This window comes from Dipodomys spectabilis, unplaced genomic scaffold, assembly GCF_019054845.1.
Source record: "Dipodomys spectabilis isolate Male_0828 unplaced genomic scaffold, ASM1905484v1 ptg000600l, whole genome shotgun sequence".
Taxonomy (NCBI): Eukaryota; Metazoa; Chordata; class Mammalia; order Rodentia; family Heteromyidae; genus Dipodomys; species Dipodomys spectabilis.
Window position 1 is genome coordinate 257,615 of NW_024871277.1, and position 144,179 is coordinate 401,793.

Consider the following 144,179-nt stretch of genomic DNA (forward strand, 5'->3'; position numbering starts at 1 on the left):
ATGAATGAGTCCCATCTGTTTCGGGCACCAGCCAGCTCAGTGTGCATCTCATGAGCATCTATTGTGCAATTGTAAAGATGTGCAGTTTGGGCCAGATGCCAGTGACTCACACCTGTAATCCTAGCTAATCAGGAGACTGAGAATCTGAGGATCACAGTTCAAAGCCAGCCTGAGTAGGAAAACCCCAGAAGACTCCCACCTCCAATTAACCACCAAAAAGCCAGAAGTGGAGGTGTGACCCAAGTGGTAGAGTGCTAGCTTCGAGAGGAAAAAGCTCAGGAACAGTGTCAGGCTGGCACAATAAACAGCTTTCATCTAATGGGGTAGGGGGGAGTGAAGAAGGAGAAGCCACGGGAGACACGCAGAAGTGACACCTTGGCTGGGGCTAACTCCAAGTCCCCACGCAAAGACGATAAAGGCATGGTACTAGGCCTATGTCCTTGGCCTGTGGCACAAGCTGTGGCAGACGCCAGAGCCACACACCAGATCCCCATCACCCCACCACACCACACCTAGAAAACCCTGTCGAGAGTTCCCCTCTCCCCACCTCCCCTTCATCACAGTCACCACAGCCATCATCAGGGCCACAGGGCAACACCAGCAGCACCCCTGTGCCCCCTACTCGCAGGCTCTCCTCCACCGCAGACCCGGGCCCCCAGAACAAGCCTCTGTCCCCATAGCGTGGTGATGTTCCAAGGCTAGGGTGCTCAAACCCAGAGACACCTGCCAGCCTCAGGAACTGCGTGTGACTCCCCGTTCCTTCCTCAAAGGTAGGAAGGAACCAAACTTCGTGTGGACACATTGGGCTTCACTCTGGGCATTCCGTTCCGCTTCTACCTGCTCACAACCAGTGCCACAGCTCAGCCCGGGCTGTGGTGTTATTCAACAAGAGAAGCGAGTTTCCCCAGGAAGGAGTGCCACACCCATCTTTGCCCTTCCTGAGGCAGCAAGGCCACCAGCACCTGGCTGGCCCCGCCCATGCCTCAGAGGCCTCAGCCAGGGTTCCTTGGAACAAACCAGAGGCTCTTGCTGCTGCTCTGCTTAATCCTTTCAATGGCTTCCCATTGCCTCTAGCGCAAAACCTCTAAAATGTCTGATGAGGCTATAATCATGTATATCAATTGTGTCTCCCCCCCACACACACACCCCACAAGGTCTGTGAGCATCAAGCTGTGCCTGCAGTGTGGATGGGGCTATCAGGAGATAGTTCAGCCCTTAGGGGATGGAGCTTAGTAAAAGAAAGCAGTCAGCAGGGCCTGCCCTAGAGGGGGGCTTGGGACCCCTTCCTTCCTCTTCTCTAGTTCCTGGCCCTAATCCAGCCTGACTAGTGTTCATGAAGGCATTAATAGAGAAACTCCTTAGGCACAAGAACACAGCTCGGTCACAAGACTGTGTTCTGCAAGCCAAGGACAGAACCCAGCACACAGCGTTGGCCTATGGTCCTCAGAGGAAATGGCATTTTGATTTTGGACTTCTAGACTCCAGAAGGAGAAAACTTGCTCTTATTTAAATCCCCCAGCCTCTGGTATAACCAAAGACCACCAACTCAAAATGGAAAGACAAAGACTTGATGAAATTCAAGATGGCAACTGCAGCGAAATCAACTCCCAAGGAAGGGCCACTCTAAGCACCTGTGCTATGCTGCAGCCCACTCAGATGCCCCTGAGGCCGCGTCCTGGGAATACACAGGAGTGGGAATCTCCATACACCTTGGGCTTCATCTGCAGAAAAGTGAGGCTGAGATGTGAGAATAGTTCAGAACCAGCCCAGGCACACAAATCTATGACTCTTCTCTCCAGTAAGTCAGCAAAAGCCCAGAACTGGAGACATGGCTCAAGTAGTAGAAAGTGAGCCATGAATGCAAAAGCCAAGCAATCTAGAAAAGCCCTGAGTTCAAGCTCCCTACACACACACACACACACACACACACACACACAGAATGGTGTGACTCAAGAATGCCGGGATGGAAGGTCTTCCAACACTGACAATCCAGTGTAGAGTTGTAACAAGAGCTTTACTTGATTGCTTGTGTATGATCTGATTCCTTTACATAGGAACTGCACCGGCTCAATTCAGCACTAAGGACAGCTCCCGCACACCCTGGGCTCCAAATGATGGAGTCTTTATTCACTAGTTTCAGATAAGAGACTCCGATATGTTTACTGATTGAGAACAAGGATCCAAAAGAAGAAAAATATTTGAAGGTAGGGTTGAGAGGGAAAATAACTGATGAAATAACATACTAGAGAAAATAGTAAGAAAATAAAGCAAGAGAATGCTAAAAGCAGAGGGGGAACCCTGAATGGCATTTGGGGAAAAATGCATTTATTTATCCTTCACCCATTCAATGGTGAGATTCTTGTTTAGTCTGGAGTCCTTGTGGAATATATTATATATATATATATATATATACATATATATATATATATATGAAAACATATGAAGCCTTCTGTTCCATTTGTTTCATGAAAAATATATATGCACACACAAAAATGAACTAGGAGAAATGAACTAGGAAAAATGAACTAGGAGAAAGCCAGAGGCACTGCTGCAATTGGAGAGAGTCAAGGAAAGGACTGAGACAGTATGTGGACATGGGCTCGGGCCTGGCAAGCTGGCCATTCACAGGGTCTGAAAAGCAGAGGCACAGGGTCAGCTCGAGGCGTAGCGTGGCATTTGCTTTCCAGTTGATGAGAACTTACAGCAGCAGGACTGTGTGGAAGCAGAAAACAGACCTGCTCTAGCCCAGGACAAGCCTGCTCATTCCCAACATGTCTGAGCCAGAAAAGCTGGCTCATGTCAGGGCCACCCAAAGAAAACAACCAGGAAGAAAAATGACCCTAGCTTCCATTTTTAACTACATAATATGACAGGGTACCTATCTAACTTGACTGTTTTCTCTAGAGGATAGAATAATCTACCACCTATCCAAATGAAAGGCAGGCACACACACACACACACACCAAATGTCACTCAAGGGAGGAGACCCCTCCCACCAAGGCCACAATGTTCTCCTTCAGCTCTTGGATTTTTAGAGGAGACATGGGTCAAAGCTCATGCTGGATCCCCTTAGGCATGAGCTGCACAGGCTGCAGCCAGCCAGGCACAGGACATGAATCTCTCTCTACTCATTTTATTCTTAGGTAATTTGAAGGCTATCCCTTACTGTATTTTTTCCTCTTTCTTAGGACACCGGTTTAAATTAAATTTCACTTGCTTGTTTTGGTTTTGCACCATTGCTTTCTTGCGAATTAGTGCAATTGTTCCTGACTAGATTCACAGCTCTTTCACTTGCAAGTTCCTAGGTCAGACAGGCATGTCTCTCAGTGGGCTCCTCCTATTCCCCACCCCATTGCTTCTCCTCCAGTGCTTGTCGGAGACATCGACTTGCAAGACCCCATCTGAGTTCCCGTAGGCCGTGAGGGTGTATGCTGGCATGCATTCCTGGGAGGGGGGGGAGATGATGCCCCTTCCTCCATGCAAGATAAAAGGCAAAGGTCCTGCGCCCAGTGCCAGACTCAAGTGGGTTTTCAGGAAATGCCATTCATGCTCCTCCTAGTTAATTATGTAGAACTATGCCTCGAGATTCCTTTTGTATTTTTTTTGGGGGGGGGCCTGGTCGTGAGGCCCGAACTCTGGCCTGAGCGCTGTCCCTCAGCTCTTCAGCTCAAGGCTAGTGCTCCACCACTTGAGCCACAGTGCCACTTCCGGCTTTTTTCTTTTTGCTTATGTGGTGCTGGGGAATCGAACCCAGGGCCTCAGGCATGCAAGGCAAGCACTCTACCACTGAGCCACCTTCCCAGCCCTCCTTTTGTATTTTTTAATGGAGCCTCACCTGCACCTTGCTTCCTCTTTTATTACAAGTCTTTCCCATCATCTTGAATAAGTCCCCATCACCCATTCAAGGTTGCTAACCATCCACATTCCCCAAGAAGGTCAACTTTCTGTCCCGTGATTGCCTCATGCCTGTCCTGTGATTTACCTTCTATGCCCCTATGCCCTATATAAGTATGTGATGTTTTAATAAACTTTGTCTATACCCGCATGGTATGGTCCCTTTCTGCCTACCAGACACCGAGCTCCCGGGTCTCGCTGTGTGAACAGCAACAGGGCTCAGGTGTTCACTCACACCTTCTGGTCCTCTTGTTCACCCAATAGAACAGTGCAGACATCCACTCACAAGGATGGCACCAGGCAGGTGAAACACCTACTGAGCTTCCCACGTGCTTCAGTTCCTGCTTGGTGATCAGTTGAACGGATGGCATCAGACCACTTACCAATGTCAACCCAAATGCACTTCACCCACAGAGGGACAGACAGACAGACAGACAGACCTACATACAGAGAGACAGACAGACAGAGACTAGAGCCTCATGGAGTCACAAAGCCCTGTCTTTGACACACACACACACACACACACACACACACACACACACACACATCTTTCTTTCTCTCAAGATTGCACTGGTGTCCTTTTGGCATGAATTTCTGTGTATTTTTCCATGTTTCAGTTTATCAGCTGTGGCCTCCTCTCTGGCTGCAAATGGATAAGGGAGTCTGGCCTCTTGTTATTCTTCAAATTATATCCCAGCCATGATAAGGCATGTTAGTATTATTCTAAAATGGAAAAAGATGTTCAGGCCAGCTGCCATTGCTGCTCGCAGCTATGTGGGTGCTGTATCACACATACTTGTTCTGCACACGGCCCTGTCTGCCCCCACCCCAGCTGCGCAGCCACGAGGCCTGGCTTCTCTACCAAGCTCCACTGTCCAGTGGCAGCTGCCTTTCCCTCCTGGTCCAGCCAAGTATCTGACATCATGAGCACATGCTGCTCTAGAGGAAATCCCCAAAATGTCTCCCACCCACTGCTCATGGAGACACTAAGATGGTCTGAAGGCCTCTGAGCCCATGTCCTTCCAGAACATTCTACACCCTCTTGTTAGCCCTCATTCCTGGTCACCATTCAGCAGCAGGTAGGAAAGCCCTCAAGGCCTTGCCTGTCAGAGCTGGCCTGACCTCTCAGCCACAGTCCTGCCCTCTGGTCACCTCCTTGGGCCTGCCTTGATTGGTCAAATTAACACACACACACACACACACACACACACACACACACTTGAATCCATTGATTGCCCTTTTAATTGGGCATAGAAGCCAGTAATATTCAGAGCTCTTCCTCTAGGCCAAGCCAAGTGCTATGCAAATGAATGTTATACAAATTGATGCTATGCAAATAACTGCTATGCAAATGACTGCTATGCAAACAAAACAGCTGAGGGTCACCATTCCTGTCCTGTTCTTGCAGAACCATAATTCCCCAGGGAGGGACAGCAGGCCTAGTGCTGACAGAACGCTCCCACTCCTGTCCCACCTCAAGTTACCCCTGAACATTGTATTGTGGTCTCCAACATAATGCACGCCTCTATTCTGTAGAAACGCAACGTGAAGGAGATGGCTAGTGACGCAGTGGTCAGCTTGTATGTCTGAATGTCTGCACATATAATCTCAGAAAGAAATATTGTAACAAAGTAGTAAAAAAAAAACTATTTTATTGCTTTATTTTACTCTGAGGGACTGGTATTAAGGCTTGAACTCAAGCTAGCACTGTACCATTTGAGCCATAGCTTCACTCCTGGCTCTTTCAGTGAGTACTTAGAGATACGAGTCTCACAGACTTTCCTGCCTTGGCTGGCTTTGAACCGTGATCCTCAGATCTCAGCCTCCTGAGTAGCAAGCAGCATCCAGCTAGCTTTTAATTAGATGTCAACACTTTATTGAAAACTAAAGGGAAGACAAGGAAGTCACATGTTCTTTGGATATCATAAAATCACCAGTGAGAGATAGCATTTTGTTTTTACTTTTAGCAGCTAAGCTGTTTACATAGTACCTACACAGTACTTGCATAGAACCTATACATTAGAATACTGAGTTTAAATAATTACACTGCACCATAGGCATTTTTGTTTTATTATACAAGCTCAGTATTTTAGCTGTCTTTGTTCTTTTGAGATAGGATGTCACTGTGTAGCCTATGTTTTCCTTAAGCTTGAGATCATCCTGCCTCAGCCTCCTGAGTGCTGGGATGACAGACTATACACCACCACAGTGGACAAGCAGTAGTACTTCGTTGAGCATTTCATTCAATAGCTTATTATTGGTAGGTACTCTGGGAGACTCTGGGCTCTTTTCTACTGTATGTATTGCTACAACGATACTTATCTTTTTCGTACACAGTGGCAGCTATTACAAAACACAAAAAGCATGTATGTTCTCTATATCTCAATGCTAACTGTGTCTTTGCAGGCATTTCCAATGTCTACCAGTAGATGAGGCCATGAGTGTGTGTCTTTATTAGCCAGGAGCTGCTATGACTGACAATAGACATATACAATAAAGGAGTTTTTGCTTCAAATCATGCATTTCTGCTTATCTTATTGAGAAGAAACATAGTCTGTGTTTCAAGTTTTTGAGCAAGAAATAGTAGACTTCATCTAGACATGAGACATCTGATGGCGGGGAGGGGAGACGGCCCGAGCTGCTCTATGGCCTCAGGGGCAGGTGAAAGGCAGTTCTGCCAGGTGGCACAGAACATGCTGCCCAGGGCTATCATCTGAGCAGGACAGACAAGCACAAGGCAGATCCAGAGCATTCAGGTGACTGCAAGGATGGCTATTAGACTTTAAGACCCCTTGCTACTTGCCAAGGCCAGTGACTCAAGCCTTTGGAAGGCAGAAATGGGAGGATTGTGGCTCAAGGGCAGTAAGAGCTACAAGAAATCTTTTGAGACTCCATCTCAACCAATGATGAGCTGGTGGCATCTGTCTGTTGCCCCGGCTGGGGGAGGCACAGTGGCTGGGCATGGTGACTTGAGCCTGGCATCCCTAGCAGCACAAGTAAAAAGATCCAAGCCCACAGGGGCCTGGAGATAAAGACCTTTTGAGACCTTGCCTCAAGAATTAGCCAAAACAAAAGGGGGCTGGAGGCATGGCACAAGAAATAGAGTGCCTGCCTGGCAAGCCAGAGACCCTGAGTATAATCCCGAGTACCACCAATAAGCAAAGAACAACTCCCTCAGAAGGACTGGGTTTGGTGGCACATGCTTGTAATGTCAGCCATTCAAAGGCCAGGGATCAAGAGGACCCCACAGTTTGAGGCCAGCCAAGGCAAATGTTAGTGAGACGTCATCTTAATGAATAGCTGACCATAGTGGTTTCAAATGTGTAATCTCAGCTACACAGGGGACCACAGGTCAGAGGATCGTGATTCAAGGCTGGTCCTTGGCAAAAATGAGAGTCTAAAAAAATAAGCAAAGCCAAAAGGGCTGGAGGCCTGGCTCAAGTAGTAGAATACCTGTCTAGCAAGTGAGACCCTGGGTTCAAACCCAAAAGATATTGAAAAAAATAGAACACTCCTCCCCCAAGATTATGAGATGCAGTGACTCACTTGGGAGGCTATACAAAACAAAAATGAGTGTCTTTCTTTTGGAAAATAGGAATCAATTAACATAATTTTGAATAATTTAAAGTGAAAAGGCAAGTTCTTTCTTCATGGCGAGCATTCACTCAGTAAATAGGTGCCTTGCACTGATCACAGCGCAGGCTTCTGTTTGATGACAGGGACGGAGGAAGGAGCAAAGCAGACAAAACCCCTGCCTTTGTGGCACTGACAAGCACCTAACATGTTTTCCCAAATGTTTCACAGGTGTCTTCTCATTGGCCCCCACGATGCTTGCTGGAAGGAAGCCCCGCAGCTCTTATCCCTACTAAGGATGGGGATGCTGAGGTTTAGAGAGGCTCAGTGATTGGCCCAGGAGATGGAGAGAGAGAAGAGGCCCCGCCCTGCTCCCTCTGCCCTCACGCCTCAGGCCCGCCCTGCTGCCTGGCCTGCAGCCCTGTGCGCCTGCGCGGCTGTTCCAGAGGCGTAGAGCAGGCAACCCGCTCTGGCTCCACTAAGTTTGACACGTTTTTTGGGTGCTGATATTGGGGCTTGAACCCAGGGCCTCTCAGTGGTCATTAAAAAAATCGCCAAGAGTATTCCTTCCTTCCTTCCTTTCACCCTCCCTCCTCCCTTCCTCTCCTCCCTACCTCCCTTTCTCCCTCCCTACTTCCTCCCTCCCTCCCTCATTTCTCCCTCCCTACTTCCTTCCTTCTTCCATTCCTCTCTTCCATCCTCCCTCCCTCCTTCCTCCTTTCTTTCCTCCCTTTCTTCCTCCCTCTCTCCTTCCTTCCTCCCTTCCTCCCTTCCTCCTGCCCACCTTTCTCCCTCCCTCCTTCCTTCCTCCCTCCCTTCTTCCCTCCTTCCTCCCTCCCCCCTCCTTCCTTCCTCTTTTCCTCCCTCCATTCTTTCTCTCTTCCTCACTCCTTCCTCCCTTCCTCCCTCCCTCCTTTCCTCCTTTCTCCCTCCCTCCTTCCTCCCTTCCTCCATTCCCCCCTTCCTTCCTCCCTCCCTCTTTCCTCCTCTTTCCTCCCTTCCTCCCTTCTTCCTTCTTCCCTTTCTCTCTCCCTCCTTCTTTCCTTCCTTCCTTCCTCCCTCCTTCCTTCCTCCCTTCCTCCCCCTTCCCTCCCTCCCTTCTTCCCTTTCCTAACCTTCTTCCATGGGCCAAGCCCACAACCAACAGAAAGCGTTTTAGGAAGCATCTTCTAATGCTTGACCATAAACAAACATGGGACTCGATGTAACAGACAGGACCTGGAAATACTGAAGCGAAGATCAATCCAGAATATCTCACTCAAGCAGATGAGAAGCCAGTAACTCCTGAGACATTCATGGAACACCTGTGTAGGACATCCTGCCGTGGACATCCTGCAGGACATCGTGCCTTCTTAACCGCTCTGAACCCAAGCCCAGCCAGGCTCCGGTGCTGAAGCAGGGTTGGAGGAACACGCAGTGCCTGCTGACAGCACTCACGGGCTTTGGAGGAAGCTCCCCAGCCCACACCAATGACAAACACCATTACAAGTTAGCTAGCATCACCGTTATACTCCCAGCTTGGCTTTGTCAGGGGCTGAGGCCCCGGATGTGGCAGCCATGTCCACAGGAACCCCACGCCCAGCTGGCTTCTCATGGCCAGCATTTGCCGTGCTCATGACTGTGAACACAAGGCAATTGATCTCCAATTTCCCAGCTTACCTCTGCTGGTTCAGTGTCATTCACAGTCCAGAAGCAAGCCATGGAGGGAAACCTTCATCCTAATGGATACACAAGGGCCTTAATTCACAGTGTGGAAGAAATACACAGAAGTAGGGGAAAGATATTCAATTGGTGCTTCTTCTCCAGCCTCTGTGTTTACACAGAATCAGGGTTTGGTAAGGAAACACCTGAAGCTATGTAACTGGTTCCATAGCCTTGGATAGGGGGTGGGATTTGTAAGACTACGTGCATTATGTAGAACCCCCAGTTGAAGTAAAACAGCCCAGGATCACCCATGGCTCCCATCCCTTTCCCCTCCAGCTGTGGCCCTGGCACACATCTGCATCTATGGCCTCATGTTTTACTAACCTGAGTGGTTCTAAGCAGCCCGTGCTTTCCCCGTGGAGCTCCATAAAATATCTTTAGAACTGAGTGCCATGCCCCTAGAACAAAAATCCACCATTTTGATGCTGTGATTCAAAGCCACAAAGATGTACCAGTGAAGAGATGCCCAGGGTGTGGTCTGTGGCCAGCAGAGGAAGATCTTTTCATAGCAGTCATAAAGACTTGAATAAAGCTTTGCTGGTGAAATTTCTGGTTCCTGTAGTGACCTCACTTGTCCAAGGCCACACAGCTTACAGTGCCATCCAATATCAACTATTTCTATGTAATTAGGTGGTCGTTTTGTTCAATCTGATTAGCAGTAAGCGAGCCTAAATGCTGGGAAAGTTCTCAGACCACTGTCTCATTTCCTGTCCTCCAGTAAAACGAGTTCCCAAATCTGTGACTCTGTGGAAGAATAAAGGAAAATAGAAAATGACCAAGGAGGTTTTAGTCTTATCTTTCATTCTTTTCTAGGTCAGAGTCTAAGAATTTTAATACATAAATCACAATAAACTGAAGGAAATTCTGCCTCAGGTTCTAAATGATTAAAAACCAATCTTATGTTTTGTTTCTGAAAAGAACATGATTATAATGTCTTATGTGTATTGTGTTCTTCCCTTTCTAAGGCCAAGAGTGGAAGAAATAAAAAATTGGGTAAGAAATTTCAGGACAAAATTGAAAAATAAGAACCAATTAGGTACAGATGGATATCTGTGAGGTGAGAGAGGAGACTCCTAGTCTAAGACTAGCTCAACAAAAATAAAAAGACCCACCAGAAAAATAAGTAAAGCACAAAGGGCTGGAGTGGCACAAGTCGTGGAGTGTTAGCCTAGCAAGTGAATTCCTTTGGCACTAAGCTCCCAGGAACCCTCTGCTAAAGTTGTTAAAAACAAACCAACAAAACTAATCTGAAACTGAGTTACACAATGACTTGGATTTTACACAGTGCCTTTTCTTATGAGCTCTTGCATTGTGCGTGTGGAGGATGGGGGATCTGTTAATAACAAGAAGGCAAATTTTACAAGGGAGTTATAAGCCTCTTTTGCTGGCAAAAGCCAGAGTTACCATGTAAAGCCACCTACCTATTAACTTTTTCTACCTACCTGCCAATTCATCTTATTTTTATGCATTTTGAAGTAATTTAGGTATCAGTATATTTCCCCTTAAAGAGGTCAGTATGCATATATTGTTATAGCTACTACAGTTTTATTTTATTGTGTTTATTATGTTTAAGTAATTGTATAAAGGAGTTTCCATTGAATAAAGCATCTGATGAATACTATGCATCCTGATCAATGTCAGCCCTTCACATATTCTCCCCCTTCCCTCTTTAACCCACCCCTTCCCTCACTCTTAATTTGTAGGATATACATTGGATTCGTGTCTGCATTTTCACCTCTTCTTCTCTTCATTCCCCTTGACCACACACTACTGTGGCCCCCTCCCCTCCTTGGTCATGTAAGTTTAATGTCAAGGCTTCCCCAATAAAATCCCATAAAGAATGATCTTACATTTTGTTCATACTTGTCAAACACTGTCCTTTCCTTAAAAAGAGAGTACTCTTGCCTCAAATAATTTCATGAGTGATTTGCATTGCAGGCACTACCTGAATAATTTAGTCCTGTTCTGCCAGGGGAAAAAAAAAAGTGTAATTAAAATGTGGAATGTGAATGATTGGATGGAAAAGTAACCAGTAACTTAACTACTTGCCTTTCCATCACTGTGACAAAATACCTGACACGATCAACTTGAATAAGGAAAGGCTTATTTTAGTTCATGGCTTCAGAGGTTTCAGTCCAGACTCGCAACGACTCTGGGCCCCTGGTGAGACAGAGCATTATGGCAGCCAGGGCATGTGGCAGAAGCTGCTCACCTCATGGCAGGCAGGAAGCAGCGAGAGGGAGGAAGAGACCAGAGATCTTCACAGGCATCGGAAGGTCTTCACAGGCCCCGCTCTCTGCAGATAGGCCCCTCTGAACTTTCCACCTCCTCCTCAAATAGCACCACCGCCTGGGGCTAAGCGCTTAGCACATGACCCCATGGGGTCACATCACAGCACTGTTGGGGGGTAAGTGGAGGGTAGGTGGGCGGGCTTTTGTCTACCAAGGAATGTGGGGATATTTATAACACCAAGAGCAGCTGAAAAAAAATATCTGTGTCCGTCCCATCAGGTACCAAATGATTTTACAAGCCTTGGTATGTCTGGAGGGCACAGGGGCTACCCACCTCTGCCAGGAAATCCCTAAAATAGGAGTAGATGGAACCAGAGAGAACAAAGTAACAGACAGACATGAAGCCTGGGCTTCTGGGAACCTGCAGAGCATTAGAGAGATAGATCTAGAAATAGATACAAGGTGAAATTGGAGGGAACAAAAGTAAACTGAAATAGACATAGTAGGGTAGTGAGTGAAAGAGAAATGTATTTCCTTCAAAGGCTGACCGCAATTAGAAAGAAAACACAAAGCACCCAGCATGTAGTCAGAATTACCAACAAAGGAAAGAAAAGGACTTACTACAGCCTCCAGCAAACAAGAACTGTAAATGGTATACTGGGAAATATAAAAGAGATTTAATAGTCATGGATTGAAATAGGGAAATGGAAAAAGAATACAACAATTTATACTATTCCTCAGGGAAAGATATCACTTAAGACTATAAAGTGAAGTGACAAAGCAGAAGGTATAAATTACAAAAGGAAAAATATTTTTAAAAATATTTTATATGTTTTTATTGTAAAAATGCTGTACTGTTACATGAGCAAGGTAGTACATTTCCTATCGAGCATTATTACCTCCTCTGTTTTTCCCCTACTACCTCTCCAACTCCTCCCTTCCCTCCCCCAAGTTGTAAAGTTCATTTAAAAATATTTTTTAAAAAACTGTTGAGTAAAACTGGGAGCTGTGAGAATTAAGGGAAACATGTAGAAATATCTTCGTCCATGGTAGGGAAAATAGATATCTCTAAAACAAAGTACTAAGGGTATTATGTAGCTATAATTACAGAGATAACCACAAAATGCTGTCTCCTAAACATCAGATGACTCTTCTACAATGTAAAACACAAAAGCACATTACTATGTGAAATAGTTTTAAAACTATAGAAACAGCAAATATAAATAGTATGATGAAATTAAGCCTTTAGGTGGCTGGCAAATGAACAAGACCAATCACCCTGTGACATGTATTTTTAAAAGAATTGCAAACTAGATAAAAAGGAGAATACAACTCCAAGCTAAAAGGCCAAAATAAGAACAATTTGGGATGATTAAAAAGAAGAGTGGTTTGTAGTATACGAGGTAAATACAAACTAAAGGCTACAAGAATCCTGGCTGCGATCTCAGAATAGATGGAGAACCATCAAAAGAACATTAAATGAGACCATGAAGGGTACTTTCTAATTCTGAAACTCAATCGCTATATAGTAGTTACAAATACGTATTTAAGCCCAAATATCAGAGTTTAGAAAGTGCAAGAACAGAGAGGGCAACAAAACTCATGTTTCTAGAAAGAGAACTTTCTTCTTCATCCTTTAATCCATGAAATATCAACTGGCAAAAAAAATAAGCAATGATATAGGAGAAGACATAAGCAACAAATAATAATAATAATTATTATTATTAATATAATAAGAGATGCAATGACAGATACTCCACATCCAGAAAGGAGAGAGCACATTTTTCTATCTTTTAGTTGTACAAAGAAGCTGCCACTTGACAAAGCAGCTTATGAATATATGCATCTTGATCAACGTCACCCCTTTGAAGAATACATTTTTAAGCCTCTATGGGCTATCTCCCCCAAAGTGACTGTAAAAAGCCACAAAGGCAATCCCAGTAAATTCCTTGGTATTAGTTTTGCCAGCCAAGAAGACGATAGCTGTCCCTCACTGTGGAAAGCATCTGAGCTAAACAACTTAAAAGGAGGAAAGGTTTATTCTGGCTCACGGTTTCAGTCTATGGTCCATCGGCCAGGTTGCCCTTGGGCCTGCACAGCATGTCTGGTAGGGTTCGTGGTGGAGAGGCCTCCTCACCTCAGAGAAGCCAGGAAGCAAATCAAGAGACAAGAAAGGACTGGGGTGGGTATAGAGTCTCACAAACTTACTTCTCTGCCTGAGCTGGCCTTGAACCATGATCCTCTGAGTCTCCGCCCTTTAAGGCACTGGGATTACAGGTGTGGACCAAGGGTCCTTGGTTAGACCAAAAATTTGTTCTTTGACTTTTTTGTTTGTTTTGCCAATCCTGGAGCTTGAGGGCCTGAGCACCACCCCTGAGCCTCTTTTTGCTCAAAGCTAGTGCTCTATCATTTGAGCTACAGCACCATTTTCAGCTTTTTCTGTTTCTGTAGTATTAAGGAATAGAACCAGGGCTTCACACCTGCTAGGCAAGCACTCTACCACTAAGCCACATTCCCAGCCCTTTTTTAATTAATTAATTTATTTTTTTGTCGGTCATGGGCCTGGGCGCTGTCCCTCAGCTCTTTAGCTCAAGGTGAGCGCTCTACCACTTAAGCCACAGTGCCACTTCTGGCTTTCTAGTGGTTTATTGGAAATAAGAGTCTCACAGACTTTCTTGCCTGGGCTGGCTTTGAACCATGATCCTCAGATCTCAGCCTCCTAAGTAGCTAGGATTACAGCTGTGAGACACCGGCACCTGACATTTTTGATTTTTTAAAAAATGTTTTTAAATTTTAAAGTCCTAAATGAATCATTACTCTCTTCCTCAAAGATAAAATAGTAGTTCTTTTAGGTTAATCTAAGGAGTCTTTGGTTTTTCTTGACTGGCATGTACATCAGACCAAATGGTGACTTTTCCAGAGGCAAATTCAGCCACAACATGAATAGTGACTGCTATAATTTAGATCTTGTATGTCCACCTCCCTCCAAAAAACAGAAAACATGTACTGAAAGATTTGTCCCCAGTCCCTAGCACAAGGGTAGAGAACCCATTTTCTGCATATTTGTAACATCTTATCCGGGCCATACAAAACTGTCAGCACGACAGGCTGCAAGCAGCTAACAAGAAACACATGTGTCTGTGCTGTCATATTCCAGATTCTATGAGCCTTCCGTAGGCCAGGGACTACTTGCCAGCACCACTGAGTGGCAAGGGAATTCTTAGGACATTGGGTCTGATGGAAGTGGGGGGGGGGGTGATCTTTAAAGGGATAGTGATGCCCCAAGCCCTCCTCTCCCTCTTTTCTTGGCTCTCTAGATGCAGTAATGTGAACGTCTCCATCTGCTACAAGTTCTCACCATGATGCATTGCCTCGCCTTGGGTCCACAGCCAACAGATAAACGTGGGCTGAGACTTCTGAAGCCATTCTCAAACCAGCCTTTCCTCTCCATACATCGTTACAATCAGATACTTTGTCACAGAGTCAGAATAACTAACAAAAGTCTATAGCATTCTATTCATTGTGGCCAAAGTCTTTACAGTGTCTCAACGAATTAATAGATGTTGATGGCAGGAATGACAGGCCTTCCTAGATTTAGGAGAAAGTTTAAAAGGCCCAGCTAAGACATTTACAAGCTGGTTCTGTGTGCAGTGTTGATTTCTCTAGTGGGTTGGGGCTGGAAATGCACGAGACCACAGGCTCCCCTCCTTTCCAGCTTCTTCACACGAATATGTCACCTGTCATGATTCATTTAATGAACAAAGACTATTTTTCAAAGTGAGACATTCCAGTGGGAATGGCAGAAGGAGAAAGTAAATCATCATTTCAATGCTATTCATAGATGACAGATACCCCTGGTAAAGGTAAGAGGTAATCTTGCACTAGAAGAGGGGAAAAATATCAGAATCAGAGAGGCACAGCCTTGTTGTCCCTCTTTAGCCTGTGGCACAGAACGATGTGTCCAGCTCTTGTTCCTGCAGGAATCCGGGGAGATGCTTTACCTCCAAAGCCAAGAGAACCTGTGTTTCCAATCCACACGCATAGGAAGGCATGACCCTAGTAAGGTTTGTTTGCAAGCACCGGGAAAGCCGCCAGCATCTGGAGCACAATGCCCACTCACTGTCTCTACAGAGAGGTTTGGAAAATGGATGTGAGGAGCCCTGGGCAGCAGAGTCTGCCCCACACCTCACCATTCTAGGAATGGAGCTGTGGGGAGGAAGGGCTGGGGGAGGGAGAGGTGGCTCACCATGGCAACAGTGAGAGGAGGGAGGGTGAGTGTCCCAGGGGGGAGGGTGAAGGACCCCTGAGCCCTGGCACATGAACCAGCTTCCTCCCCACCAAGTCTCCGACAAAGCCCATGTCTCCATGCCTGAGAAAGAGGAAGACACTGGTCATCACGCTCAGCACCCATCTCATTCCACAGCTGGAGTGTGTTTGATTTGATTAAAACCCCAAAGGAGACTAGACAAAGCTCACTCTCAGTAGAGCCAACAGGAAAGACTAACAACCCCAGCCACCACAGGCCACACACTCTGCAGGACTTCCCTCCAGTAAGGGAATCGAGGTTGGGAAGTTCCTTGGAGTCCGTCCTGATCAGACTCCTTAGAAATGCTTGCAGTAGAGTTGCATCTGCTGCACTGTTACAATGGCAACAGGAGCAGCTTCACCCACAGAGCTGTCAGTGTTTCCCTTGGAAATCACCAGAGTCCCCAGTGGGCTGTCTCTGGAGTAACTGCCCGCCCCCCTCGCCTCTCACAAGCCTAGCTGATGAAACCGGTTGCCATGGAAACAGAGACACCAGTAGCAAGTGGCAGGAAATCAGTCCCCAGCACGGTATTTTCTCCTTCCGAAAAGTAATGCCACACTCCATCAGGCAAAGTAACAGACAAGTAGCTGCTCATGGACACCCCAGAATTCACAGACACTGAACCCACTAAGCCATCTCACCAGACCTCCCTGGCCTCTGATCTCTACCAAACAGAATTCCTTGATTCATCCTGTCCATTCTCTTCGAACTGATGTGATAACGATACAGCCCTTTTCCAGTTCTTCACAAAATGCTCACAGACTGCCAAGAGCCAGGTCAGCCAAAACAACCCTACCAACCCAGCTCAGCTTGTTCACACTCAAAGTGTACTTACAGACAATTCCAGCCGGGTCCATTGGTAAAGCTGACCACAATACCTTCCCCTCCACGAACTCTCCAGCCCACGATGTTCACTGCATTTCATGGGGAGCCGTGTTCCTGAACTGACACGCATGTTCATAACTTTGGACTTCTCCATCCACTCTGCTCTCTGAGATGATGTTTGAATGAACACAGAGGTAGCCAAGAGCTGGTGGTTCATATTGTAATCCTAGCCACCAGAGGACCAGAGGATTGTAGTTCAAAGACAGTCCAGGTGGAAAGCTCAAGAGCCTCTATTTCCAAAATAACCAGCAAAAAGAAAAAGAAAAAAAAAAGCCAGGCTGGACATGCGGCTCAAGCATAGAAAGCCAGCTGAGCAAGCATGAGGCATCAGGTTTTCGCAGTTTTTTGTTATGTTTGGTTTGGTTTGGTCAGTCCTGGGGCTTGAACTCTGGGCCTAGGTGCTGTCCCTCAGCTCTTCAGCTCAATGATAGTGCTCTACCACTTGAGCCACAGCACCACTTCCAGTTTTTTGGTGGATCATTGGAGATAATAGTCTCATAGACTTTCCTGCCCGGGCTGGCTTTGAACCTTGATCCTCAGATCTCAGCTTCCTGAGTAGCTAGTATTACAGGCATGAGCCACTGGCGCTTGGCAAGGCATCAGTTTTTTGATACTGGCAAAAAAATAAAAAGTATGAAAGCCCCTTTTAATTGTGCAGCATCATGTTTTCATTTCTGTAAAATGGGGATGTTAAACAGTACTCCTTTCATAGTGCTGCTGTGCCGATTACATAAAACATACGTGAAGTTCATGCTTGTGGCCAAGCACTCTGTAATCTTACTGTTCTTGGCTTTTAGCTTTTCCTAACTGACAGGCCTCTGAAGAGCTAGGCCTGCTTTGCAAATCCTGATGCAAGGTCAGTGCTAGATTGGCATTCTTTCAGTTTTGTCTGTCTGTCCCTGCCCTTCTTGACAGTGGGTACAGGAAATGATGGAAAGGATCAGTTTGCAATCTGCTGTCTACGCCAGAGCAGCAGGTGAGCGATGCAAGCAGAAGATGAAGATCTCAGATGGCATCACTGAGACACCCAGGAACATGCTCAAGGCTAGTGCTCCACCCCTTTGAGCCATAGCGCCACTTCTGGTTTTCTGAGGGTTAATTGGAGATAAAGAGTCTCATGGGCTTTCCTGCCCAGGCTGGCTTCAAACCACAGTCCTGAGAGCTCAGCCTCCTGAGTATCTAGGATTACAGGTGTAGCCACTGGCCCCCGGCACTTCCAGCTTTTTGATGTTTAATTTGAGGTAGGAGTTTGTTCCAATTGTCTGCTTGGGCTGGCTTTGGACGACGATCCTCAGATCTCAGCCTCCTGAGTAGCTGGGATTACAGGGGTGAGCCACCAGCCCCAGCAGCTCTTACCTTTGTTCATGCATGCTTTCAATTTTCTTCACACCAGAAATGCCCCAGTGCTCAGCGAGTCAGGCAAATACACTCTTTCCCTATGGACACAAAACCACACCAAGCAACCAGAGCTTACAAAGGTATTATCTGCCATACATCAAACGCATACTCCACTGGTTACTTCTAACCACATGACAAAGAACCTCACAAAGAAGTGACCAATTTCAGTCCAGCCACTGGCATCCAATGCCACAGAGTGATTCCCTCTAATTCATCTCCTCCATCAATTCCTAGCAGAAGCAGAGCCACAGACTTCCCTCTGGGCTACTCCTGGGGTAGGACAGTGGGCAAGGTTGCCCAAGGGACAGGCTGGGAGCCCTTTCTCCCAGAGTCTTGGGCCAGAGTGGGAGGGTGCTTTGTTTAAAATGCAATTTCTCGTATTCCATGACCTAATCAGAACCTCTGGAGTACAGATAGATGCCAAGTGTGCATTTGAACAAGACGATACTTGTGTGTTCTCAAATTTGAGGCCTAGGTATATAGGGAGTTCTGGAGTTTTCCCAGTGCCCTAGACCCTTAGGCTCTTGTTGAACAGACTCCATCCCCTACCCCAGAGACACAGGCTCAGTATGGCTGAGGCAGGCCCCGGAATCTGTATGTTTAATAAACACTCCAGGTGATTATTGTATCAGAGCATGTTGTGGGGTGGGGGGAGCAGGGGAAGCAATGATAGATGACTGAATAAAACAACCAGCTCCATTCTATTAAAAGCCCACACTGTGCTGAGCTCCCACACTAACGCTGGCTGTGCAGGTGTTTTCCTCTATCAGCCCCCCAGGAAGAGAGATACAACCAGTTTCTGAAATCCAGTGCCTAGTCACTGGAACCATCCGCTGGCAAATACAGCCATTCTAGGCTCTGGTTGCTAACCACCGATTTTTAAATGCTTTTCAAGTTAATAGCATTCTCTTACCAGTCAAAAAGAAGGTGAATAACATATATGGGACTTATTAATCTTTTCTTTTTTTGCCAATCCTGGGGCTTGAACTCAGGGCCTGAGCGCTGTCCCTGAGCTTCTCTTGCTTAAGGCTAGCATTCTACCACTGGAGCCACAGCATCACTTCTGGCTTTTTCTGTTTGTGGTACTGAGGAATCAAACCCAGGCCTCCAGGTGTTTTGCAAGAGGATTTTTCCTTCACTGAAACTCTGTGGCCGAACATTATCCTCATGAGCACCTTAGAGAAAATTAAATTCACCTACACACCAGGTACGGTCATTTCACATGAAATAGAAAGGTTTGCAACTAATCCAATTAGAAGCCATTTGAAGCTTTCACCACTGAGACTACCTCAAACTCGTAATAATTACCCGAGCCTCTTGAACAGCTTGTAGCCAAAGATTAGGGTTCTCTGCAGAAGACAAGCTTCGTCAGCGGTCCTAAGAGACTGTACACCGGAGAGAAGAGTCACTGACACCTTTAAAGTGACTTGTACTCACCACACAGGCTTTGTAACCTAATCCAGAATGATCTATTCCTGCCACAAGCTTATTTTTCCTGCTTTCCTAGGTGAGAATTGCTATTCTTTGAGAATGCTCTTTGCAACCTTCTTCCTATATCTCTAGGGGGATGGATGCTTCTGGAACAGCTGGGATGGGCATGCAGCTTTTGGTTTGACTTGGCCAGAGGCAGACATTTTCTTTTTCTGGGTAGGTGGTCTATCTCATGGTGCAGCCAAAGCCACCTGTGGCCAGCCAAGGATTGGGTCAGGAGAGCTGTTCCCAGGCAGGCATGCCCGGGAGATAGGGGTATCTGAGACCTCACCATGGGTCCAACAGGGCTCTGAGGGTGAAGCCAGGCTGTGGTGTCTTCAGTGGGCATGTGTGCAGACATCACTGAGCATGTGCTCAGCACATCATTCTACTCACTTCCCAAAGACTCACTGTTAGAATTCCCATAATGACTCTCAGGATCCCACCAAACAGTGGAGGAAATGAAGGTACTAACAGATTGAAAGCCTGTCCAAAGTTGCATGCACAGCTAAGAGGTGCAGAGGCTGGGCAAGAAGCTGAGTTCACTCCCTTCTTCCCTGTCCTGGGCTCTCTCCAAGGAAATCCACATCAAACAAAGGAGGCCAGGAGTCAGGGTGAATGGGGTGGGAACAGGAGCTGAGCAGACCAGGCTGAGGGCAAGGATGGGAGCCTGGCTCACATCTATAACCCTAGACACTCTGGAGGCGGAGGATCTGAGGATCTGGGTTCAAAGCCAGCCCAGGTAGCATGTCCATGAGATTCTTATCTCCAAATTACCACCAAAAAGTCAGAAGTGGAGCTGTGGCTCAAATGGTAGAGTCCTAGCCTTAAGTGAAAAAGCTCAGTGATAGCACCCAGATCCTGAGTTCAAGCTCCAGGGCCAGAAAGGAAGAAAGAAAAGAGAAAGGATAAAACAGAAGGGAGGGAAGGAAGGAGAGAGGAAGGGAGGGAGGGAGGGAGGGAGGGAGGAAGGAAAGAAGGAAGGAAGGAAGGAAGGCAGGCAGGCAGGCAGGCAGCAGGCAGGCAGGAAGCAAGGAAGCAAGGAAGGAAGGGAGCAAGGAAGGAAGGAAAAAGAAAAAGAAATAAAACTTAGAACATTTGTCAACTGATTAAATATAAATCCATTTCATGTTCAAAACCACATTATTAAAAATTGTTTTCTTAGCCGGGCGCTGGTGGCTCACGCCTGTAATCCTAGCTACTCAGGAGGCTGAGATCTGAGGATCGCGGTTCAAAGCCAGCCCAGGCAGGAAAGACTGTGAGACTCCTATCTCCAATAAACCACTAGAAAACTGGAAGTGGCGCTGTAGCTCAAGTGGTAGAGCGCTTGCCTTGAGCTGAAGAGATGAGGGACAGCACCCAGGCCTAGAGTTCAAGCCCGATGACCGACAAAAAAAAAAAAATTGTTTTCTTTTTTTTTTAATTTAATTTTATTTTATTTGAGAACATACTGTACAGAGGGGTTACAATTACATGGGCAGGAAAATGCATACATTTCTTACCAAGCATTGCAGCCTCCTCCTTTGTTTACCCTTCACCTCCCTTCCCAGCCTCCCCCCTCCCCCCCACCCCATCCTCCCCCCCACACACAGACATTGTAAAGCTCGTTTTTGACATGACATTTTGTACTTCTCATTGTTGCAACAGGTCCACCTGAATTCTTAAACGACTTGTTTGTCCCCATCTCCTCCACAAGTTATACTGACATCAAATATAGTGAAAGCGGGGGTTATACTGTGGGGGGGGGGGGGGACATAGAAAGCAACAAAGAAATAATCTTATAAATGCATTAGAAACACATGCATGAAAGAAAAAAAACATTAAAATACATGTTTAAGGGTTCGTTTTCCTAACATCACATTATCTGATCTTTTCCGCTTGACTCATACACATACTAGATATTGCATATAAGGGAAACCATGGGATCTATGTTTCTTTGGGCCTGGCTTACTTCACTTAATATAATTTTTTCCAAGCCTTTCCATTTCCTAACAAATGGGGAAATGTTATTCTTTCTGATGGAGGCATAGAATTCCATTGTGTATATATACCACATTTTCTTGATCCATTCATCTACTGAGGGGTATCTGGGTTGGTTCCATATCTTAGCTATGGTAAATAATGCTGCAATAAACATAGTTGTGCTGGTAGCTTTAGTGTGGTCTTGTTTGTAAACATTTGGGTAAATGCCCAAAAGTGGGATTGCTGGGTCATAGGGGAGTTCTATGTGAAGTCTTTTGAGGAACCTCCATACTGCTTTCCAAAGTGGTTGAACCAGTTTACATTCCCATCAACAATGAAGTAAGGTTCCTTTCTGTCCACATCCCCTCCAGCATCTGTTGTTGTTAGAGTTCTTGATTTTTGCCGTTCTAACTGGAGTGAGGTGAAATCTCAATGTTGTTTTGATTTGCATTTCTTTTATGGCTAGGGATGTTGAAGAATTCTTCACGTGTCTATTGGCCATCCTTCTTTCTTCTTCAGAAAAGTTTCTCTTTAAGTCTTTCGCCCACTTATTTATTGGGCAGTTGTTTCATTGGGGATTTGTTGTTGGGGGGTTTAACTTTTTGAGTTCCAAGTATATTTTATTTTATTTTATTTTTTATTGTAAAGCTACTATACAGAGGGTTACAGTTACATGAGTGAGGTAATGAGTACACTTCCTCTTGAACATTGTTACCCCCTCCATTGTTTTCCCCCTACCATCCCCTCCCTCCCTCCCTTCCCCGAGGTTCTTTTTTTTTTTTTTTTGATTGTGATTAACTGATTACATAATTTCAAAGTCACAAGTTCATTCTAACTTTCCTGGAGCAAATTGTCTATCACAGTCTGTAATATATAACAGTGTTCACATGTTATATACCATATTTGTGATCAGCAGCATGGGGATATTTAGTAGTGGTTCAACCAGATGAGCGGGAGTTCTTTGTTTCTTAAGTCCTGTTAGTTTTGTCGTATCACCTAACATTTTGGATTTAGCATCCACTTATCAGGGAGACCATGTACCGTTTGTCTCTTCGTTCTTGGCTTACCTCGCTCAACATGATTCCTTCTAGCTCCATCCATTTCCCTGCAAATGCCATTATTTTGTCATTTCTAATGGCTGCATAATATTCCATTGTGTATAGATACCACAATTTTTGGATCCATTCATCTGTGGTGGGGCATTTAGGTTGTTTCCATATCCTAGCTATTGTGAACAGTGCTGCAATAAACATGGAGGTGCACGTGTCCTTGTATATTGGTTCCTGTTGTTCAGGGTAGATGCCTAGAAGTGGTATGATTGGGTCATAAGGGAGGTCAATCTTTAGCTTTCTAAGGACCCTCCAGACTGCTTTCCAAAGTGGTTGTATAAGTGTACATTCCCATCAGCAGTGTAATAGGGTTCCTCTTTCTCCACATCCCCTCCAGCATTTGTCGTTGGCTGATTTGTGGATGTGGGACATTCTGACTGGGGTAAGGTGGTATCTCAGGGTTGTCTTTATTTGCATTTCCTTCACCACCAGGGATGATGAACATTTCCTCATGTGTTTCTTTGCCATTTTTATTTCTTCATTTGAGAAGTCCCTCTTTAGTTCCCTTGCCCATTTAGTAATTGGTTTGTTAGGTTTGGGAGGGATTAGTTTCTTGAGTTCCCTGTATATACAGGATGTTAACCCCTTGTCTGATATATTGCTGGTAAATATTTTTTCCCAATTCGTTGGTTGTCTTTCTAGCTTAGTTGCGATAGATTTAGCTGTGCAGAAGCTTTTTATTTTAAGGTAGTCCCATTTGTCGAGTCTCTCTCCAACTTGTTGTGACCCTGGGACTCTGTTCAGGAAGTTCCTTCCTGTGCCTATTAGTTCAAGTGTCTCTCCTACTCTGTCCTGTAGTAGTTTCAGAGATTCAGGTTTAATGTTAAGGTCTTTAATCCATTTTGAGTTGATGTTGGTGCATGGTGATAGGCTGGGGTCCACTTTTAGTTTTCTGCTTGTGGCTGCCCAGTTTTCCCAGCACCAGCAGTTGAAGAGGCTGTGTTTCTTCCATTGTATGTCTTTGGCTCCTTTGTTGAATATCAGCTGGCTGTAGGCCTGTGGATTTATATCTGGATCTTCTATTCTGTTCCATTGGTCTTCGGGTCTGTTTTTGTGCCAGTACCATGCTGTCTTTGTTATTATAGCTCTGTAGTAGAGTTTGAAGTTCGGCATGGATAGCCCTCCCATATTGTCTTTATCCCCTAGAATTGTTTTGGCTATTCTAGGTCTTTTGTTGTTCCATATAAATTTTTGGACTGTTTTCTGTATTTCAGTGATGTACGTCATTGGGATTTTAATAGGAATTGCATTGAATTTGTATATTAGTTTTGGAAGTATCACCATCTTTACTATATTAAGTTGGCCTATCCAGGAGCATGGGAGGTCTTTCCATTTCCTAGTGTCTTCTGCAATTTCTTTCTTTAACTTTTTATAGTTCTCATTAAATAGTTCTTTTACATCTTTGGTTAGGTTAATTCCTAAATATTTTATTTTTTGGGAGGTTATTGTGAATGGGGTTGCTCCCTTTATTTCCCTCTCTTCCTGTGCGTTATCAGTGTATAGGAAGGCAACTGATTTTTGTGGGTTTATTTTGTATCCTGCTATTTTGCCGAAGTGACTTATGATTTCTAAAAGTTTGGGGATGGAGTTTTTGGGATCGTGGAGGTATAGTATCATGTCGTCTGCAAAAAGGGATAGTTTAACTTCTTCTTTCCCTATGCGGATCCCTTTAATGTCTTTTTCTTGCCTTATTGCCCTGGCTAAGGGTTCTAGGACTATGTTGAAGAGGAGTGGAAACAGTGGGCATCCTTGCCTTGTTCCTGTTTTTAGGAGGATTGGTTGTAGCTTTTCCCCACTAAGTATAATATTGGCTATTGGTCTGTCATAAATGGCTTTTATTGTTTTTAGAAATGTTCCTTCTATTCCTATTTTCTCCAGAGCTTTTAGCATGAATGAATGTTGAATTTTATCAAAGGCCTTTTCTGCATCCGTGGCGATAATCATGTGATTCTTGACCTTGGCTCTGTTGATATGCTGGATTACATTTATTGACTTACGTATGTTAAACCATCCCTGTGTCTCTGGGATGAAGCCTACCTGATCATAGTGTATTATTTTTTTTATGTGTTTCTGGATTCTGTTAGCTAGAATCTTGTTAAGGATCTTTGCATCTGTGTTCATCAAGGAGATTGGCCTGTAATTCTCCTTTTTGGTTGGGTCTTTGCCTGGTTTGGGGATGAGTGTGATATTGGCTTCGTAGAATGAGTTTGGGATAGCTCCCTCCTTCTCTGTTTCTCTGAAGAGCTTGAGGAGTGTGGGTATTAGTTCTTCTTTAAAGGTCTTATAGAATTCTGCTGTGAATCCATCTGGTCCTGGGCTTTTTTTTTTGTTGGAAGACTTTTGATAGCTTCCTGTATCTCATTATAGGATATTGGCTTATTTAATTGGTTAACTTCTTCTTTGCTCAGTTTGGGTAACTTGTATTTCTCTAAAAATGCATCCATTTCCGCCAGATTTTCTTCCTTTAGAGAGTATAGCTTTTGAAAGTAATCTGTTAGAATTGTTTGGATATCTTGGGTACGTGTTGTGATGTTTCCCGTGGCATCCCTAATCCTATTAATATGGGTTTCCTCTCTTCTTTTTTTAATTAATCTTGCCAACGGGCCATCAATTTTGTTTATTTTTTCAAAGAACCAGCTTTTTGGTTGGTTTATTTTGGTTATGGTTTTCTGATTTTCTAATTGGTTAATCTCTGCTCTCAATTTGGTTCTCTGGCTTCGTCTAGTAGCTTTAGGTCCCATTTTTTCTTGTTTTTCTAGCTGTTTTAGTTGCAACATGAGATTATTTACTTGGTCTGTCTCCATTCTCTTGATGTGGGCACTGAGGGCAATAAATTTGCCCCTCAGGACTGCTTTTGCTGTGTCCCACAAGTTTCTTTGTGAGGTGTTTTCATTTTCATTGAGTTGTAGGAAATGCTTTATTTCTTCTCTGATCTCTTCTGTTACCCAGGCCTTGTTAAGGAGTGTGCTGCTCAATTTCCATGTTTTAGAGAAATTTCTGCGGTATGCTTTGTTATTGAGAGCTAGCTTGATTCCACTGTGGTCAGATAGGATACAGGGGATTATGTCGATCCCTTTGTATTTGCTTAAGTTCCTTGCATGAACTATGATATGGTCTATTTTGGAGAAAGTTCCATGAGCTGCTGAGAAGAATGTGTACTGTGTTGTTTTAGGGTGAAATACTCGGTAGATGTCAGTTAATTCCGCTTGAAGTATGGCCTCACTTAATTCGGTAGCTTCTTTGCCAATCCTCTGGTTGGTAGACCTGTCTTTTGGTGAGAGTGGCGTGTTAAAGTCTCCTAGTATTATCGTATTGGGATCTATTTTATTCTGTAAGTTTGAGAGCATTTGTTTAACATATCTGGGTGCACCGATATTTGGGGCATATAAGTTGATGATGGTTATATCCTCCTCTTGGATTGTTCCCTTTATTAATATGTAGTGTCCGTCCTTGTCTTTCTGTACTGATTTTAATGAAAAGTTTATTTTGTCAGATATCAGGATAGCTACACCTGCTTTCTTATTGGGGGAATTTGATTGGTAGATCCTTTTCCACCCCTTCACTCTGAGTTTGTTTGTATGTTTGGCTGAGAGGTGGGTCTCCTGAAGGCAACAGATGGATGGGTCTTGTTTTCTGATCCAGTCCTCAGTTCGTTTTCTTTTAATTGGCGAATTCAGCCCATTTATATTAAGAGAAAGTATAGAGAGATGCATTGTTGTCCCTGCCATTCCGTTTTCCTAAGTTTTTCTTCTTTCCTTTCCTCCTGTGCTTGCTCAGTTAGACTTTGAGTAATGCCTGTTTGGGGCAGGTCCCAGTTCCTGGTTGCTTTCTTCAGGTTGTGTCCCCCCTCTTAGAATTCTTTGTAATGCTGGCTTAATGTTTATGTATTCATTTAGTTTTTCTTTGCTATTAAAAGTTTTCAGTTCTCCATCGAATGTGATTGCTAGCTTTGCCGGGTATATCAGTCTGGGTTGGCAGTTAATGGCTCTCAGGGCTCGTATGGTGCTTTTCTTGCATTCATTGTTTGTGTGGAGAGATCTGCAGTGATTCTAATTTTTTTCCCGTTGTAGTATAGCTCCTTCTTCATTTTTGCTGCATGCAGGATTGTTTCCTTATTATTCAGATCCATCATTTTTACTATAATGTGTCTAGAAGTGTTTCTCCTGGGATCTTGCTTGTTGGGTGTTTGATAAGCTTTTGTGATGTAGTTAAGATGGTCGTTTTTGAGGTGGGGAAAATTTTCATTGACTATCTTGTTAAATAGGTGTTGCATTCCCTTGCTCTGGAATTCCTCACCTTCGTCCACTCCGATTATGCGAAGGTTAAATTTTTTAGCATTATCTGCTTGCTCTTGAATTTCCCTTTGGTTTAATTTGAGTGATTTTTCCATATCTGTCACTTTTTGGTCCAGTTGGTGTATTCTGTCTTCTGTATCTGACACTCTACCTTCCATTTCATTCACTCTGTTGACCGTGGCTTCCATTGTGGTTTGCATGGTGGAAATGGATCCCTTTATGGATTCAATGTTGGTTCTCAGAGTACTGATCTCACCTCATTGAGAGGTGAGATCAGTATGCATTACCTCTAATTTGGCGTTTATCTCACTTCTTACTGAGGTTTGTGCAGCTTCTATTTTTGCATCCAACTTTTGTTTGATGTCCTGTATATCTTTTTATAGCTCATCCTTGTGCTCTTTCAATTTCTGATCCATTTCTCGCTTTATTTCTTGAGTCATTGCCTCCAGCAACCCTTGGATGTAGCTTTTGTCTTCCATTCCTGCTTTGCTCCCACTGGGGCTCTCCCCTGCGTGGCTGCTGGCTTTTGAGGTGAGCTTGCTGTCCTGGGTAGTGGTAAACCTTGTGATTTTTCTCTGTGATTTTCGCATGGGGGTTCAGGAGACTGCTCTTCAATCTTGTTTTGGTGTGTTTGTCTTTGCTTGGTTGCTGATTCTGTATTGGTAGAGAGAGTCTGTGCCTGATCTGGATTCTGTTGGGAGCCTATTTCCAGCTGCTATTCTGACTTACTTAGGATTCTCAGCTCTCTGCTGTAGATTGCTGGCAATTCCCGCCTTTGGAAGGGTTGAGCAGCCTAGACTGCTTGTGTTTGCTCCTGCAGGTGCTCTTGGGAAGATCAGATGCTCTGGATGCACTCTCCCAAATACTCGAGTCTGCTATGGGCTCCTGATGTGTTTTTGTTTGTTTGTTTTGGGCTGGTTGTGGGCTTGAACTCTAGGTTTGGGTGCTGTCCCTCAGCTCTTCAGCTCAAGGCTGGCACCCTACCATTTGAGCCACAGCCCCACTTCTGACCCTTTTTGCTTTGTTCAGGCGCCGGTCCCCGGGCCTGGTTCCGGCCCCAGCCGGGAGCGCACTCGTTAGGCCTGTGCTAATGTGTATACCACCTAGGTTATGCAGCCTGGAGGACACAGTTCAAATTTCTTCTACTGTTGGTAGTCTTGACCCAGGGGCGCTGTTCCTGGCTTGGGCATTTAAGCTTCCTTCCAGGGGCGCTCTTGCTCTGGCCTGGCCAGCAGAGTGTGCTCCACCGGCTGGTGGAGCTCTCGAACAGTTCCCAGTTTTAGTGGGTCCTGTGGTCCCGGTGTTGGGGTAGAGAGTCTAGGTCAGGGTCTGGGGATTCCCTCCAGCTCTGGTCTCCCTTGATGGATTCACTGTCCCCTGTGGGGTACTCACACTGTAGGTCGTCAGTTGTTGTTGCAATCCGAGTTCAGTTGGGGTGGTTGCAGGCTGGGTTGGGTGGCCCCCCGCCGGGTAGTTGCGATCGCGATTGGGCGGATGGTCTGCCGACAGGTCCCTTTGTCGCGCTGCTGGTGCCAGGCGGCTTTGGCGGGATGGAGCCTCTCCGCTCCGGTGGAGAGTGAGGGGTGGGGGTGGGATCCTCGTGGAGACTCCTGGCTGGTAGGTTTCTCTGTTCCTGGCGATCCGCTGTTCTGCAATCCGGTACCTTGTGATCTGCAAGCAGCCCCCTGTGTCTCTGTGGCTCCGGCAGCCCCCGCCGGGCCGGCTGGCCGGCGGCTTGGCGCACTGCCGCGCGGCCAGTAAAGGTTGGGGGAGGGGTCTTCGCTCTTCTCTGTTCTGAATTTCTTCTTTTCCTCTCTTTCTTTTTTTGTTATTTTCCACCTCTGGTTTTTCTCTGAGTGTTCGTCTTTTTGCTGTTGTCGGTCTCTTGGGGAGATTAAACGTTGGAACTCGAACTCCCTTTTTGGTTGGAGAGAGCTGTTTCCTACTGCCCCGTCGCCATCTTCCCAAGTATATTTTAGATATGAGACCCTTGTCTGTTGTATGGCTAGTAAAGATCTTCTCCCAATCCGTGGGCTTTCTATTGATCTTGCTAGCTATGTCATTTGCCCTGCAGAAGCTCTGCAACTTTATGCAATCCCATTTGTCCAACCTTTCTTTGATTTGTTGTGTTTCCGGGTCTCTATTCAGAAAATTTCGGCCTGAGCCAAGGAGACCTAGGGTTTCTCCTATTCCATCCTGTAGTGTTTTCAGAGTGTCTGCTTTGACTTCAAGGTCTTTGATCCATTTGGAGTTGATTCTGGTGCAGGGTGATATATAAGGATCTAGCTTTAGTTTTCTACATGTAGTTAACCAATTTTGCCAGCACCATTTACTGAAGAGGCTGTCTTTCTTCCATTGTATTGTTTTAGCTCCCTTATCGAAGATTAGATGGCTATAGGTCTGTAGGTTCATTTCTGGGTTTTCAATTCTATTCCATTGGTCCTGAGGTCTGTTCTTATGCCAATACCAAGCTGTTTTGATTACTATGGCTTTATAGTAGAGTTTGAAATTTGGTATTGATATTCCTCCAGCAGTGTTCTTTCCGTTGAGGAGCGATTTTGCTATTCGGGGTCTTTTATTGTTCCATATGAATTTTTGGATTGCCTCTTCTATTTACTTGAAGAATGAGGGTGGAATTTTGATAGGTATTGCGTTGAATATGTAGATAGCCTTGGGAAGTATTGCCATTTTCACAAGGTTAATCTTTCCAATCCAGGAGCATAGGAGGTTTTGCCATTTTTTAAGTTCTGTGTTGATTTCCTTTTTCAAGATTTTAAAGTTTTCATCATAGAGGTCCTTCACTTCTTCAGTTAAGTTAATTCCTAGGTATTTTATTTTTTGTGGGGCTATTACAAATGGAGTTGCTTTCCTAATTTCAGCCACACTTTTCTCATTGTTGGCATACAGAAAAGCCATTGATTTTTGGGGGTTAATTTTATAACCTGTTACTTTGCCAAAGTTTTGAATCAGATTGAGTAATTTGGGAGTAGAGTCTATGGGATTCTTTAAATATAAGATCATGTCATCTGCAAAGAGGGAGAGTTTTATTTCTTCTTTCCCTATTTGGATCCCCTTTATGTCTGCATCTTGTCTTATGGCTGTAGCTAGGCATTCTAATACTAGATTGAAGAGAAGTGGAGAGAGTGGGCATCCTTGTCTTGTTCCTGAGTTAAGAGGAAATGGCTTTAGTTTTTCACCATTGAGTATAATGCTGGCTGTAGGTTTGTCATATACAGCCTTTATTGTATTGAGGAATGTTCCATGGATTCCTAATTTTTCCAAAACCTTCATCATAAAGGGGTGTTGGATCTTGTCAAATGCTTTTTCTGCGTCTATTGAGATAACCATGTGGTTCTTATTCTTGCTCCTGTTGATGTGATGAATAACATTAATTGATTTGCGTATATTGAACCAGCTTTGCATCCCTGAAATGAATCCTGTTTGATCGTGGTGTATGATTTTTTGGATGAATTGTTGAAGTCGATTGTTGAGAAGTTTTGCATCAATGTTCATCAAAGAAATGGGTCTTTAGTTCTCTTTCTTTGATGAGTCCCTGCCTGATTTTGGGATGAGGGTTATGATGGCTTCATAGAATGTGTTCGGTAGTGAGCTTTCTGTTTCAATTTCCTTGAAGAGTTGGAGGAGAATTGGTGTGAGCTCTGCTTTGAAGGCCTTGTAAAATTTCGTTGTAAAACCATCTGGTCCTGGACTTTTCTTAGCTGGGAGGTCTCTTATTGCTGTTTCTATTTCAATGCTTGATATGGGCCTGTTAAGATAGTTTAACTCATCTTGGTTTAGTTTTGGCATGTCAATATTTGCTAGGAAGAGGTCCATTTCTGTCAAGTTCTCAAACTTATTAGCATAAAGTTTTGAGAAGTATTCCCTTATGATGTTCTGAATCTTGGTTGTTTCCGTGGTGATGTTTCCATTCTCATCTCTGAGTTTATTAATTTGGGTGTGTTCTCTTCTTTTTCTGATAAGATTTGCTAAGGGTCTGTCAATTTTGTTAAGTTTTTCGAAGAACCAACTCTTTGTTTTGTTGATTCTTTCTATAGTTTTTTTGGATTCTAATTCATTTAATTCTGATTTAATTTTGATTATTTCTTTCCGTCTACTGGATTGGGGTTCATCTTGCTGCTCTTTTTCAAGGAGGTTTAGATGTGTCATTAAATTGTTAGTTTCAGATCTCTCCAATTTGTTGAGTAGGAGCTCAGAGCTATAAACTTGCCTCTGAGTACTGCCTTTGCTGTGTCCCAGAGGAGCTGGTATTTTGTGTGTTCATTTTTGTTGAATAGGATGAACATTTGCATTTCCTTTCTAATCTCTTCCATGACCCACTCATGATTCAGCAGTGTGTTGTTCAGCCTCCATGTGATACCGGACTTTCTTTGGTGGCTTTTGGTGTTGAGTTCTAATTTTATTCCCTTGTGGTCAGAGAGAATGCAAGGTATAATTCAATGTTTCTGAATTTAGACAAATTTGCTTTGTGGCCTAAAATGTGGTCTATTTTAGAAAACGTTCCATGTGCTGCTGAGAAAAACGTGTATTCTGATGCTGCTGGGTGAAATGTTCGGTAGATGTCTGTTAAGTCTAGTTGATCTATGCAGCTGTTTAGATCTGCGGTTTCTCTGTTGAGTTTTTGCCGAGTTGATCTATCTAGTGGGGAGAGTGGTGTGTTAAAATCCCCAACAATTAATGTCTTTGGATCTATATGGGATTTGAGGGAAAGTAGTGTTTCTTTGATAAATTTGGGTGCTCCATTGTTTGGCGAATAGATATTTAGAATTGTAATATCCTCCTGAAGGAGAGATCCTTTAATTAGTATGTAGCGACCTTCTTTATCTCTTCTCACAAATTTTAATTTGAAGTCTATTTTATCTGATATTAGGATTGCAACTCCCGCCTGTTTATGGGGGCCGTTTGCTTGGTAGATTTTGTTCCAGCCTTTAACATTGAAAATGTGTTTGTTTTTATGGGCAAGATGTGACTCCTGCAGGCAGCAGATAGAAGGGTCTTGTTTTTTAATCCAACAAGACAGTCTATGTCGCTTAATTGGAGAGTTCAGTCTGTTAACGTTAAGAGATAGGACTGAGAGGTATTTGGGAGTTCCTGCCATGTTATCCACCTTCTTGGGGGCTGCAAAAACTGGGTTCTGAGAGTTCCGGGAAGATGGCGGAGGAGAAGCTGGAATCTGAACAAGCTCTTGCATAGAAAACAGTTTCAGAGTTCCAGTGAACAGTCCCAAGCCAGAGAATCACACCAAGTGTGCCATCACAGGACAGAGAGTTAGTCAAGAGAGGGGAAGCCAAGCAGACACATCTGAGCAGCTGCCGCTGCGGCGGCAGGGTCGCAGCGGCGACCACCGCCGCGGAGGCATACCTGAGACGCAGTCCGGGATGAAGGAGCCAGACGCAGCGGACGAGCGGATTCTACTCAACACCAGCAAGAACCGACAAGGAGCGGACAACTTCATCCTGCACTTTGCAGACCAGAGACGACCCGAGATCCAAGACTCCGCGTGAGTAGAAGCCCCGCTTCCTCACTCCTCTGGGAGCAGAGGAGGGAAGGCCACCCCTCCCCCCCCAGCACCGGTGATCTCCATCTTGGATACCGACAAAGCTCGGAGGAGCGGCTAGCTCCAGCTCAGGCCTTGGAATAGAGCTAGTCATTTGGCAGGTCACAGGAACTTGGCGGCGAGGTGACCTCACAGACTCAGTTCCATCCAGGGAGGGGTCGCCCAGCTCAGGCACCAGCCACTGGAGTGGCTCTCCTCGCTGGGTGGCCAGAGCCAGAGGCTGCCCCTCCCTCTAGCAGCCACCACAATCAATTGAAAAACAGAAACCCTGAGAATGGCTCCAGGCTGGGTGCTGTGAGTTTTTTTTCACAAAATAGCCCCAGGGAAAAGCTACTGTTCATTGAAAGGCCTCAACTCTACCCAGAACCTAGCCTCATCACTGCATCCCCCTCTTTTGTGATTCTCAAAGCAGATCACCCTCCCAGTAAACTAACCTGGGAGGGGGATCTCAAAATCTTGGGTAAAGCAGAGCATTTTCCTGCCTGTTCCAACAAACTGACTTAAGAAACCAATCAAGCCACAGGACCTCAAGCTGACCAGAGACTCCAACCACACTCTGGTTACAGACAAAAGGGAGATACAGGACTCTTCCCACCCCTCCCCCCCAAAAAAAAAAAAATCAAAGACCTTTTTTTTTTCTTCTTCTTCTTTTCTTTTTTTCTTTTTCTTGTTTTGTTTTTTTTCGTTTTTTGTTACCTTATATATATATAAAAATTTTTTTTTGCTTTTCTAAAACTTTTATTAATCTTTAATTTTTGCCTCTTCTGAAAAAATAATTGTTTTCCATTAACTTTTTTTTTTTCTCCTCTAATAATTTTTATTTTAGGAATACGTGAATGCGTGTTTTCTTTTCTTTTCTTGTCTTCTTTCTCTTTTTCTTTCATTCTTAATTATCTTTTTGTTTTTTTTTCTAGCTCTACTGAACTTCTGATCTTTTCTTCTCACTTTCCTATCCTTTCCATCTTTTCCTCTTTGTTCATCTTTATGTGACTTAACTCTTGTCCTGCACATCCTCAGATAAACCCGTAGTTAACCAGTAGACCCTATCCCCCATTGTGTACACACTTAATCCACAAACTTATTACTCAATTCAAAACCTCTGAGACTTAAATTCACTAATAGCAGTACTTTATACCTATACAATATTTTAAGCATTTTTTTAAAGTTTTTCTCATCTCCTCTATGTCCCTCCCTTTCTCTCAACATATTCATATTCCTATATAAATAGATGGTCTTTTAATCTCTAAAATAACATTAATTTTTACGTTTCTATTTTTTTTTTCTGGTCTCTTTTCATTCCCCTTTCCCTTTCTTCTTTTTCTCTCTCTCTCTACTTACATCCTACCCAACCTATTTCCTGCATTGTGATTAGGACATAGTTAACTCTCCCTGTGCCTCCCCACACCAATCTATTCCTATTTTTTACCCACATCTCTTCCTAACCCTAATAATTTCTGGCTTTCCAAATTCTTCTCTGCAGTTCGAAGTTCTTTAACATATAGTTGTTTGATGTCGAATAGATGTATCTGTTGAACTAGATTGTATCTGTAGACTATTGACTGTACAAATGCAAACTTTGGTTGATGGTTGCCTTAAGATAGTGTTCTAGCACAAAACTGGTGCTATCTTCATCTCAAATGGGCAGAGTAAGCCGGAAAAACACAAGAAAAATGGCAAATTCGGGTATCTCAATTCCCAATCCTGATAATCAGGGGTTAGAACAGATAATGAATAATCCAGAGGAGAGTTCCCAAACAGCTCTACAAACACTGGTGGCAAACATGATAAATGAAAAGTTTGACAATGTACAAAGGACTCTGTATGAGCGTGATAGGGAGAGAGAGGAGGCATCCCAGAAGTTTATACAGGAATATCATAAGCGTGAGGAAGCTACTCAAAAACTGATACAGGATTTGCGTGAACAACTTGAGAATACTCAAAGAGAAAGGGAGGAATGGCGTGAGCAGGCTGAGAACACTCAAAGAGATCTGCAGGAATCCCACGAACGGGAGGAAGCTAATCAAAGAGTAATACAGGAATTGAGAGACCAGGTAGAGAACACACAAAGATCACTAAAGGCATTCATGGAATCCATTAACAAAGAGCTGAAGGAAGTCAGGGAGACCACAAAGGGAATGCTGAATGGAACCCAACAGAAGGAATGGGAGCCCAAAGAAACCATAACCAATCAACTAAGTGATTTGAGGACAAACACTGAACACCAAATTAAGGAAGTAAAGAAATTCATACAAGACCTAAAACAGAGCTTCAACAAAGAACTTGAAGCCATCAAAGCTGACCAACTAGAAGGAAAAGAGATAAAAAACAAAGTAGAGAGTCTTGACAGCAGGTTAGACCATGCAGAAGATCGAATCTCAGGGATTGAAGACAGCCTAGATATTATAGAGAAAGAACATACAACCATCCAAGACAAGTCCAAGAAATATGATAGATCTATCCAACACCTGGAAGACACCATCAGAAGGCCTAATCTAAGGATAATGGGTGTAGAGGAACACCTAGAAACAGAAGTTAATGGTCTAGGAAATCTGTTTAACAGGATCCTAGCAGAGAACTTCCCAAACATGCAAAAAGATAGGCCTGTCCAGATACAAGAAGCCTTTAGAACCCCAAATAGACCAGACCAGAATAGGACATCCCACCGTCACATTATAATCCACACAGGATCAACTCAGAACAAGGAAAAGATCCTTAAAGCTGTCAGGGAGAAAAGGGTAATCACTTATAAAGGGAAACCAATTAGAATCACCTCAGATTTCTCAGCAGAGACAATCAAAGCAAGAAGAGCCTGGAATGATGTATGCCATGCCCTAAAAACAAACAACTATCAACCAAGAATACTGTACCCAGCTAAACTCTCCTTCATAACTGAAGGCCAAATAAAAACCTTCCATAGCAAAGAAAAATTGAAACAATACATCTCCACCAAACCAGCCCTACAAAAGATTCTTAAAGATGTCCTACACATAGAAAACCAACAAGACCGCAATAAAGGCCAAGAAACTGCACCCAAACTGAGAATCCAAGAACCATAGGAAGAACCCAGTTTTCACAGCCCCCAAGAAGGTAGATAACATGGCAGGAACTCCCAAATACCTCTCAGTCCTATCTCTTAATGTTAACGGACTGAACTCTCCAATTAAGCGACATAGACTGTCTAGTTGGATTAAAAAACAAGACCCTTCTATCTGCTGCCTGCAGGAGTCACATCTTGCCCATAAAAACAAACACATTTTCAATGTTAAAGGCTGGAACAAAATCTACCAAGCAAACGGACCGCATAAACAGGCGGGAGTTGCAATCCTAATATCAGATAAAATAGACTTCAAATTAAAATTCATGAAAAGAGATAAAGAAGGTCGCTACATACTAATTAAAGGATCTCTCCTTCAGGAGGATATTACAATTCTAAATATCTATTCGCCAAACAATGGAGCACCCAAATTTATCAAAGAAACACTACTTTCCCTCAAATCCCATATAGATCCAAAGACATTAATCGTTGGGGATTTTAACACACCACTCTCCCCACTAGATAGATCAACTCGGCAAAAACTCAACAGAGAAACCGCAGATCTAAACAGCTGCATAGATCAACTAGACTTAACAGACATTTATGGAACATTTCACCCAGCAGCATCAGAATACACGTTTTTCTCAGCAGCACATGGAACGTTTTCTAAAATAGACCACATTTTAGGCCACAAAGCAAACTTGTCTAAATTCAGAAACATTGAAGTTATACCTTGCATTCTCTCTGACCACAAGGCAATAAAGTTAGAACTCAACACCAAAAGCCACCAAAGAAAGTCCGGTAACACATGGAGGCTGAACAACACACTGCTGAATCATGAGTGGGTCATGGAAGAGATTAGAAAGGAAATTCAAATGTTCATGCTATTCAACAAAAATGAACACACAAAATACCAGCTCCTCTGGGACACAGCAAAGGCAGTACTCAGAGGCAAGTTTATAGCTCTGAGCTCCTACAGCAACAAATTGGAGAGATCTGAAACTAACAATTTAATGACACATCTAAACCTTCTTGAAAAAGAGCAGCAAGATAAACCCCAATCCAGTAGACAGAAAGAAATAATCAAAATTAAATCAGAATTAAATGAATTAGAATCCAAAAAAACTATAGAAAGAATCAACAAAACAAAGAGTTGGTTCTTCGAAAAACTTAACAAAATTGACAGACCCTTAGCAAATCTTATGAGAAAAAGAAGAGAACACACCCAAATTAATAAACTCAGAGATGAGAATGGAAACATCACCACGGAAACAACCAAGATTCAGAACATTATAAGGGAATACTTCTCAAAACTTTATGCTAATAAGTTTGAGAACTTCACAGAAATGGACCTCTTCCTAGCAAATATTGACATGCCAAAACTAAACCAAGATGAGGTAAACTATCTTAACAGGCCCATATCAAGCATTGAAATAGAAACAGCAATAAGAGACCTCCCAGCTAAGAAAAGTCCAGGACCAGATGGTTTTACAGCGGAATTTTACAAGGCCTTCAAAGCAGAGCTCACACCAATTCTCCTCCAACTCTTCAATGAAATTGAAAGAGAAAGCTCACTACCGAACACATTCTATGAAGCCATCATAACCCTCATCCCAAAACCAGGTAGGGACTCATCAAAGAAAGAGAACTATAGACCCATTTCTTTGATGAACATTGATGCGAAACTTCTCAACAAAATTTTGGCCAATCGACTTCAACAATTCATCCAAAAAATCATACGCCACGATCAAACAGGATTCATTTCAGGGATGCAAAGCTGGTTCAATATACGCAAATCAATTAATATTATTCATCACATCAACAGGAGCAAGAATAAGAACCACATGGTTATCTCAATAGACGCAGAAAAAGCATTTGACAAGATCCAACACCCCTTTATGATGAAGGTTTTGGAAAAATTAGGAATCCATGGAACATTCCTCAATACAATAAAGGCTGTATATGACAAACCTACAGCCAGCATTATACTCAATGGTGAAAAACTAAAGCCATTTCCTCTTAACTCAGGAACAAGACAAGGATGCCCACTCTCTCCACTTCTCTTCAATCTAGTATTAGAATGCCTAGCTACAGCAATAAGACAAGATGCAGACATAAAGGGGATCCAAATAGGGAAAGAAGAAATAAAACTCTCCCTCTTTTTAGATGACATGATCTTGTATTTAAAGAATCCCATAGACTCCACACCCAAATTACTCAAGCTGATTCAAAACTTTGGCAAAGTAGCAGGTTATAAAATTAACCCCCAAAAATCAATGGCTTTTCTGTATGCCAACAATGAGAAAAGTGTGGCTGAAATTAGGAAAGCAACTCCATTTGTAATAGCCTCACAAAAAATAAAATACCTAGGAATTAACTTAACTAAAGAAGTGAAGGACCTCTATGATGAAAACTTTAAAATCTTGAAAAAGGAAATCAACACAGAACTTAAAAAATGGCAAAACCTCCCATGCTCCTGGATTGGAAAGATTAACATCGTGAAAATGGCAATACTGCCCAAGGCTATCTACAAATTCAACGCAATACCTATCAAAATTCCACCCTCATTCTTCAAGGAAATAGAAGAGGCAATCCAAAAATTCATATGGAACAATAAAAGACCCCGAATAGCAAAAACGCTCCTCAACGGAAAGAATACTGCTGGAGGAATATCAATACCAAATTTCAAACTCTACTATAAAGCCATAGTAATCAAAACAGCTTGGTATTGGCATAAGAACAGACCTCAGGACCAATGGAATAGAATTGAAAACCCAGAAATGAACCTACAGACCTATAGCCATCTAATCTTCGATAAAGGAGCTAAAACAATAGAATGGAAGACAGACAGCCTGTTCAGTAAATGGTGCTGGCAAAACTGGTTAACTACATGTAGAAAACTAAAGCTAGATCCTTATATATCACCCTGCACCAGAATCAACTCCAAATGCATCAAAGACCTTGAACTCAAAGCAGACACTCTGAAAACATTACAGGATGGAATAGGAGAAACCCTAGGTCTCCTTGGCTCAGGCCGAAATTTTCTGAATAGAGACCTGGAAACACAACAAATCAAAGAAAGGCTGGACAAATGGGATTGTATAAGGTTGCAGAGCTTCTGCAGGGCAAATGACATAGCTAGCAAGATCAATAGAAAGCCCACGGACTGGGAGAAGATCTTTACTAGCCATACAACGGACAAGGGTCTCATATCTAAAATATACTTGGAACTCAAAAAATTAAACCACCCAACAACAAATCCTCAAAGAAACAACTGCCCAATAAGTAAGTGGGCGAAAGACTTAAAGAGAAGCTTCTCTGAAGAAGAAAGAAGGATGGCCAATAGACACATGAAGAAATGTTCAACATCCCTAGCCATAAAAGAAATGCAAATCAAAACAACATTGAGATATCACCTCACTCCAGTTAGAACAGCAAAAATCAAGAACTCTAACAACAACAGATGCTGGAGGGGATGTGGACAGAAAGGAACCTTACTTCATTGTTGGTGGGAATGTAAACTTGTTCAACCACTTTGGAAAGCAGTATGGAGGTTCCTCAAAAGACTCCACATAGAGCTCCCCAACGACCCAGCAATCCCACTTTTGGGCATTTACCCAAATGATCACAAACAAGGCCACACTAAAGCTACCAGCACAACTATGTTTATTGCAGCATTATTTACCATAGCTAAGACATGGAACCAACCCAGATGCCCCTCAGTAGATGAATGGATCAAGAAGATGTGGTATATATACACAATGGAATTCTATGCCTCCATCAGAAAGAATGACATTTCCCCATTTGTTAGGAAATGGAAAAACTTGGAAAAAATTATATTAAGTGAAGTAAGCCAGGCCCAAAGAAACATAGGTCCCATGGTTTCCCTTATTTGCAATATCTAGTATAGGTATGAGTCAAGCGGAAAAAGTCAGATAATGTGATGTTAGGAAAACAAAACCTCAAATATGTATTTTAATGTTTTTGTTTCTTTCATGCATGTGTTTCTAATACATTTATAAGATTATTTCTTTGTTGCTTTGTATGTCCCTCCCCCACAGTGTAACCCCTGCTTTCACTATATTTGATGTCAGTATAACATGTGGAGGAGACGGGGACAAACAAGTCGTTTAAGGATTCAGGAGGACCTGTTGCAACAATGAGAAGTACAAAATGTCATGTCAAAACCAGCTTTACAATGTCGGTGGGGGGGGGAGGAGGGGGGGTATGATTGGGTGGGAGGGAGGGGGGAGGCTGGGAAGGGAGGTGAAGGGTAAACAAAGGAGGAGGATGCAATGCTCGGTAAGAAATGTATGCATTATCCTGCCCATGTAATTGTAACCCCTCTGTACAGTATGTTCTCAAATAAAATAAAATAAAATTTAAAAAAAAAAAAAAAAAAAAAAAAGAAAATAAAGTAAAAAAAAAAAAAAAAAAAAAAAAAAAACTGGGTTCTTCCTATGGTTCTTGGATTCTCAGTTTGGGTGCAGTTTCTAGGCCTTTATTGCAGTCTTGTTGGTTTTCTATGTGTAGGACATCTTAAAGAATCTTTTGTAGGGCTGGTTTGGTGGAGATGTATTGTTTCAATTTTTCTTTGCTATGGAAGGTTTTTATTTGGCCTTCAGTTATGAAGGAGAGTTTAGCTGGGTACAGTATTCTTGGTTGATAGTTGTTTGTTTTTAGGGCATGGCATACATCATTCCAGGCTCTTCTTGCTTTGATTGTCTCTGCTGAGAAATCTGAGGTGATTCTAATTGGTTTTCTTTTATAGGTGATTAACCTTTTCTCCTTGACAGCTTTAAGGATCTTTTCCTTGGTCTTAGTTGACCCTGTGTGGATTATAATGTGACAGTGGGATGTCCTATTCTGGTCTGGTCTATTTGGGGTTCTAAAGGCTTCTTGTATCTGAATAGGCCTATCTTTTTGCATGTTTGGGAAGTTCTCTGCTAGGATCCTGTTAAACAAATTTCCTAGACCATTAACTTCTGTTTCTAGGTGCTCCTCTACACCCATTATCCTTAGATTAGGCCTTCTGATGGTGTCTTCCAGGTGTTGGATAGATCTATCATATTTCTTGGACTTGTCTTGGATGGTGGTATGTTCTTTCTCTATAATGTCTAGGCTGTCTTCAATCCCTGAGATTCGATCTTCTGCATGGTCTAACCTGCTGTCAAGACTCTCTACTTTGTTTTTTATCTCTTTTCCTTCTAATTGGTCAGCTTTGATGGCTTCAAGTTCTTGTTGAAGCTCTGTTTTAGGTCTTGTATGAATTTCTTTACTTCCTTAATTTGGTGTTCAGTGTGTTCTCAAATCACTTAGTTGATTGGTTATGGTTTCTTTGGACTCCCATTCCTTCTGTTGGGTTCCATTCAGCATTCCCTTTGTTGTCTCCCTGACTTCCTTCAGCTCTTTGTTAATGGATTCCATGAATGCCTTTAGTGATCTTTGTGTATTCTCTACCTGGTCTCTCAATTCCTGTATTACTCTTTGATTAGCTACCTCCTGTTCATGGGATTCCTGCAGTTCTCTTTCCTCCCGTTCGTGAGATTCCTGCAGTTCTCTTTGAGTGTTCTCAGCCTGCTCATGCCATTCCTCCCTTTCTCTTTGAGTATTCTCAAGTTGTTCAAGCAAATCCTGTATCAGTTTTTGAGTAGCTTCCTCACGCTTATGATATTCCTGTATAAACTTCTGGGATGCCTCCTCTCTCTCCCTATCATGCTCATACAGAGTCCTTTGTAAGTTGTCAAACTTCTCATTTATCATGTTTGCCAGCACTGTTTGTAGAGCTATTTGGGAACTCTCCTCTGGATTATTCATTATCTGTTCTGACCCCTGATTATCAAGATTGGGAATTGAGATACCCGGATTTGCCATTTTTCTTGTGTTTTTCCAGCTTACTCTGCCCATTTGAGATGAAAATAGTACCAGTTTTGTGCTAGAACACTATCTTAAGGCAACCATCAACCAAAGTTTGCATTTGTACAGTCAATAGTCTACAGATACAATCTAGTTCAACAGATACATCTATTCAACATCAAACAACTATATGTTAATGGGCTTCGAACCACAGAGAAGAATTTGGAAAACCAGAAATTATTAAGTTTAGGGAGAGATGTGGGTAAAAAATAGGAATAGATTGGTGTGGGGAGAGTTAACTATGTCCTAATCACAATGCAGGGAATAGATTGGGTAGGATGCAAGTAGAGAGAGAGAAAAAGAAGAAAGGGAAAGGGAAATGAAAAGAGACCAGAAAAAAGATAGAAACGTAAAAATTATTAGGAGATTAAAAGACCATCTATTTAGAGAGAAATGTGAGTATATTGAGAGAAGGGGAGGGACATAGAGGAGATGTGAAAAACTTTAAAAAATGCTTAAAATATTATATAGGTATAAAGAGGTAGTACTGCTATTAAGGAATTTAAGTCTCAGAGGTTTTGAATTGAGTAATAAATTTGTGGATTAAGTGTGTACACAATGGGGGATAGGGTCTACTACTTAACTGCGGGTTTATCTGAGGATGTGCAGGACAAGTGTTGAGTCACATAAAGAAGAACAAAAGAGAGAAAAAGGTGAAAAGGATAAGAAAGGGAGAAAAAAAAGATCAGAAGTTCAGTAGAGCTAGACAAAAAACAAAAAGATAATTAAGACAGAAAGAAAAAGAGAAAGAAGACAAGAAAAGAAAGGAAAACGCACATTCACGTATTCCTAAAATAAAAATTATAAGAGGGAAAAAAAAGTTACTGGAAAACAATTATTTTTTCAAAAAAGGCAAAAATTAAAGATTAATAAAAGTTTTAGAAAAGGAAAAAAAATTTTTATATATATAAGGTACCAAAAAATAAATAAAAAGTTCTTTGATTTTTTTTTTTTAAATTTTTTTGGGAGGGGTGGGAAGAATCCTGTATCTCCCTTTTGTCTGTAACCAGCCTCTTGTTGGAGTCTCTGGTCAGCTTGAGGTCCTGTGGCTTGATTGGTTTCTTAAGTCAGTTTGTTCGAACAGGCAGAAAAATGCTCTGCTTTACCCAAGATTTTGAGATCCCCCTACTAGGTTAGTTTAATGGGAGGGTGATCTGCTTTGAGAATCACAAAAAAGGGGGATGCAGTGATGAGGCTAGGTTCTGGGTAGAGTTGAGGCCTTTCAACAATCAGTAGCTTTACCCTGGGGCTATTTTGTGAAAAACTCTCAGAGCCCAGCCTGGAGCCATTCTCAGGGTTTCTGTTTTTCAATTGATTGTGGAGGCTGCTAGAGGGAGGGGCAGCCTCTGGCTCTGGTTACCCAGTGAGGAAAGCCACTCCAATGGCTGGCGCCTGAGCTGGGTGACTTTTCCCTGGATGGAGCTGAGTCTGGCAGGTCACTTTGCCGTTAAGTTCTTGTGACCTGCTAAATGACTTGTTTTATTCCAAGGCCTGAGTTGGAGCTGGCAGCTCCTCCGAGCTTTGTCGGTATCCAAGGTGGAGATCACCAGTGCTGGGGGGGAGGGGTGGCCTTCCCTCCTCTGCTCCCTGAGAAGGAATGAGGACGTCGGGCTTCTACTCATGCAGAGTCTGGGATCCTGGGTCGTCTCTGGTCTGCAAACTGCAGGATGAAGATGTCTGCTCCTTGTCGGTTCTTGCTGGTGTTGAGTAGAATCCGCTCGTCCACTGTGTCTGGCTCGCCCGCTGCGTCTGGCTCCTTCATCCTGGACTCTCTATGGCTCAGGTTTGGCCGCGGCTGTGGTCGTCGCCGCAATCCTGCCGCTGTTGCCGCGGCGCTCTGGCAAGCGCTCAGATGTGTCTCCTTGCCTTGGCTTCCCCTTTCTTGACTAACTCTCTGTCCTGTGATGGCACACCTGGTGTGATTCTCTAGCTTAGGACTGTTCACTGGAACTCTAAAACTGCTTTCTATGCGAGAGCTTGTTCAGATTCCAGCTTCTCCTCCGCCATCTTCCCGGAACCCCTCTGATGATCTATTCTTAAAATAACAAAGAGGAGCCACGCTCATGACTTCTTCTGAAGGCTGAGATCTGAGGAACATGGTTGAAAGCTAGCTCAGTTATGAAAGTTCCCTGAGATATCTATTTTCAGTTAACCAGCAAAGAGCTGGTGGCTCAAATGGTAGAACATATGCTTGAGCCACTGAGACTTAATTCAAGCCAGCATGTACACTAGTGCACTTATCAAATAAGAGGAAGAATGGAGATGGAAAATCATAATGAAGGGTTTTGTTGCTTTGTTCAAATATAATGGAAACTTTAAAGGTGGTGTGTGTGTGTGTGTGTGTGTGTGTGAGTGTGTGTGTGTGTGTGTGTCTGTATTCTGAACCTGGGGCTTGAACTCAGGGCCTGGATGCTGTCTATGAGCTCTTCAGCTCAAGGCTAGCACTCTACCACTTGAGCCACAGCACCACTTTGTGGTTTTCTGGTGGTTAATTGGAGATAAGAGTCTCATGGACTTTCCTGCCCAGGCTGGCTTGGAACCATGATCCTTAGATCTCAGCCTCCTGAGTAGCTAAGATTGCAGGCATGAGCCACCAGCACCATCTTTTAAAAATGTTTTATTGAGGAAGAGTTTGCAGACAATACAATGCATGTTAAAAATCTGTTTAACAAGTGTGTTTCCATGAGTTTGACAAAGGTATGTACTCCACCATAATAAAGATGTCAAGCCTTTCCACCAGGCAAGAGTTCACTGTGCTCTCAGACAATCCATCCAGGCTCTTCTCTGGCCCCAGACAGCTGCGGATCTGCTTTGAGTCAGTGCAGATGAGCTATTTCCTAACTGTCGTTCGATAGAAATGGCATCATCTAATATGTTCACATTTGCCTCTGGCTGGCTTGCGTCCTCTCTGGTTGTGTTCGCAGGTATTTTTGTCAGTGATCACTGAGCGGCACTGGCTCATTTCTGAAGATGACCGACTCAGCACTGCAGTGAGCTCTGACCTCTGCTGTCCCCACTCAGGCAGGGACACAGACGAACCACCAGTCTATATACTTGTCAGCCCAATCTTTGCCTCCTCAATGTGTCCACCTGACACCGGACAGATAGGCTGTTATCCTCACAGTTCCCATGAGATGGGCTTCCAGGAAAGGGTCTCGATGCTGGAAAGCTACTTGTCTGCCTCTGTTTCCCCATTCCCTCCTTCACACATGTAAGCTTCAGGCCAGCAGGGACTTCGCCATTTGTTGAGCCAATTGGACGGGGGAGGGATGATGAAGGTGGTGTAGAAACCATCCCTCTTGTGCTTCAGATTCGATGTTCATTCAATTCTGTGGACCCTGTGAGGATCTCACAATTGTTTCTGTGTGTTCAAGCTTTCAAAAAGATTTCTATTGGCTGGGTGTAGATGGCTCATGCCTGTAATCCTAGCTACTCAGGAGGCTGAGATCTGAGGATTGTGGTTCAAAGTCAGCCCAGGCAGGAATGTCTATGAGACTCTTATCTCCTATCAACCACCAGAAAACCAGAAATAGTGCTGTGGCTCAAGTGGTAGAGCATTAGCCTTGAGCTGAAGAGCACAGGGACAGCGCCCAGGCCCAGAGTTCAAGACCCACTACTGACCAAAAAAAAAAGAATTCACCTCTGTGGCTAGTTGCTATGGGGCGAGAACCTGAGACTTCTGACTACAACCTTAGGACTGGCTTCCGCTTCCATGCTCACATCATTCATGATTAAACGGGCTAAAGTAACATTTCAGTTGACAGAATTCTCTCTCTTAGCAAAGAAGCTACAAGATAGTAAGAAAAAGAAGTAAGAGCAATGTTTCCCCTACTTCTTGTGTGTGTGTGTGTGTGTGTGTGTGTGTGTGTGTGTGTGTATGCATGGCACCACACGCGCAAGCGCGTGCTGCTACTGGACTTGAACTTGGCCTCTTACTTTTGCTCAGCTTTTTTTTTTTTTTGGTCCGGTCGTGGGGCCTGAACTCTGGGCCTGGGCCCTGTCCCTCAGCTCTTCAGCTCAAGACTAGTGCTCTACCACTTGAGCCACAGCACCACTTCCGGCTTTTTTCTTTTTTGCTTATGTGGTGCTGAGGAATCGAACCCAGGGCCTCAGGAATGCAAGGCAAGCGCTCTACCACTGAGCCACGTTCCCAGTCCCGACTTTTGCTCAGCTTTTTTACCTCACCACTGGTGCCACTCTACCACTTGAGTTACACCTCCACCTCCCTGTAACTTTCTGCTAGTTAGTTAACTGGAAATAAGAGCCTCTCAGAATTGTCTGCCTGTGCTGTCTTGGAACCTTGATCCTCAGATCTCAGCCTCCTGAGTAGCTAGTATTACAGGTGTGATCACCAGGGTTCATCCAGCTCCTGTTACTTTTTGCAAATCCAGTCTCCAGCAATGGAACATTTCTAGATAACCTGAGGTGTCAGTTAAATCAGGTTTAATTTTTGAAAGCAGCAAGTCAGTGCTTTTCATAGGGACTCAATTAGCTCTTTAAATGCCAACTAATAGTTCGGTCTAACTTTTTGAAGCATTACTGGTAACTGCCTGGAGCATCTTCTAAGAATTCTCCCCTCCCTGAAAGGACAGAGACAGTAAGAACCGTTTTGCAGTTTTGCAGCCAGCTGCATGCTGCATGCCTGCTGAATGGAAAGCAAGGGCCCAGCCCAGCACCTCTTTCCAATGTTACAGCAACTTGTGGATGGCCATTCTGCTCTGGAAGGCAAGAGGTGTCCCAAGGAAAAGCACTGAGGTGCAGGCCGAGCTAGCTGCTATGCACTGCAGAGAAAATGAAGGATATGTGAATTGAGATTACTCAGGGATCTTCTAAAAGATCAACGCAGTAACTGTCACTGTTGAAAATGACATTTTTTCCTAGTTTGGCTGATACTTTTTTTCTTTTGCTATTCCCTTTCTTCTTTTTCTCTCTCTCTATACTTGCATCCTACCCAACCTATTTCCTGCATTGTGATTAGGACATAGTTAACTCTCCCTGTGCCTCCCCACATCAATCTATTCCTATTTTTTACCCACATCTCTCCCTAACCCTAATAATTTCTGGTTTTCCACATTCTTCTCTGCGGTTCGAAGCCCATTAACATATAGTTGTTTGATGTTGAATAGATGTATCTGTTGAACTAGATTGTATCTGTAGACTATTGACTGTACAAATGCAAACTTTGGTTGATGGTTGCCTTAAGATAGTGTTCTAGCACAAAACTGGTGCTATTTTCATCTCAAATGGGCAGAGTAAGCCGGAAAAACACAAGAAAAATGGCAAATCCGGGTATCTCAATTCCCAATCTTGATAATCAGGGGTCAGAACAGATAATGAATAATCCAGAGGAGAGTTCCCAAATAGCTCTACAAACAGTGCTGGCAAACATGATAAATGAGAAGTTTGACAACTTACAAAGGACTCTGTATGAGCATGATAGGGAGAGAGAGGAGGCATCCCAGAAGTTTATACAGGAATATCATAAGCGTGAGGAAGCTACTCAAAAACTGATACAGGATTTGCTTGAACAACTTGAGAATACTCAAAGAGAAAGGGAGGAATGGCATGAGCAGGCTGAGAACACTCAAAGAGAACTGCAGGAATCTCACGAACGGGAGGAAAGAGAACTGCAGGAATCCCATGAACAGGAGGTAGCTAATCAAAGAGTAATACAGGAATTGAGAGACCAGGTAGAGAATACACAAAGATCACTAAAGGCATTCATGGAATCCATTAACAAAGAGCTGAAGGAAGTCAGGGAGACCACAAAGGGAATGCTGAATGGAACCCAACAGAAGGAATGGGAGTCCAAAGAAACCATAACCAATCAACTAAGTGATTTGAGAACACACTGAACACCAAATTAAGGAAGTAAAGAAATTCATACAAGACCTAAAACAGAGCTTCAACAAGAACTTGAAGCCATCAAAGCTGACCAATTAGAAGGAAAAGAGATAAAAAACAAAGTAGAGAGTCTTGACAGCAGGTTAGACCATGCAGAAGATCGAATCTCAGGGATTGAAGACAGCCTAGACATTATAGAGAAAGAACATACCACCATCCAAGACAAGTCCAAGAAATATGATAGATCTATCCAACACCTGGAAGACACCATCAGAAGGCCTAATCTAAGGATAATGGGTGTAGAGGAGCACCTAGAAACAGAAGTTAATGGTCTAGGAAATTTGTTTAACAGGATCCTAGCAGAGAACTTCCCAAACATGCAAAAAGATAGGCCTATTCAGATACAAGAAGCCTTTAGAACCCCAAATAGACCAGACCAGAATAGGACATCCCACTGTCACATTATAATCCACACAGGGTCAACTAAGACCAAGGAAAAGATCCTTAAAGCTGTCAAGGAGAAAAGGTTAATCACCTATAAAAGAAAACCAATTAGAATCACCTCAGATTCCTCAGCAGAGACAATCAAAGCAAGAAGAGCCTGGAATGATGTATGCCATGCCCTAAAAACAAACAACTATCAACCAAGAATACTGTACCCAGCTAAACTCTCCTTCATAACTGAAGGCCAAATAAAAACCTTCCATAGCAAAGAAAAATTGAAACAATACATCTCCACCAAACCAGCCCTACAAAAGATTCTTTAAGATGTCCTACACATAGAAAACCAACAAGACCGCAATAAAGGCCTAGAAACTGCACCCAAACTGAGAATCCAAGAACCATAGGAAGAACCCAGTTTTTGCAGCCCCCAAGAAGGTGGATAACATGGCAGGAACTCCCAAATACCTCTCAGTCCTATCTCTTAACGTTAACAGACTGAACTCTCCAATTAAGCGACATAGACTGTCTTGTTGGATTAAAAAACAAGACCCTTCTATCTGCTGCCTGCAGGAGTCACATCTTGCCCATAAAAACAAACACATTTTCAATGTTAAAGGCTGGAACAAAATCTACCAAGCAAACGGCCCCCATAAACAGGCGGGAGTTGCAATCCTAATATCAGATAAAATAGACTTCAAATTAAAATTTGTGAGAAGAGATAAAGAAGGTCGCTACATACTAATTAAAGGATCTCTCCTTCAGGAGGATATTACAATTCTAAATATCTATTCGCCAAACAATGGAGCACCCAAATTTATCAAAGAAACACTACTTTCCCTCAAATCCCATATAGATCCAAAGACATTAATTGTTGGGGATTTTAACACACCACTCTCCCCACTAGATAGATCAACTCGGCAAAAACTCAACAGAGAAACCGCAGATCTAAACAGCTGCATAGATCAACTAGACTTAACAGACATCTACCGAACATTTCACCCAGCAGCATCAGAATACACGTTTTTCTCAGCAGCACATGGAACGTTTTCTAAAATAGACCACATTTTAGGCCACAAAGCAAATTTGTCTAAATTCAGAAACATTGAATTATACCTTGCATTCTCTCTGACCACAAGGGAATAAAATTAGAACTCAACACCAAAAGCCACCAAAGAAAGTCCGGTAACACATGGAGGCTGAACAACACACTGCTGAATCATGAGTGGGTCATGGAAGAGATTAGAAAGGAAATGCAAATGTTCATCCTATTCAACAAAAATGAACACACAAATTACCAGCTCCTCTGGGACACAGCAAAGGCAGTACTCAGAGGCAAGTTTATAGCTCTGAGCTCCTACTCAACAAATTGGAGAGATCTGAAACTAACAATTTAATGACACATCTAAACCTCCTTGAAAAAGAGCAGCAAGATGAACCCCAATCCAGTAGACGGAAAGAAATAATCAAAATTAAATCAGAATTAAATGAATTAGAATCCAAAAAAACTATAGAAAGAATCAACAAAACAAAGAGTTGGTTCTTCGAAAAACTTAACAAAATTGACAGACCCTTAGCAAATCTTATCAGAAAAAGAAGAGAACACACCCAAATTAATAAACTCAGAGATGAGAATGGAAACATCACCACGGAAACAACCAAGATTCAGAACATCATAAGGGAATACTTCTCAAAACTTTATGCTAATAAGTTTGAGAACTTGACAGAAATGGACCTCTTCCTAGCAAATATTGACATGCCAAAACTAAACCAAGATGAGTTAAACTATCTTAACAGGCCCATATCAAGCATTGAAATAGAAACAGCAATAAGAGACCTCCCAGCTAAGAAAAGTCCAGGACCAGATGGTTTTACAACGAAATATTTACAAGGCCTTCAAAGCAGAGCTCACACCAATTCTCCTCCAACTCTTCAAGGAAATTGAAACAGAAAGCTCACTACCGAACACATTCTATGAAGCCATCATAACCCTCATCCCAAAACCAGGCAGGGACATATCAAAGAAAGAGAACTATAGACCCATTTCTTTGATGAACATTGATGCAAAACTTCTCAACAATCGACTTCAACAATTCATCCAAAAAATTATTCACCACGATCAAACAGGATTCATTTCAGGGATGCAAAGCTGGTTCAATATACGCAAATCAATTAATGTTATTCATCACATCAACAGGAGCAAGAATAAGAACCACATGGTTATCTCAATAGACGCAGAAAAAGCATTTGACAAGATCCAACACCCCTTTATGATGAAGGTTTTGGAAAAATTAGGAATCCATGGAACATTCCTCAATACAATAAAGGCTGTATATGACAAACCTACAGCCAGCATTATACTCAATGGTGAAAAACTAAAGCCATTTCCTCTTAACTCAGGAACAAGACAAGGATGCCCACTCTCTCCACTTCTCTTCAATCTAGTATTAGAATGCCTAGCTACAGCCATAAGACAAGATGCAGACATAAAGGGGATCCAAATAGGGAAAGAAGAAATAAAACTCTCCCTCTTTGCAGATGACATGATCTTATATTTAAAGAATCCCATAGACTCTACTCCCAAATTACTCAATCTGATTCAAAACTTTGGCAAAGTAGCAGGTTATAAAATTAACCCCCAAAAATCAATGGCTTTTCTGTATGCCAACAATGAGAAAAGTGTGGCTGAAATTAGGAAAGCAACTCCATTTGTAATAGCCCCACAAAAAATAAAATACCTAGGAATTAACTATAGAAGTGAAGGACCTCTATGATGAAAACTTTAAAATCTTGAAAAAGGAAATCAACACAGAACTTAAAAAATGGCAAAACCCCCCATGCTCCTGGATTGGAAAGATTAACCTTGTGAAAATGGCAATACTTCCCAAGGCTATCTACAAATTCAACGCAATACCTATCAAAATTCCAACCTCATTCTTCAAGAAAATAAAAGAGGCAATCCAAAAATTCATATGGAACAATAAAAGACCCCGAATAGCAAAAACACTCCTCAACGGAAAGAACACTGCTGGAGGAATATCAATACCAAATTTCAAACTCTACTATAAAGCCATAGTAATCAAAACAGCTTGGTATTGGCATAAGAACAGACCTCAGGACCAATGGAATAGAATTGAAAACCCAGAAATGAACCTACAGACCTATAGCCATCTAATCTTCGATAAGGGAGCTAAAACAATACAATGGAAGAAAGACAGCCTCTTCAGTAAATGGTGCTGGCAAAATTGGTTAACTACATGTAGAAAACTAAAGCTAGATCCTTATATATCACCCTGCACCAGAATCAACTCCAAATGGATCAAAGACCTTCAAGTCAAAGCAGACACTCTGAAAACATTACAGGATGGAATAGGAGAAACCCTAGGTCTCCTTGGCTCTGGCTGAAATTTTCTGAATAGAGACCCGGAAACACAACAAATCAAAGAAAGGTTGGACAAATGAGATTGCATAAAGCTGCAGAGCTTCTGCAGGGCAAATGATATAGCTAGCAAGATCAATAGAAAGCCCACGGATTGGGAGAAGATCTTTACTAGCCATACAACGGACAAGGGTCTCATATCTAAAATATACTTGGAACTAAAAAAATTAAGCCCCCCAACAACAAATCCTCAAAGAAACAACTGCCCAATAAAAAAGTGGGCGAAAGACTTAAAAGAGAAACTTCTCTGAAGAAGAAAGAAGGATGGCCAATAGACACATGAAAAAATGTTCAACATCCCTAGCCATAAAAGAAATGCAAATCAAAACAACATTGAAATATCACCTCACTCCAGTTAGAATGGCAAAAATCAAGAACTCTAACAACAACAGATGCTGGAGGGGATGTGGACAGAAAGGAACCTTACTTCATTGTTGGTGGGAATGTAAACTTGTTCAACCACTTTGGAAAGCAGTATGGAGGTTCCTCAAAAGACTTCACTTAGAACTCCCCTATGACCCAGCAATCCCACTTTTGGGCATTTACCCAAATGTTTACAAACAAGACCACACTAAAGCTACCAGCTTTAATATCTTTATTGCAGCATTATTTACCATAGCTAAGATATGGAACCAACCCAGATGCCCCTCAGTAGATGAATGGATCAAGAAAATGTGGTATATATACACAATGGAATTCTATGCCTCCATCAGAAAGAATGACATTGCCCCATTTGTTAGGAAATGGAAAGGCTTGGAAAAAATTATATTAAGTGAAGTAAGCCAGGCCCAAAGAAACATAGGTCCCATGGTTTCCCTTATTTGCAATATCTAGTATATGTTTGAGTCAAGCGGAAAAGGTCAGGTAATGTGATGTCAGGAAAATGAACCCTTAGTTATGTATTTTAATGTTTTTTTTCTTTCATGCATGTGTTTCTAACGCATTTATAAGATTATCTCTTTGTTGCTTTGTATGTCCCTCCCCCACAGTATAACCCCTGCTTTCTCTGTATTTGATGTCAGTATAACTTGTGGAGGAGATGGGGAAAAACCAGTTGTTTAAGGATACAGGTGGACCTGTTGCAACAATGAGAAATACAAGTTGTCATGTCCAAAACGAGCTTTACAATGTCGGGGGGGGGGGGGGGGGGAGGGGGAGGAAGGAGAAGGATTGGGACTGGGGGGGGAGGGGGGAGGCTGGGAAGGGATGTGAAGGGTAAACAAAGGAGGAGGCTGCAATGCTTGGTAAGAAATGTACGCATTATCCTGCCCATGTAATTGTAACCCCTCTGTACAGTATGTTCACAAATAAAATAAAATTAAATTTAAAAAAAAAAGAATAGATCATCGACTTCTCTTAGAGAATTTTTTAATTTTATAGGAAAAAATGGATAACCCTATCAAATGTATCTTTGTACTGTTTTGTTTTCTGGGAGATTTTTCTTATCTCCCCTCTTTTCCTTCCCCAGCCTTAAGAATTTCCCATTTACTTTCATACTCTTCTTTCCTCCTCCCCAAACTTCCATTCAAGAGCTGCATTAGGGAGATAACTTCTTTCACATAACCTTATCATCAGCAGTTCCATTATTGGTCTCCAAATGACTTAATTTCATTCTTCCCTTTTTTTGTCAGTCATGGGGCTTGAACTCTGGGCCTGGGCACTGCCCCTCAGCTCTTCAGCTCAAGGCTAGTGCTCTACCCACTTTGAGCCACAGTGCCACTTCTGGTTTTCTGAGTGGTTTTTTTGTTGGAGGTTAAGATTCTCATGGACTTTTCTGCCTGGGCTGGCTTTGAACCGTGATCCTCAGATCTTAGCCTCCTGAGTAGCTAGGATTATAGGCATGAGCTACCGATGCCCAGCTTCATTCTTCCTTTTGACTAATACTGTTGTGTACACACATACACACACACACACACACAGATATTTTTTTTTTTTGGCCGTGGGGCTTGAACTGTGGCAAGAGCTCAGGGATAGCACCTACCACTTGAGCCACAGCGCCACTTTCATCTTTTCCTGCTTATGTGGTGTTGAGGAATCGAACCCAAGGCCTCATGCATGCAAGGCAAGCACTCTACCACTGAGCCACCTTCCCATCCCCCTATTGTATATATCTTTTATCTGTTCATTCATTGATGAGCAGTTATATTGATTTCATAGCTTGGCTATAGTTTTTAAAAATGACATGATAAATGTGTTTCTATAGACAGCTGATGTTGATTCTTCAGGGTATATATTCTTGAGGAGTGACTAGTGACTAGCCTAAATTCACTATCCATAGTGACTAGCCTAAATTTACAATCCCACCAACATCATACAAGGGTTCCCTTTCTCCAACATTTGTTTTTTGTTTTCTTGAGAGCCACACTATTTGGGGCAAGATGGACTCTGATGAGTTGATCTGGCTTTCTCTGATAGCTGAAGATGCTGAATGTTTCCTCATGTGTCTTTGCCATTGTGCTGCTTTTTGATGGTGTCTGTCCAATTCATCTGCCCCTTTATTGATGGGCTATTTATTCCTTTTGAGTTTGTTTTATTATGACCTGGATATTAATCCCTTGTCAGATAGATAGCTGGTCTCTTATTCTAGTAATTGTTGTCTTTGTCCTGTAATTTTTTTTGGGGGGGAGGGGGGAATGTTGTGGGGCTTGAACTCTGGGCCTGGGCACTGTCCCTGAGCTCTTCATCGTAAGCAAGCACTCTACCACTTGAGCCACAGCACCACTTCTGGTTTTCTGGTGGTTCATTGGATATAAGAGTCTCACAGACTTTCCTGCCTGGGCTGGCTTTGAACCACAGTCCTCGGATCTCAGCTTCCTGAGTAGCTAGGATTATAGGTGCGAGCCACCGGCACCAGTGCTGTATTCTTAATTCATTGCAACCCCAGTCAGTCCTTCCCAACCTAACACCCCCCCCCCCCCCCCCGGCCCATATCACCTGAGTTACTGGGAAACCTGCTCAGGAAGTTACCACCTATGCCTGTGACTTGAGGTGTTCCCCAAGATGTCTCAAAGTTCCAGATCTAACATTAACATCTTGCATTCGCTTCAAGTTGCTGGTGCACACAGAATGCTGGGGCAGGTTTAGTTGGGATGAAAAGGAGTCTGAGTAGAGAGAGGAAAATGATCCGTTCTTGAAGGGGCCCCTCCTGCTTAGTGTCTGTGAGTCCCCATTGGCTTACGCAGAGCCCACCTCCTCCACACTCAGTGGCCCTGACTGAAAAGCCCACAGCAAGGATGCTGCACACCCTGGTGGGAAGGACTGCATTCCGCTGTTGTAGCACCCAAGAAAGTGAGCAGCCGCACGCCTACTAGGAGGCCGCCCTGCCCACCTGCCGGCCACAAAGGCAGTGGGAAAATAGCCATCAAGGGTGAGATGTGCTCCTTTCCCAGCGGGTTTAGATTTGTTCAAAAAGAGAATTAAAACAACGCACTCCATGATGATAATTTTAGGCCATGAACTGGATGCTAGAAATGTGAAAATGCACTTTGTTCTGATGCTGTTGGCTTTGGCTAAGAAAGCAAACAGCTGTCAGGGATCTCATGTTTTCCAGCATGCCAGGCCCAACATGGCGTGTGTGGGGGATGTCTCCAACACGCTGTATTGCCGCCTCTCAATTCCATTTAAGACATTGGTCCAGTGTGTTGTATTCCACCACATTTCTACAAACAAGAATTTAAAAGTACTGAAGTATAATTTTATTCAACTCTGCATCAATGCCATACATACAAAAAATTGTTTGGGTCACTTAATAAATTACCATATTTCACATTTTAATATTAACAACAAAGACATAAATGATCGATTCCTGAGTAAAATAGAACGTATTGCTAATAATACATTACAATAGCATAGAAACATAATCAAAGTGACCATTGGCAAGTGATGTAGTAGAACAGTGATACAATCTGAATATAAGGAAATCTGTAACCCATAACAAAGAATCTTGCATGTCATTGTTGTCATGATTGGCTGTCCAGGTTAAATATCAGTAGTAAAAAAAAACCAAGAAGTTACCTGTACTGAGGGAACATTGGATTTCATTTAAGAAATGGAAGCCTGGACTCTAGTTAACCTTTAGGACATACAAAAATGTCCACTTAAAAAAATGCCAGTCCATCACAGATGAAAATAACCTGGTTGAATAGAAGACAATGGAAGGTCTTCATCATGCCGTAAAACTATGGATCTCATCTGTGGAGAAGTTAAGATTGTACAGCAACCTGAAAAACAAGTGCGGAGTGCAAGGGATATTAAAAGATGAAGAAATAAGAACAAAATTTATCTCTGCACCACAGTTCATTTTCATTTTCCACTTAATTAGGCAATCTTTTAAATGTAATTTTTACTTTTAAAAAAATGACAATAATTCTTAAATACTATCAAATGCCTAGTCAGTGTTCAAATTTTCCTTTGTTCATAAATGTCATGACTTTTTAAGTTGTTTGAGTCAATTTACTCATTGCAATATACTCACTAAAGTCAGCTAATAAATCTTTTAGGTATATTTTGATCTGTAAGATCTTTCTCTCCTTCCTTCATCCCTCCATCCCCAACCACGTCTTACAAAATATTTGTTGCAAAAAATCAAATTTATTTGTTGACCCCACCACAGCCCTTACTTTGCAGTATCTCTGTCACGTTTCTTGGTAACACGTTCCCGTGTTCCCTCATTTCCCACATTTAATACCTGTATCTGGAGCCTCATGAAGGCTAAATTCTGTCTGGTAAAGCCAGTTCACAATGGCACATAATACACAGTTGCCTCTCTTACTACATTCTAGCAAACACTGATGACATTCTACTTTTTTCCCTAATATTCAAATCCTTTTTTTGTTCATTAGATTTTTGCTTGTTATGTAGTTATCCAGAAGTCTGGCTCATAAAGAAAAGGCAGAACAGGTGCTTGATTTCTGTTTCTCTTTATTCACCAGTTTTCAAAATAACGAATTGATTCTAGCAGTCTACCTTCATTCTTCCTTCCTAAACAGGTATAACAGACACAGCTGCTGAAATGCAGTTCACTTTGGAGAACAGTATAGGTGGAGAGAACCTCACAGAAATGGCTCTGTTTAAAATGCTGCTGAAAACAAGCAGCTTTTATTTTGCTTTTACTAAGTCACATGCTGCTGCCATATGAAGCATTTCACATGCAGGGAAATGTTGTTTATCTGGTTCCACTTCCTGGGTAGTGAGTGATTTTAAGTGGGGAGGCGGGCACTGAACCCCCAGCTGGCAGCTTCCTGGGCTCACATCCCACCGGAGTTCTGGTACTGCAGGCAAGGCTCTTATTCTCTGGGCCCCGCCTACCTTCCAGCTGACTCTCCCAGGTGAGGGCCTTCACTCTAGCCTAGCCAGTCTATCTTCTGATTCCCTCTATGCTTGATTAATGTGTCTGCCCCCTCCATCTCCTCCGGCTGTGCATTTCAGTCACCATTCGAAGCACGGGTCTTTTCTCACCATGCAGCTCCCACCCCTCATCACACAACCATTTTACCCTTAGTAATTATAAACTGTTTTCTCTTTATTAAACAAGGGGAGTGGGGCTTCTGCGTCTTCTGCTGTTGTTTGTCCACACAAAATGACAAATATGGACAGTGTGAGGTGACAATGCAGTGACCCCCTGTCCTCGGCTCACCTGGGGGGGGGGGGCAGGAGGATTGGTCTTCGGGTCACTTGGGGGAGGAGGAGGGGACTGGTCCTCAGCTCACCTGGGGGGAGGGGGGACCAGTCCTGGGCAGGCACACAAGTCCTTCCTATAAAGTAATGGCACGTTTGCATCCTACGCAATTCTCTCATATACTTTATTCTCTACATTGTTTATACTACACATACACTCTCTACCCTGTACCTACATGAAGATTAAAACTGTTCTTGTTTCTCTACACTGTAACAGACTGCGCAAGTATAAGAACCCGAGGAAGACCTTCACTCTCGCCCCGGCCGGCACTCACCCAGTTCCAAGCTCCATAAATGGCACCGGTCCACAAATGCACAGGAGGACTTTGGAGTTTTCTAGACTTCTTTTCAAAAATTCAGAGAGAAGAGCTGGTGAAATGTGTCCCCGTTTGCCATTCCATTCCAAAGCAGGTGCTGAGAGAACAAATTCAACATCAAATCTAGGGAAAAGAACCAGTTTTTAAAACTCTATTATTTTAAACACATTTTTAGCACATTTCAAATTCAAGAAGACACTCCCTGAGAGGCCAGTGTAATATATGACCCTGACCAGAGACCTGAATAGGTGAGAAGAAAAGCTGTAGCAAAAAAACATACAGGCACATGATATTTGCTAAGAAATTTGGCCTTTTTATTTAACTCAAGATAGATCTCAGCATGATCCACACTGTATTAATTACATGCTGGTATAAATCACAGCAAAGAGCCATTTCACAGGTTCAGTGGCATGTGAATTTCAATCTCTGGTTCACACCTCTCTCAAATTGGTTATAAGGTCTGGAAGCCATCATTTTAGTTTATACAAGGCAATTCACTGTCACTAATTTATTTACATATGTAAATGTGACTTCATTTACATGTGAGTAGGTGGACTTTTCTAGGAAGGTTTTATAACCTTTCATCAGATTTTCAAAGGGACCCCCAAAGTAGTTACAGAGCCACTGTTCTAAGAAATTTTCAATTACACATAGACAGTTGGATAAAACACAGAAAGAAAAATGCCTTGGTTAAGTAAAAAAAAAAAAATAGATATGGTCTCTTATACCTCTATTTGCAATGAACATTTCACTGGAATAAAACTGTTAAAATATGAAAATCAATACTGAGTACCTATAAACTGCAATAAGTATCATTCATAAGTTTTTCACTTTTGTATGTTTTTCTTTGGGGAAAAAAGATGGTTAGTGGCATATTTTCTACAGGCATGTACATATATGAGGAGAAACCATTGAGATCTTTACATAAACAGCTTAAATTGCTCTTGCATTTTGTATCTATTCACATAATGGTCCCTTGGCTAGAATTTTAGCTACTTTGAGGAAAAAGCAAATAGGCGGCAGAGACACAATTTAAGGATACTGAAAGGGGCTCATATCCTGTTTATCCCCTTCACAGAAAGAGGAAATTGCTACAGTGAAGCAGGACTGATCCCAAGTTGAGGGCAGGAATGAATGAAGGGGTCATCAGAATGCATGAAGGGTTTCTCATTGTCGAGTGCGGGACACAGGTGCCCATGGGCTCCTCCCTCTCCGATGGTAAAAAGGAGTAGCTCTAGGTGGCTGTAAACATGAGAGGGAATGAGAGGAGCCATTCCAAAACTCCTGTAGTCACAACAACTGGGATCCTTGAAAAGTTTACCTGAACCTAAACCCAAGTAACTCACAAGACACAAAGCAACGGGGACAAAACAGAAGGAGAAGAAGAAAAAGAGAAAATGCATGTGTTTCTGGTGAATGCTTTTGTGGTCTAAAATGTTAATGGAAGGAAATAATTCTTGTTAAGAAACATTTTTGATGAAAATGTATTGTACTAATAAACTGAGATGTTGACTGGAAATCCCACGATTTAAAGATAAGGAAAATTATTTTAGAATGACAGTGAGGAGATGAAAAAGCTTGAAATACATATAGATTCCTTCTGAAGCATATGCAGAGCCTGTATATCCAACACTTTGTTTCTTCCTCCTCCCCCTTCCTCTTTGCCATACGGCCCTCACTCCCCAGCTCTGGCATTCTTCCTGCCACATCCATATCAGGCCCCGAGAGCCCTTGTGGAAACACTTCTCTAACCTAACTCCCATCTGTGCCACACACTACTATTAGCTCTCCTAAAAACCTAGCTCCAATCTTGTGAATTCTTTTGCTTAAAAAGCAGTGACTCTTTACTGCCACAGATGGGCATCTCAGAGTACTTAGGGCCTCTATTTTCCTGTTGTTTTTTTCTTTTTCTTGGCTGAAGACAAACTCTAGGAGGAAAATGAGACTCTGCTTTGTCACTAAAACACTTCAACACTCTGGCCCTCATGTCTTTATTCATATAATCCCAACTACTCAAGTCTTTCCTCATGGCAGATACATAAAAATATAAATTAAAAACCTTATAGACAAATGATACGGCTCAGAAATTATCCTCATTGTCATAGTGTCCCTACAAAAGTAGTTCTGGAAAAACTGAGACCACCCAGAGCAGGTGTGCATGTTTAAGGCTGGGCTACCTGGGCCACTAAACACTGCTCATGGGTGAGAAAGTAAGATCTGCTGTAGATTTACAATTAGCTAGAACTACCGTAGACATGTGCCTACTGTTTTCTCTCATTTTTTCTTAAGAAACACAACTGCTTATGATTTTGATAGACTTGGAAAAACTTGAATCCAAACTGCAGGAGCTGACAATCAAGAGTAATCTCCTGCTTGGGTAACATTTGAGGAAGCTAACTTCTGTTCACATTTTATATTTAATAAGGCGAAAACTAGAATGAAAGGAAAACAATCCCAAATGTGACTCTGTTGCAGTAGCAGTAGGAGACAATGAAGAGACCCGTGACCTGGACAGCCAGTGGCCAGCAGAGCATCTTAGGGTGGATATTCACACACCTCATAAATAAACGAGCCGCTGCTATATACACACGCTAATTCTGATCTTGGTGTCTACACAAGGCAGATTCCTGTACTCAATGATGTAGAAATTCATGTGTGTTTTATAGACAGAAAGAAATTGGCCCCTTCAAATCAAGTAACTTGCCCAAGGCCAAAGATGAACAAGTTTCCTTCTATTTTAAAATGTTATCACAAAGATTTTCATTTGTTAATGAAATTATCCAGGTAAATGCTGTGGACAGGAACAGCATACTTGGTGAAAATGAAGATATTAAGGCCAGTGCTAGCTGCAGTACCTCCATCCAGTCCTTCCAGCTTCTATGAAGGACCGAGTAAAAGGAGAAGAACTGATTCTAGACAGTGTTTCCATTTTTCGAATTGAAAATTCAGAGAATTAAAAAATATCTACAACCTAGAAACACATTTTGCCATCAAGAACTTTATTACTAAAACAAGTGATATAGGGGTCAAGATGTAGAAAAAGGTGATTTAATAGATCTTTTAAAATGTATAGCTTTAAGCTGGGCACTGATGGCTCACACCTGTAATCCTAGCTACTCAGGAGGCTGAGATCTGAGGTTCATGGTTCAAAGCCAGTCCAGGCAGAAAGTCCCTGAGACTCTTATCTCCAATAAACCACCAGAAAAACAGAAGTGGTGCTGTCACTCAAGCAATAGAGCACTCACCTTGAGCTGAAGAGCGCAAGGACACTGCCCAAGCCCAGAGTTCAAGCCCCATGACCAACCAAAAAACAAACAAAAGTTGTATAGGATTAAATGCTAACAGATAGGAATACTTCAAAGTGCTTTATATCTGGACTTCTACTTTCCTTTAATGTACAGCACAGATAACTGTGTTTAGCTTCTCCTATTTCTCCTAACTCTGTATGAAGTCTCAGGCTACAGTAGAACTTCCCATTGCTCTTCTGACGTCATCTGCACAGCATGTGGCCTGCGCTGAGCACACTCAAGGCCATGAACCTGAGGACCCCAGACCAGGCAATGCTGGAAGCTGTACACTTGAGTGCCTCAAGCAAGGAAAGCAGCAGCAGTTGGGGAGGGGAGGGAGAGAGCCCTCATGAGCATGTGAGTGCAGGAGAGCGAGAGTAACTAGAGAGGGCACAGGAAAGGGAGGGGAAGGAGGCCAGCAGGGAATACCCACCCTCCCTTAGCAAGCCACATGGGATCACTCACTCGGTGAGTGTGGTGAGAGCCAGGCATCTGAACATGGACAAAGGGGCCTTCCCTCAGCCTCCATCTGCAGCCTGTGCAGGACAACCAACCAAATTTCCTACAGCACTCAATGAACCGTGCTGAGTCTTTTTTCAATGAAATCAGTTCTCACATTGCTACCCTTCTAGCTCTAAGTGTAACTTGACCAGAATTGTATTTTTCTTTTTAATTTAAATTTTATTGTAAAGGTGATGTACAGTGATGTACATAAGTCAGGTAATGAGTACATTTCTTTTTGAACAGTGTTACTCCTTCCCTCATTTTCTCCCACTTTTTCCCCTCCCAACCTGCCTCTGCCCCAAGTTGTAGAGCTCATTTCCAACACAGTGAATTGCTCCACTGTTCCTATGATTCCCCTTCCCCTCCCCAAGTCAGATAAACATATATAAGACAAAGAGTACAGAAATTTAAAAAGTGACAAAGGGAATAAACCAAAGGGGGAAAAAGAAAGAATCAAACAGTACAACAATAAACCTCCTTGTTTCCATTTCCTGGAGTTCATTTGATAAGCAGCATTCTATATGGACATATGCACACAGCTATTGAGCTTTGGTCTCACTGTGCAAATGTTTAGAGTGCTGTTTAATTACTCATGTTCAAATGTAACATAGCACTTCCCTATGACCCAGTAATCCCACTCCTGGCCATCTACTCAAATGACCACAAACCAGCCAGCACTAAAGCCATCAGGACAACCATGTTCACTGCAGTATTATTTACCATAGCCAAGATATGGAATCAACCCAGATGCCCCTCAGTGGATGAATGGATCAAGAAAATGTGGTATACACACACAATGGAATTCTATGCCTCCATCAGAAAGAATGATGTTGCCTCATTTGTAAGGAAATGAAAGACTTGGAAAAATTATATTACGCAAAGAAGTAAGCCCAAAGTAAGCCAGACCCAAAGAAACATAGGCTGCACGGTTTCCTTTATTATTTGTAATAACTAGAATGTGCCTATAAACCTACAAATTAATCCAATGGATAGTGAAAGACAAATAATTACACTAGAATTGTTTTCTATTGACTGTACCAGCATTTCTGAGGGAGGCACCCAGGATACTTGAGCTAGGGCTGTGAGTATTAACACAAACAAAACAAGCCACTGGGGAAAGCCACAGTGGATATCAACTCTAAGAAATCCTGTACCTTGTCTCTGCTCACCCACCCTCATCACATTCTTTACCTGAACCCCATCATATAAGAAAATGTGGGATTATAAAACTGACTACCCACTGGAATATTTTCAATGAACCTCAACTCAGTATAATGTACATTTAAATGATATATTACATAGATTTTACAAACAGCATTTTAAGGGGTTGAGGGTGATATTAACAGTATTTATGTTTAGAAAATTATGTTAGTTTACTTTTTTCTTTGAAGAGGCAGCTTCCTGATCAATTCAAAGCTTCAACCAAAGGAGTTAAGGCTTGTACTTACTATGTAGATAATGAATATATAAATTTAGAGTTAATACCAATGTAATACCTTTCATTGTCAAATGCCAATTTTTCCAATTGTCTTCTCCAAATTATATCATCCTCTGTTTTATTGAAGAACATCAACTTTATCTTCCTTTAAAGAAAAAGAAACTTCATTAAACATAACTAATTATATTTAAAATATGCACAAGTGGAGATACTAAAGTGAATTAAGGTGAATACTTTTTTAATACAATATAGATAACCAAAATTATAAAAAAAAAAAACTGAAAAAAGATAAAGAAGCAAGTTAATAACTAACTAGGACTCAAGAAGGCAGAGTAAGAAATGATAAATGAGGGAATGACAATACTCTTATTATGGCCAGCAAATGATCAATTTAGAATACCTTAAGTTAATAAAACAGTCTCACAAGCAACAGTAATTAGAGATAAAATTACATACCTGAGACTGGGTACATTAGTCAAAGCATAATTCAGAATTTTAACCATTGGTGTGAAGCCTGTTCCGGCTGCCAATAAAAAGAGATCTTCTAATTCCTGGAGTTTGGATATTTTAAAACTGCCCTCAGGACTGCTTACAGAAACAAAATCTCCTAAACAATGAAATATAAGCTAAATCAGAAAAACAAAGCAAAACAAAAAACCAGAAGGGAAACTGAGAAGGCTAAAAGCAGCTGGAGTTAAGGTAACACCATGGCTATTTAAGCTGCAGACACACAGGCAGTCTTTAAGGTGTATCAGGAGTACGAGAGTAATCTAGGCCTCTCAGTATGTGTGGATTAAGTCATTATAATAATAAGATTTTACTACATTGTTTCCCACAATTCTCTTCTCCAACAAGCTGAAGCCAAAACTTTACACATCATTACAAAGTGTTAATCCACAAATGCTCAGTATAGGACTGACTACCAAAGTATATTATAGGCACCTCAAAGGTAGATTCATGTAGATCTGTGTCACATGGTACAATACACAGAAGAAAAACTTGGTCATCTACTGATAGGATTGGTAGGGAGAAATGTTTTCAAAAACTTTGTGTTAGTACGTGCTACTTTTTGAATGAAGCTTTTTATAAAGACCTGATTAAAACAAAGAAAGCGATGCTGAGTTTCATTCCTAGGAAAACAAGGCAGACTGAGAAAGCAGTGAGTTATGTTTGGAGAATGCTGTCTCCCAGTCCAGAAGGTACTCAGTGAGGAATTGGGGCAGGGGGCGGGGAGGGGCAGAAGTAAGAAAACTACAGCCAAGGTACATTTAAAACTTGCCAGTGCAACTTTAAAAACAAGAACTAAAGCTGTGCATCTTATTTCTAAATAACTTCAAATTCTCTAGTTTATTTTCAAATGCATTCAGTTTTTTCCTTTTTCACTGCTAGGTAGTAAGAAATTTGTAGCAATTGATAAATTAAGAATTCAAAGTAACAGAAACATCACAGCTTGAAAGAGACCAGAATACCAGAATGTTTGTAGAAAACAGCAGATGATATGTAATAAAAACTCCACAGCACCAGGTGCCAGTGGCTCACGTTTGTAATCCTAGCTATTGAGGAGGCTGAGACCTAAGGATCGTGGTTCAAAGCCAGCCCAGATAGGAACATCTGTGAGGCTCTTTCTCCAATTAACCACTAGAAAACCAGAAGTGACACTGTGGCTCAAGCAATAGCCTTGAGCTAAAAAGCTCAGGGACAGCACCCATGCCCAGAGTTCAAGACCCATGACTGACAAAAACAAAAAAACAAAAACAAAAACATTCCACAGCATGAACTTCCTCTCTTTCCCTCTCCCTCTCCCTCTGTACATATATTTCTCTATCCATCCTATTAACAGGATCTCCCCATGTTGGGCCTCCAACCTGATCTTCCTGCCTCAGTCTCCCAAATTCTGGGATTAAATGTGTATGCCCTCACTCCCAGCTTAGCTTGGAACCCCTATCCCTAACCCAGCCCCAAGCTGCTTAGAGCCAGGCAGGATAACCAAATGCTAACCAGCTTCACAAGACATTAAAGTACACATGTCAAAATGGCAGCTGAGCAACAGTTGACATCTACTATCTGGAGTTAACTTCCTCAAAGCAATGTTTTTTTTACGTGTAGAGTTCAGTGATGCATCCCAGTGTACCGCTAATGATACCTTAGCAAGAGGACATGTTTTCCATTGGGTAAAAAAACAGTGAAAGAGACACAGGGAGAAATAGGAGAAGGGACATTTTCTAAAAGCCTACTAGGTGCTGCCTGCCATGCTGGAAGCTGGAAATGAATGTAAGTATGCCTTACACTCCGGTATTATAAGTAAGAAATGTACGTTCATTCAGTGGGGCTCCAACTTGATCTTCCTTCTTCAGCCTCCCCAGTTCCACGATTAAATGTGTGTGCCAATAGGCTTTCAGAAAAGAGTCAATGAGACTCTTATCTTGAATGAACCACCAGAAAACTAGAAGTGGTGCTGAGACTCGAAGTTGTGGAGTGCTAGCCTGGAGCAAAAGAGCTCAGGAACAGTGCCCAGGTCCTGAGTTCAAGCCCATGACTGAAAGGGAAAAAAAATGATATTTAGTTTGTATATTTACAAAAGGGCATTTGACAGGAGAAGGGTGGATAGATGCTGAGTGAGAGACCTCATGTGCCTACCAATGTGGACAGCAACTCTATAGAACTTCAAATAACACAAATGTTTCTCAACAGCAAGAGATGAGCTGGAGAGATCATGTAAGTCTTTGCAGCCTCAAAGAAACTGAATCACTACCAGCAATGGGGACCCTTGACAGACGTCAAAGCTCCAGGGCCATAGGATTAAATCTGTTCTCCAGGCAGATAAAGAAAAAGAACTGGAAAATGCATATAAACAGAGAGATACTAGTTAGAGACAATAGGAGAGATCAGCAAGAGATTAAGACAGAAATGATCGATGCCAGCTTTTAGAGGGTGGCAAAGGAGTAGAAAGGAAATAAGGAAAACTCCTTGGGAAGCAGATTCAATGGAACTTGGTAGAACGATCTAAGAACAACATGTGCAGGTTTTCAAACGAAGTAAGACAGTATGCTGTAAACAGCACAGATGGGGAAGACAGGGAAGACCACGTGGGCTATAGAGGAGCTGAGTTAAGATTTAACAGACGCCACCACAGAGACAACTAGAGGGCATGCCACTGGATCTGGAGCCTGAGGAAGGCCTAGCAACTGCAGATTACTCACCGACTTCAAGACGGTCAAGCTCGGGTGTGAAAAGTCCAGAAGGATAAATTTTGATCAAAAAGTAAATGTATTTATTGCTAGGAAGAACTGGCTCTTTGAACTCTGAGACTAAGGAATCAGATACAGGTGTATATGGCTTCACTATTTCTGTACCTAGAAAAAAACAAGACAAAGACATTAAATTCCAAAACCCTGAAAAGCTTTTATAAAAAGATGCAACACACAAAATTTAAACATATGACTATACATTTTATATTAATGCATACATAATTCTAAATATATGCTCTGTATCTACGTACTACATATATATATGTATACTTCTTATACCTGCTAAAATAATTTTAACAGAGCAAAACCTTCCCATCATATAGACAATCTATTTTTATTAAATATGGTCTAAAATAAAAAAGATAGATGATAACATATCTAAATACGTCATCAATTTTATCAGCACATAAACTTCGTAATAGGTCAGAACAAAACTGGCATCAAAGGGGCTGGGAAGGTGGCTTAATGGTAGAGTGCTTGCCTAGCATGCATGAAACCTTGGGTTCGATTCCTTAGCACCACATAAACAGAAAAAGCTACAAGTGGCGCTGTGGCTCAAGTGGTAGAGTGCTAGCATTGAGCAAAAGCAGTTCAGGGACAGTGCCAAGGCTCTGAGCTTAAGGTTCAGCATAGGCACAAAAATAAATAAATAAATAAATAAATAAAAAAGAAGGGAAAAAAGGCATCAAATGTTTTCCACAGTGATGTAATAAGATATCTATATAATAATTTTAATTGTATGTATATCAAATTTTTAATTATTGTTTGGGGGAGACAGAAAGGGAGGAATTTAATTTTTTATTTTATTATTTGAATTGATCTAACACTTTAACATATGCTATTTTGGTAAATAAATGAAAGTAATACCTATTCAACTATTTCCAAGAAAATATTGTATTTTAAAGGTAAAATGAAAATGCATAATTTAGTTTTAAATAACTAAATTCCAAAGAGAAGAATCACCAAACATTTTAAAGATCAAAATTCAGTACATGGTTCCTAGACAGGTACAATATTAATTCATGTGTAAAGTATACTGGTACTAACTCCACTGAAGAGACACCAGCTCTTGGATGTAAGCCGGCATTAATGCTGTGGTAACACAGCACATCTACCAGTTCCTGGCTTGGAGTCCATTACACTTGCTGCTGAAAATACTGTGATAGGGATGGGAATTTTACCTTCACAGCTTTAAAGAGGAAATCAAATGATGGCAACCATTAAGAAGGGTATTTAAAACAAGTAATTTCAGGATGAAAACAAGGAAGAAGAATTTTCACAGCAAGGAATACAGTTTTAGAATTTCTTATACTGGTGGCACATATAACCAGAAAATTTAGATTGATCAAATTCTTAAAATTATCTAGATCCAACTTTATAAGGGATAGACCCCAGTGACCGCTAAATGAAGCCAATAGAAGCCTCCAACAGTGGTCCGTATGGAGGACCACAGGCATTCCCCTCACCTTGCTCCTTCCGGGCTGTCACAGTAATAAGTCACAGTCCCCTGGAATGAGCTCTGCCTAGGGCAACTGTGTCACATGGTAACCAGGCACCGCTAGGGTCCCAACATGTCAGCGGCACTGCATCTACAAACCCAGTGCTGACCAACACGAGCCCAGCTAACATTTAGTAATCACTTGAAGACCACTTCCCAAAGAGACTGGAAATGTTTTGAGCTAAGTGCCTCACCTGCAATGGTCAGCTTGAGGTAAACATGGTGCCCGGCCTGCACCTGCAGATGAGTGTGTGGAGGCAGTGCCACACAGAACAGCCTCGTGTCGCGAGTGACGACTGCCTTTGACACCAGCTGGCACTTCCTGTAGTACAGACCTGGAAAGCAAACCATTATGTCCTAAGGAATTTAAAGCCTTTCTTAAGTTCACTTCTTAAGTAATTCCTTCTTTACAACAATAGACATTTTATGTGTGAAAAGCATTTAATAAACGACATACTTTCTAAAGTACTCACACAATGTTAAGCTGTTATCCTCACTTGTGGAGGCTGGGATAGGGCAGATCATGGCAGGCAGGAGACCCTGAGACTCCATCAGAATAGAAAAAAAGCTAGAGGCCTTCCCATCTTCAATGGAAGAGTGTAGAGACTGAGACCAGGTCTCAAAAGTAACCAAAGTAAAAGAGGGTTGGAAGTGTGGCTTGGTGATGGAGTGCCTACATAGCAAGTATGAGGTCCTTAGTTCAAACCCCCGTGCTACCACCACCAAAGAAAGAAAAAAGAAAATGTAATGCAACAAATAAATCTGGAGGACAGAGAGATTAGAGATGAAAACTCTTCAACATTATTAGTAATTCTTAAAAATTTAATAGGCAGGAATAGGATTCTAAAACAACAGAACATAAATTTAGAAATTAACCACATTAGGGGAAGCCAGATGCAGCTGTGCAAGCCTGAAATCCCATGGCTGAGGAAGCAGCAGTGGAAGGTTGTAGAACCTTCTCCACCTGCAGGCCTCCAGTAGCTCTTATCAAAAAAGTCACTAAAAATCAGAACCAAAGGACAAAGTTCAAAATGACAGAAAAGATCTTTAGTGACTGATTAAAGATGTGTAGAGTAAGAACATCTAGAAAGAAGAAAACAGAACAGAGAGGAAGAGAGCAAAATGATACGTTTTAGAACTGAAGGTCACCATTCCCAAACAACAGAGATCTCAAAGATCGCAAAGGATGAATGCAGATGAACGAAGGGGAGGAACAGACACACAGGCTGACGCATCACTGTGAAACTTCAGAACACATGGAGCAAGTGCTGCCAGGCCAACAAGAAAACACAGGACACATTCCTTGTGATATTTCAACACTGTAATATTTACTTTTTCTGCACATAGTTTTGTTGACTTGAGCAGAAAATTATTAAATGTGTCTTTCACAGAAAAAGTAAAAAGAGATGTGCATCTAAGGCATACACATAAACTGTTTCTGCACCTTTAACTGAAATGGTTGTGAAGGAATGAATGCTTGTATAATGGTCTAGCACTACTAGGATTCTCCACTCAAGGTATTACCTAATGACTTTGTGAAATCTACATATTACACAGTATAATCTGAAATTCAACCTCTGCAAAAATAAATAAATAAATAAAATAAAATAAAATAAAAAGCCCTTTTGCAGACACAACGTTCCCCTCAGGACTTCCTGGAGAGAGACGCCAGACCCTCTGGCAAACACCATGACATCCTTACATGCCACCGTTCTGCCACTGCTATCCCAGCCTCACCAACACCCATAAGCACAACAAAACAGAGCACAGCACACCTCTATCTTTCCTTGGAATAAATGAACCGTGCATCTCCAGTGGATGGCCGAGACTCTTCCAGGAAGTATTCTCTCTTTTCTTAAGGATAATCTCTATTTTTCCCACGTTCTCAACAACCCGCACTGAAAAGAAGAGAAAATTCCAGCTGTATTGTTAATACTAAATATATGGATTTATTTTAAAAATCCCTGCAAACAGTCAGTTCTGATTTTATACAATGATCCCGAAACTTTGTGAGAAAAGATTGTTTACATATTCATTAGAATTATATTAATCCACCTTATTTTAGAATGGTCCCTAGTAAAATACAGAATTTAGTAAAGTATCTTTGAATCTTTGATAGTTAAAAGTCTTTTAGATTTTCTTCCTTTTGAATGATTAAAATAGTTTAGTATTTAAAATAAACATATTTTAAAAATTTATGTTGGGTGCCCATAGTTCATGCCTGCAATCCTAGCTGCTCAGGAGGCTGAGATCTGAGGATCAAGGTTCAAAGCCATGCCAGGCAGCAAAGTCCATGAGATTCATAACTCCAATTAATAACCTAAAAAGCCAAATAGAGCTCAAAGTGGTATTAGCCCCAGGATAGGCACATAAAAAAATATGTGGGTGGGTTGGGAAGGTGGCTCAGTGGTAGAGCGCTTGCCTTGCATGCATGAAGCCTTGGGTTCGATTCCTCAGCACCACATAAGCAAAAAGGAAAAAGCTGGAATTGGTGGTGTGGCTCAAATGGTAGAGTGCTAGCCTTGAGCTGAAGAGGCTGAGGGACAGCACCTAGGCCCAGAGTTCAGGCCCCACGACCGGACTGCCCCCCGCCCCCAAATATATATATATATATAAGTAGATATATTATGTGTGTGTATATGTATATATACGTTTTAGTATCCATATATATTTTAGTAACCATATACATATTTTAGTATCTATATATATGTACATGTATGTACAAATACCTGGCTATATATGTACATGTGTGTATATATGTGTACATACATATATGTAGACTTCTATATATTGATTTTAACTTGAATGATTACACATGCTTTTAAAGATACAAGATAGAAAACATTTCACCTTCTGGGTGAACTGAACCTAGGGTTTTGTGTCCTTTAGGAAAGCACTCCACTTCTAAGCTATTTTCTTCAGAAACAATGGATCTGCTTCTCCCCACTGTAAACTCAGAACCTAGTAGCAATCTAACGTTTCAAAGTAGATTAGCCAAAGAAATTCAATTAAATGATCACTGATTTGAAGCAGAATGCTGTCTCTGAATCTGCAGCAGGCATTCTGACCTAGTGAAATGTCCTGGAAACTTGAGGAGTTACCCGTGTGTGTGTGCAGCCTCATTCTTAACTTAGTGGCTATCAACAAAGCCACATAAACATATCATCTAAGAAAACACACCCAGCTAGGGCTGTGAGAGAGAGTGTAGAGATGAGAGAGAAGGAAGGAAGAAGAGAGAGGAGGCAGGAATTGTTTAGTTTTGGTTTTGTTTTTATTGGTACCAGTCTTGGGGCTTGAACTCAGGGTCTATGCACTGCTCCTGAGATTCTTTTTCTCAAGGCTGGCACTCTACCACTTGAGTCCCAGCACCTCTTCTGGCTTTTTTATGAGTAGTTTTATTAGATAGTAGTCTCACAGATTTTCCCACCCAGGCTAGGCTGGCTTCAAACCATGATCCTTGAGATCAAACCATGATCTCAGCCTCCTGAGTAGCTAGAACATAGGCATGAGCCATCAGCAACCAGCAGGAACTGTTTCTTAAGGGTGAGAAAAAGGAAAAATAAGGAGATGAGAGAAACAGAGACAAAGAATGGGGGGTAGGGAGGCAAGACCAGAAGGAGTATATTTTTAAGATAAATGATGTGTGGGCATATACTTAGGCATGTGTGAACATAAACAGTATTTTTTTTTTTGGTAGCTTACCAGAAAAGTCTTCCTGAACCTCATGGCTTAGCCCTGTGATTAAAAAAAAAAAAAAGCATTTCATTATAATCAATTCATACAGCTGTGAGTACTATGTAAGACTCTGAGCCCAGGGCCTCAAGCTTGTGTGGGCTGACGTTCTACCACTTGAGGAATATCTTCAGAAGAGCTTTTTGCTGGTTAATTAAAGCTAGAATCTCAGAGACTTTTTCTGCCCAGGCTAACTCTGAACCTGACTCTCCAGATCTCAGCCTAAGCAGCTAATATTACAAAGTATGAGCCACTGGTGCCCAGCTAAAATCATTTTTAACATATTATTTCAAAATCCTTAAAAAAAACAACTAGGAAACATTTTCTGAGATAATAACTGAAAATCTAATTTTTGAAAATACATCTCTTCCATTTTTCTTTCTCTCCCTATGAACTGAGGGATAAATACTCAACTGCCCATAAGCTGCCAATCCACATTAGTCCTGACTGATACCTTACAAGAAAGGAGCAAGCAGTTTAGGCAGGACAGCAGTACTTAGCACGTGAGTGGCTGGTTGTATGTGTGTGTGCGCCAGCGCGTGAGCGCACGAGAGCCCACTACATGTGAGCAGGCCACACCAATCCAGCTCACTTTTTCTCACCCTTTTCTCAGGAGGCAAATATCCATCTGATCCTAAAAAACAAATTCCTGAGCATCTGTGTGTAACTAGATACTTCCCAGGTAAGATGGATATAATGGCCAATAAAAAGAAAACTTCTGCCCCTGGGGAACTTAACATTCTAAAAGAGAAAACACAAGAAATATCTTTGCAAATACCTTTTCTAAATTTCACCATGTTAATATAGTCACCTGACACTGAGAAGTTACATTATTTCAACCTTTCCCTTTCACTACTGCCAACCAAGCATTTCTCATTTGTACTGAGCTTTGCTTAGTTGTTCATGTGTGCTGTTGCTCCACTTTCTCTGTTCTGACCAAGAAATACAAAATATCATGGTTGCCCTGTGACCAGGCCAGCTAACCATTTTCCTCTGTGGGTTGAACCCCAGCAGGGGCATGGATCCATGTATTTCCAGGCACTGAGAAAGGATGTTATCCAAAACACTGTTTAAGACAGTAGCTAGTCTCCAGAGACAAAGTTCTCAAATCCATGCATCACCCCAGCAACCTGACCCCTCACTGCACGCAACAGAACACCCCTCCTTCCAATGTCAGCCTTGGAGATAAGCTGCAGCCACGCTGTGCTGAGTTTCCCTCATGAATGTTCACTTAGGGCTTCCTGGAGATTATTGACCCTCCCTGGAATCCCATCCTTGGGGACACTCACTTGTGAGAAGTCCCTGCCACAGCAGCTGTGGGACAACTCCAGTTATGGCTCTGGCTGGACTGGACAGCTACAATATGAGGAAGACTAGTGACACAGGATTCCAAAGCACAGCTGACGCTGCCCAGGGATTTCACCAACCAAGACATGGTGACAGTGCCAATGACTAACAGGCACATTTCCATGGTGATGAAGACCCACCCATGAAGGTGATTCTACCATATGCTAACAGTAAAGAGATATAAAACCTTTGGGGAAGGATGTATTTCTTTTTCTTTTTTTAATAATAATTGAGATGAAATGATTATATAAATTTCACAAATTTCACAGTATTGTGGGATAATGATAGGTAGTTAAAGTTACAAACACATTTTAACCTTCACAAGGCAGATTGTCATTATCTTGGTCTATAAAGTTTGTGAATTCTATGAGCTTTGACAGTACAACTATTTCTTCCACGTTGGGTGATATACACATTCTTTCTTTTGCTTAAGTGTTAGCTGTTCCCTCTTTCCCTCTCTTACCCTCCCTTCTTTCTTCCCTCCCATCTCTGCCCTTGAGTTGCTTAGTTCATTTTAATCAATGTCCAGGAGGAGGATGTATTTCTAAAAGAGAGCTTTAATGATCTGCAGTTGGTGAATCTTGTGAATGGAGAAAATAGAAAAAAAAAAAATCAATGCTGGCTAAATTCAGAACCAAAGGTACTTCTTCACTAACACAGCAAAGCAATGCACACACAAGTAAGCTCGAGTCTGGTGTTCCAGCCTGTTTTACAAAAGTAATGAAACGTTCTATATGAAGAACATATGTTTAAAGGCACTAGGATTATATTCTTGTTGTTGCTGTGTGTGTGTGTGTGTGTGTGTGTGTGTGTGTGTGTGTGCTGCTTCTCTTTCTAACCATAAAATATCACCATCGTGCCATAAAAGGAGCAAATGATAAAATCCTAGAGTTCTTATGGCTGGGAATCAGAGGAACAATGGAGTGCTGATTCTGGAGTTTACTACTGATTTCTCGCCTCTAATCGACCTGGAATCCCTCAAAACTGCTAACTAAATTGTCTGGCTGAGTCTGAGCATGACCAGAGGCAGCTGAAGGAGGCAATACAAAACTGTGGTCCAGGACTCATTGCAGGCAAGGAGCAGGTGAGTGGGAGCCTCCCAGTGATCATTGCGCTGGAGCCCAGCCACCACGTCTCCAGAGACTCTTGTAAGTACTTAGCAGAAGAGACTTACCAGAACCAAGCCCACAAACATCATCCATTCTGATTACATCTACTTGCTTAAGCGTGGAAGGGGGAGACCACAATACCATGTGCTAGCAGAATTCAGCCTGTCGAGAGTGGCTCACACCTGTAATCCTCGCTTCTCAGGGAACTAAGACCTGATGGGTTCATTTTGAAGCCACCCAAGGAGGAGGAGGAGGAGGAGGAAGGGAAGGGAAGCCCTCTAGACTGTTTCCAATTAATCAGCAAAATGCTGGATGGGAGGCGTGCCTCAAGTTGTAGAGCACTAGCAAGAAAACTAAGCAAGAACATAAGGCCCTGAATGCAAGACTCAGTACTGGCACACACACATACCAAAAAGAAAAAAGAGAAGAAAATCCAAAATGACAATAGTAGGATATAAAATAATATAGTCACCTAGCACCTAGATTATACACCAAATAATAAACACAATTAAAGGCAACAACATTCTCATTAATAAGATACTTACCAATATGTATAAGATATGAATAATCCTTCATGATTGTTTCTGCTCTAAAGGAACCATCCTGATGATCAATGATTATTGATTCTAAACTGATATCCTTAAACAGAAAGCAAAGGTAGAGTTATTAAGAAGTAAAATTTCTCTAAAAGTTGTACAAAACTATTTTTAGGGTGATCAGTAGACATTCTTAGGATACTGTTTTATGGACTCCCACACTGTAATCCAGTTCTTCAAATAACATATCACAACTTTCATTACATATTTGTTTGATATATACTTTACCCATTAACTCCTGAGTCATAAACTTTAGGGACTCCTTTAGAGCATTATTTGGTATCAACAGCGCCCACTAAATAAGCAAGGTGGCAAAAAAACAGAATCTGGGCAGAAATCAAGATACTTGTATTTACTTACTTTCCTTTTGTACACCATGCACTGAACACATCACTTCCACACAGAACCTGTCCTTACGCCCGCCCATCTTACTGCGTGATGTAGAGACTTGGGAAGCAGACAAGCACAGATTCCGCAGCCTGGGCTACAGTGGACAGAGGCAGTGCATGCCTACAGAATGTTCAGTCCTGCTGTGAGTCAGAGGAACCCACTGGCTCAGATGTGGCTCTGCTACCACAGAAGGAGTAGCAATTCTCCAAACTTCCCAGCCGCCAAAACTTGTCTTTAAACACTATGTGGTTCTTAATTACTGAACCACAACAGCTGTTGAAGGATGAGCTTGGCAATGTGAGTTAGGCATGTATTTGCTCAGTTTTCCAGTGGGGCTGTAAGCTGGTAAAAGCCAGGTCTCTCTGAATCTGGGTCATTACTAGATCCCTGACATCTAAGACAGTGTTGGATATAAGGGGTTATTTACATAAACAAAAGTGAATCTCCCTGACTCGTTTCAAAGGGCATCTGACCACCATCTATGGTTTCACACATATTAAGCCATAGCAGTATATTCTCTCTAACCCAAGCTTATATTCTGGAAATATATTCTTATGGTGAAGTTAATGTGATTCATTTTTGTCATTCATGTTTCAAAAAAACAATCATGGAAAAACACATAAAAACTTTCAAGTGTTTGAGGTAACACAAGGTTGGAGAGGTAAGAACATTCTTTCTAGGCAGCAGTCAGACTGCCTGAGCTCCAAATAATGCTACACCACAACCCACCGTGGGACTCTGGGAAAATTACTGACATTTCTTGCTTCTCTATGAAGCAGGAATAACTTGGCATAGTTGTAGTGAGGAGCAAAGGAGTAAAACCAGGAAGGGAAGATGATCAGACATGTGGCTAACATTTATTGAGTATTACTTTTTTTTTCCTCCTGACTTTTAAAGAAATGCTTACCTTCTGTTTTGTGTATATGACAATGGTAACTGAAGAGTCTGTTTGGAACCAGTCATAGCTATAAAGGTGAATAAATGACAAAGTTACTGACATATATTAAATCATCAAGTGATCAAGTGTGTAAAATTTACAGGGAGAAGAAATATATCTCACTAGGTTAAATTTTTCTAAGTTAAAAGTGGTCTTAACATGTTACGATCTTAATAGCTGAACATTATTTATTTTCAAATTAAAACATACTTTTATGTATTTGAATAAAAAATATCATGGATAGCCAGGCACCAGTGGCTCATGCCCGTAATCCTAGCTACTCTGGAGGCTGAGATCTGAAGATCGCACTTCAAAGCCAGAGTGGGCAGGAAAGTCCATAAGACTCTTATCTCCAATAAACCACCAGAAATGACACTGTGGCTCAAGTGGTAGAGCACTTGCCTTGAAGTGAAGAGCTCAGGGACATCACCCAGGCCCAGAGTTCAAGCCCCACGAGTGAAAAATAAAATCACAGATAAAGGATTCTTTTTATTATAAAGGCTGTTCATTTTATTAAAATGTTCTTTGATCAGATTATAATAGAATACACAATGCTAGTTAAGGAAATCTGCAAGCTTATTAACTCCACTCCTTATCCCAAAGAAATTAACTCATCAAGGTTGTTTAATGGATCAACAATAAAAGTTAAGGTAAAACTAAGACCTCTGTACTGTTTCTGCACTTAATACCTGCACATAGGCAACCATACCTAAAACTTGAAAAGGCATTCTTAGCCCCCTGACTTACTAAAACTGTTCACAAAAAAACTGTGATCAAGTATAGCAAAATGCTCTGCTAGAATGATATTGCAGTGGGGCTGAGGCAATAAGAGAAAGGGCAGAGAACAACTATAACACAAGTTTGTACCGCTTCACTCGGCGTTAACAGTTAAAGACAATTAGTACTCAGTTCCAGCTTAAAATAGTTCCATTAAATAACTGAATAGCTAACTGAATCGTGGTATGGTCATAGGACAGAATGAAAAAAAAAAAGGTTGTACAGAGCATTTAATCACACAGGAGAGAACTCATACACTATGTTGTAATGTCAGTATTATAAAAGTAGAATAAGCCAGGCCGCCCGTGGCTGACGCCGGTAATCCTAGTTACTCAGGAGGCTGAGATCTGAGGATCATGGTTAAAAGCCATCCTGGGCAGGAAAGTCTGTGAGACTCTTATCTCCAATAAACCACTAAAAAACCAGAAGTGGTGCTGTGGCTCAAGCGGTAGAGTGCTCGCCTTGAGCTGAAGAACGCAGGTACAGCGCCCAAGCCCACAGTTCAAACCCCACAACCGGAAAAAAAAAAAAAAAAAGTAGAATAATATGGAAATAGATACTATGTAAATCAAACTGGAAGGAGTAAGTCAAAATGTCAAGATACACATCTAAGATCAGTAGGATTATAAGTGTTGTGTTTTTTTTACTTTATAGTTCTTTGTATTCTTCCAAGTTTTCTATCAAGAATATATATTTTTAATAAATCATTTATAAAGGGTTATTTAAAAGGGATCAAACTTCTGTAGTTCCTGAAAACTGACTTTTTTCCCCAGTCCTTGGATTTGAACTCAGGTCTTAGCTAGTGCTCTACCCAATTGAGCCACAGCTCCCCTTCTGGCTTTTTGTGGGTTTAATTGGAGCAAAGAGTCCCATGGACTTTTATATACAGGCTGGCTTCAAACTGCAATCCTCAAATTATCACGCTGCTGAGTGGCTAGGATTGCAGGCCTGAGCCACCGGCACCCAGCTTCAAACTGACATTTATGGAAGAATGCCTACTCCAGCGAAACCTGGCAAGTGAGGCACCACAGGCCACACGTCAAGAAGTACCAATCAATAGGCAGCAATAAATCAGCCCCAGAGCTTTCTCGTCCTAAATGTTTGCGTTTCTGTGTAAAACTGATGAAACTTTAAAAACATAAAGTAAGGAAGGTGTCTACCTTGGAGAAGAGGGACTTTCCATGGCAGGTGCATCTGTCGCTGGCCTCTTCGGAAGCAAACCTTCACAAGTAAACACAAGTGACAGCCATAACTTACTTACACAGCACCTCAAAGCTTGTCTCCAGTTAACTTCTCACTGGGCTTTTACACAAAAGGACATAAGCGACAAATGAGCTACTCAAAGAACTTACATGACTTAAACTTACTCTTAGAGCCAGCCCCAACTTCATGCCCTGCCCCTCGCTGCCCCTCCTCCAAAGTGAACCGTTATTGAAACTTCTATTTAACAATAGGATTAGTACTTTTTAATTAGTGCATATTAACTATACATCATCATTAGTTCTTGCAATCATATAAAGAAATCATAAAATATATTCTTCTGGTCTGGACTTTGGGCCCAACATTATAGACTACAATTCTTTTATGATTGATAGCAATAAATCAAACCCAGAGCTTTTTAACCATGTTGTTAAAGCAACATGGTTTCAACACCACATATGTTAAAACACATGGTTACAACACAACAGTTGTTCAAACACACATTTTGTGTCTGTAATTTGTCACTTTTATTACTGAATATGATCATACTGCATTAATACACCATAATTTATGCACTCTCCTATTGATGGGGTTATTTCCAGCAGGGGAGTCAATTACACTCAGTGTGTCTCAGTGTGGGGGCATACTAGTTAACATTGTTACTACAGTGTTCCGAAGTTCCTGTTATTCCACTAACTCAGCAAGGTGGTGTTCTTTTCCCACTTTACTCATGCCTGTGGGTCCTCATAAACATAGCCCTCCACTGAAGCTTTGAGATATGAAAGAACTCTCCCTATAAGCATTAAGTATTTAATGTTTTATGCAGTTTGTACATATTGTCAGTTTATTTTTCCCAAGTATTGCTCCTAAATGACTAAAATTAAATGCATCCATTATATTGCTAGTTCTCAAACTATGCAGAAAAAAAATTAGTGGTGAGTTTCTGGTGATCTTAGAGATCTCCAATAGGAAGTCACCAATTATAAGCTGAAGTTCATTGGCACCTGAGAGACAAGGTGGAAATTCCCAAGATTTTTTTCCGTCACAAGACCTTCTGCTTACAGCGTGCTTAGCAGCAATCACAGATGTACAACCAGCAAATGTCTTAGGGTGCGGCTAATAATGAGGCCTATGCCTACACACCACTCCTTCTGCTTCCTTCTCCTCCCATGCAACTCTGCAAAGCAGATAAACTAAGGGAAGCCTCAGAGATGTAATAACCAGGCCAAAGCTGTGAATAAGCAGCAGTGGAGACAAAAAGAGGAATGCTTACTGTAAAACCATAGGTAACAAAACCCAGCACCACAAGAATTTATGACAAAAAACAAGAAAAGGAAGTCCCATTATCTAAGATCTTGTTATTTCTCTTTTAGAAGTCTCAAAGTATGTTAATAAAAGGAAGTCTCATTATCTAAGATCTTGTTATTTCTCTTTTAGAAGTCTCAAAAGTATGTTAATAAAACCTGTACAAGACAATCTAAAACTTTCTGTGAATTCTGCTTGGATTGTAACTGTCTGACTTGATTATGACGAGAAAATCTGGATTTAAGCTCAGTGTCAGTGCTTATCTTCAATAGTTACCAGAAAACCAGAAGTGGTGCTGAGGCTTAAAATGACAGAGTGCTAGCCTTGAGAAAAGAGTTCACAGTAGCACCCAGGCCCAGAGTTCACACCCCATGACCAACCAAAAAAAACAAGACTTTGTTCTTCTCAGTAGTGATATAATTTGTTATAACTTATGCACGGATACTGTCTATCTCCTCAGCTAGTCCAAGCACTACTCTAGTACTAGAAATAGTGCAGGTTCTCCAGATATACTTGAGTGTAAACGAATAAACTTAGATTCAGTTAGGGAAAAAAGGCTCAGTGTCAGAGCTGTTGTCTTATACTGTGTTTCCTTTCTCTCAACCATCGGGAGAACACAAAAAGAATTTCCAGAAAATCTTTAGAAAAACTAAAGAGTATCGTGATAAAAACATAACTTGTTAGAACAAAATAACTTCTCTGCCACAGAATGTATCTTGATTTCAACACCTGCAAAGCAAGCTTATGCAACATCCTCCTGAGTAAAAGCAGGGTGAAGTAAAATAATTGAGCAAGCATAATAGGCTGAGAGTATATTCTGGCACCCAACACATGGTGTGACTGAATGATATATGTCCATTTGAAGAGATTGGGTCCTTACTGGAACTCAAAAGGAGTCTGTCCCCCTGTGTGATCTAAGGGGCCATTGGAATGACAAAAGGCAGGCAGGTCACACATGGAAATAAATATATGTAGACTTAGCAACATAAGACGTCCAGGAGCCAAATCTTAAGAGCCTCAGATACTTGCTGACATTTTTGTGACACACTCCTGTGTGAAAGCATGAGTCTGATTCACTGTTTATGACATCATAAACATCACTTACCATTTAAGATTCGCCTTTCCTCACGATAGTCTGAGTGATGAATGGTGGGGAGAGCGGGCAGGGAGAAGTCAGAAAAGAATAGATTAAGAAAATATCGGGATAGTTTATTGATTTAACTGAAACAGCCCTTCAATCTGGAAGGGTTTGTGTTTTGTTTTCTAAGTCTTGAGAACAGATATGAGGCTATTCAATTTAAATAAGTCAGCTTCATCTCTGAAGACTACCAAGACATTTCTCCATGTCTGTGTCTTTTCATTGAACTTTCCCACACTCTTTGGGCCTTTATTCCCCCTAATAAATTGAGTAATTTCTCTCCCTCCCTGCCCGCCCCTCCACATACACATACACCACCCCCCACCCCAGAGATAAGGCAGAAGGCTTCAGGAATCCAGGCAGAAGCTCTACTACTGAGCCATGCTCCCTCAGTTCATTTCTTTGGCGGACATATAAACCCCAGACATATAAACCCCAAGTTTTTTCCTGGATATAAGATCAGTTAGGCTAAAGTAAACCAACTTCATTAGATTTTGCTCAATAAAATATACATGTTAATAATAGAAAGAATGACAATTACTATTCTTTATTTGATAACGAATTGTTAATGAATGTATTAACACTTGAAAGTAAGTAAACATTATTGTAAATTTAAGCTGGCTGAAACTATGAAGTACTTTAAGACATTCATGCACATATTCAAGGCAATTACCAGTGTTACAACCTAGAAAGAATTTCAGGATAGCAACAACTCACATTTGCATTTCTAAGGATGGCTTGTCTCACCTCTAGGCCATTTGGGGAGCTAATCAATGCTTTCCTAAGGCTATGACATCAGCATCTCTCTAAAGTAAGCCCTCCTAGCTCACTCCCCATTGAGCCAGGTACCTGCACTTCAAAGGAAGGCATGCCTTACCTCTAGGCCTTGGAGTTGGGTGCACAGCCCCCATCTCTGGTCTAGGCACCAGGATGTCAACAAAAAATTATCTAGGCTCATCCACCTTACTTTACTTTGATGGCTAATTGCCTGGGTTACAACCACCAGAGTGGCCCCCCTATGGATCTTGCCTTCAAATACCCTGAGGTTATTTGACTTTACTGCGGTTCTTCACTGTTCTGATACAGTAGGGAGCAGTCCCATGGCTAATAAAGATTCCTAGCCCAATTAACTGAGTGTTGGTGCCTCATTTCGCCCTGGGAAGTTGGGTTACAATAATACACCTGTAATTCCAGCACTCAGGAAGCTAAGGCAGAGGGATAATGAGTTCGAGGCCAGGTTGGTCCTGTTCACAGGATCAAGGGCTGAGATGGGGCTTGGCAGTACATCGTATGCCTGGTGCTTTATCTGGATATGAATAATGAAGTTCTGCTATTTGTCTCCCCATATGATCTCAAATTCTTTGCTGAGCACTAATAACTGATTTGCACCTATGGGGATGTTGAAGGTTTCAGGTTGAAACAATGTTCTTCCATTTAAAGATATGCATACAGATTTAGTTACCAGATAGCCTGGGAAATCTGTAATGAGGCTATTTAAATTCCTGGTTTGAGGTGCTGTATTTAATCCAAACTCTTATTCCAAACTTAAAGGTGGTATATTTGAATTCATACGGGGAATCAGCTATGACCTGCACCCCTAGACAGAAACTCCTTAAGCAACAAAGTGCTTAAGCTGTTTTCAGGAAAGGCTCCAGAATGCTATGAGGATGGGTTGATGCTGACTTCTTAAGAATGAACACATGCAAAACAGAACTCAACCTAAAGGAAAGGGGCAACCTGTGGAAGGAGTAGCATGTCTCTACGCCCTGAATGCCCTTCTTTCTCACCCAATCAGAAAGCTGCTTCTCCTCCCCCTCCTGTAACTCTCCTGCTACCAACTGATAGAGACAAAGCTCAACAGCTCCCAGCTGCTCTGCTGGCTTGACAGCATTTCCTCGCTTTTGCGTTTTATAAAAACCCAGTGCTATTGTGCTGGCTGACACATGCATCAGGCAGCAAGTCTTTATACAAGACCTTCATTTTTTTTGTCGGTTATGGGGCTTGAATGCTGGGCCTAGGTGCTGTCCTTCAGCTCTTCAGCTCAGAGCTAGCACTCTACCACTTGAGCCACAGCGCCACTTCCAGTTTTCTGGTGGTTAACTGGAGATAAGAATCTCACAGATTTTTCTGCCTGGGCTGGCTTGGAACCTGATCCTCAGATCTCAGCCTCCTGAGTAGCTAGGATTACAGGTGTGAGGCACCAGCACCCAGCTATAGGAGGCCTTCTCTTTCCTCTCCCCATCGCCCTTTAAACTAGATCAAGACAGTCAAGACACTATAGTCCAACATCTCTCTTTGTCATCTCTCTTCCCATTTCACTGATTAAACACCCTGGAAAATCCAGGCCATACACAGAGGTTTCTGTTCCAACTTTCTGCATTTTATGGACCCACCACCCTGTCTTCCATTCCAGTGTGAACACGAAAATGTCTGAGTGGCTCCAAGATCCTAGTATCTATAAAGGGTTTGGGAACATTGGATTCAAAGCTAGCTTTGATTTCTGCTTCTACTTGGCCTTTTATCAAAATCTTGGGATACCCTTGTGAATTAATCAGCTCATTTTTAAAATGGGGTTGTATGCGATGAAGCTTTCTGAGGATTAATTCTCTTTTATTTCTAGAGAGTTAGGAGGAAAACAAAAGTACTCTACTAATTTCACCTCTCCTGTGGGACACACTGTGGAACCTAGCATACTTCCTGATCACAGCAGAACACATGATCTTTACTGCTAGATTGTGAAGACACACAACAGTGGAGGTCAAGGAAAGCTAGTCATTTAGAATTTTTACTTAGGATCCTATCTCCTGCTGGCACTGGATCAGTGAAAGGAAGCCAGTGAAGACATAAAAGGTGTTGGTTCAAATCATAGATTAGTTCAAAAGAACTTCCAAACACTAAAGTTTAAATGTGTTAACTTTTGCCATATATAACACTGCTTATCTGTTTGTAGCAACAGAAAGAAGTTTCTTCATCACCCCTCACACTCCTTGTGCACTCCTAGCCCACGAATCACTGCACAGGCTAGGAAACTGAGACTCAGAGGGGAAATCTGGCCCAAAGATCACAGGACTATCAGGCCATGGAGATAAGGTTCAACTCTAGGTTCAAGCCCCAGTCACACACATTTGCGCACGTACGCGCACACATACAGTGCTTATGTGTCACACTCAGTAATGCCAGTTTAGCACCAGCTCCACTTACTTACCTTTCAGAGCAGTGAGCTTCACTGCCATCCTGCCAACCAGGCATTCCTTCAGCATGGATTCATAATTGACCCAACGGTGAACCTGGGATGAAGATAAATGGCAGACAAGCAATGTGACTAACTCAATAGGCCATTCCTACTGACGTGTGAGCAAAACTAAACAAAACCTTCTTAAACCACTCTGAAGCTGATTCAATTAACTACAAAGGAGAGGAAATTGGCAAGCACAGAGACCATGCAGGGCTCATCCTCAGAGACCGCCTGCACTCTCAAAGTCTGCTCCCTGGTGTGCAGTTAACTTCATAATGCAGTGATGCTGTATTTGGCAATGGGTAAATCTACTGGCCAAAATCTTAGTATTAACCAAAGCAGGAGCCCCAAATGATATTAACAATCATTATATTTCTTACCATCATAAACGTATGGATAGAATTTAAAAATATTCTTCACAAAGTTGAAAAAAAAGTAATTTACTTAAATCTGATTCTTTAAGAAAACCTCTTAAATCGTGATGGCTATCCTGAAGAAAGATATATAAGTAATCTATTGGTTTGCAAATGAATGGAGCTTTTCTTCAGAAAGGCTGTTTATCATTCATGAAAGAAAAACTCATAAATAAGCCAGTTTTTCAGACCTGGGTATTTAAACATTTTCTTACCATTTTTCTTTCTTTCTTTCCTTCTTTCTTTCTTTCTTTCTTTTTTTTGTTGGTCATGGGGCTTGAAATCTGGGCCTGGGTGCTGTCCCTCAGCTCTTCAGCTCAAAGCTAGCACTCCACCCAAGCCACAGCACCACTTCTGGTTTTCTGTTAGTTTATTGGAGATAAAGAGTTTCATGGACTTTCTTGCCCGGGCTGATCTCAGCCTCCTGAGTAGCTAGGATTACAGGTGTGAGCCACCAGCTCCCAGTTTCTTAAAATTTCTTAAAATGTTCATTTTCTTAAAATTTCTTAAAATTTTCTTAAAAAATGAACAAAGCAAGATTATTCATTCTAGGGTAATAACTGGTAGTACTGTCATATAGTGCTGAGGGGAATTAAATTTAAACATTCCTGGAAGTCACCTTCTCAATAAGCATTACGTCTTAAAACATATAGCTACATCACTCAGACTTGGAAATTTGTCTGAGAAGATATCTGCATACACACAAAGATACAAGTTACCAGGCTATTCATATCATAGCATGGTTTAATTAGCAAAAAACTAGAAAAATACAAAAGTGAAAATATCAATAAAGGAAAATCTTAATATGCTATCTTGTCAAATAATATATAAACAAAAACAATAAAATAATCAGGTCAAATGATATCAATATAAAAATCTTTGATATATTAAATACATAACAAAAACAGGTACATTTCCTAGGATAAACTGATATTTCACTTTCCAAATATCTAGGGAGAATCACTGAGATGTGAGTCTGTGCCTCTGGAGGTGGAGAGATGGGAAGGGGGTCGGAAGACAAAGGAGGAAGGTATTGAAGAAGGCCAAGGAAATCATGGGGCCATAAATATAACTCATGGGAATGCTCAGAAGCAGCAGGCACTTAAATTCTCCCAAAGCAGAATAGCTACCCTGACATGCTCTAAGGCCTCAAATACCAGGCAGATGACTAAATTTATCCCACTGCCAGTAGTGAGCCACTGAGAATTGTATAACAATGTGTAAAAAAAAAATGTCATCTTCAAGAAAACAAACCTAGCTCACATGTTTCCTAAATCAGTACTTAAGATGAAAAAAACTGGACAGTATTGAGATCTGAGATCTGAGGATCACAGTTCAAAGCCAGTCCAGGCAAGAAAGTCCACAAGACTCTGATCTCCAAATAACCACCAGGAAACTGGAAGTAACACTATGAATCAAAGTAGCAGAGACTAGCCATGAGCACAAAAGCTCAGGGACAGCACATAGGCCCTGAGTTCAAGCCACATGCCTGCAAAAAAAAAAGGAGATGAAAAAAAGAGCAGAGTTAGAGAGAGTAATGATGACCTGAATTAGGCAACAGAAAGGAAGAAAAGGTGTCATGTGTGAGACACCACACTGGAATCAGCCAGAGACTGATACCAGGGCATTATGGGAAATGAAGATTACTTCAAGCCCTACCTATAGATGCAGACAGGAAAAAAAGTGAAAATTGGTACTGAAGATATACTAGAGTGAAATGCTAATAGGTAAGTAGATTGCTCATGATGTATTTGGAAATACAAGAGGTCAGAGACCATCTGAGATGTAGTATGACAATAAAAAGAGTATCAAGTTATCAAATTGGGTATGCTTTGTAGACTTCAAATATGGGGGATATGGAATGTTTTACAAGCCAGGTGCCAGCAGCTCACTCTTTTAATCTTAACTACTTAGGAGGCTGAAATCTGAAGATAGCAGTTTGAAGCCAGAGTGGGCAGGAAAGTCCATGAGACTCTCATCGTCAATTAACCATGAAAGGAAAGTAGATGTGGAGCTGTGACTAAAGTGTAGGGCACTAACTTTGACACAAAAGCTCAGAAACAGTGCCAAGTCCCTGAGTGCAAGCCCCAGAGCCAGCACAAAAAGAAAAAAGTTTTACAATGAAAGACTCAAGAGGCTTCACCACAATCTCCAAAACATAGCTGTTTACTTCCACAGAGAATAAGAGTCATAAATAATTTAAGCTCTGGTCTCATTATAGCCCAGGGAAACGCAGCACAGGATAACTAAAGTGTGTTGTTTTATGAATGCCATGACTTCTCCCAAACAAGTCTTCCTTCAACAAGGACCAAATAAACTCACAACACTGAGGAATATCAACAAGATTACATTTTAATGAAGATTCTTCTTACAGGAGAGATTCAACATCAAAGGTTACAGAGCACATATAAGAGGGAAAAATATGTAGAGGACCTTTCAGGCAAAAGTTCCTAAACTTTTCTAGCGGGCTTGGATTGCTAGGTAATGACAAATCACAAATGATAACAGGAAGCTGCCTTTTAAAAAGCAGTAAGGATGCTGGGCACTGGTGGCTCACACCTGTAATCCTAGCTACTCAGAAGGGTGAGATCTGAGGGTCGCAGTTCAAAGCCAGCCTGGGCAAGGAAGGTCATGAGACTCTCCAATTAACTACCTAAAAACCGGAAGTGGTAGAAGTTCAGGGACAGAGACCATGCCCTGAGTTTAAGCCCCACGACCAACAATAACAACACAAAACAGTAAGAATGTAAAGATGATTTTTCTCCAATCCACAAGGAATATTAACAGCAAAAAAAGTTCTATACTTAGACACATCTAAGGACTTTTAAATACAAAATAAGATATTTCTGGAAACCTGGTTAAATAAAACCTTACTAAATGAGAAAACAGAATACAAATAACCAAAATAGAGCTGATCGGAAACAATGTAAACCAATAAATACATACAACTCAATTTGATTCTGGTATCTTGTACTGAATCCAGTACTTTCACCTAATTAATTAGTACTAAAATACAAAATAAGATATGCCAGACATGGGCAAATTTCACTGCTTCTGACCATTGTAAAAGATCATAGAATAACAACACAGCAAATATAGTAATCAAAGCTATACATTCTGTATAGCTTTTAAAAAGAGTAAAAGCTAATTCTGAGGCAAACAGCTTAAGATGACTAATTCAATTATCTGTTGAGACAGCCACACAGAATCTCTCCTTTTAGTCTGGTAAAAAATGACTTTTCTGTGTATTAATCCTCCTCATCCTATCCCTATATGATACAAAGATTCAGCACAACGATGCAGGCTGTATGTGTAGCAATCCACAAATGTACAAAGACCAAGAACTTTGAAGCTAAGCTAACCGTTTAAAAACATTCAGCAAATTGGTGGCAGACTCCAGCATTCCTTCTGATCACCACTGCTTTCCGGAAGTCAATTCTCCTCATTATTAAAATTAATCATGACTTAGTAAGCACTTGCCAGCAGGGGAAGGCAAACAGCAGGCCAACAATTTGAAACCATCTCTAGTTTTGAATGATTCAAAAGCAAACTAAATGAACAGCTGCTACTTGTGAACATCTGCCTACATTTCACAATTTGAACCATACATCTGAAATTTATGCAACTATTTGCTTTCTTTCTATAAATGTCACATGGCTCCACTGTAGTAAGCCAATTCCTTAAATTGTAACTTTCAGTCCCTCACCTGATCGAAAAGATCGGTGCCATCCGCTCCCGCTGCTCTCATGAGCTCCTCTTCTCCACCAGGGTGATACTCCATGTACGGGCTGACGTTATAAACATACCCTGTTCAAAGCAAGGGAAATTGTACTCCAGTGAACTTCTTAAAAACTGCAAAAGCTGCAACTTTAAGTACCAGTAAACTATTCCCAATCAATTTTACTGAATTAATTGCTATTTCCAAGTATCAAGAGTTATAAAGAAACCAAAGTTCCACTGTGCTTGTAAGGTCACAAGTTAACCTGTCAGTTCAGGGGCTGGGCAAGTACCAGAGACCCCACAGTCAGAGGCAGAAAACATGGGAGCCTTCACATTCCAGAAGTACACATGGATGTCCACATCAATGCTGCAGGCCCATCAATGCTGAAGGCCCACTTTGTCACACATGACCCAGCAAGGAAACAGACACTTGAAGAACCTGTACACACTGGAAGATGATATAGAGGCAAAGATGGAGCAGTACAGCACACCTCTCACCCGAATGAGGAGCTGGGCTCAACAACATAAAGTCAGAGGGCCCCACACCAGTAGCGATGGAAGGCTGGGGACCAGCCCCCGCACTGCTATATGGGCAGGGCTGCTGGATACTGGTGGAGAAAAGGCTGTGGTGTCCTCCCCCCGCTCTCCCCTTGAAAGGAGGATGCCACTGACAGGGCACACATCCCAGCAGCCTGTGATGCGAATTCAAGCCTGCACATACCTGACCTGAGTATGGAAGTTTTAGCAGGTCTTAGAAGACATCCAGAAATGAATCATGGTCAGTGTTGTCATCACTTTTTTCCAGTCCACTCTTTCCCTACTCTCCACCCAATGCCCTGTCCTCCAAGGCTGGACCTCTGAAGCTGGCGAAGGTGAAAGTGGGGTCTAGCTGCAGTGTGGACTGGGGCTTTGGCATGTAAAGTACTAGCTTTCAACAGAAAGGATCTTGCGGGGGAGGAGGGGGAACCAAGGATGAAAAAAATTATCAATAAAATGACTTAAAGCCAGGCACTGTTGGCTCAACCCCTGTAGTCCCAGGTACTCGGGAGGCTGAGAGCTGAAGATCATGGTTCAAAGCCAGCCCCAGCAGAAAAAGCCTCATGAGACTCCAATTAACCACTCAAAAACCAGAAGCGACACTGTGGCTCAAAGTTGTAGAGCACTAGCCTTGGGCAAAAGTATCCATCTGGAAGGCTGTGGGTGTTTCAGAGCTCAGGGACAGCACCCAGGCCCTGAGTTCAAGCCCCACAACTGCAAAAAAAAAAAAGAGAGAGAGAGAGATAACTTTCAAACAACAACAGAACAACAGAACTGTTTTTCTTAATACTGAAGACTGTTTCCTGTTTACATGATGGCATCTATGAATTTAAATCATCTTAAAATGTTCATCATAATGAGTTTGGAAGGAAGGAGGCTGGATTTGAGACCTATGAAAAGTACTACAATTTTTCTACCAACTTAATTTTAGAAAATAACAAGCCAGTCCAGAGTTCTTCACAGAACTGCTTAGAAGCAAGCACAAGGAATCTACAAAACCACTTCTCAGCAGGCATCCAAAGAAGAGTTTAAGAAAAACTAGCTGGGCCCCACCCTACCTCTCTCCTTGCCCATCAAAAGTTAGGGCTTTTTCCAGTCTTTAATTTTTCAAACCACAAATGAGCGTTAACAATTAGGATCACATGGTTCCTGGTAGGCTTTTTATGACAAAGGATGTGTTCCAAACGAGATCCAAACATCCTCTATAGTCAAGTCTTGGGCAGAGCTGTAGAGTTTCTCAAGAATAAGATCTCTAACCCGCCTGAGCATCTGAGATAGAAACTGCATGTGGTTCAACCACGGCGTTCTGGGGTATGTGAAGAGCTGACTGTGTCAGCACACAAAACCTGAAACGCCCAGAGCCCTCCCGACAGATGCTTAGTCTTTCACCAAGTTCCTTCCTTCCTGACTGGATCACCAGAACTAGAGCACACCCCACTCTCCTCAGCTGGACAGCACTACCACGCGCATAGATCCCGCATGGCAAGGCATGACTGTGAGGTCCGCTCCTGGACGGCAAGCAGACTCCACCCTCCTTGCAGCAAAGCCTCCGCCCAGTACCTGCGTTACCTAGGCAACTGGCACACCTAGAAGAGGTCACATCTGCTGAGGTCACATCTGAATTTGACATGGCCACACCTTTCTCTGTCCATACCCTAGATAAGGCCTAGCCCAGGCCCAGACTCTCTTCTTTCCCAACTCTCTTTCCCTACTCTCTCTTCTCTTTTCCCAGCTCTCTTCTCTTTCCCAACTCTCTTCTCTTTCCCAGCTCTCATTCCCAGGCCTTTCCCAGCCGCGTGGAGGGCCAACATGGCCTGGTGCCAGCCAGAACGATGAATAAACCTACCCCTTACCTGAATACAAGTGTGTGGTGCTGTTCTTACTCGGCTACCTCTTTTTAAAAAACTAACATAAATGGTGCCGAAACCTGGGAAGGGCTTAAAGTCAGGATAGGTGGGATTCCTCTCTGTTTTTTTTTTTCTTTTTGTTGGCTTGGGTTTTCCCTTTTTTGCTCTGAGGAATACCCATAGTTCTGACGGCCTTTTCGCTGTCTCTGCAGACACAGTGCATCAATACCACTGCTGGCCTCTACATCTCCCTCCACGCTTCTACATTTTAGTGAGTGAACTACTCTCTAAGGGTTCTCTGTTGTTCAGTCTCTCTTCAGACGTGGTACCACGCCGGAGAACCTGCTAGGCCTTTAACTGAAAGGCTGGTCACCAGGACGCTTGACTCTGGTTGCTTGGCTACTCCCCCCTAGAGGGCTCGGGGGCAAGTTGGGACACTGCTTCCATCCGATAATCCCTCCTTCACTCACTAATTTTTTCTCTCCTATGCCTTTAATGGAGTGCTGTGTGTCACTCCAGTGCCATGAAACCCCTCTGAAATGCCTCCTGCACTCCCTGGAAAGCCAGAGCGCCTAACTTTTTATGCTGTTCTCAGATTTAGACAATTTTTGCCTCTGCAATGGTACATGGGTAGAAGTCTGTTTACTTTTAGGCTCTCTTTGCTCTCTCTGCTAATCATGTCCAACTTTCTCTCCTTTTTTCTACAACTTTTTGGCTTGTGCCCTGAAGAGTGCGATCCAGGCTGAGTTCTGGGGACCTCCTCTAGGTTCCCTCTCAAAGGCTAGCCAAACTAGGCTTGATCTATTTGTTCAGGCTTTCTTTGCATTTTTTTTTCAGAAATTTGCCATATTGAGTTCACCATCTTGGCCACATGGTGGGTTAAGGGTTTGGCCCTATCTGACCCATACCCTTCCACCAAGCTTACTACTCCTCCATCCATCTATTCTAATGTACCTTGCTGACAACTTGCTCTTCTCACAGACCCTGGCTGGTAACTGAGGCCCAATCATCTGATGTACTTTGTTAGCAAAGATGTCTAAACACTATTGTCAAAATTTTAGGTTTTGAGTTTTGCCTTTTTTGTTTTGTGTTGTATATTCTAGTACTGACTAAGTGATTCTAAAACATAGGGCATATCTGTTCTAAGATTCTCACATCTAACGAGTTTTGTCATTGCAGAATATTTTTTGGCCAATTCTTGATAAGGACCAGGTAAGCTTTATCCTATTTGATCTCCTTGTTGCTTTAATTGGAAATAATAAAGGGTTTTCGTGGCAAAGATAGCAATTCAAAGACAGTCCGGGCTGAAAAATCCCTAAGACTCCATCTCCCAACTAACCTGCAAAGAGCCAGGCTGGAAGCATGGCTCAAGACTCTTATCTTGAACCGGCAAACACTGCAAGTGGTACTATAACTCAAAGTGGTTCAGTGCTAGCCTTGAGCAGAAGTGCTCAGGGATAGTGCCCAAGCCTTGAGTTCAATCCTCCTTGAATACCAACTGGGACAAGCCATCCCAGCAACAGGCACCTAGACTCAACCAGTCTGGGGAACAAGGGACCATGGAAAGGAATAAGAGGAGATGATGTCACATCAGCAACTTTGTGCCTGCCCTTTCAAAATTAACCAGAGCTGGAGGTCAATAGAAGTAAGAAGATTGTCCATCAAGTGTCCATACCCGTCTACCTATTAACTGAACAGGAATTTATATTCTTGCCTTTGTCACCTGACTTCTCTTCTACCTAGTCGCCAGATGTCAGAAGTAGCTAGGGACATTTCTACCAACATTTTTCAGCCCCAAGTCCTTCCTCTTGCCATTTACTTGCTCTCTAGTATTTTATTTTCCAGCCCCTCAGTGTTTCATGAGACTTCTCCAGACTTCATCTAAGGACTCACGGCCATCAAAGGACAGATGCTGCTCGCTGCCTTCTCTGGGAGGGGACCAAATTCCAGCCTTTTACCCCTATTGTCGACATGCCTTGTCAGCAGGAAGTAGCCAGAGAGAGTCTGCACCCTATTTCATGATTATTAAAAAAGGCTGGAATGTAAGGTGCGCTCCTGGATGGCAAGCAGACTCCACCCTCCTTGCAGCAAAGTCTCCGCCCAGTACCTGTGTTACCTAGGCAATTGGCACACCTGGAAGAGGTCACATCTGCATCAGCCTGAGGTCACATCTGAATTTGATGTGGCCACACCTTTCTCTGCCCATACCCTAGATAAGGCCTAGCCCAGGCCCAAACTCTCTTTCCCAGCTCTCTCTTCTCTTTTCCCAGCTCTCTCTCTTTCCCAACTCTTTCCCAGCTCTTTCCCAGGACTTTCCTAGCTGCGTGGAAGGCCAACACGGCCTGGTGCCAGCCAGAACAATGAATAAACCTACCCCTTAACTGAATACCACGTGCGTTGTGTGGTTCTTACTCGGTAACCTCTTTTTAAAAACCTAACAATGACAAAACAGTTACTGTTGTAGCCCGAGATGCCTTAATGGCAGTATTAATAACTTCCCAATCAGGAGACTTAAACAGCAGCCCCTGAAGTAAACTGGACCGTTTCTACATACCTCTTTCCTACCTCTCTCTTTTCTCTCCGTCCTAGTTTTCTTTTCTAGCAATTAAAAAGTAAATCCCTGAATGTGCAATATATCCCCCTGAAAAAAGCATGCTTTCCCTTCGTGCTTTGTAATTATCTCTGTATTACACATGATCTTTTTTCTTTGTTTCCTCTTTTTCCTTTTTTTTTTTTTTTTTTTTTTTTTTGGTGCAAGTTTTGGGGCTTGAACTCAGAGTCTGGGGGCTGACCCTGAGGTGTTTTTGCTCAAGCCTAGCACTCTACTACCTGGTCCACAGCTTCATTCTGGCCTTTTTTTAGTAATTAATTGGAGGTAACAGTCTCAAGGAATGTCCTGCCCCAGATGGCTTTAAACCCTGATCCTCAGATTTCAGTAGAGATCTGAGTAGCTAGGATTATAGGCATGAGCCACTGGCACCCAACTACATCTGGCTTTTATTAAGCAAGTCTCTCATGTTCAAGATTTGCTGTCATTATTTTGTCTCATAGTATGAAGGACTGAATCCAGGCTTTCTTCAAATAAGCTTTGCACTGAACCCTTTTATTTTGATTTTGTTTTTCAGACGGTCTCATTAACTCTGCCAAAGTTAGTGTCACACTTATGACATCTTCCTTTCTTTGCCTCCCAAGTAGTTGGGAACACAGGTTTACCACTGGGCAGAGCTTCTTGTAAGCTCTATTTGTTTCATGTTTGTTTGATTGTAGGGCTTGAACTTAGGGCCTGGGCCCTGTTCCTGAGCTGTGTGGCTCAAGGCTAGCCATCTACCACTTGAGCCACAGTTCTACGTCTGTCTTTTTTTTTTTTTTTGATATTTAATTAAAGCTAAGAGTGTCAGGCTTTGCTGCCCAGGCTGGCTTCAAACTGGGATCCTCAGAACCCTGATCCTCAGATCTCAGTCTCCTGAGTATCTAGGATGATATGTGTGAACTGCAGGCACCCAGCTACTACTCGACATTTAGAAACAGTTTTTTAACCTTCACAAGTCTCCAATGACGATTTTATTAATTTCTTCCTAAATTTCTAATTCCTAAGGTGTGGCAGCTTGGAGCACATGTTTGACCATGGGATAGAAACTATTTATTTGTGGAAGATAATAATCTCAAATTGATGCTGGGATCTTGATAAATTTTGCAAGGTCTAAATCCTAATTAATAACGTTAGAAACAAACAGCCTCCCACATTCATGTCTTTTTTTAAAATCTAGATTCTGCATGAGAGAAAAAATGTGAAATTTGTCTTCTCACTTCCTGCCGCAACCATGCTCAGGGCTCCAAGTTTATCTCGAACACACACACACACACACACACACACACACACACACATCTTATTTTCCTAACCTAAGTGTATCCTGCCTCTAATCTGCTACCACCATCCCCCAAACCCTCTACAGAACTTCACTGCCACTACCTCCACATGGCAGCAGGTCTAAATAGACTGTCCCATGATAAAATTAAAAACAAGCTCTGTCAAAAGAAAAAGATAAAAGAAAAAAGTCAGGTGTCAGTGTCTCATGACTATAATCCTAGCTTCTCAGGAGACTGAGATCTGAGGACTGAGGTTTGAAATCAGACAGGACAGAAAATTCCAAGAGACTCTTATCCTTGATAAACTACCAGGAGTGGAGTGATGACTAAAGTGGTAGAGCACCAGCTTTAAGCAAGAAAATAAAAGGAACAGCACCCAGGCCTGGAGTTCAAGCCCCAGAACCAGTACCAACAAAAGAAAGAGAAAGGAAAGGAAAAAACAATACACTTACTTTTCCAAAGAAAAAAGAAAAGGATTACTTATTGTCAGATTAGAACACATTTCCCTAATAGAAATTGTAAAATTTCCAGCAACCTTGATGGAAAAGGTGTCATATATTGAAGTCATTAGAGGTGACAGTGGACGCCAGCACAGCAGTGCAGTCCTTTACCCATCAGCATATCAAATGAATAGTAGCGGGGATATAGATTCTCATAAGCTCTCACTGCCTATAGAATATGAGTCTTCAGAAGCAGCTCTATCTTGCAGAACAGAGCTGAGGCCCCTGCAGTTGGGCCAGCTGAGGAGTGCTCCTGGGGAATGGGTCTCCACCAATCCCAAGCAAAGCACTCAGGCACAGAAGAGAAATCACTTTGAACCAGTGCCTGCAGCCTGTAAAGAGATAAGCAGCAGGAAAGGAGGGGGTGGGATACTGGAACCCTGTAAGAAACAAAAGGATCTTTTCACACCTGGCAGAATCTTAGGTCCAGCTTACTGGTAGGAACCACATCAGATGTTCCTGGAGAGTTGAACAGTTCTAGCTTGGGACAAGTTATGTCATCACCTGCTAGAAGTTTCCATATCATGGTCACTGAAAACTTCATACTCTAAGCTGGAAACAGTGGCTCACATCTGTAATCACAATTTGAGGCCAATCTAAGCAATAAGTCATTTAGACCCTATCTCCACCAATAAGCAAGTGTGGGGGAGACAGAGGTAGAAGGATTGTAGTCTAAGAGTGCCAAGGCAAAAAAAAATCTATGAGAGACCCAATGAGAACAATAACCTACAACAAAAAGGGTTAGAGGGGTGCCTCAAGTGGCAGAGTGCCTGCCTCACAAGCACAAGGTTCTGAATTCAAATCCCAGTACCACCAGAAAAAAAAAAGAAAAAGAAAAAAAGGACAAGAGAAGAGAAGGCCGGGTGCCAGTAGATCACGTCTATCATCCTAGCTACTCAGGAGGCTGAGATCTGAAGATTGTGGTTCAAAGCCAGCCATGAAACTCCAATAAACCACCAGAAAACCGGAAGTGGCCTGTGGCTCAAGTAGTAGAGTGCTAGCCTTGAGCTGAAGAGTTCAGGGACAGTGCCCAGGACGAGTTCAAGCCTCACCACCAACAAAAAAAAGGAGAGAGAGAGAAAGAGAGAGGGGGGGAGGGAGGAGGGGGAGGGGAGGGGAGGGGAGGGGAGGGGAGGGGAGGGGAGGGGAGGAGAAGGGAAGGGAAGGGAGGGGAAGGGAGGGGAAAGGAGGGGAAAGGAGGGGAAAGGAGGGGAGAGGAGAAGGAATGTCTAATAGTGTCCAAGTCATGCCCATGATAGAAGAGCACACATAGAGGACTGCAGCCAAGGCAGCCCAAGCATGCAGTGAGACCCTGTCTTGAATAACCAGTGCCACAAGGGACCGATAGAGTGTCAGGTGACAACGTATCTACCTAGCAACTGTGAGGCCTCAGTTCAAACTTCATTACCACCAAAAAATAACCAGGACACTATTAGATTATTCACTTTGATTCCCCTGAAGCTGGAGATCACAGGCATTGCCAATGTGCCCAGCCATCCACCGAGATGGACGCCTGAGGATTTTTATATTCTGGAAGGCCTCAAACTGTAACCCCCTGATCTCTGTACCTCAAGTAGCTGGGATTCTGGGCTTGAACCAATGTACCCAGGTAAATTGCATCTTTTATAGGTTGAATTCTGTTCAAGGTTAAGACGAGTATCTTAACCTAGTAAGTATAGAACCTAGCACACACAGGACTCCATGGCTTTAGATGAAACCACACAATTACCCCCCCCCACACACACACACACATACATCCATCATATATCCTCCGATCCCTCTTCCTTAATCACCACATGACTGTGTCCCTGTGCATTTCCCAATATAAATTTCCTGCCCTGCATTAGGGGCCTATCTTACTTTAGGATGATCTAGCTGACTTCACATCCATAATGAAAGCCATATTCTGTCTTCTTCTGATACTCTCATTTCTAATGTGAAACTTACAATGTAGTATGGGCTAGAAAACTCAGGAACTGGCATGGCTAAGAAAGAAGATTAAAAACAACTTGCTGAAAATGAGACTTGAAGGATGGGCTTTAATGTAGCCTTTCTGGCTCCCCCTGGGTTCTCAGACACATCTTTTCCAACAGAACTCAATTATGTGGCTCTGAGATGGAAAATGATGTGACACACACTGTGTGTTCTGGATAATTCTGCCGTTCGGTTTGGCATTAAATTTCCTGGCAAACACTTGTTTCTTTGCAAAGGGAATGCTGTACTGAGATGCTAGACAAAATTTCCATTTCAGAAGTCAGGTATTTTCTACATCAAAATGAACACAGTTATGTAAGGAATACTGTCCAAAGTCAGGACATGGTGTTACCTGACGCTCACAAGGTAGCATGAGCACCACAGAATGATTATATGACCCTGTAAGTGGAAAACCCAGGCAACATTTTTTTAAGTACTTAATAAACCTACCCCTTATGCATATCCAGCAATCATCTTTTTTGTTGTGTTTCTTAAGTTCTTCTTCAGTGACTTCAATCAGTCTGCCTTGCATACCTGTCAGGTCCTTTCCACTTTTGGTCAGTCGAATCCAATCCATAAGACTTCTGCCTTGTTTTAAAGGGACCTTAAAAAAAGAAAAAAAAAATGGCTTCTTTGAGTTGTTTTTTTTCTTTTCAGCCCCCTCTCTACTACCAGTCTTCAGGATATTTCATTATTTTTATTCCCATTTAAAAAGATAAAGTGTCTCAAAACGCTGAGTCAGGAAAATTGGAAGTTCAAGGCCAGCCTGAGCAAGAAATGTGATCAGGTCTCAAAGACATAAAGAGAGCCAAGTGCTGTGGCTCAGAGCAGTGATCACCACTACTCCAGAGATGGAGCCTGGTTTGAGACAACCTGGTGTAAAAAGTTAGTGAGACCTCATCTCCTACCCAAGCTGGAAATGGGTTAGGATTATGGGTGAGCCTCTGATTGTAGATAGGGAGAAAACAAAGTAGGAGGATTGCCATTTTAGTTTGAAACTGCCCAACAAAAGAAGGTAGTTGGCAATTTTAATGGAGAAAGGCAGCAATTCACATTCTAATTCTAGAAAAGTTAGATTAAGGAGAGAAACAGATCAAACATCAGGAAGGAAGGGACGCAGGATTGGAAGGTTGGATAACAGAAATACACAGTCATAAATGCAATGTCACAAACATGATCACATCACAAGCCTTCATGATCTAAGACATGATTTCTTACTCAATTTCCTTTTCTGTGAAATGGTACAGTAAAAGCTCCCATCGCAGGGTCACTGTGAAAATTAAGTGAAATAACACAGAAAACACAGAGAGCGCACACAGTCACCAGTAAACATTTCAAAAACCCTTGTGATAAAAGCAAATGAAAAGTACAGCTCCCTAAGGCCACATACTGATCTGAGATTAGAACTCCAGTCCACATGGAAGAAAATAATAAAGCCCCAAAGTGATACTACGATTCAAAAGTAGTCCAGAAATGAAAATAAAAAGGAGTGACTCAACAGGTGAAAGTCTCAGACGCGAAGCAGGAAGATGTGGCTACCCAACAGTGGGAACAAGTGGCCTTCACACTGCAGGGCACCCAGGACAGGATTTGCATCCAATTTTGCAAATATAAAATATTTCTGTATGCCACCTGTTGCTAGCAGTCACTATGCCCAACAAATACTCCAGGATATCAGCTCTAGAGACAGCAAGTAACAAGTACAAGAGACACTGTTAAAACTGTCACATACTAGAGGAAGGCAGTATAAATGGTATGACTTGGAGAAATGTCCTTAAACCTAACGGGAGGCTTGTGGACATTCTCTCCTCTAGGTTCTCCTCAACTGGCCCAGAAGTCCCCACCCTGGCATGGCTGTCACCACGGTTCTGCAAGGGACTGGCCTCATCCACCACTCCCAAACAGGAGAGAGCAAAAGGTGAGAGGGGAGGATGGAGTAAGGTGAGGGAGGCCCAGATGTGGGAAGAGATGAGCAGGTGTTGGAAGGGAGGACCAGATGAGGGAAGGAAGGATGGGGAAGAGCAGGGGCTGAGTCTGAGGACCTTCATCGGGCACCTGGCCAGAGCTGGTCCCACAGGTGGGCACTTCGGGAAAAGATTTGGAGTGAGGGAACTGATAAGAGGGATGAAGACACAGGAAAGATGGGGAGGAAGAATTTGGGGTCTGGAGATTGGGGAGATCAGAGAGTGGGGCTGAGAGGATCAAACAGGGTTGACAGGAGGGGTCAGGAGAGAGGCAGGCAGGGGGACGGGAGGGGTCGGGGAGAGGCAGACAGGGGCATGGGCAGGGATGGGGAGGTACAGACAGGGGACAGGAGGAGATGGGGAGAGGCAGACAGGGGGACAGGAGGGGTCAGGGGAGAGGCAGACAGGGGGACAGGAGGGGTCAGGGGAGAGACAGACAGGGGGACAGGAGGGGATGGGGAGAGACAGACAGGGGGACAGGAGGGGATGGGGAGAGACAGACAGGGGGACAGGAGGGGATGGGGAGAGGCAGACAGGGGCATGGGGCAGGGATGGGGAGGTACAGACAGGGGGACGGGAGGGGATGGGGAGAGACAGACAGGGGGACAGGAGGGGAAGGAAGCGTGAGCCTCTACTAGGCCCGGCCAGGCCGAGACGCCGGCGGAGGCGCCGGGGTCACCCGCGTACCTTGCTGCGGCCCCCAGAGGCGGCGCGCTGCTGGGAGCTGGGGCCTGGGAAGGACTGAGACGGGACGTTCAGCATCCTGGACCCCTGGCCCGGCCCGGCCCGGCCCGGCCCGGCCCTGCCCGGAGTCCACACCGCACGGCTCAGCGCCGTTCGATCCGGCTCTGTGGCCGGGCAGACGCCAAGCCCGGACCCACTTCCGGGGTCGCCTGACGTCATGACGCAACACGTTGGAGGCGGGATCATGAGATTACGCACGCTTAGTTACGGACCTGGCGAGTACGCATGCTCAGTTTTCCCTGCCCTGACTTCAGCACTGCGGGATCGCAAGTGGAGAGCGCCAGCCGTGCCGCTGTCCCGAGCTCCGGTGCTGAATGAAGTGTCATAGCGGCTCTTCACCCAGTACACCAACACTCGTCCGAGGGAATTTAGACAGTCATCAACTTTATCAGCATATACACAAATAGCATCAAAGGGGCTGGGAAGGTGGCTCAGTGGTAGACTGCTTGCCTAGCATGCATGAAGCCCTGGGTTCGATTCCTCAGTACCACATAAACAGAAAAAGCCAGAAAAAAAAAAAAAAAAAAGCTCACGTGGCAGAACACCAGCCTTGAGCACAGAGAGGCTCAAGAACAGTGCCCAGGCCCAGAGTTCAAGCCCCAGGACTGGCACAAACAGCAACCAAAAAACCACAACCAAGTTGTCATCTACATGTTGCATTCAACCAAGTTCACTGAGAGATACATTACTTTTCATCAACTCTCCAAATCCAATGGCCTGCGAACAAAGCCCAGTTTTTTGTTCCATCTCTGACCCTCTCACATAAATTCAACATTTTGTAGTGAATCAGAAATACAAATCAGAAAAAAAGTCTTCTACTTTGTGGTTTGCAGTGCTGGGCAGGAGTAGGGACAATCCCAGGCCCTGCAATAAAGAATGTCCTTAGTCCTGCTCTCTAGTAAGAACGCCAGAGATGATCCTTGTCTTTGCTGTCTGTATGTTTCTTCCTTATTCACCTCCATGGCCACATTTGCCAAATAAAAATCTATCAGAAACAATATTAGGAGTTTTATATGTTTGTCTGCATTCAGTTGTATGTGCTAGTGACTTTACTATAGTCTTCTCTAGTTGTACATAATATGACTGCCTTATTTCTTTCTGTGCATCCAACACATTTTAATGGCCTTATTTTAATGAGATCCATCTCCATCCCTTATTTTAGCAGCCACTATCTTGAACCTGTGTGAAACTGCAGGCACCTAATCAGGACAGCAGCATCATTACCCTTCTCTTGACCGCAAGACTGAATTCATTGTTTTGTCAAGAAGTCTTTAAAAAAAAGTCCTTTGAGAAAGACACTAGTTTGGAATGGTTGATTGCAAGACCTCACATTTCTGCTTATTTCCCACCATCTTTGTTTACAAGCTAGCCAATTCTTGCCAGACTAAACTCATGAATGAAGAACCACCAACACAACTGGGGCAATTGTCATGGTGTTCCAGTAGTACATCTTCCTCTTGCTAATACATGTTAACCAAGCTACTGGCCTGTATTTTATGATTGTTGTTAATTGGAGATAAGCATCTCATGGACTGTCCTATCTAAGCTGGCTTCAAATTCAGATCCTCAGATCTTACCCTCCTAGGTAGCTAGGATTCTCAGGTGTGAGTCACCTTCACCCAAGGTTTGGCAGGAACTGAGAGGAGCTATAACTTGTAACTATTACAATTCCTAACCTATAGTAGGTGTTCAGACACTTTTTGAATATTTTTTAATAGTTATTTTATATCTGAGTAAGGTAAGTTGGAGATGTGATCAGACAAGATTAGAGTCAGCATGACACAAAGCTCTCACAATAAGAAAATATGTATGAACTAGCTGAGGTTCAATGTCACTTCTGTGAAATGGGGAATCTCTTTATATAAAGATAGCATTGTTTGGATCTGCATTGAACATTGGTATTAGTCATGTGATTACTTGGTATGAAATAACTTTAGTAGTTGGTAAAAGTATTTTTGGGGAGAAATGAAATGGTGATGAGTGAACAGGGTCTCATTTGAACATTTACCTAACATAATCATACCAAGGACAAAACCATTGTACTTAAGAAATACTTCAAATGTGAGAAAAACTATAGGATTGGGAAACTTTCTACTTAAAATATTTAAAACCTATTGTTTGAAGTATTCATAATAATTGTCTCTTTTTTTTCTTCAGTTGGTCACGGGGCTTGAACTCTGGATCTGGGCGCTGTCCCTCAGCTCTTCAGATCAAGGCTAACGCTCTACCACTTGAGCCATAGCACCACTTCTGACTTTTTCTGTATATGTGGTGCTGAGGAATCGAACCCAGGGCCTCATGCATGCAAGCAAGCAAGCACTCTACCACTGAACCACCTTCCCAGCCATCAAGAGATATTTTCTTAGCTAACTACCTCAGATCCTTGCCTCTACCCTTAGCATACTGGTTATAGAAAACAATTTTTGAGATAAGATCCTGTTAACTGTCCCAAGAAAGTCTTGAACTTGCAGTCTTCCCTCTTTAGCCCCACATGTAGCTTATATTAAAGGCTAAAGTTCTACTTGTGGTTGAGCTCTTTGTATATATGACCTAAAAGAACTTCATGAACATTGCTTATTATATTTCTTCCACTTTGCAAATCGTCTGTTTTCTGTCTCATTAAGGAACTACTCCTCTGTGTATCTACGGAAAAACTAATCACTGAGAAACCATTTCACGTCTCATAAGAAAATTTTCACTTGAGAATATCAAAAGCAGGGAAAGAAAAGCAAAAAGAAAATTGATTTACATATATATTTTACATATACAGAAATTAATTTTACATATATGTGCTTTATGTATATATTGCAATACCCAGTTTTACTTGAGCCCACCTACCTTGACTTTTTCCTAGTTAATTGGAGAGAAAGTCTCAGACATTTCTGTCCAGTCTGGCTTTGGCTTTGGTTTTTTGTTTGTTTCTGTTTTTGTCTGTTATGGGGCCTGAACTCAGGGCCTGAGCACTGTCCCAGAGCTCTTTTGCTCAAGGCAAATGCTCTACCACTTTGAGCCACAGTTCCACTTCTGGTTTTCTGGTGGTTAATTGGAGATAAGACTCTCATAGACTTTTCTGCCTGGGCTGCCTATGAACTGCGATCCACAGATCTCAGCCTCTTGAGTATCTGGGATTACAGGAGTGAGCCACCAGTGCCCATCTCCCAGGCTGGCTCTGAACCATCATCCCTCACTTCACAGTCTCTTGAGTTGTTAGAATTACAGGTGTGAGCCATCAGTGCCTGGAAAAAATTGATACTGATATGTTTCCTACTTGGCAAGGATCTTAGCTCTATCAGACAAAAATTGAAAAAAAACTTTTATATTCTGGCTTTTGGGCTCCATTGTTTTAGGTTCTATGTAAGTCACTCCCATTTAAACATCTTATTTTAATTTAGGGATCCATCAGTGGAGTACAGTATGTAACATACTTTCTCTTTTACCACAAGATTTTTTTTTTGGCAGAGGGAGGGAAGGTCCGGTCGTGGGGCCTGAACTCTGGGTCTGGGTGCTATCCCTCAGCTCTTCAGCTCAAGGCTAGCACTCTACCACTTGAGCCACAGCGCCACTTCCAGCTTTTTTCTTTTTTGCTTATGTGGTGCTGAGGAATCCAACCCAGGGCCTCATGCATGCAAGGCAAACGCTCTACCACTGAGCCACCTTCCCAGCCCTTACCACAAGATTTAAAGACAGGAATAGTATTATTAAAGTTTGTTCTTTATTGCTTTGCTTTGTTCTCTCCCCCCATACTGTGTATTTAGCAGTACTGGGTACTGAACTCAGAGTCTCATCTTGCTAAGATACCACTTGAACCAGGACCAGAGCCCTTTCCTGTTAGTAATCCCTAAAATTTAAGAGCCCTAAGTTTGGGTTTTGTTTCTCAATGATAGAAAATGGCCTTAAGGATTTTCACCACCTTCCCAAACACCTAAGTATGTGGTTGGTATGTGTTCTTCCTCTTCTTGTGAGGTATATTACAAGACCCTGCCTTGAAAAAGTTAGGGCTGTCATTGTCTGAAAAAACAAGTAAATAAAGATAAATCTGTAATGTACTAAAAAGACCAAAATTATCCTCTGTGTGGGTGCTCATGCGCGCATGCACGCACACACGTGTGCCATATTGGGATTTGAACTCAGCCTGAGTGCTGCCCCAGGTATGGTAGGCTGGTGTGTTACCAGTTGAACCAAACCTCCACTTTTGGCTATTTGTTGGTGAACTGGATATGGGTCTCACAGACTTTCCTGCCCAGGCTGGCTTCAAACCATGGTCCTCAGATCTCAGCCTCCTGATTAACTAGAATTACAGATGTGAACTACTGATACCTGGCTGAAATGATCCTTTGTAGGCCCCCAGGGTTTTTAATACAGTCAAGACACTTGCAAATGGTACCTCTTTTAAATCCCAACATCTAATTCTTACAGGCCAAAGTACCACAGTAATTACAAAATACTTCATTTTATTAATAATGTATATACAAATAAATTAGTTTCAAAAGATTATGATACATTTGTACAATAAATTCAAGTCCTTCTGTTTTGCATATCTTCTGGAGTAACTAGATTAATTTTCAGGTCATCTCGGCAGTGTCATCTTCACTATCAGAATCTTCATAAAATGAAATTGTGGCTTGAACTGGAAAATTTTTCAGAAGAACTTCTGCTGCTTGATATAAGTAATCATAACACTTTGACTTGGGCCAAAATAATCTGAAAGAAACAGAACATTTGTTTGTTTTATCTTTTTCACATTTGTGAAATGGTCAAATTTCAAAAGCTCCACAGAATCAACAGTCGATTTAGACATTTAGATAAAATCTTGCAATAGTTTAAAAATATCCTTATCACAGCTTTCATGATGATTGTTCACCAAAGTATCAGTAAATGGCTGATCCTTTTAAATCCTTATCCAAGCTATAAATTAGAACAAACAAATCCGTATAATGTCTTGTATAAACATAAGATCAATGTTTAAGATAGGTACATACGCATATAATGTGTATATATATACATATGTGTATATATACATATATATGTATGTATACACACATTATATATACATATCACATACACAAAGTTTGTCTTTCAATTTCCAAATTCCTTTGGAGGAATGACTTCTACCAATACATTAAAAATATGGATGACAGCCAACTTTGTGAAGATGACAAAATATTATGCACCCTAAACACCTACTGTCTGTCTTAAAATTCACAGATTTAATTCTTTTGCTACACGTGTAGTCCATGTAAGCTTCTAGAAGTACCAAAACCAATATTTTCAAAAGCGCATCTTAAAGTATAGAAAAGCTACCTGTTGCTACACCAGACTTCAGCCCGCCTTCTTCCTCTCTCTCTCTCTGTCCATTCAACCAAATTTGAAAACACCAGATTGATATAAAGACACGTGTAAGTGATTATCTCATAATTTACCATACCTAATAAGTCTGAAATGTACCATCTGGCCTATTTGGTTCTCACCCAAAAAAAAGATAGGAGAGTGAGGGCCGAAGCCTGGGCCACTCCAGGGCCAGGGCAGTGACTTCACTGCAGCCTGTGTGTGGTCATTCACAGAAGCCCTGCAGCCTGTGTGTGGTCATTCACAGAAGCGTATGCCCAGTGCTCCCAAAGCAGCTGCACTGGAAGGCTGGGCAAACTTTGCATCTGCCCAGCCCAGAGCGGCTCCTTGTGAATAATGCATCTTCCACAGCCCTGTGTCTCCACAAAAGTGGAGATATTCTAACCAGAGCAATGTTGCATTATGGTTCCATTGTAAGAGACAACACTAGAAAAATGAAGTTTCTAAACGTTTCTGGCGAAAACATCTCCAGAGTTCACACACTGAATGCCTAATAACATTAGTTTGTTCAATAAATATAGTGGTGCTGACATTATTCCTAATTTAATAATAATAATCATGAACTTCTAATACGTCGACGACCCGGGGGAAAAGAATGAGAAACACAGTAGTGGTCAAGACAGAAATGAATCAAAACAAAATGAGAGAAGTACCAGAGCAAAAGCTCACAAGGGTTCCAGACAAACCTGACCAGCACGTTCAAGTCCTGGCTCTCCAGGAAAGCCCACACTCCACACCCCGGCTTCCAGCTCCCCAGGGTTCCCCGACTGTGCCATGCTGTGCCAGGGCCTCAGTTTCCTTCCTCTGCCCTATCACCGCGTCCTTCGGCCTGTGGAGCTTCTTTGGAGACTCAGCCAGGCGACCAGAAACACGAGTCCCTGAGATGTCGCCTGCCCTCTGCGAAGCCCAAGCAGCCCTCTGCCCATGAGCACACACCAGAGCAGAGCAAATCCAGCCCAGTGCTTGTGCCCAGGCGTCCTTCCCCCAGACAGCCCCGCCAGCACGGACTCACGCCTGTGGGCTGCTCACACACACTTGCACACTTGGCCACCTCCACGAGGCGCTTCGCCCAGCAGCTCTCCCAGCCAGCAAGGCGCCCGACGGTGACCGTCCCTATCACCCGACAGGCTGTCACCGTCACCCGGGTACAAGTCGCGGGGAGTCGTACAGGAAAGCCCACGTCTGGGCAGGGAACAGAAAAGGAGCCCCCACCACTGAGATAAAACGTGTGCCGCCCTCCTAGCATGGACTTTTCTCTAATGTCCACTTCCTGCTAAGTGCTAAGCCTGGCTTGCTGGAAAATTCTCTCCCCTCCTGCTGAGTTGCTGCGGAATAATATACAGACTAATATATAATGTACATAATAGAATAGAATAATATACAGAATAATATATAATGTACATAATAGAAAAGAATAATATACAGAATAATGTATAATGTGCATAATAGAATATACAGAATAATATACAATGTGTATAATAGAATATATACAGAATAATATATAATGTGCATTTTAGGATAATATACAGAATAATATATAATGTACATAATATATAGTGTAATAATATAATAATATACATAATATATAATGTACCTAACATAATATATATGTACATAATATAATACACATAATAATATAATGTATATAATATAATGTGCATATTAGAATAAGACATAATAATATATAATGCATATAATATATACAGTACATAACAGAATATAATGTACATAGTAGAATATTATATATAATAATATACATACTTCAGACCCATTTGAATTAAAAATAAAATAAAGGTGAAATAAAATAGTTAAAACAACAACAACAAAACCCGTTTTCCAGGCACTGACATCTCGGTTGGCTTTGACCTTGCCCCACGTTCCCGCCCTGCAGCTGGGAGCGCCAGGCCGGGTCCAGTTCCCAGGTCGCCCGCCTCCGCCGCGGGGGTCGCCTGCCTCCGCCGGCCCGAGCCCCGGCCCCGCCCGGCCCGCCGGCCCCACTCACCTGACCGGGTGTCGGTGCGCGGAGCTCTTCCCTGGAGCGGGGGTCCCGCCGCGGCCTCCGGGCACCTGGGGACACAGCAGGGGAGTCCCGGTCACCGTACCCGCTCCGGAGCCGGAGGCCGCGCACGCACATGCACGCACGTGCACACACGCACACACACGCGCTCACCTGCGCACGCGCACCACACACGCCGGCGCGGGCACGCAGGCACTCACCTCCGGCCCGCCCGGCCGCGGCGCCCCCCGGTCCTCCGCTGGGGCTCCGACCCACGGCCTCCAGAAAACGGCGGGTGTGCAGGACGCGGGCCCCGCCTCGAGCGGCGACGGGAGCCGCACGGGGACCCGCGCAGCCCGCGCGCCGGCGCCGGGACGGGACGGGGGCGCAGCCGCTTCCAAGCCGCACCCCGAGTCCGCGTCCGCGCGCCGCGCCCGGCTCCCCGCGCGCCCCCCGCGCCCCGCGGCAGCCATGGCCCGGCTCTGCGGACCCGCCGGGCCGACCCTGCTTTATACCTGGCGGGGCCACCGTCCCCGCCACTGTCCCCGCCCCCGGGTCCCCCGCGACCCGCCACCACCCCTCCCCCCGGAAACCCCCCGCGACCCGCCACCGCCGGGTGGCGTGGGCCCCGCACGGGGTCTCGGAAGAACAACTGAGTCTGCAGCCATTTCCAGGGCTAGAAGCGGGAAGCGGCTCCGCGGTCTCAGGACGGGGGCGGCGGTCGCTGGCTCCCGGGCTTCGCTCCGGGCTCGGGCTCCGCCGCTCTAGTGGCTTCTAGGCCTATGGTGGTGCTGGGTCCTGAGTCCCAGTCCTGGGCTCTGAAGGCGGGGTGCTGAGTCCCCCAGAGAAATGACCCGATCCCTCCCTCTGAGACCACATGGACACATTAGATACACACACATGCACACACACCATATAAACACACACATGCATTGTATATGTATATGATCATTTATATATACATATGTGTATGTGCTCTAATATAGATAACACACATTGTATGGGCAGATATAGTCAATATGTATATAATAAACATGTTTTTTCATGTGTCTTTTCAATGCATCTATATTTTTGCACATATATATTTTGTGTATATTCTATAAATATATACATAAAATGCACATAACATACATAGAATGGATACATATACACATATAGAACATATCTATATGTTCTAAGAATATTTTCATTGTATATATTCTATGTGTGTAACGTATATTCTGTGTATATTCTATGAATATGTACATAGGATGTGTGTGAACGTGTGCTCCTTGGCCATTCATTTACTTTACTAGAAACAGTCCATTTACTTAGCCCCTCCCTGCCTGGACGATGAGATAGGATTTTCTCTAGGAAATGAACCCCATGACAATGGATATACACCTACCTGTGACTCAGTGGACTGGAGTTGTGGCTAGGCTAAAGGAATTACACGTATAGAATGTCTGTTGTATGCTTGACACACAGTGAAGCCTCAATCTATGATAAACTGTTTTAAAATTGTAAGGCCTTTACAGATGGTAGGTTATTCCATGAAATGGCTTATTTCAACCCCCTACACCAAAAGATGGATATTAGTCCTCCTCACACTAAACTTGATGAACCAGATGTCATAAACAGAATGAAGCCTATTTTGAACGGGTTCCAAGTTTTTCACTGTGTTCTTTTTTGATGGAGAACATGGTGGCAGTGTCTCTTCTACCTTGAGATGTTTCTCAGAGCATGGCTCCTATTCACACTGGTCTCCTGGCTGTCCTCGGTAGATCTGGGGTAGCTTTGTCTTTGGGGTGCCAGGAGGAGGCGTTGATTCCTGGTGATCAGAGCAACTCCTTCAGAAAGAATTCTATGGGTGCTATCATATGTGCAGCAAAGGCAGCCTCCAACCTAGGCAAGTGGTCTTGTAAGTAAAGTCCTGCTAAAACCCAGGACCTCACATGGAAGCTGCTATTACAAAAGCGCACTGTCACAGGGTGAACATAGCAAGAGAGCAGGCAGGTGAACTCGGATCACTTGGAAATGTGTTTGGAATTATTAAGAGATTATGTAAATAAAATGGTTAATTTCCTTAACGAAAATGCTTAAGAGTTTTCTGACAGATTCCAATTGTCTGTGGCCAACGTTTTATACCAACAAAATTTCAGTTGAAATCATTGATTTAATAGCCATCTTTATTTTAATCTCAAGGACTAGATTCTTAGTCCGAGTTGACATTTCCAAGCTACAGGCATTAGAGAATGTTCCCAGGTTTAAGGCAAAGATAACAGTTGTGGCAAAAACCAAACTGGGCCAAGCTGGCTTGTGTTGTTTTAAAGCAAGAAGGTGCTCACAGATGGCTGAGGGAGAGATTTAGCAAGTCCATGCTAATCACACCCAGATAGGAAGGGAATGAATACCTCTACTGCAAACAGCCACTCCTGTGTTCCTGCTGGAGCAATCTTGCTTGGCTAAATCACAATAAAGTATGATATTTAATGACCTGAAACATCTCATGCTTCCTATTATAGTTGGCATTTTATTAACATATATTAATTGTACAAAATAATGGATTTTCTTAAATATTTTCATACATGCGTATACTTTGATCCTATTTGGTCCCTTTCCCAATTACCCTCTCTTATTCCCTTCCCCACGATCCCTTTCCTCTTCCCAAATAATTCCCTTTCTACTACCATTATTATTATTATTATTATTATTATATTAGATATAGGTTCTACATACAAGAGAAAATATGAGATGTTTGTTTTAGCTAAAGAATATGCATTTTCCTGTAAATGACATAACTTTGTTCTTTTGAGGCTGAATAATGCTCTATCGTATATATATGCCATATTTTCTTTATCTGTTCATCTGTTGATGGGTGCCTAGGTTGATTCCATGAATAATGCCTCAATACAAAAACCAATATATGCGGCCCGAGTGCTTCAGGTGCACAGGCAGCACACCCCTGTGTGCTATCATCACGATAAGAAGCCACGAGAGGCCATTCCAGTTCGGATGAGGATACAAAGGATTTTCACAAGTTCAGCTGTGAGCTATAAAATATTCTAGGTTCTTGATTCTAGACATTTTTAAACTTCTATTCTAGCCTCAAATAGGTTACCCATACCTAACGAATTGTATAAAAGGAACAATTATTTCCCTCTAACCTAAACAGGAATTGATCTTTGTTCACAAATTGTATTTTACTACGTGAGACATTTTGTACTAAATGTTATTGATGGTACAAATGTAATATCCTATATTACTAAATATCAGTAGCCAAAATATGATAAACACCAAGATTGATTTAGGTTTTGCTTTGAGACTATAGCATGAAACGTCTCCATGAGAGATGATGTTGAAAAGAACATTAAATTCAATGAATGAATGTATTGATCAGTTATGAATAAGTAAGTTTATGGAATAAGATGGACTTTGCTGGTCGTGGAGGCCCAGGCCTGGGATGATAGCAGTTGGCAAGCAGAGACAGGAGAATTGAGCATTCAAGGCCAACCTCCTTGGCAATGTACATAGTAAGGTCTCTTTTTACAAACAAACATACAGATAAAGAAAGGATCCACATTTTTTATAGCTCTCACAGTTCTCATAATCTAGTTGGGAAACAGAAAACAAACATGTGAAGGAGACAATTACAAACCTGTAAGAATTCTATAGACAGAATTAGAAAGGAACCTTAGGGGTTTTCTATTTAAGGTAGTCAGGAAAGGCAGCCAGAGGAAAACAAATAAGGACCATTTCCTACGTGATCTATTCATTACTGATGCTACAGAAAAATCAAAACAGAAAATACCTCTGCTCTGATTGGCTTATATTATCAGAAGACCAGACAGATGGTGTGTGGGCTGTTGCAGGGAAAGTAGGCCATATTGAATAATATATTTTCATATTTTTTCTAACTTTTATTAATTACTTAGACTAGAAAAATACTTGACTTATTGAATGGAATTAATACTTTTGAAATATTCTCCCAGCTTAACGGTGGAGCCAAGTTTTACCTGGAAGTATCATGACATTTAAAAGGTGAGATATTTGAATATTAGCCCTAACAAAAGATTACCGAAAACTACTTTTAGTTATTGAATAAAACATAATTGTGGATTTATAGAAAACTACAGACCACACTGCAGTTATTCATGAAGATGGGAGAAAATGAGGCTGCGCATCTTAAAAATCTGTTAGGCATTCCTCAGGCTTTCAGACTACAGATTAACTGAGGGAAGGATATCAGGTAGAGGTGATGTTTATAATGCTTCTCTGAGTTTCATCCTATGTAGCATGGTAGTATTCAATTATAATTGCAATTAACTGTGTAAGACCTCGCCAGTTGCCTATCTCATAGCTATTCTCTACCTTCACCTCTACTCTTGTTAGAACCCTAATTTTGTACCGTTAGCAACTCTCCCTTTTGGAAAAGCTACGTCCTTTCACAAACACCAAGAGAATCATGGTCGGACCAAGCCAACAGTGATCACTTCATTCTTGCCCGTGATTGGTTTCCGCAATCATGTGATCGCATTCTGACCAGTGATATTGAAAAGAAGTCAGGATTAAGGTGTCAGTGCACCTGAGAAATGTCTTTTTTTTTTTCTTGCCTATAAAAAAGCATGAGAGGAAACATTTGTCTCTTTGGTGTTCTGACTCCCAATCTTGGATCTACCTTTGAAGTCAGGGATTGGAGGCTTATGATTAGGGCTAGTCACGTGAGCCGAGATGCTCAAACAGCAGACTGGAGGGAGGTAAGAGTTTGAGGATGATTCTGACACTGTCAAGCCTGTGGAACAGCCACCTGTGGGAAGAGCCAACATCTCTCCCGTCTATACCTATGCAGGTTGCTTATTTTTATTATGGTTGCTGATCAGTTTTTACATCTCTGCTGCAATGTATACCCTTCAGTAAGGAGTTCTTTGGATATTTGTTTAATGGAGTAATTAATGGTCTCCCTGGAAAGCCCGAAATGAAGCTGATTTGGAATTTCCCTATAGATGAAATAAACTCATTCCCAACAAGGAGATGAGTCCTCACAAGGCAAGGCTCTATTGTTTCTCATGGATCCTTTGACTCTTCACAGAGACGTTTGTCATGGGGAATCTCCCAGGAGCAACCACTCAGACACAATATATAGCCAGTGGAGAGTCTTTGTTAGCCAGCCTGCTCTCACACTTGGGTGTCGGGTAGCCAAGTAGGATAGCCCGTGTTCCAACCAAGTCAGTTAATATACCCCTCACCCAGGATTTGGAAATTCCCTTTTTTCCTAATCTACAGCTGCAAGCAAGCAAGCAGGAAACAACAGAAGCAGAAGTCAGCATTAAGCAAGTGGCACCTGATCTAATTTAGGTGCATTTTGTTCATTTATCCCAACCAAGCCATTTCCTAAAACTAGACTCATACTGAAGCTTATCAATTCCAAGCAAACAGGAACTAAACTGTCTCTGGAAGCTTATTATTCCCAGGCAAGCAGGAACCAGCCCAGGGGAAGAAGCAAAGTGTACGTGACTGGATGGTGCTTAGTCATAAAATGGAGGCATTCTGTGTGATATGCTATCACACCTTGGTACCTAGTAGTTTTCTCCTTCAAAATACAAAGTTGAAGCCGGGAGCTGGTGGCTCACGCCTGTAATCCTAGCTACTCAAGAGGCTGAGATCTGAGGAACGCGGTTCAAAGCCAGCCCAGGCAGGAAAGTCCCTGAGACTCTTATCTCCAATAAACCACCAGAAAACCACCAGAAGTGGTGCTGTGGCTCAAGGGGGTAGAGCACTCACCTTGAGCTGAAGAGCTAAGGGACAGTTCCCAGGCCCAGAGTTCAAGCCCACAACTGACAAAAAAATAAAAAATAAATTTGACTAGATAAAGTATTGCCTGAAAACAGTGGTTCCCAAACCCTTCAGTCTTAGGAAACTTTTTTTTTTTGGGTCGGTTGTGGGGGCTTGATCTGAGTCTTTTGCCCACCTCTTTAATTTATGTCTTTATAATAGATGATGGGATGCTTGTTTCTGATCTGGATTCAATCTGGAACAATATGTTGTATTGATTTAAAAAAACTTGAGGGGCTGGGAAGGTGGCTAAGTGGTAGAACGCTTGCCTTGCATGCATGAGGCCCTGGGTTCGATTCCCCAGCACCACATAAGCAAAAATAAAAAAAATAAAAAATAAAAAAACTTGAGCCAGCCCAGCCCTGTGCAGCGCTGGGCCTCAGTGGGGAGGATGAAGGAGTAGGCAAACGCGCTGTCTGATCTACAGAAACAGCTGTGTTAGAACAATTTGGATTCCCTTTAGCTGGAACACAGACCAGATGTTACACAAACCATGCCGTCCTACGACCAGACAAAAACGAGTCCCTCGATGGGTCCTTGAACACATTTCCAAAAGCAAGATCACAGGGGATGCAGACAGAAAGCATTGCAAATTCCAGCCAGATCCCAGGATTCCTCCGGCCTTCAGCGCCCACAATCAAGACTATCTTGGAAGTGGCTGGTCTACAGGACATACGGCTCCAGCTGAAAATAACAAATTTTCAAGTAACGCTGTGGCTGAAACCTTTTACCTTTCTAATATTGTGCCTCAGAATTATGAAAACAATTCTGGATATTGGAATAGAATAGAAATGTATTGCTGTGAACAGACAGAGCAATTCGAGGATGTGTGGGTAGTGTCTGAACCTCTGACCTTACCTGAGACTAGAAATGATGGCAAGAAGACTGTGAGTTACCAGGTGATCGGCTCTCTAGACAACCTGGCCATACCCTCTCATCTTTACAAAGTGATCCTGGCTCAGAGGAGCCCGGGGTCCCCTGAGCCCTTGGCCCTGGGGGCCTTTGTGGTGCCCAACGAAGCCATCGGCTTCCAGCCCCCACTGGCTGACTTCCAGGTGAGCCTAGGGGACCTCGGGCCTGGTGTTCTTTTCCCCGTGTGGACTGGACACGGGTGATCCAGGACCTCTGCTCCGTGGACAGCTGCAAGCTAATGGACTTCCAGGCCTTCACGCTGTACCTGAGCACCAGGAAGGTGGATAGCACCTGCTCGCTGTCCCGGCTGGAGAAGATTCTGGAAAACCTGAAGGATGTGGGCATTGAACTCAATGTGTATTTCATGAGTCGCTACATGAAGAAGCTTAAAGAACTGATTGCTAAGGAGCAGCCAGGCACCCAGGTGGGGAAATCCTCCTAGATGAGTTGCTTTTATAATTTTTGGATGTGTGTGCCCAGTATCAGAACTTGAACTCAGGGCCTGGCCATTCTCCCTTAGCTATTTTCTTTTTTTATTTTGGTCAGTCATGGGGCTTGAACTCTGGGCCTGGGCACTGTCCCTCAGCTCCTCAGCTCAAGGCAAGTGCTCTACCACTTGAGCCACAGTGCCACTTCTGGTTTTCTAGTGGCTTATTGGAGATAAGAGCTCATGGACTTTCCTGCCCTGGCTGGCTTTGAACCATGATTCTCAGATCTCAGCCTCTTGAGTAGCTAGGATTACAAGCGTGAGCCACTGGTGCCCGGCCTAGCTATTTTCTATGTTTTTTACTCCAGGCTGGTGCTCTACTTCTTGAGCCACAATGCCACATGTGACTTTTTTGCTGTGGTTTCTTGGAGATTTTTGAAAGAGTCTCCTGGATTTTCCTGCTCAGAGCTGGGATTCCAATGACAGTCCTCAAATCTCAGCCTCACCGGTGAGCCACGTCACCCTCACCCAGCCTAGATTTTTTAATTCACTTGTTGTTGATGTTGTTATTATTATTATTATTGTCAGATTAGGTCTTGAACTCTGGGCCTGGGCGCTGTCCCCGAGCTCTTCAGCTCAAGGCTAGCACTCTACCACTTGAGCCACAGCGCCACTTCTGGTTTCCTGGTGGTTCATTGGAGATAAGAGTTTCATGGACTTTCCTGCCCAGGCTGGCTTTGAACCACAATCCTCAGATCTCAGCCTCCTGAGTGGCTGGGATGACAGGCACAAGCCATGGTGCCCACCGAGACTCAGCTTCTCCACATGCCAAATCTCTGGATTCCACACTGAACACATCTGGAGGCTACAAGAGCTCGAAGGAAGAGGAAGGGAAGGATGCAGCGGTGGGCAGGGGTGTGGTGGAGAGGACACGGGCCAGTGAAGGAGGGATGGGAGGAGATTCCAAACAGTCAACATGTCTGGACACATGGTGGGGGGGGGGGGGAGCTAGGGAAAACCTGCTCTCACATATGTTTGGGAAAGGAAAGGTATTGTAGACTTCTGAACAGTACTCTGGAGGTGCCCTGAGAGTCCTGTGCACTGCTCAATCTACCGACTACACTGGTGACACTTTGAAAAGTTGAGTTTTTTAAGTTAGAAAGTAGTCACAAGCAAGCATAGCCAATTACGAAGGTTCAATTCAGTTCTCTGTCTCCACAAGAGAATTTCACTTTCTATTGTCATAATAAGATTAGTGGATTCATTCTATTTATCAACCAAATTTTTATCTTTAAAATTACTAGTAACTCACTCATATAATCCTAAACTACTCAAGAGGCTGACACCTGAGGATAGCAATTCAAAGTCAACCCTGGCAGAAAAAGCCATGAGACTCTTATCTCCAATTAACTACCAAAAAAAAAAATTGGAAACAAAACTGTGGCTCAAGTGATAGAGCACCAGGCTTGGGCAAAAACTTATTTGGATAGCACCCACGCCCTTAGTTCAAGCCCCAGTACACACACAGAACAGACACACAGACACAGACACAGACACAGACACAGACAGACAGACAGACAGACAGACAGACAGACACACACACACACACACACACACACACACACACACACACACACACACACACACTAAGCAAAAAAATAAAAAAAGTCCAGCGACCCTTTTTTGAATCATGGTTTCCTGAGTCACAGATTGTACTTTACGTTTGAGCCTATTGGATGGACAAGTCCAACGTATTCCCCTCTTTGTCTTTGTTTGTAAACAGAGGCTTTTTTTTTTTTTGCATCTTTACCACCATTTGGATAGGACTTAAAATGGACCTCAGACAGACACGTGTGTTGACATTTTAAGATCTTGCTTTAATTATATCACACCTCGATACTAAAAATTCTGTGAGTTCTGTGGCAAGTGATGATTTATGGCACACCTACAGTTGGCATGTAAGCTGTGTGCGTGTGACGTGCATAGTGCATGTTCTCATGAGCTCCCTACAGAAGGTCACCTGCATCTCAGCTTGTCCCAAGTTCAGAACTGGACCTTCCGTCCTTGGCCATCCCTCGAAAAGGGCGTTTTCCTGGCCCAGGTGCTGGGGAAGGAGTGGTTTCTGCTGCAAATACAGTCTTGCAGCTAGTTCTGTTTTCAGCATGGCTCCCTGTCCTCTTCGCAGCCTCAAAGCTGCCTCTCCGCCTTGAGTCTCCCCCAGTTCTGCAGCATGAGTCACCACTTTTGGCTGGTTTTCTTCTCTCTCTGCTGATTTGGATGCCAACTTTCCTCAGGCTAATGAGTCAGTATGGTTCCCATATGTCCTCCTCTTCTGTCTGGCCTTCTGCACGCACACTTTTTCATGTCTTTGCATCATTGGAGTAGGGCTTCACAGAGGACCAAGGCAAACAGGGGTTCACATTTGGAGATCTCGTTTTAATGATATCAGGAGAGTTGCGATGGATTGTAGCAGGATTAAGGAAATTTCTAGGTCAGTATAAAGTCAGAAGTGGACACTCTTAGTCTTTTTCTTCAGTCCTTGGATTTGCACTCGGAGCCCTAGCATACAAGATGACCTGCTACCATTTGTGTCACAATCAATCCTTCTGTGTTTTGTTTTTAAAATTCAGTTTTACACACTTGTCCATGTGAATTTGTTCTTTTTTTTTTTTACAGGTTTAATGGATCTAAGCTATTTTTTAATTAATATCTTTAAGTAGTTGTACAAAAGAGTTGCCATTTAACAAAGCAGTTTATGAATACAGAATATCTTGATCCATGTCACCCCTTTCAATATTCTAACCCATCCCTCCCAACTTATATCTTCCCTCACTTTTCCTTGTGCATTATTTTCTATGTGAAATAAACAACCAATGTTCATCTGAGGAGAGTATTTCCCCACACGTAACAAGCCACTTTTTCAGTGTTAGATGACTTTCTCATTTTCCTACCCACCTCAATTTGTTTTGCATAAGATCATGAACAACAATCAAGGTTGGATAAAATAACTTGTTGAATCTGATTTAACTTCATTGATCAACTTTTGACTAATAGGTAATATTTATATATCATTTTGATGACATCTGTAGCATCCAAGGCTTGAAGACAATGTAATAATTGCAGCAGAGCTTTTCTCTTTTTCCTTTTTTTCTTGTTCTTTCTTTTTTTCTTTTTTTGAACTCTTCAGCTCAAGGCTAGCAATCTATCATTTGAGCCACAGTGCCACTTCCGGCTTTTTCTGCTTATATGGTGCTGAGGAATCGAACTCAGGGCCTCGTGCATGCAAGGCAAGCACTCTACCAGTGAGCTACCTTCCCAGGCCTGCAGCAGAGCTCTGTGTAATGAATTTAAGTATTTGAGTGAACATTTTAAGTTCTTCACACATTTGAATATGTAGAATCTAGTTGATGGATAAGTCTCTACAGACACTATACAAACCTTTATGTTCCTAGCATCACACTAAGGGCCTGGTTATAGGAAAAAAAGTTTTTTCAAAACTCTTGACTTTAAAAATCAGAATCCTAGCCAGATGTGGCTGCATACCACTGGAATCCTACTGCCTAGAAGGCAGAGGCTAGAGAGTCAGGAGCCTGGCTCAGGCAAAGGCACAAGAGCCTGTTTGAAGAACATTAAGAGCAAAAGGACCAGCGTGTGACTCAAGAGGTAAAGCACCAGCCTAGAAAGTATAAGGCCTTGAGCTCCATCCCAATATTAACCAAGTCATTAAAACATGAGTAGTGAGAAAGAGCCAGAAAACCCTAACCATTTTTGAAAGTACAGTTCAGAAGAGCATGGGAATTTCCTCCATGTTATGTCTTTACTCAGTTGAATAAGAGAAGCAAATGAGTAACATGTTTCTATAGAAATATAACCCTATTAAAATATATAGAAAGAGCAGGGTGCTGGTGGCTCACACCTGTAATCCTAGCTACTTAGGAAGCTGAGATATGGGAAACAAAGTTCTTTTTGTTGTTGTTATTATTGCAAAGGTGATATACAGAGGGCTTACAGGTTCATATAAAGTCAAGTAATGAGAATATTTCTTTAGGAAGTGTTCTCTCCCAGTTTTTTTTCCTCCTTTTCCCCACAAGTTGTATAGTTCATTTTCAACATAGTGTATAGTGAGCATCTAAGCCAGCCTGGCAGACAAATCCATGAGACTCTTATCTCCAATTTTCAAAAAAAAAAAATCTAGAAGTGACTCAAGTGGTAAGTGCCAGCCTTGAGTGAAAGAGCCAAGTGAGAGTTCGAGGCTCTGAGTTCAACCTGTATACCAGCACACACACACACACACACACACACACACACACACACACACACACACGAATTTGTTGAAACAGGTCACACTATAGCTCAGACAGCTTGGATGCAGCCAGGCTGGCCCTGGTCCCTCTGGCTTCAGCCTCCCAAGTACTTGGTATCTCAGGCAGGAACTATCAAACCCAGACTATACTGCTTTTGAACTGGCATCAAAGACAAGGACATGTCCATGCTTATATGGTATGCTACTGCTGGTGAAATGTGTTTGGAGTCACAGAAGATCTCCCAAAGTCAGTAACCAAGTAATGTCTCCTGCTTCTAACTTCCTATAAGCTAGACTATGGAGCAGCCAACATTCTTTTGAGTTAGGAACTGCCTGGTTCAAATATCCATAGCATCAATGGAAGGAATCATTCATATTTTTACTTTGGTAGGAATTCAAGTGAATTTGCTGTATGCCACTCCTCACAGCCCTGATGGTCAGGTATGAAAAGGCTTTGTTGGGAAAGGCCTGGGCTTTTGTGGTTTTGCCCTGGAACCTGTGTGGTCACAGGGCTTGTGGCGTGTGAGGAAAGTTCACTTTATCTCCCCAACTCACCAGGAAACAAATGCTCCAGATCCAGTCCCAGCAATCAGCAAATGCTTCCCAGATGTTTCCACAAATGCCTCATCTTTGTGTAAATGGTACTTTTGCTGCAAGAGTTTTGGTTTTTGTTATTGTTGTTTTTAAGGACAAAGCAAAGTCTTGAGGAAAATGCCTTTAAAAAACTCGCGTGTTTAAAAAACATTTTGTACAAACATCACACTGTATTCTGCAGACAGTTCCTCTCACCATCGCACAACTCCCCGCGGGAATCCCTGCCAGTGCCCCAGGTCTTGGAAGACATAGGAGAAAAGGGGTCCACGTGAAAAGAATTTCATTCTTTCTGTCCCAGTGTGTTTCTATTCAGCTTGAAACATATTTAAGGAAAAAATGGGAGCAACAACCACAGTTATGTGGAGACTCAGCAGCCTAGTTCAGGTTGGTAAATATCTATCCTTTATACTTCCCTGAAAGCAAACTCCTGGTGTTGGTAGTGATTTGCTGAGTGTGAATGCAAACACCCCACAAGGTCCAGGCTACTGGACAGATCAGCGTTACTGGGGAAATAGCTGGGAAAATAACAGACGTCCCATGGAGAAGAGCACTGTCCTTTCCAGAAGTGCTGCCTGCGCTTGGGCCTTCAGTTTCCTTAACCCCAGCGGATATCTGAGTTTCTTAGCTTCCGATGTACAGTGTCCTACCAGGGATCATTTTTGCGCTGTCTCCAAGGACATGGAAGATTTTTCAGCATTTGGAATAAAATAAATGAGAGCTTAAAATATCTCACATGGAGGGGGCTGGGAAGGTGGCTCAGTGGTAGGGCGCTTGCCTTGCATGCCTGAGGCCCTGGGTTCAATTCCTCAGCACCACATAAGCAAAAAAGAAAAAAGCCGGAAGTGGCGCTGTGGCTCAAGTGGTAGAGCGCTAGCCTTGAGCTGAAGAGCTGAGGGACAGTGCCCATGACCAGAGTTCAGGCCCTATGACAGATCAAAACAAATTATCTTTTAGTAGTTGTTCTAAGGAGTTTTCAATTCGATGCTAAGTTATGAGATGTACAATGCATCTCGATCTATGTCATCCTTCCATTCTCCTCCCTCCCCTCCCCTCACTACTCCTTCCCTGAGTAACCTGGTTCCATGTTCGCACATGCACATTGAATATCATGACTGTACTCTCGCACCCTTCCCCTCTCCATTTGACAACCGAATATCCAGACACTCAGTTTTTTTCTTGTTTCCATTTTCCTGGCATTCATTTAGATAAACATTGTTTTATATGATCAGAAGCAGCTAGGCATTGCACATGTGTGTTGCTCTCCTAAGAATATCCTCCCTTGCGGGCACACACTCTGGTGTGCATGTGTGAGTACTGGAGCTTGAACTCAGGGCCTTGCACATTCGCTTGGCTTTTTCTGCTCCAGGAGAGGCCTCTACTACTTGAGCTACGGCTCCATTCCTGGCTTCTTACCGGTTCATTACATTACTTAATTTGGGGTGAGAGTGCCCATCCTGGGACTTGAACTCAGGGCATGGGCACTGTCCATGAGTTCTGTTTCATTCTGTTTAGCCACAGCTCCGTTCCCAGGTTTTTAGTGGTTAATTGGAGATTAACCAGTCTCCTGGACTGGCTTTGAACCACAATCCTCAGATCTCAGCCTCCTAAGTAGCTAGGATTTCAGGAGTGAGCCACCAACATGTGCATGACATTACTTAATTTTTAAATGATCTAATCAATGGCAGAATAATTGCGATGGAGGCAGGCTAGTTAAACAAGATACATGTAAATCTGAGCATTTGGAGACTCTCCCTGGCATACCTGCGGGTGTGTCTGCGTATTTGGAGACGCTCCCTGATGTACCAGTGCTGTGTGTGTCTGTGTGCAGCACCCACACACATCATGTGTCCCGTGTGACGCGTGTCCATGCGCTGACACCTCCTGTGGAGTAGAAAAGTGCTCTCGGGGCTGTGCTCTCGGGGCCTGCTTTATTTCCAGGCCTCGGATGCAGTAAGCAGCCAAGGCGAGCTTCTTGGCTATAGTTGTGATTCTGCTGCCATCCGGTCACAGAAATCTCACGGCACCTTTGACATTGTCACACAGTCTCCCAGTTATCACGTCAAGAGACATTTCCTGAAAGCCGTTAGCTCAGGGTCAAATTATGACAGGCTACTTCTTTATAAACAGGAACTGAAAAGTCTCTCATGGCCTTGGAGGCCTCACAAAGCCTCCTGGGATGTCCAGGTGGATGCCGCCACAGGGTGAGGACACGTGCATGCGTGGGGGATGGGCTCTCTGGAGAAGTCACCCCTTGCAAAGGGCCCCTGCCCCACACATGCCCTTTCCACTTACTCGACCCCTGTTTGTCCACATCTGAAAGGTTCACCAGTGACCTGGTTCATCACTTTGCAGGCTTGTTTCCCCTCCTTCCAGAATGTAAAACACAGATTTGAAACCAATGGCATATGTGTGTGTGTGTGTTACTACTAAGGTTAAAACTCAAGGCTTGGGCTCTGTCCCTCAGCATTTTGCTCAAGGCTGGTGCTCTCCCACTTGAGCCACACCTTGACTTCTCACTCTTCAGTGTTTAACTGGATTTTCCTGCCCAGGCAGACTTTGAATCATTAGAACTCGAGGTACAGGTGCTACCCCTGGGCGTCTTTGTGCTCAAGGCTAGCGCTCTGAGCCACAGTGCCACCTCTGCCTTTTTCTGAGCAGTTTATTGGAGATAAGAGTGCCATGGACTTTCCTGCCCAGCTTGACTGTAAGTCTCAGATCTCAGCCTCTTAAGCACCTAGGATTATAGGCATGAGCCACTGGTACCCAGTTTGCTATGACTTTCTTTTTTTTTCCGTCGGTTATGGGGCTTGAACTCTGGGCCTGGGCGCTGTCCCTCAGCTCTTCAGTTCAAGGCAAGTGCTCTACCACTTGAGCTACAGCGCCACTTCCAGTTTTCTGGTGGTTAATTGGAGATAAGTGTCTCATGGACTTTCCTGCCCAGGCTGGCTTTGAACCATGATCCTCAGATCTCAGCCTCCTGAGTAGCTAGGATTACAGGCATGAGCCACCGGTGCCCAGCTGCTATGACTTTTGACACTATTTCATGTTTTTTACAAAACCTCAGATTACTTGCCTATAAAATATTTACCAGGTCTAGGGTGATTGTTAAAAGAGATAAAATTATATCATGAAGACATACAGGTGGCCAACAAATGTGAAAAGATGTTCAATATTGTTAATTAAAAACTCAAGCCTTGCCAGGCACCCATGGCTCATGCCTGTGATCCTAGCTACCCAAGAGGCCAAGTCCAGGGGGGAGATTCGAACTGTCCACTTGGGTTGACCCTGGTGTTCTCAGTGAGAGCCGTGCCCCGGACTCTGGGAGGCGAGGGACTGGCCAAGGGCAGCCAGGGGCAGGCGGGCAGCATGGGGTACCAGCATCCTCCAACCCTCCTCCCCCAACTCTGCCACTGGGCCTCCCAGCCCGGCTGGAGAGGCACAGGTTCAGATCCCGGCAGGGAAACTGTGGTAGCAGTGAGAACACAGCACAAGCTCACTCCTGAACTGATCTTCAGGATGGAAAGAAGGTCACAGAGACTAAGGCAAAGCATCCCATTAGTGCCTTTGGGCTGAGAGTATAACACTTGAATGGCGTGCACCAGGCCATGAGGTACCCAGGACAGGAAAGGAGGGGAGGGGAGAAGTGGGGAGGGGAGGAGAGGAGAAGGAGAATAAAGCCCATTCCAATTTATACTTGTGTTTTTCTTTCATGGGGAACAAACTAACTTCAGTGGTACATGGAAATAAGATAGGGTAACTTTCCTGATTAGTTCAAGACTTAGTTGGTGTGTGCGTGATGTTCACTGAGAGGTTATGTTTAACGTTTGTGACAAATCTATAATAACTGGATGGCATTAGGAATGCATTCCCTTTTCACACTGAACTTGGGACAGCCTGTGTGAGTGAACTGGCATATGATTTGGGAACACTGGAGTAGACGGAGTCTGTTTAGTATATATTATTCTATATGTGTTTTCCCCTCCTAGCTTAAACACGCTTGTATCTTTCATCCACACCCGCTATTATTTCCTTGATATCTCTCTCTCTCTCTCTCTCTCTCTCTCTCTGTTTCTCTCTCTCTCTCATTGCTGGTAAGTTTGCTAGGTGATAGCTTTTTGCACAGCTCTCCTCCTTGTCCTCTGGGGTGGGACAGGGGCTGTATCTGAATTTAAACCTGAGAGCGCTGTGACCAGGAATGGTGCCTTTTCTAACTCGCTCCCAGGGCTGGAGAGATGGGGTCCAGGCACTTGGGGTGTGCATGTGGTGATGTGTCACAACGGACACCCATGCCCCACCTCCTCAGCTCACCACACAGCCCCAGGCTGGCAGATGGCACAGTCAGGGTCAGGAAATGGGCCAGGATCCAGAGGGGCTCTGCGAACAGGAGGCCATGGGAGATGTCGGTGAGGGAGACACTCATTGGTTGGGCTGCAGGTAGACAGGGCGCTGTGGGGGGAGAGGAGCTGTCATTTATGGGCTTCCTTGGGGCTGTCAGGAGGCCACCCAGGCCCAGCCCTGCAGGGTCTCCTCTCCCAGCAAGGCTCCTGAAGAGAGACACTCACATCCACTGAGCACTTGCTGTTCCTGTCAGGCAGATAGAAATGGGAAGACAACAAGCCAATGCTCACGGTGAACAGTTCAGCTTTGGAGCCACTGTGGACACTGTCACTAGTGAGATTTGTGCATCTGCTGGCCCCCAGGATGTGGCCAACTCTCTGATGGCCGCAATAGTAGTTGTTTGCTTCTGACTCTGAAATGGATCTAAACAAAGAAGTAAGGAGGGGGTCTGGAGGGCACCCTAATTTCCAATGAGATGCTCCAAGACAGCCATGATGTATCCTCTCCTCCCTCTTCCCCGCCCCCCCCCCCCAAGCTCTCTTGCAGGGTTGACACATGGGTCACTGCCACTTGCACCTTACGGGCAGTCCCATGAAGAAGTAATGCCTGGAGCTATTGCAACTGTCTTATGATGGTGAGGTAAAAAGCAGGTGGTTCATGATCCATCAGGCCAAGAATGGTGCAAACTGAGTAGCTGTTGATTGAAAACTGGGAAACACAGAAACGTCCCTATGTCATCTCTTAGGATGCAATTACTGAAGACTTCCTAAACAGATCCCTCCTAGGTGGCAAACCTAGGTTCCCAGACTAATTACCAAGAGTGCAACGGACGGCATTAGAATCGGTCACATCACAAACCAGAGAGAGATGGCAAGGACGGAGATACTTGTCAAAACCCAGGCACGTGCTGTGCTTGGGGCCAGTGGATACACAAGCGGGGACTGGTGGACTAGCTCTGCTTCCGTGGTAGCTGCTGTGAGAAGCCTGAGCTGGGATCTGTAGAGCTCTCATAAGCCCCACAGATGGTGCATAAGGAAGGAGACTCGCTGAGGAACCACGGCACATGGAAGGGAGACACCACGCGTGACTGGAGAGAGAAGCAGAGGGGTCTGACTTAGTTAATTGGGCAGTGCCGGGGGCTGAACTCAAGGCCTTGTGCTTTCTAGGCAAGTGCTCTGCCATTTGAGCCCTACCATGGTCCTGTTGCCTTCAGCAGTTTCTCGGAGGGTTTTATGCTTGGGTGGTGGTTCCCAGGGCCTGATGGTTCTGCACAAGCTCATCTCACTGTGGGGATCTTCAACGAAGTGCCAAAGGCAACAGTATGAAGAAAATAATTCCAAAAATAATCGCAGGGGGAACAGAGGGGATAGAGTGCAGGTATACAATAATCAGTTTTTTAAAAATCTGTCAATGATATTGATTACAATACATCATACTCATAATGGATATGTTGAATCAAAACCACTTTGCACAACTACTTAAAGGTAATTTTTAAAAAATCATAACAATAAACTGCTAATGAGCCAGATACCAGTGGCTCACACCTGTAATCCTAGCTACTCAAGAAGCTGAGATCTATTGATCCCAGTTCAAAGCCAGCCCAGGAAGGAATGTCCATAAGACTCCAGTCTTCATTTAATTACCAAAAAGCTGGAAGTGGAGCTGGGGCTCAATTGGTAGAGCACCAGCCTTGAGTGGAAAAAGCCAATCAAGAGCACAAAGCCCTGAGTTCAAACCTCAGTACTGGCACCAAAGGAAGAGAAATGGTATCAACTGGGTAAAATGGCATATGCCTATGATCTCAACTACATGGGAGGCCACAGGTAGGAGGAATATAATTTAAGACCAGCCTTGGGAAAAATGTGAGACTCTCCTTAGCTATGGTTCAAATGTTAGAGCACCTGCCTAGCCAACACGAGGCCCTGAGTTCAAACCCCAGTACTGCCAAAACAAAGAACTCTCTGTTCCCAAACTATACTGCCCAATATTGTAACCAAGGTACCCACGCACGCACATTTAAATCTAAGTTTACTGAGATCAAACAAAATTGAAGATTCAGCATGTCGGGTGCATGGCTACATTCCAAGCACCATGTGAAGCCAGCAACTACCATTAGGGCCGAAGCAATGGAGAATGTTTCCAGACAGTTCTGCTGGATGGTTCTGGTCTGTAGATTCAGAGGGATTATATTTTAAAGAATAAGGACGCATTCCATTTTCTATCTGTGGTTACAATGTCTCTGTGTAAGGTATTTACAAAATATTAGTATCATTTTGTTCTTCTGCTCCTGCCATCATTAACTCAAGTTTTCAACAAAGTGGATCATTGTTAGAAATAGTTAGATAATTCACCACGACTCCCAGACGTTTCTGGCAATTATGAATACATATATATAAAGTTTCTGTTAACTTTCACAATATTTTAATCCGTTAAGAGTCTGTATTCCCTATTGTCTCAAATTCCAATCAGACATAAGAGGAGAAAATGAGCATTCATGAGGAAATCAAGATTGGCATTCTTTTTGTTGTTGTTACTTTAGTCTAGCATGAACTCCAAGCATGTTACTGGGACAGCCTTTCGCATATAAATAAATAATAGTCTCCATCTCAAGTTCATACCTAAGAGCCAGTGTATAAAACCAGACTATTGTCAGCCAGACATGTGGCACAGATCAAACAAACAAGAGCATATACACAAGTAATGGACTTCGTCCTTGCTAAATAACCAAAGTAAGTAAATAGACCCTAAATTGGCAGTAGGCTTTTGACAATCCTAAATCCAAATGAATGTTTACTGATGACCAGTTTTTCCAAGTGCAGCTAAAACACAGTAGTGTGTATATATTATGAGCCACAATTTTTTTTCAAATGCTTATTATTCTGCCAAAGGATGGTTTATTGTAGCATGAGTCGCGCCACACTGCCATAGATAACTTTGACACCATTGGTAAATTTTGCTCTTCTGTTGTAATCAATATTTATATCCTCCATAGTTTTCTGGTGTGACTCTCCAAAGATATAAAGGAAAAATGCACAGTGGCTTGGTATAAATATTTACCAATTTATTTTTCTGATCCTAAGTCCAGGGTTTTCTCCTCTAGTCATACAGATACACAGGTGTACATTCACTTGTGCACACACACACACACACACACACACACACACACACACACACACATACACACACACACGGGGGAAGCTGGGAAGAAATGTCCCCCAAAAGCCAACTCAAAGAGTGACAGCATCCTGGCCCATGGCGCAGGCCCAGGCTGCAGGTGGAGATCAGTATTTCTGCTTTCTTCAGAGCTTGATCGGAAGCCAGTGCTACCTCCCAACTAACTCCCTGTCTTTCAGGATTCTCAAGGGGGAAAAAAGGATGCCGTGCTTATTTTTCAGCTTAAAAATCAGCCAGCATTTCCTGTGATCCGTCAGCCAGAGGAGTAACAGGACTCCATCTTATGGCTGAATAAACACAGGATCTGATTTCAGGCGAGGGACAAATTTCCAAGTGTAAATATCAATCATGGCGTTAATCCTTTTCTTTCTCTTCTGAGAAAGCCTTGCCAGGCACTCAACCAGAAGACAAAAAAAAAAATCACACTTCTTATTCCTGCATTGTTCATTCCTTTTGTTAAGAGCTGGACATGTCTTTCATCCATGTTTGTTTGGGTTTTTTCCTCCCAAGTTGGGGCATCTTTATAGTTACCAGTTAGTTAACTACTTAACAAAGCAGGTAAATATATTCTGAACAAAGTGTTTCATGAGGAAAAGGCTGGGCACACTGTAAGGAATACGGCTAAATTTACTATGATTGTATGGCTGGCAGAGGGCGGGCACAATGGGGACCCAGGGGGGTTGGGATGTATTCTGCATCCACATCCCAGAAATCCATGAGGACCTATCTCACTCTCTTCTAGCTTTCACTGTAAAAAGAGATGCAGCTCATAACCCATAGTCACAGGGAAACAACACCGAGGAGAAAAAAAAAAAACCTATTGGCTCATTAAGCCATTTGGCCAATTTGGGCAGGAAAGAATGAGACAAATTTGAAGACAAACTTGTAATGTAATAACCCAGCTTTTTTTTTTCTCTCTTTTTATTCCTTGATAAACCCATTTCTAATCCTGAATCTCTGTCCTCCGGAATGCTCTCTGCCTGGTCCTGACCATAGCCGAAAAATATCCCCGCCTCAGTGATCTCTGAGCCTCTGTAAACCGCCACCCGCGTGGGGTTCAGACCAATATAAACTCTGCCTCGCTGGGGCAGAGGGCCCGATATCCCTCTCAATCCTCCCGGGACGAGGCAAGTCACAGCCAGCCAAATAAAACTCCTTGTCACCCTTGCTCGTGCCTCTGTGGATTTTCTCGACTCTGAGGTCATTACAGTAACGTAGAGGAGAAAGTTCCTCGCATCTCCTTGATCAGAGCCTCTCAGATCAGCTCCATTTACCCATCCACTTGTCATGATCCAGAAAAAGCCATTTGGTTTCTTCTTGGAACACAAGTCTTCCTGTGTCATAAATAACAGATTTCACAGCCCACGGAACATCAGGGATTCATGGACACTTAAAATGAGAGCCGAGCACCCAGCCACTGGTGGCTCACACCTGCGATCGCAGCTACTCAGAGGCTGAGATCTGAGGAAAAAGAAAAGAAGCCAGCCAGGGCAGGAAAGTTCATGAGACTCATCTCCAATTAAGAACCACAACAAGACAAAACCAGAAAGCCAGAAGTGGGGAGGTGTGGCTGAAATGGTAGAGCACCTCCCCTTGAGTGAAAGAGCTGAAGGACAGTACCCTGAGATCAAGCATCAGTACCAGCATGCATGCACACACATGCACATACACACCCACACCTACATGCACACGTACACTGCTACACCTTCCATCAGTTTGCTATCTTTCATACTAAAAGGAGTTCTTTGTTCACAAGTCCAGGTAGGTGTGTGTGTGTGTGTGTGTGTGTGTGTGTGCTGTGTGCTGTGTAGTATGTATTGTGTAGGAATGTGCACTGTGTACTGTGCACTGTGTAGTGGGTACTGTGCACTTTGAAGTGCACCCTGTGTACTGTGCAGTGGGTACTGTGCACTGTGTACTTTGAAGTGTGTGCTGTGTACTGTGCAGGGGGTACTATGCACTGTGCACTTTGAAGTGTGTGCTGTGTACTTTGCAGTGGGTACTGTATGTTGAGTACAGTGGGCTGCACCTGGTCCCCATTTCTGGCTGTGGTTCTGGCATCAACATCCACTCCCCAGTCTTCTCTTGCTCTCAGAGACCCTTCTACTTGGCAGTCTGAGAAGCGGCGGCCTGACCCATCTGCCACGTGCTTCATGCAGTCACTGAGGTGATGTAGAGAAAGGAGGTGTGTGGATGTGGAGGGAAGGGGAGGGAGGAGGTGTGTGGATGTGGAGGGGAGGGGAGGGAGGAGGTGTGCAGTTCTCCTCTCCACCCCAGCTCCGAGAGCTCCTCGACACCTGGCCATCGCCGGCTGCATTCCTGTCTTCTCTGTCTGGTCCATCACACATCTGCACTGCTGTCCTCATCTCAGGCTCAAGGCCAAGCATGGTAAAAGTTCATTCAAAAATGAGCTTATGCATGTGCATCGCAAGAGTCAGGCCCAGAGTTCAAGCCCCAGCACCCACCAAAACAAAAAGCAACAAAAGAGAGGCAAATTTACCTTACTGTATATTAGTTTTATTTAAAAGAAAACCTTTTGAATATTGTTTGTGTCATTGTTCTCATCAGCACCTTACAGATTCTATTTTCATAAATCCTTTCAAAACCTCTGAATTAAGGGACTAAATAAAATGTATTCGTCTGAATTTTCCAAGGGCAAAGAAAACAAATATCTTGTTTAAATTTCAAAACAGACAGGTCATGGGCACAATTAAGATGTCTGAATTTGTTGTGAAGCCACATTACTGCAGGGTAACAGGAGGCAAAGGCCATGACTGTGTGAGTATTTCAGTATTTGACATGGACCTGCAGTTATATTCATTTTTCTTTAGTTTCTCTCACGGAGACTGAAGTGAGCGTTTGCACCCATCTTTTCTGACCCTTCCACTGGATTGATATTTCATAATCCTACGAATCCATGCTGTTTTGAGCGTGCAATAACAAAATAGCTTGAGGTGTATGGTTGTACTCTGTATTTCCTGCTTAAAAGGGAAGAGTGCTGGTTACTTTCACAAGGTTGTGATACAATGCCCACGGGGAAGCCCTGAAGGAGAAAGGTTCTGATCATGGAAGAGTCCAGCTGGTGGTGGCTTGACTCCGCTGTCTTGAAGCACATAGCACCATAGTGCGCTGCGAGGTGGACGGGAAGCAGATCTCCAGGGAGGGGTGGAGGACTGAGGATCAATCACCTTTGGAGTTCACTCCCAGTGGCCTCCTTCCTCCAACTCAGCCTCACCAAAGTTCCCACCACTTCCCCAAAGTCCACCAGCTGGTGACCACCATGCCCTGCCTCAGGAGCTCCATAGTTGAACCTTCATACCACTGAAAGTCTGAAATCAGATCACCTGGCTTCAGATCCTGCCTTTTTTCAAGCTGAGCACATGACTGAACTTCTCTGTGCCTTCATTCCCTCATCTCAACTCTGAGAGGGCTCATCCATGTAGGAACCAGTTCTGATTTGTCGTGTTTCTTCAGTTACCATACAGTGCAGGCACCGGACATGGAAAAAGAACTTCACTGGGGAGTAGCTGTTATAGCTTTATTTGGGCTAGGGATTCCAGTTTCCCCTTTGTTGGAAGCAGGTATTGCATTTTCTCTGTTCAGGGCCCGGCTATCCAAAAGGGTGAGCAGCCAGGCACCAGCCAGTATCTGCCAGGGTTGAGCTGTTCCCATGACACATCTGTTTCTGACCCTTATCCTTTGTCCCCCGCCCCCATCATCAATCACAAATTCCAAGCGGGGAGCACTGTCGTTATCACTGGAGCATGGCAAGAAGTCTTCCGGAAATCAGACATTTTCCTGGCTGTCTGCAATACTAGCTTGCTAACCGTGGGGTACAAAATGGTTAGTCATCCTCCCCCTCCCTCCCTCCCTGTCTTGCAGCTCTGCAGGGATATGGCAGCTGGGTAATCACTGCCAGCCCTCCTCCTCGCTTGCCCTCCTCCCCTTTCTCCACCCCTCCTCTCCCCTTCCCTCTTTCCCTCTCCCCACCCATCCCCACAGCTCGGCTCTCAGAGTATTACTCATTACAGAATGTGTTGCCTTTTAAACTTGTGTGCCTCTTCTGAGTCATCAGCTGATTTAATTTAAGTCAGGTTTTGGGGGGTCTTTTTTTCTACACATTTTATGATTGTCGGATGGCAGATGGTAGTGTTGAGAGAGTTCCTCATCCCAAAGAAGGGCCAGACTCCCGAGGTATTGTGTAAGTGCGATCATTTCCATGGACTACTTCACCTCCCTACATCTCAGGATTCCCTGGGAGTCCAATCGATATTGTTTATCAAGTTAAATTAGGACAACAAGATTGAATATGATCTACAAGAGACAAAACAGAACTTTTTTCTTCACATTCTAAAAAAAATATGATTTAATTATTCAAATGATGTGAAATTGCTGAATAGATATTATATAACCAGCGCTGTCCAAGAAAGAAAGAGAGGAGTCATAAGCCTGTATGACTTTGTTTTTAATCATCTTGTGGAAAAGAACATATAATTCAAGGCCCAGGTCAATAAATAAGTAGGTGGCACAAACAGAATAAATTTAGGGAAAATAAACTGAATAATGTTTTTTAATATGGTGATAATAAACTTTGTGACATGTGACTCTAAAAAGACCTGCCCCTTTGGTGAATAGGAAAAGGAAATTGAAGTATGCTAAAAAAAATTTTTAAATGAATAGGATAGCTGAGATTTAGAAATGGCCAGATCAGTGAGTTCCCTGAGCCGGACCTGTTCTCTCCGGTCACCAGGACCTGAAATGTGCTATGGTTGGGTGGGATGGGACAGAGGGAAGGCCTGTCCTGTGTAAGAGAGCAAGTTCAGCATTCTGAGCAAACCAAAAGCCAAAAGGTAAGGAGTTGAAACACTAAGAAAAACTCAGGAAAAAAATTGTCAAGGGAATTTGACCAGGAAATGAAGGAGACAGGTAAGTAGAAAACAGAAGGTAAGGTAACTCTTAGGGGAAGGGAAAGACTATGAAACTTCTGTGCCCTGACTTATGGAAGTGGGGGTGGGGGTGTCCTGGCCGCACATTCCTGCCATTGATGTGTTTAAAATGTAGGCTTCTCACTGCCATTAGTGTCCAGAGCCTTTTCTTCCCCTAGTCTCTACCCTCCCACTATGATGAGAAGCAGCTGAGGGGAAGTTGGGTTAGAGACGCACTTAGTTTGGATTTCCCAGGAATTGTGGAGGACAAAGTCCCATTGGTAGGTTGCTGGCTGAACAGGTGTAAAGGTAGCTTCTAAGATACTACTGCATGCTCTATACACCATCACGGCAGAGAAATGTCAACTGAACTACCAATTTAATAAGTCTTTGAAATTTGTCACTAAGAAAAAACTTCAAGTTCCCAAATTTTGCAACTCATGTGTGAAAAAAACTTTACTTAAAATTTCCTGACATGAAAAACACTTGCAAAATCCTAATACACTACTACCAACAATAGAGTTGTGACCCAGAGAAAACAAATTTTCTCCAAGCTAATAATAATAGCAAGAAGAAGGAAGAGGAGGAGGAGGAGGAGGAGGAAGAGAAGTATTTACTCATCCCATGAGAAAGGTAAGAAAGGATAACATTTCTAGTACAGGTTTAGATTCTCCTTCTAGAAATGTAATTACCATTTGTCTTCCTCTATTTTCTGTTGCTATAACTACATAACACAGACAAAGGAATTTATAAAGAATAAAGGTTGATTTGGGGCTGGGAAGGTGGCTCAGTGGTAGACCGCTTGCCTTGCATGAAGGAGGCTCTGGGTTCGATTCTTCAGCACCACATAAGCAGAAAAAAAAGCCGGAAGTGGCGCTGTGGCTCAAGTGGTAGAGTGTAGCCTTGAGCTGAAGAGCTGAGGGACAGCGCCCAGGCCCAGAGTTCAGGCCCCACAACCGGACACCCCCCCAAAAAAAAAGAATAAAGGTTGATTCTGCTCACAGTTCTGGAGATCAGGGAATGCAAGGGCACAACTCCAGCATTGTATCTGAAGGCAGATGTCAGGAGGACTTTGATTCAATGCAGATGTGGGGAGAACTTTGATTCATTGCTCACAAAAACTTTGCTCAGTGCACCCACCATGGAAACCAGCACAGAGGTTTCTCAGAGGATTAACAGTAGAACTGCCATAGGAGTAAGCAGAATCAGCTTTCTATAGAGATATTATATGTCCACATTTATCCTGCACTATTCACAATAGTCAAATTATAGTATCCGCCTAAGTGCCCATCAACAGATGAGTGGATAATGAACATGTGTGTGTACACAATGGAGTCTTACTCCGCTATTAAAAGAGAATGAAATTACAGCCAGGCACTGGTGGTTCACACCTGTAATCCTAACTGTTCTGCAGGTGGAGATCTGGGGATTGCAGTTCAAGGTCAGCCTCGGCAGAAAGTCCAGGAGACTTTTCCAACATTGAACCAGCAGAAAACTAGAAGCAGGGCTTTGGAAAGCATTAGTCTTGAACAAAAAAAAAAAAAAACAAATGGAAAAACCAGAACAAAACAAAACCCAAAACTCGGGGACAGCAGTCAGGCCCTGGGTTCAGGCCTTAGGACCAGCAAGCACATGTGTGTGTGTGTGCACATGAGTGTGCACACTTGTACACATACACACTAAAATCACATAATTAAAAAAAGAAAAAAGATGAAACTGGAGATGATCATGTGAAGTGAAAGAAGACCGTAAAGATACACATCACACATTTTCCTCTCATTTGTAGCAGCGGTGAGGAGAGTGAAACAAAGCCAACAACAGCCACTCCATGAAACAAGGGTCTGGACGTGTAAAGGAGAAGACTGAGGAAGTGGGGGGGAAAGGAAGATGAAGCAAGAGGAAGTGGGAACAGGAAGAGTCATAGGCAGTAAATATGAGTTAAGCACAGTAGAAGTGCCACAATGAAACCCTTACAATTATATGTAAGTATGTATATATGTGTGTGTATATATACATACACACACATATAAGTATGTATATATATGTCTGTATATATATATATACATATGTATATATATATATATATACAGACATATATATATGTATATATATATAACAGCCATGCTACTTAACCTTGTTGTATAAACAATGGAGCAAATGAAGAGGATCACTTTCTCAAGCCACACTGCTGCCGAGAAGCCGGGCTGGGTTTGAAGGGCGATGCATCAGGTAGGAGATCTTTACTCAGATGGACAAGGACAACACAAGGTAGGGGCTTTATATACCAAAGCACTATTATAAAACCTCACGTCGTAGGCTAATAAATATTTGCAGAACAACTCACTGTTTTCGTCATTTTACGCCTTGCTCATTCCGGAGAAAATATGCAGACCCCCCTTGCGTGTCCAAAAGCTGCAGTGTACGCCTAGAATACGGAACTGGCGTTTCTAGCCACCGAGCATATTACAGTTTATTTCTGATAAGTAATCAACTATAGGATTGCATGATACAAACAAGTATATAATGGTTATTATAAAACCTCCCAAATTAATAAATAATAATATGTGTCTACCAAGTCCTCAGGCCTATGTCAAGACTGGAAAACCAAAGCAAATGTCTTTTTTATTCCCCTATAGTCAGAATGAAGGATGCCAATTTGGAGTTTCTGGCTTGTTCCCACCTTTACTCTGCAGGCATCTGTCGATGCTCTGTGGCAAGCTGGCCACTGGCTGACTTCCACGTCCTTACATAACAAGAGGAGGGCAGCTGCCCCAGAAGGAGAGCTCCATCTTGCATAAACAGATCCTCTCCAAGGTCTCTTCTACCGCTGTAGAGCTACTGTTCACATGCACACATTTAATAAGAGTGCATTTTATGAAAGTGGATGCATTATCCTTCTGGATTTGTTTATACGAAGGACAAGTTAAAACTCTGTGATTATAGTTCGTGTTTCATTCGGGTCGAAGGTCAATCGGGATGTTGTAGTGTGCCATTTCTAACCATAATTTTATTTTATGGCTTCTGAATACACCTAGATGACAGAAAATAACTCAAGACAGGCAAGAGGGTTACAGGAGATTATCATTACAGGATTCATATCAACTCCTCTGATGTGGATTGCATGGAAATTTTGGGGTAATTGAATTCTCTCATAGTATTTTATGTTTTGGATGGCAATCTATCAACCACCCATTTTTAGAATGAACTTCACAAGTTAGGCTATTTTGGTAGGCATATCAGAATGACTCATTTCACTAATATGTTACCAGCCAGTAAAAGTACTTTGAGAAATGAACTATCGAATCTCTTTGCAGCTAATTAAATGCAGAAACTTATTCTGGGTGTTTAACTGAAAAAACCTATTACTCTTGGGTGGTATCTTAATATAAATCTATAACATAGACGATTGTCGCTTCTGTAGTTAGTTGAGATTGCGTGTTGTTAGAAGCGTTCACCCCTCCTTTGTCTCTCTGTCCATGTGCGATGCCTTCTACCATGTCATGAAACAATCCCTTACTATCTCCATCTTGGCCTTTCCAGCCTTCAGAAAGATGAAAACACAAATTTCTAGTTTATGATTCACCCAGTCTGTAGTATCATGATACAGAAGCAGAAAATGACCTAAGATGGGTATCTTTATTTCCATATATTTCATTAACATCAAAATACCTTACCAATCACACCAGAATACCTTACAAATTTGTGTGTGCCTGTGTGTGTGTGTGTGTGTGCCTGTGTGTGTGTGTGTTGCACGTGTGTGTACATCTGTATGCCAGTGCTGGGGCTCGAGCTCAGAGCCTCACAGTTTTCCCTTAGCTTTTTCATTCAGGGCTGTCATTCTACCACCTGAACCACAGCTCCACTTCGAGCTTTTGGCTGGCTAATTGGAGATAAGAGTCTCTTGGGTTTTTCTGCCTGGGCTGGCTTCTAACTGGGAGTCTCTGATCCCAGCCTTCTGAGTAGCTGACAGGTTTGAGGAGCCCCATACAATTGATTTCTTATTGGACTATCAAGTACAAACTGATTATTATTATTACTCTGAATCCATGTCGAATTTTAACTTTTTAAAACTTTTTGTGTTTATAAAACCCTTATTATAATAGATTAGTATCCATTGAATGTTAATAATTTAAAAACTACAAAGAAGGATTTTCCATGCCCAGCTTGAGTATACAGTACGCACTGACAGAGGCTATTTGCATTTGCATTGTTTACTTTTCAAAACCAAGAAGAAAGTACTGTTCAATTAGGCATTCCTGTCTGATTTGGGTGCCATAAACCTTCCATGACTCCTGAGTTCTAGGGACCCAAGATAATAGACCATCATAGTAAAGAATAATGTCCAGAGAACATTCTGTGGTCCTTGTTTGCCTGAATCGTGTGAACAAGCATCCAGTGTCAATGGGGCTGGCATGCCCTTTGCCTGAGATGCCCACAGAATTCCAATATGAACTTTAAAACACCCTAGATTTGTGGGGAGGGCTTTGAAAATCATTTTTCTGCTTGAGGACATTGCTGTTTCATAGACAAGATCAAGTAGAAACCTAACAATGAAGAAATATGTAGCTATGATTAATGTTACAGAAGAGGAAGTGGAAGCCAAGGCCCAGCTCATTGATTTATCCTGTCTTTCTCCTGGATGGTGGGATATTAAACTAGAAGTCAGGTGTCTTAATCCTCAGTCTCCTCTGTCTTCCCATCTCCACTGCCTGCTGGTTCCCCATCCCCCCTCACACACACACACACACACACACACACACACACACACACACACACACACACACACACACAGAGTACCATACTGAAGGAGAACGGAAATTCCCCCGGCTGTATGTCTGTGGCCCCTACATATTATTGGCCCAACACAGACGTTTCCCACAATGTTGTGAGTTTGTCCCATCCTCTAATCGTTCAGTTCTGGCCTCTCAACTAAATATAAAGATCTAGCTATGTGTGTGTTTATAACAGGTGGGACACTAGTTGTAATGTATGTAACGTAGCCCTCCCCCCAAAAAAATAATAATTTGGGCGTCAAGTATAATTTAAAATCCACAAGAAATACTCTGCAAAACTGTACCCATTTGATTTTAATGGTGCTTTGAGACCCAAGTCAATGCAAATGTGGTTAGGGGCGTGATTTATTCTTTCCTTTACGACGAGGTGTTTTGTGGAACTCTGTTTTGGAGGGATATGGTGAGGTAGGTGTTTCTTGAAAGGAGATGGATAGCTTTACCTCTCTCCAGATCTTTGCTTTTTTTTTTTACGCAAAAAAAAAAAAAACCCAACTCTCTCTCGCTTTAAGTATGATTATGTGGCTACAGGATATTTTTAATTAATCCACACCAGGCCCACCCCCCTGGAAATCCTAGGAAAGGCTCAGAGCAAGGGTGTGCTTCAAGGAGACGCCACTGGAGGGCACCATACATACCAAAAAGCGAATTTGAGAACTTTTTAATGTCTCAGGATGGAATCGTTCAGCATCAACCCACTCACCAAGGAACCATTTCTGAATTTAACACAAAGTATGTGCACTGAAAATGCTTCGCTTGCCAACTTATGAGGAACAAGACCACAGAACGTATGTTGACCGCATTTGTACATGTTCGGTGCCAACGGGACGTGGCTGTAGGAAATGCTAAGGTCACATTGCTTTCAAAGGAAAAAATATATAGTTTTAATGTGGCTTTGATCAATAAGCAAGCACAGAGAGGTTGGTCAAGTGTGGAATTCTATAGACTTTTAACCTAAGGGTTTGGTGGGGATCAATTTTGCTCCACTAGAAGAGGAGGAGAGGAAATTACATACTTAAGGAAAAAGAGAAACACATTGAAGCCCTAGAAACCTGAGCAGTGGAATGGAAATCAGGGAAAGGGTACAGTCAGTAAGGGAACACAGCACTAGACCTGGTTCTAACTAAACAAGAAGATGGACCGATGCTCCCAGAGGCTTGTGGGTAACAGAAGGAATGAGAAACTCAGCTTGATCCATACAGCACAGGGACTGGGGGCTGCGTGGGCTCAGGAGGACGGGAAAGATGGTCCACCTTGGAACAAGATGCCATCCCCGGGCTCCTGGAGACCAGAAGACCCATGTTGGGGGAATGGATCACAGCAGGAAATAATAAACTATAATGGGCTTGTATTTGGAGAGGGCAGTCCTGGAATCTGAAATCAGGGCCCTGCACTTGCTGAACACACCGTGAGCATGAACACCACGCCTCCAGCCCTGTGGGTGGTCACTATTTCTTTTTAAATATTATCTTATTGTAAAGATGCTGTACAGAGGGGTTACAGTTACATGAGTAAGGTAATGAGTACATTTCTTGTCAAGAATTGTTACCCCCTCCTTTGTTTTTCTCCCACTATCCCTTCCCTCCCTTCCCTTCCCACCTCCCAAAGTCCTCCCCCCACCCCAAACTTGTAAAGTTCATTTCCAATATACTGTCTTGTGGGTATCACTGTTACAATGGATCATCCTGTGTTCTTGTTTCAGCATTTTGTTATTCCCCTTCCCCTCCCCAAATTAGATAAATGTATATACAAGATGCAGGGCACTGAAATCAAATATGGTGACAACAGGGGTTATAGCATAGAGAGAAGAACATACAAAAGAAACAAAAAAAAATCACACAGTACATTTAAAACAACAATGAGAAAATCCTCTTGTGTCCCTATCTTGGGGTTCATTTCACTTAGCATCATCTTATATGGTCGTATGTATGTGGCTATTGAGCTATTCTGCTCATCTGGTAAGATTATCCTAGACACATACTAGCCAGGATTTGCCTCAGACTGCAATCTTCCTACCTATGTTTCCCACAGAGCTGGAATTACAGGAATGAGCCACTCTTCCCAGTCCAAAATGAGTGAGCTTTTAAAGGAATAGCTCCTACAAACTCAATGAGAGAGTGCTTTACACAGCTTGTCCCTGCCTCCAATTCCACCCCCCACCCCATCCTGCTGGGGAGACCACCCTGGTTCTGAACCTCACTCCTCAGGAACAGCGAGCAAGCAAGAGTGCAGGCCAGGCCCAGGAGGAGACAGAGAAAGATCAGGAGAAAGGGCTCTCTGCCCACAAAGCCCTGAGCTACTTTAGAGAGAACTGTTATGGATTATATTTTAAGACATGTATCTCCAGTTGTCTCAACTCAGCAGCTGAATAAACCATATGCAGGGAAAAGACCAAAAGTTTACAAAGAGAATCAAAAGCATAAATGATTCACGAGGAAATTGTGTCATACACACTCCTGCATGAGTTTGAAACGCATCTTTAAGGGCTGGAGGCATGGTTCAGTGGTAGAGCACTTGCCTAACAAGTATAAGGGCCTGAGTTCAAACCCAAGTACCAGCAAAAAAGGAAGTTTGTTTTTTTTAACTAATAATAAATCCTTGAATGACTGAGTGACAGAATTCATATACCCAGAAGTAATGATAAATCATTGCATTTTGTGTTTATTTTTCAATAACACACATTTTACTATATGGAAGCTACGCTCAAACACATATACTAGAAAAAATGAATCGCCCAGTGTAAATTCATAGACAGCTGAACATAGTGAATTTGCCAGAAGAGTCTGGAAGCATTGAAACCATAATTGGGGATAAGCATCTCACAGACTTTCCTGCCAAGGCTAGCTTTGAACCAGGAACCTCAGTCTCCGGAGTAGCGAGGATTCTAGGCATGAGCCGCCAGGGTGTGGCCCAAGATTAAATTTTTCAGGGAAAGCATCGGCTCTCTGCAGGTTTAAAAGAATCTCTCTGAATATAATGGAGAGACAGAACAGAACAGAGCTCTTCAAACAGCACAGCCAGGCCAGAAACTCTCATCCCCACCCACCCCCCATGAGAGATCCTTTTAAATACAATGTAAAATATCTCCAGAAAGAAGAGTTTTAGGTAGAATGTCCAGTTGGAACAGGAGCCAGCCAACTGGTTGTGTGGTGCCCTGAGAGGAGCTGTTAAGGTCCAAGAGGAAAAGAAGAAAGAAACGACTTAGGCCAAATGGGAGTCAAGACAGATCAGGCAGTGTTTGATGGACCCGGGCTGCACGCAGGGCTGTGGATGGGAGGTTCGAGGACAGGGCATCTAGCCACAGCGTGTGGGCATCCAGGAGATCTGGTGTGGCAAATCTGGTGAAACTCCACCTGCAGAATGGCAGCCGCTCACTGGTGCCGTGACTCACTGTTTAAAAAATTCCCCCAGTACAACAGTCAGATTCCTTCTGAGTCATCGCTTCTAACATTGCGAATAATTCCATGCACGTACATGAAGAGAAGATGCTGCATTTTTAAACACTTTGCAGAAAGTATTTTCTTATTTAAATTAAATTAGTAGAAGTGAAGTGTGGTGACGCTGGAAAGTGCTAAGAACGAAAAAGAAGGAGCAGGAAACCCTCATGGATATGTCCACTCGCTCGTATTGTCAATATGAGATAATTTTGTGTGTCTTTCTGTGCTTCACACTGTGTGCAAGGGAAATGGATCGACCCATATCTATTGGGAGCAATGGATGAATCTATGTCTTTTGAAGTATAAGGTCACACTGTATACATACACACTGCTGGCAATTTGCCTTTTCAATGGGGCAGTAAAAACAAACTCAAAAGCAACGCTGAAACTGGTAAGAAATACTCATTGCAATTCATTAAGGAAAAGATGCTGTTCTATTTTTTTCCTAACAGCACTGATTTACCTTGGGGGCGGGGGGAGAAGAGGGCAAGGGGAGTGTTTAGCCAGACATTACTTTGCAAACACTTTATGCCTGTGCACTGCTTAGGAGAGAATCCGCATTGTGAGTGCTTGCTGCTTGGTCCTCCAATGCTCAGTGCTATTTAAAAGCTCCTCTCAATCTTCAAGCTACTGTTAAGAATACTCTCTCCACTGAGTGGCTCACAAACAACAGAAATGAACTCCAGGGCCCCCTGGAGCTCAGACCACAGGCAGATTCGGGTGTGATGAGGTGTGTTTTGTGGCTCACCGGGTTCTCTGGGCCTCACCTGCTTGGTCTCAGGAGCCATTTTCAGGACCTTTAAGACTTAGGATTGCAACCAAAGAATGTTGCCAGGACACCAACGCTCCACCCAGAGCAAGGATCTTCACTGGAGTGAGCTCTGTGTTCCAAGCATTGTCTTCTGTCTTCACTACAAAGAAGTGAAGGCAGCTGGGAGGAGCCCGGGCAGGGGACTGGGAAGATGGGACTCCAGGCATCTGGATTTTTCCAGGGGTGAATTCTTGGGTATTCTAAAGAGAGAATTGAGTTAGGAGCTGCCAAAGGCATGCAGTCTCGAGGAAAGAGTGGATTCCTGGAAGAATTCTACTCTGGTTTGGCTGGGCAAAGCCTGTCTCTCCCCTTCTAGCCTTGGCCAGCCTCAAATATCCTTCTGGCCTTCTAGATGTCTCCTGGAGTCTGAGACTTTAGCCCGCTGTCCAGGCTCCTTTGCACAACCGCTCACTGGATTGTTCTCCTGGGTTCCATTGATTCCCTTTATGGGAATGCTTTTCGGAGTCCTTCTTCGTTTTCCTTAACCAGGGTACTGAGATTGGAACTTAGGGCCTTTTACGTGTTCGCTCTGCTTTCTCATATATGGTGCTCTACCACTTAATCTTTGCCTCCAGATCAGCTTTCTGCTGGTTCTTTTGGAGACAGCTCAAGGACTCTTCTGCCTGGGCTGCCTTAGAACCACGATTCTCCAGATCTCAGCCTCCTGAATAGCTAGCATTGGAGGCGTGAGGCGTGGTGACTGGCTAAGGGCTCCACCTGATTTGATTTCTCTTTCTCAGGTTTGTTCATCACCACAGCTCCTCCAACCCAGCAGCCTGCCTGGTGCTTTTGCTCGTCCTTCTGTGACTGGTTTCCTTAATGCCCCTGCTGTCCATTCTGGAACCTGTGCTAGGGTTTTGTGCGGCATTGACTTCAAGTTCCTTGACCTGCAGCCCCACAGTTCAGAATCTGTTCTTTGAAAATCATCAGTTCCCAAATCGGAGTCATGTCTCCTGCCTCTGGCATCTTTTTATCAAGGACCTGAACGTCAATGGCCAGCCTCCAGGGCCTGGGAAGAATCTGAGGTCATTCTTGTGCACTTGGAACCTTCCAGATGTTTAAGGTAGTGAAGGTCAGGGAGGGTCTGGTGTTTCCTCAGGTCAGCTGATCTTCTCAGCCATTTACTTAAAGGGGCCCCGTGGAAGTAGCATTTTTTCTTGACAGAGAAGTGAAAAAGACATTTGATTGCTGTCTCCTCTCCTCCACCAGTGAACATCGTAGCGTCTGCCCCGTGCTGCGGTCAGCTCAACCACCTCTCCTTATTGCTGCTGTTCTTGCTCGGAACTTAGCTTATTCAAAAGATCGCTCAAACCCTCTAAGAATGTTGCTGGTGTTTCTTCAAGACTCTGCACTTCCCAGCCTTGAGCAGTCTTCCTAAGTTTATGTCATGCTTACCTATTGAGCCTCAGCATTTTAGATCATTTTGATCGGCCATGGGTTTCACGTCTAAATGTCTGTCAAAATGCTTTGAAGAAATGCGGGGGGAAAAAAGCAGCAAACATAAAAGAGGATCTGTTCTTCCAACACTGGCAAATCCTGGAGTTCAGAGCTTGGACATCCTGCCGTGGGTTATTAGTGTCTCCAGAAGACAGGATCACTTCCCTGTAACCAGGTTTGTGGCTGTGTTTGTTGCAGGAAAACAATAAATGAAAATTAGAATCGTGTGTGTGTCTCTCACTGCCAGCCCTGGCAGGAAAGTCCATGAGACTCCTATCTCTGGTGAACCACCAGCAAGCTAACAGAGAAGCTGTGGCTCCAATGGTAGAGCACTAGCCTGGACCTTGGTTAAAGACGTAGAATGGCACACACACCAAGAAAAATAGTTTAGCCATCAGACTATTGGATATGTTGTATTGTTTTAGTCAAGAAGATTTGGCATGAACATTTATTTTTATTAGTATTTAAGGGTGAGCTATCATTCTTACTTTATAGACAAGGATTGTACAGGAGAAAGTGGTGCAATCGCAGTATTGATTTATAGCTTTTAAAGCTCTCCCGGCCTCACAGCTTTTCTGACATTGCTGTGGGTTTGTTGTTGTTGTTGTAGTTGTTAACTGGTATAAAACAGGATGGTACTCTAGCCTTTTTCTGTTTTTTTTTTTTCTTTCTTTCCTATTCTTAATGTGTGCTTCATAATTGGGTCACTTTTCAGAAAATAAAGCTGCCTCCTTCCTCTGGCCAGTTCTGCCTTCCTCCCACAGTGGACTTGCCTTCCTGTACCTGCAGGTCTGCAGAGATAGGCCACTGTCATTGGCTGCTGGGCATGCCCATCACCCTAGGCCCACCCATGCAACCCTGTGGTTGAACTAGCCTCAGCAGTGCCACCTGCTCACCCAGAGCACTGGGTGTGCCCCTCATCCGTCATCTGTGCACACAGATCGCTCCCACTTGAAGAACTCACTCTTGCTGGGTGCCACTGGCTCAGGCCCTAATCCTAGCTACTCAGGAGGCTGAGATCGAAGGACCAAGATTCGAAGCCAGCTTAGGCATCAAAATCCATGAGATCCTTTATCACCAATGAACCACCAAAAAGCCAAAAGTAGAGCTGAGGCTCAAGTAGTAGAGCACCAGTCTTGAGCAGATAAAGCTAAGGGACAGGGCCCAGGCCCTGAGCTCCAGCCCCAGCCACAACACAAAACAAATAAGCAAGAATCTCACCTTCCATAAAACAGCTGAGCTCCTGCTCTTGGGCTTGGTTGCAGGTCCAGGCCACCATATCAGTGATAAGAAGCTGCAGGCCATGGCCCCGTCTCAAAGGAGGAATTATAAATGCTAAGAATGGCCAGTAGATAAACAATGTCTTCCATGTAATGGTTTTTCCACGTTATTTGCATGCCTGGAGCAAATCCTTCTCACAAAAGGGTGACGAAGACAAGCCACGCAGGGAGCAGGTGCGCAGCGCCCAGCTCCACTGCTCATCAATCTAGGGGACCAGGACCAGAAATGGCATGTGCTAAAGTTCCATCATAACTTACAAAAGACATTTATTTACCTCGAGCACTGAACGTCAGAGGTGTGATATTGCAGTTCCACAATGTCAACGTAAATAGAAGCAAGGGCTAAGTGGGGGAAAAACAATCAGTGCCCTTCTTACTCATGTGGCACCACAGCTGGTATCGGCATCTATAGAAGCATTGTCAGCAGAAAAAACTAGGAGAGCTTGTGAGGGCTGGGAGAAGGAATGGGCTGTCACACAACGAGACTCAAATATTTTAATAAACTGCAATGTAGGGAGCCATCAGTTTTGCTTTTGGATAGAAATCTGAAAGTATCCTAACAGAAATTCTTGGGTCCTTGGGAAGTAAGGCTAAGCATGGATGCACATCACTGCAATCCCAGCATTCAGCAGGGTGAGGCAGGAGGATCTCAAATTCAAGGCCAGCCTGAGCTGAAGCAGGGAGACCCTGTGTTGAAGAACTAACTGAAGTGATGCAGTGAAGCAGTCCTGTCTGGAACTTGAAGGACTGAATGCCTTAGGGTAGAGACACAGTGTTCAGTGCACATGCGAAATCATTCAGGACTTATTTGTGTCTGGTGCAGATTTACTCAATCTGGGAAAACCTATTGCAGCCCAGATCACAGCCAACTATTGTTTTGTTGTATTCCTCCTCTCAGAGCACTGATGATTTTGACACGATATAAATTGCCTATGAAATGGAGCACAAAGCTCCAACCACTGTTATCACTCAGGATAAACAAACACTGCCTTCGTGTCGAGCTTTGAAAGGAACTACCAAGCAGCATCTTATTAAAAATTCAGTGCATTTCTTCTCTGTGTCAGGAACTAAATACACTACTGGAATATACCAAGGTGTCAAGTTGGTGTGTTTTCTCTGACAGCATGTCTGCTCTTTAAATAGAGCTGGCTTCTATTTTAAGGAGACACTAAACTGAAGTCATATCCTGCAATAAATGTCTGATTCTTTGCACGGCGTTACAATGGATTGGTGTAGCGAGCAAGCCCTGCCCAACCCAACCTGCCTCAACAGGCCATTTACTCCTCTTAGTAACTAATATTGCTCAAAAGTTTGATGGATAAAAGCCTAAGTCTTCAAATACAATAACCAGGCCATGTATCTTATGGTCTCTGAACTCTTAAGTTATAGAATCAGGAAGATTAGATTCAATCTCAAGTTTGCTTCTAAATTAATGTGTTACTTTCTTTGATCAGGTCATGACATTCCTTCTCATTCTGTTCCCTAAACTTTACAGTGTTTTATGACATGAGTGCTACAATCTTTCTTAGTTCTGATAGTCTCACTCCACTCTGGAAATTATAATACAGTAGAAAACCTTGTCTTAGAATTTCTCTGACCACCTAAGCCAACATCAAAATCAGTAATGTTTGTAGGATTCCTATGGTATCTAAATCAACAAGTGAATACTAATTTAGGATTGGATCTGTTGGCTCCCACCTTTAATCAATGCCCGAGGCAGGTAAATCTAAGAGAAATGTAAAAGATTCTTATCTCCAACTAATCAGCTAATATCTGGAAGTGGAGGTATAACTCAAGACGTAGAGCACCCACCAAGAGCCAAAAAGCTTAACTATTCACACTGACCCCAGTTGTTAAGCTTGATTTGCTAAACTTTTATAAAATCATTCATATTAGAAAACCTAGTACTGGGTTTTGAACTCAAGGGCCTCATGCTTGCTCAGCTGGCACTCTATTATGTCTCTGGCAGTGTTTTTTGCTGGTTATTTTGGAGACAAAGCTTCATAGACCCTTCCTCCTGAGCTGTGTTTGAATTACCATCCTTCTCACCTCTTGAATAAATGCTGAGACAGGGGTGTGGCTTCCTTTGCAATCATTTTGTCTCCATGAGATCAGAATGTCCCCTCTTTCTACTGGTGTTTATATGTTAAAATGAGTAGAACATTTCTTTTATCTCTGAAAAGAAATAAAGTTGCAGCTTTTTATGTCTATATGCCCCATAG

The 144,179-nt window shown here is 42.9% G+C and overlaps 1 protein-coding gene and 1 pseudogene across 3 annotated transcripts; one reads left to right on the forward strand and one right to left on the reverse strand.

Moving 5' to 3' along the window:
• Positions 1-54,748: 54,748 nt before the first annotated feature.
• LOC122100762 (cytochrome b5 reductase 4) lies at positions 54,749-98,507 on the reverse strand. 3 transcript variants are annotated; one of them, XM_042671130.1, is made up of 16 exons: positions 98,320-98,507; positions 96,119-96,272; positions 86,930-87,030; positions 82,781-82,862; positions 79,543-79,572; positions 77,093-77,153; positions 75,126-75,183; positions 73,778-73,871; positions 70,747-70,779; positions 68,820-68,942; positions 67,239-67,379; positions 65,499-65,651; positions 62,755-62,905; positions 62,357-62,443; positions 57,028-57,192; positions 54,749-55,296 (listed from the first exon to the last, which is right to left on the reverse strand). In XM_042671130.1, the coding sequence occupies exons 1-16, from the start codon at positions 98,392-98,394 to the stop codon at positions 55,242-55,244; spliced, it is 1,563 nt and encodes a 520-aa protein (XP_042527064.1). In that variant the 5' UTR covers positions 98,395-98,507; the 3' UTR covers positions 54,749-55,241. The 3 variants fall into 3 exon arrangements, with proteins under 3 accessions (XP_042527064.1, XP_042527065.1, XP_042527066.1); XM_042671131.1 differs by lacking the exon at positions 79,543-79,572; XM_042671132.1 differs by lacking the exon at positions 54,749-55,296 and having other exon boundaries at positions 57,028-57,166.
• A 9,145-nt stretch (positions 98,508-107,652) lies between these two features.
• LOC122100770 lies at positions 107,653-112,883 on the forward strand (annotated as a pseudogene).
• The last annotated feature ends 31,296 nt before the right edge of the window (positions 112,884-144,179 follow it).

Bases quoted from the DNA above. Each gene is read 5' to 3' on its own strand.
- LOC122100762 (XM_042671130.1), bottom strand. From the start codon at position 98,394: ATGCTGAACGTCCCGTCTCAGTCCTTCCCAGGCCCCAGCTCCCAGCAG. The intron at 82,863-86,929 runs GTGAGGGACTGA...TCTTCATCCCAG, and splicing joins GCACCGATCTTTTCGATCAG to GTTCACCGTTGGGTCAATTA. The intron at 68,943-70,746 runs GTAAGCTACCAA...TCTTCTTTTCAG, and splicing joins GGTTCAGGAAGACTTTTCTG to TGCGGGTTGTTGAGAACGTG.